This window comes from Myxine glutinosa, chromosome 11 (genome assembly GCF_964187855.1).
Source record: "Myxine glutinosa chromosome 11, kmMyxGlut1.1, whole genome shotgun sequence".
Classification (NCBI taxonomy): Eukaryota; Metazoa; Chordata; class Myxini; order Myxiniformes; family Myxinidae; genus Myxine; species Myxine glutinosa.
Window position 1 is genome coordinate 105,536,880 of NC_136271.1, and position 121,896 is coordinate 105,658,775.

A 121,896-nucleotide genomic window follows, 5' to 3' on the forward strand; every position below is an offset into this window, starting at 1 on the left:
ATTTAAACAGCAAGATAAGAGTGTTGTTAATGGCAGATAAGCATGACATTAGATCAGATGAGCATGATGTTAACAGCAGATAAGCATGACTTAAACAGCAAGATAAGAGTGATGTTAATGGCAGATAAGCATGACATTAGAGCAGATAAGCATGATGTTAACAGCAGATGAGCATGATTTAAACAGCAAGATAAGAGTGATGTTAATGGCAGATAAGCATGATGTTAACAGCAGATGAGCATGATTTAAACAGCAAGATAAGAGTGATGTTAATGGCAGATAAGCATGATGTTAACAGCAGATAAGCATGATTTAAACAGCAAGATAAGAGTGATGTTAATGGCAGATAAGCATGACATTAGAGCAGATAAGCATGATGTTAACAGCAGATGAGCATGATTTAAACAGCAAGATAAGAGTGATGTTAATGGCAGATAAGCATGATGTTAACAGCAGATGAGCATGATTTAAACAGCAAGATAAGAGTGTTGTTAATGGCAGATAGGCATGACATTAGATCAGATGAGCATGATGTTAACAGCAGATAAGCATGATTTAAACAGCAAGATAAGAGTGATGTTAATGGCAGATAAGCATGACATTAGAGCAGATAAGCATGATGTTAACAGCAGATGAGCATGATTTAAACAGCAAGATAAGAGTGATGTTTATGGCAGATAAGCATGACATTAGAGCAGATAAGCATGATGTTAACAGCAGATAAGCATGATGTTAACGGCAGATAAGAGTGATGTTAATGGCAGATAAGCATGAGATTAGAGCAGATAAGCATGATGTTAACAGCAGATAAGCATGATGTTAATGGCAGATAAGAGTGATGTTAATGGCAGATAAGCATGACATTGGAGCAGATAAGCATGATGTTAACAGCAGATAAGCATGATTTAAACAGCAAGATAAGAGTGATGTTAATGGCAGATAAGCATGACATTAGAGCAGATAAGCATGATGTTAACAGCAGATGAGCATGATTTAAACAGCAAGATAAGAGTGATGTTAATGGCAGATAAGCATGACATTAGAGCAGATAAGCATGATGTTAAGAGCAGATGAGCATGATTTAAACAGCAAGATAAGAGTGATGTTAATGGCAGATAAGCATGAGATTAGAGCAGATAAGCATGATGTTAACAGCAGATAAGCATGATGTTAATGGCAGATAAGAGTGATGTTAATGGCAGATAAGCATGACATTAGAGCAGATAAGCATGATGTTAACAGCAGATAAGCATGATGTTAACAGCAGATAAGCGTGATGTTAATGGCAGATAAGCATGATTTAAACAGCAAGATAAGAGTGATGTTAATGGCAGATAAGCATGATTTAAACAGCAAGATAAGAGTTATGTTAATGGCAGATAAGCATGACATTAGAGCAGATAAGCATGATGTTAACAGCAGATAAGCATGATGTTAACAGCAGATAAGCATGATGTTAACAGCAGATAAGCATGATTTAAACAGCAAGATAAGTGATGTTAATGGCAGATAAGCATGGCATTAGAGCAGATAAGCATGATGTTAACAGCAGATAAGCATGATGTTAACAGCAGATAAGCATGATGTTAACAGCAGATAAGCATGATGTTAACAGCAGATAAGCATGATGTTAACAGCAGATAAGCATGATTTAAACAGCAAGATAAGAGTTATGTTAATGGCAGATAAGCATGACATTAGAGCAGATAAGCATGATGTTAACAGCAGATAAGCATGATGTTAACAGCAGATAAGCATGATGTTAACAGCAGATAAGCATGATGTTAATGGCAGATAAGCATGATTTAAACAGCAGATAAGCATGATGTTAACAGCAGATAAGCATGATTTAAACAGCAAGATAAGAGTTATGTTAATGGCAGATAAGCATGGCATTAGAGCAGATAAGCATGATGTTAACAGCAGATAAGCATGATGTTAACAGCAGATAAGCATGATGCTAACAGCAGATAAGCATGATGTTAACAGCAGATAAGCATGATGTTAACAGCAGATAAGCATGATGTTAACAGCAGATAAGCATGATTTAAACAGCAAGATAAGAGTGATGTTAATGGCAGATAAGCATGATTTAAACAGCAAGATAAGAGTTATGTTAATGGCAGATAAGCATGACATTAGAGCAGATAAGCATGATGTTAACAGCAGATAAGCATGATGTTAACAGCAGATAAGCATGATGTTAACAGCAGATGAGCATGATTTAAACAGCAAGATAAGAGTTATGTTAATGGCAGATAAGCATGACATTAGAGCAGATAAGCATGATGTTAACAGCAGATAAGCATGATGTTAACAGCAGATAAGCATGATGTTAACAGCAGATAAGCATGATGTTAACAGCAGATAAGCATGATTTAAACAGCAAGATAAGAGTGATGTTAATGGCAGATAAGCATGACATTAGAGCAGATAAGCATGATGTTAACAGCAGATGAGCATGATTTAAACAGCAAGATAAGAGTGTTGTTAATGGCAGATAAGCATGACATTAGAGCAGATAAGCATGATGTTAACAGCAGATGAGCATGATTTAAACAGCAAGATAAGAGTGATGTTAATGGCAGATAAGCATGAGATTAGAGCAGATAAGCATGATGTTAACAGCAGATAAGCATGATGTTAATGGCAGATAAGAGTGATGTTAATGGCAGATAAGCATGACATTGGAGCAGATAAGCATGATGTTAACAGCAGATAAGCATGATTTAAACAGCAAGATAAGAGTGATGTTAATGGCAGATAAGCATGACATTAGAGCAGATAAGCATGATGTTAACAGCAGATGAGCATGATTTAAACAGCAAGATAAGAGTGATGTTAATGGCAGATAAGCATGACATTAGAGCAGATAAGCATGATGTTAACAGCAGATGAGCATGATTTAAACAGCAAGATAAGAGTGATGTTAATGGCAGATAAGCATGAGATTAGAGCAGATAAGCATGATGTTAACAGCAGATAAGCATGATGTTAATGGCAGATAAGAGTGATGTTAATGGCAGATAAGCATGATTTAAACAGCAAGATAAGAGTGATGTTTATGGCAGATAAGCATGACATTAGAGCAGATAAGCATGATGTTAACAACAGATAAGCATGATGTTAACAGCAGATAAGCATGATGTTAACGGCAGATAAGCATGATTTAAACAGGAGATAAGCATGATGTTAACAGCAGATAAGCATGATTTAAACAGCAAGATAAGAGTTATGTTAATGGCAGATAAGCATGACATTAGAGCAGATAAGCATGATGTTAACAGCAGATAAGCATGATGTTAACAGCAGATAAGCATGATGTTAACAGCAGATAAGCATGATTTAAACAGCAAGATAAGAGTTATGTTAATGGCAGATAAGCATGGCATTAGAGCAAATAAGCATGATGTTAACAGCAGATGAGCATGATTTAAACAGCAAGATAAGAGTGTTGTTAATGGCAGATAGGCATGACATTCGATCAGATGAGCATGATGTTAACAGCAGATAAGCATGATTTAAACAGCAAGATAAGAGTGATGTTAATGGCAGATAAGCATGACATTAGAGCAGATAAGCATGATGTTAACAGCAGATGAGCATGATTTAAACAGCAAGATAAGAGTGATGTTAATGGCAGATAAGCATGAGATTAGAGCAGATAAGCATGATGTTAACAGCAGATAAGCATGATGTTTATGGCAGATAAGAGTGATGTTAATGGCAGATAAGCATGACATTGGAGCAGATAAGCATGATGTTAACAGCAGATAAGCATGATTTAAACAGCAAGATAAGAGTGATGTTTATGGCAGATAAGCATGACATTAGAGCAGATCAGCATGATATTAACAGCAGATAAGCATGATGTTAACAGCAGATAAGCATGATGTTAACAGCAGATAAGCATGATTTAAACAGCAAGATAAGAGTGATGTTAATGGCAGATAAGCATGACATTAGAGCAGATAAGCATGATGTTAACAGCAGATGAGCATGATTTAAACAGCAAGATAAGAGTGATGTTAATGGCAGATAAGCATGAGATTAGAGCAGATAAGCATGATGTTAACAGCAGATAAGCATGATGTTTATGGCAGATAAGAGTGATGTTAATGGCAGATAAGCATGACATTGGAGCAGATAAGCATGATGTTAACAGCAGATAAGCATGATTTAAACAGCAAGATAAGAGTGATGTTTATGGCAGATAAGCATGACATTAGAGCAGATAAGCATGATATTAACAGCAGATGAGCATGATTTAAACAGCAAGATAAGAGTGATGTTTATGGCAGATAAACATGACATTAGAGCAGATAAGCATGATGTTAACAGCAGATGAGCATGATTTAAACAGCAAGATAAGAGTGATGTTAATGGCAGATAAGCATGACATGAGAGCAAATAAGCATGATATTAACAGCAGATAAGCATGATGTTAACAGCAGATAAGCATGATGTTAATGGCAGATAAGAGTGATGTTAATGGCAGATAAGCATGACATTGGAGCAGATAAGCATGATGTTAACAGCAGATGAGCATTATTTAAACAGCAAGATAAGAGTGATGTTTATGGCAGATAAGAGTGATGTTAATGGCAGATAAGCATGACATTGGAGCAGATAAGCATGATGTTAACAGCAGATAAGCATGATTTAAACAGCAAGATAAGAGTGATGTTTATGGCAGATAAGCATGACATTAGAGCAGATAAGCATGATGTTAACAGCAGATGAGCATGATTTAAACAGCAAGATAAGAGTGATGTTAATGGCAGATAAGCATGACATGAGAGCAAATAAGCATGATATTAACAGCAGATAAGCATGATGTTAACAGCAGATAAGCATGATGTTAATGGCAGATAAGAGTGATGTTAATGGCAGATAAGCATGACATTGGAGCAGATAAGCATGATGTTAACAGCAGATGAGCATTATTTAAACAGCAAGATAAGAGTGATGTTAATGGCAGATAAGCATGACATTGGAGCAGATAAGCATGATGTTAACAGCAGATAAGCATGATTTAAACAGCAAGATAAGAGTGATGTTAATGGCAGATAAGCATGACATTGGAGCAGATAAGCATGATGTTAACAGCAGATAAGCATGATTTAAACAGCAAGATAAGAGTGATGTTAATGGCAGATAAGCATGACATTAGAGCAGATAAGCATGATGTTAACAGCAGATAAGCATGATTTAAACAGCAAGATAAGAGTGATGTTAATGGCAGATAAGCATGGCATTAGAGCAAATAAGCATGATGTTAACAGCAGATGAGCATGATTTAAACAGCAAGATAAGAGTGTTGTTAATGGCAGATAGGCATGACATTAGATCAGATGAGCATGTTGTTAACAGCAGATAAGCATGATTTAAACAGCAAGATAAGAGTGATGTTAATGGCAGATAAGCATGACATTAGAGCAGATAAGCATGATGTTAACAGCAGATGAGCATGATTTAAACAGCAAGATAAGAGTGTTGTTAATGGCAGATAGGCATGACATTAGAGCAGATGAGCATGATGTTAACAGCAGATAAGCATGATTTAAACAGCAAGATAAGAGTGATGTTAATGGCAGATAAGCATGACATTAGAGCAGATAAGCATGATGTTAACAGCAGATGAGCATGATTTAAACAGCCAGCTAAGAGTGATGTTAATGGCAGAGAAGCATGAGATTAGAGCAGATAAGCATGATGTTAACAGCAGATAAGCATGATGTTAATGGCAGATAAGCATGACATTGGAGCAGATAAGCATGATGTTAACAGCAGATAAGCATGATGTTAATGGCAGATAAGAGTGATGTTAATGGCAGATAAGCATGACATTGGAGCAGATAAGCATGATGTTAACAGCAGATAAGCATGATTTAAACAGCAAGATAAGAGTGATGTTAATGGCAGATAAGCATGACATTAGAGCAGATAAGCATGATGTTAACAGCAGATGAGCATGATTTAAACAGCAAGATAAGAGTGATGTTAATGGCAGATAAGCATGACATTAGAGCAGATAAGCATGATGTTAACAGCAGATGAGCATGATTTAAACAGCAAGATAAGAGTGATAATGGCAGATAAGCATGAGATTAGAGCAGATAAGCATGATGTTAACAGCAGATAAGCATGATGTTAATGGCAGATAAGAGTGATGTTAATGGCAGATAAGCATGACATTGGAGCAGATAAGCATGATGTTAACAGCAGATAAGCATGATTTAAACAGCAAGATAAGAGTGATGTTTATGGCAGATAAGCATGACATTAGAGCAGATAAGCATGATGTTAACAGCAGATAAGCATGATGTTAATGGCAGATAAGCATGATTTAAACAGCAGATAAGCATGATGTTAACAGCAGATAAGCATGATTTAAACAGCAAGATAAGAGTTATGTTAATGGCAGATAAGCATGGCATTAGAGCAGATAAGCATGATGTTAACAGCAGATAAGCATGATGTTAACAGCAGATAAGCATGATGTTAACAGCAGATAAGCATGATGTTAACAGCAGATAAGCATGATTTAAACAGCAAGATAAGAGTTATGTTAATGGCAGATAAGCATGACATTAGAGCAGATAAGCATGATGTTAACAGCAGATAAGCATGATGTTAACAGCAGATAAGCATGATGTTAATGGCAGATAAGCATGATTTAAACAGCAGATAAGCATGATGTTAACAGCAGATAAGCATGATTTAAACAGCAAGATAAGAGTTATGTTAATGGCAGATAAGCATGACATTAGAGCAGATAAGCATGATATTAGATCAGATGAGCATGATATTAACAGCAGATAAGCATGACATTAGATCAGATGAGCATGATGTTAACAGCAGATAAGCATGATTTAAACAGCAAGATAAGAGTGATGTTAATGGCAGATAAGCATGACATTAGAGCAGATAAGCATGATGTTAACAGCAGATGAGCATGATTTAAACAGCAAGATAAGAGTGATGTTAATGGCAGATAAGCATGAGATTAGAGCAGATAAGCATGATGTTAACAGCAGATAAGCATGATGTTAATGGCAGATAAGAGTGATGTTAATGGCAGATAAGCATGACATTGGAGCAGATAAGCATGATGTTAACAGCAGATAAGCATGATTTAAACAGCAAGATAAGAGTGATGTTAATGGCAGATAAGCATGACATTAGAGCAGATAAGCATGATGTTAACAGCAGATGAGCATGATTTAAACAGCAAGATAAGAGTGATGTTAATGGCAGATAAGCATGAGATTAGAGCAGATAAGCATGATGTTAATGGCAGATAAGAGTGATGTTAATGGCAGATAAGCATGACATTAGAGCAGATAAGCATGATGTTAACAGCAGATGAGCATGATTTAAACAGCAAGATAAGAGTGATGTTAATGGCAGATAAGCATGAGATTAGAGCAGATAAGCATGATGTTAACAGCAGATAAGCATGATGTTAATGGCAGATAAGAGTGATGTTAATGGCAGATAAGCATGACATTGGAGCAGATAAGCATGATGTTAACAGCAAATAAGCATGATTTAAACAGCAAGATAAGAGTGATGTTTATGGCAGATAAGCATGACATTAGAGCAGATAAGCATGATGTTAACAGCAGATAAGCATGATGTTAATGGCAGATAAGCATGATTTAAACAGCAGATAAGCATGATGTTAACAGCAGATAAGCATGATTTAAACAGCAAGATAAGAGTTATGTTAATGGCAGATAAGCATGGCATTAGAGCAGATAAGCATGATGTTAACAGCAGATAAGCATGATGTTAACAGCAGATAAGCATGATGTTAACAGCAGATAAGCATGCTGTTAACAGCAGATAAGCATGATGTTAACAGCAGATAAGCATGATTTAAACAGCAAGATAAGAGTTATGTTAATGGCAGATAAGCATGACATTAGAGCAGATAAGCATGATGTTAACAGCAGATAAGCATGATGTTAACAGCAGATAAGCATGATGTTAACAGCAGATAAGCATGATGTTAATGGCAGATAAGCATGATTTAAACAGCAGATAAGCATGATGTTAACAGCAGATAAGCATGATTTAAACAGCAAGATAAGAGTTATGTTAATGGCAGATAAGCATGACATTAGAGCAGATAAGCATGATGTTAACAGCAGATAAGCATGATGTTAACAGCAGATAAGCATGATGTTAATGGCAGATAAGCATGATTTAAACAGCAAGATAAGAGTGATGTTAATGGCAGATAAGCATGATTTAAACAGCAAGATAAGAGTTATGTTAATGGCAGATAAGCATGACATTAGAGCAGATAAGCATGATGTTAACAGCAGATAAGCATGATGTTAACAGCAGATAAGCATGATGTTAACAGCAGATAAGCATGATTTAAACAGCAAGATAAGAGTGATGTTAATGGCAGATAAGCATGATTTAAACAGCAAGATAAGAGTTATGTTAATGGCAGATAAGCATGATGTTAACAGCAGATAAGCATGATTTAAACAGCAAGATAAGAGTTATGTTAATGGCAGATAAGCATGACATTAGAGCAGATAAGCATGATGTTAACAGCAGATAAGCATGATGTTAACAGCAGATAAGCATGATGTTAATGGCAGATAAGCATGATTTAAACAGCAAGATAAGAGTGATGTTAATGGCAGATAAGCATGATTTAAACAGCAAGATAAGAGTTATGTTAATGGCAGATAAGCATGACATTAGAGCAGATAAGCATGATGTTAACAGCAGATAAGCATGATGTTAACAGCAGATAGGCATGATGTTAACAGCAGATAAGCATGATTTAAACAGCAAGATAAGAGTGATGTTAATGGCAGATTGCATGGCATTAGAGCAAATAAGCATGATGTTAACAGCAGATGAGCATGATTTAAACAGCAAGATAAGAGTGTTGTTAATGGCAGATAGGCATGACATTAGATCAGGTGAGCATGATGTTAACAGCAGATAAGCATGATTTAAACAGCAAGATAAGAGTGATGTTAATGGCAGATAAGCATGACATTGGAGCAGATAAGCATGATGTTAACAGCAGATAAGCATGATTTAAACAGCAAGATAAGAGTGATGTTAATGGCAGATAAGCATGACATTAGAGCAGATAAGCATGATGTTAACAGCAGATGAGCATGATTTAAACAGCAAGATAAGAGTGATGTTAATGGCAGATAAGCATGACATTAGAGCAGATAAGCATGATGTTAACAGCAGATGAGCATGATTTAAACAGCAAGATAAGAGTGATGTTAATGGCAGATAAGCATGAGATTAGAGCAGATAAGCATGATGTTAACAGCAGATAAGCATGATGTTAATGGCAGATAAGAGTGATGTTAATGGCAGATAAGCATGATTTAAACAGCAAGATAAGAGTGATGTTTATGGCAGATAAGCATGACATTAGAGCAGATAAGCATGATGTTAACAGCAGATAAGCATGATGTTAACAGCAGATAAGCATGATGTTAACGGCAGATAAGCATGATTTAAACAGCAGATAAGCATGATGTTAACAGCAGATAAGCATGATTTAAACAGCAAGATAAGAGTTATGTTAATGGCAGATAAGCATGGCATTAGAGCAAATAAGCATGATGTTAACAGCAGATGAGCATGATTTAAACAGCAAGATAAGAGTGTTGTTAATGGCAGATAGGCATGACATTAGATCAGATGAGCATGATGTTAACAGCAGATAAGCATGATTTAAACAGCAAGATAAGAGTGATGTTAATGGCAGATAAGCATGACATTAGAGCAGATAAGCATGATGTTAACAGCAGATGAGCATGATTTAAACAGCAAGATAAGAGTGATGTTAATGGCAGATAAGCATGAGATTAGAGCAGATAAGCATGATGTTAACAGCAGATAAACATGATGTTTATGGCAGATAAGAGTGATGTTAATGGCAGATAAGCATGACATTGGAGCAGATAAGCATGATGTTAACAGCAGGTAAGCATGATTTAAACAGCAAGATAAGAGTGATGTTTATGGCAGATAAGCATGACATTAGAGCAGATAAGCATGATATTAACAGCAGATAAGCATGTTTTAAACAGCAAGATAAGAGTGATGTTTATGGCAGATAAGCATGACATTAGAGCAGATAAGCATGATATTAACAGCAGATAAGCATGATGTTAACAGCAGATAAGCATGATGTTAATGGCAGATAAGCATTATTTAAACAGCAGATAAGCATGATGTTAACAGCAGATAAGCATGATTTAAACAGCAAGATAAGAGTGATGTTAATGGCAGATAAGCATGACATTAGAGCAAATAAGCATGATATTAACAGCAGATAAGCATGATGTTAACAGCAGATAAGCATGATGTTAATGGCAGATAAGAGTGATGTTAATGGCAGATAAGCATGACATTGGAGCAGATAAGCATGATGTTAACAGCAGATAAGCATGATGTTAATGGCAGATAAGAGTGATGTTAATGGCAGATAAGCATGACATTGGAGCAGATAAGCATGATGTTAACAGCAGATAAGCATGATTTAAAAGCAAGATAAGAGTGATGTTTATGGCAGATAAGCATGACATTAGAGCAGATAAGCATGATGTTAACAGCAGATAAGCATGATGTTAACAGCAGATAAGCATGATGTTAATGGCAGATAAGCATGATTTAAACAGCAGATAAGCATAATGTTAACAGCAGATAAGCATGATTTAAACAGCAAGATAAGAGTTATTTTAATGGCAGAAAAGCATGGCATTAGAGCAGATAAGCATGATGTTAACAGCAGATAAGCATGATGTTAACAGCAGATAAGCATAATGTTAACAGCAGATAAGCATGATGTTAACAGCAGATAAGCATGATGTTAACAGCAGATAAGCATGATTTAAACAGCAAGATAAGAGTTATGTTAATGGCAGATAAGCATGATGTTAACAGCAGATAAGCATGATTTAAACAGCAAGATAAGAGTTATGTTAATGGCAGATAAGCATGGCATTAGAGCAAATAAGCATGATGTTAACATCAGATGAGCATGATTTAAACAGCAAGATAAGAGTGTTGTTAATGGCAGATAAGCATGGCATTAGAGCAAATAAGCATGATGTTAACATCAGATGAGCATGATTTAAACAGCAAGATAAGAGTTATGTTAATGGCAGATAAGCATGGCATTAGAGCAAATAAGCATGATGTTAACATCAGATGAGCATGATTTAAACAGCAAGATAAGAGTGTTGTTAATGGCAGATAGGCATGACATTAGATCAGATGAGCATGATCTTAACAGCAGATAAGCATGATTTAAACAGCAAGATAAGAGTGATGTTAATGGCAGATAAGCATGACATTAGAGCAGATAAGCATGATGTTAACAGCAGATGAGCATGATTTAAACAGCAAGATAAGAGTGATGTTAATGGCAGATAAGCATGAGATTAGAGCAGATAAGCATGATGTTAACAGCAGATAAGCATGATGTTAATGGCAGATAAGAGTGATGTTAATGGCAGATAAGCATGACATTGGAGCAGATAAGCATGATGTTAACAGCAGTCATTCGACTTCCGGGTTCGGTTGCGAGAGGACGCTGGCGTTGCATATTCGCCGCTTCTCCGACTGGATGGATGTACAGGGTCTGCTTCTACTTTTCTGACCTGACATCTCACACCTGTCCTGCCTTTTCACACCCGCACGTGCCGCGTGTTCTCCGGCTGGATAACGGAATCTGCTTTTGATGGTACGGAATACGGAATCGAAAGGCCCGCTCCCGTTGTTTGTGGCCGTGGCCTTGTTTGCCGGTGGCCTTGTGGTCTTGGTGGCCTTGTGGCCTTGTTTGCCGCTGTGGTCTTGATTAGCGGCTGCAGTCGTTTGCCGCTGCGTTTGCCGCTGCGTTTGCCGCTGCGTTTGCCGCTTTGCCTCCTCGACCTTGGCCTCGTACTCGTCCCTTCGCTCCTGCCTGGCATGGCTCTGAAGTACTCCGCCGCAAGGCTTCTTCTGCTCAATACCCGCTCCACCCCATCATGCATCTCTGCCATCAAATCAAATGGACTCCTCCGACGACCCAGGTACATTCACCGTGGCTCCGGTCGCAAGTTTGTTTATTTGCAATCAGGTCACTCCATCCCCGTCCTCTGGTCGGCTCAGCGCACTCTCACTCTTCGTCCCAGCGCACCTGGTCACAGCAACCCACACGATCGCACCTCTTGCCTACGAACCCTGGCTAAATCACCTGAATTCATCCCTGCTGTTCAAAACAACATCAAGCTCACCCTGTTCAACACCCGGTCCCTCAACAATAAATGCCTCATCCTGAACGAATACATCCTGGATAACAAACTGGACTTTCTCTGTCTCACCGAAACCTGGCAACAACCTCTGGACTACTACACACTCAACCTCACCACACCCAATGGATATTCCTACGTCAATAAACCACGCTCGGAGGGCCGAGGTGGTGGAATTGCCGTTATCCACCGTCAAGACATCAAGACCAACCTCATCTCCATCTCATCTGCTCCATCATTTGAACACCTGGCTTTAAAACTCTCTGGTCACACGCAGTCAGTCATGGCTGTCGTCTACCGCCCTCCCAAACCACACCCATCATTCCTGTCTGACTTCTCCTACTTTCTGACCCAGCTATGTTCCCTCTCCCCCTCAATCCTCCTCCTTGGTGATTTCAATATCCACATGGACTCCACTGACTCCACAATAACCACTGACTTCACTGATTTACTCACCTGCTTTAACCTCACTCAACATGTCGACTTTCCTACCCATATCCGTGGTCACATTTTGGACCTTGTCTGCTCCACTGGATTAAATTTGCACCATCTCTATGGCTCCGACCTCACCCTCTCTGACCACTTAGCCATCACTCTGACCATCAACATCCCCGCCCCAACACCAAGGCATTATCGCACAATCAACTTCCGTAAGCTAAACGCTCTTTCACCTACCTCATTCTCATCCACCCTCTCTGAAAAAATGTCCACTTCTCCCTTCATTGACCTCCACACCCCTTCCGACCTCACTGACTACTACAACCACACTCTCTCCTCCTGCCTTGACCAGCTTGCGCCTGTAAAAACCAAAACAGTTTCTTTCACCCATTCTGCTCCCTGGTTTACCCCTGAACTCCACCTGATGAAAACTCGTGCTCGCCAACTTGAAAGACTCCGCAATAAAACGGGTCTCACAGTTCACTCCCAAGCCTACAAGGACCACATACAACACTACAAAGATGCCCTCTCCCGCGCCCGCTCTGCCTACTACTCTCAAATTATCCACTCTGGCTCCGGAAACCCAAAAGCACTCTTCTCGACAATAAACAAACTCCTCCGCCCCCTGAACACCACCACCCAGTCATTCACAGTAGACAACTGCATCTCCTTCCTCTCTTTCTTCCAACGCAAAATTGACAACATCTACAACAGCTTGACCACCGCCGCACCCGCTCCCCCTCCAACCACCTGCCCCCCCTTGTCCTGCCATCCCCTGTCTCGGTTCTCCCCAATCTCTCCTACTGACCTCTCTGAACTCCTCATAGGAATGAAAACTGCCACCTGCACTCTTGACCCCATCCCCTCCAGCTTTGTCAAAGCCTCCCTCCCTGCTCTCTCTCCACTTATCATTGCAACAATAAACTCCTCCCTGTCTACAGGCATCGTCCCACCTTCCCTCAAAATTGCTGCTGTTACCCCCATTCTAAAAAAACCTGGTCTAAACCCTGACACCCTAAACAACTTCAGACCCATCTCCAACCTACCCTTTCTGTCAAAAGTTTTGGAACGCGCTGTAGCCACTCAACTCAAACATCATCTCTCTGCCAATAACTTGTATGAAACATTCCAATCCGGATTCCGCTCCAACCACAGTACTGAAACTGCTCTCCTCAAAATCACCAACGACCTTCTCCTCTCCTCTGACGCTGGCAACCTCAACATTCTCGTCCTCCTCGACCTCAGCGCTGCCTTTGACACCATCGATCACACTATCCTCCTCACCCGACTTGAATCCACCTTTAACGTCACCGGCACTGCCCTCTCTTGGATTAAATCATACCTCTCTGACAGATGCCAGTTCATCTCCATCAATAACTGCAAATCCCCCACTGCTCCCCTCCCCCAAGGTGTCCCCCAAGGTTCAGTTCTTGGCCCCCTCCTCTTCATCCTTTACCTGTCCCCGCTCGGTCACTTAATCCGCCGTCATGGTCTCCAATTCCACTGCTTCGCCGATGACATCCAGCTTTTCATCTCCACCAAGTCCGTCTCCACCGACACCCACTCTATCCTGACAAACTGCATCACTGAAATAAAATCCTGGCTTCAAATCAACTTCCTCAAGCTTAACTGTGATAAATCTGAAATAATCATCATTGGCCCAAAAACGCTCACAAAATCCACCCATAACTTTGCCCTCAACATCGACGGTATCCCAGTATCCACCTCCCCTCACATCCGGAATCTTGGCGTCATCTTTGACCAAACCCTTTCCTTCGACAAATACACTAAACAGATCACAAAGTCAGCCTTCTTTCACCTGAAAAACATTGCCCGTCTCCGCTCATCCCTCTCCTCCACGGCTGCAGAAACCCTCATCCACGCCTTCATCACCTCCCGTCTGGACTACTGCAATAGCCTCCTCTATGGTTCACCCTCAAAAATCACCAATAAACTCCAATACATTCAGAACTCCGCTGCCCGTCTACTCACTCATTCCCGGACCCGTGACCACATCACCCCCGTCCTTTACAAGCTTCACTGGCTCCCCATCCCCCAGAGAATCCAGTACAAAATCCTCCTCTTGACATACAAAGCCCTCCATAACCTGGCCCCATCCTACCTGGCTGACCTCCTCTCCAGACACACTCCCACCCGCAACCTCCGCTCTGCTGGTACCAACCTCCTGACCCCCTCCATCCGGACCAAATTCAGATCCTGGGGGGACAGGGCCTTCTCCATCGCTGCTCCCACCCTCTGGAACTCACTACCTCACACCATCAGAGACTCCTCCTCACTCACCACATTCAAAACATCACTAAAGACCCACCTGTTCAACGCTGCATTCAACATTCAACCCACAGCATTTAACCCCTGACTATCTCTTCTCCTTCTCCCTCCTTTTGCTTTAAATATTTCCCTATTGATTCTTGTCTTGTCTTTTTGATTCTTGTCTTATATATATGCCGTATATCGCTGCTGTTTGTTTTCTTGATTCTTGTCTTTTTGCAATTGTTGTTTTCATGTATTGTTATGCATTATGTTTTCCACTCTGTCAAAGCGCCTTTGGGCTTCTGGAAAAGCGCTATACAAAATAAATGAATTATTATTATTATAGATAAGCATGATTTAAACAGCAAGATAAGAGTTATGTTAATGGCAGATAAGCATGACATTCGAGCAGATAAGCATGATATTAACAGCAGATACGCATGATGTTAACAGCAGATAAGCATGATGTTAATGGCAGGTAAGCATGATTTAAACAGCAAGATAAGAGTTATGTTAATGGCAGATAAGCATGACATTAGAGCAGATAAGCATGATATTAACAGCAGATACGCATGATGTTAACAGCAGATAAGCATGATGTTAATGGCAGATAAGCATTATTTAAACAGCAGATAAGCATGATGTTAACAGCAGATAAGCATGATTTAAACAGCAAGATAAGAGTTATGTTAATGGCAGATAAGCATGACAGAGCAAATAAGCATGATGTTAACAGCAGATGAGCATGATTTAAACAGCAAGATAAGAGTGTTGTTAATGGCAGATAGGCATGACATTAGATCAGATGAGCATGATGTTAACAGCAGATAAGCATGATGTTAATGGCAGATAAGCATGACGTTAGAGCAGATAAGCAAGATTTAAACAGCAAGATAAGCATGATGCTAACAGCAGATAAGCATGATGTTAACAGCAGATAAGCATGATGTTAACAGCAGATAAGCATGATGCTAACAGCAAGATAAGCATGATGTTAACAGCAGATAAGCATGACATTAGAGCAGCTGAGAATAATGGCAGATAAGCTTGATTTAAACAGCAAGATAAGCATGATGTTAACAGCAGATAAGCATGATTTAAACTGCAAGATAAGAGTGATGTTAATGGCAGATAAGCATGACATTAGAGCAGATAAGCATGATGTTAACAGCAGATAAGCATGATTTAAACAGCAAGATAAGAGTGATGTTAATGGCAGATAAGCATGACATTAGAGCAGATAAGCATGATGTTAACAGCAGATCAGCATGATTTAAACAGCAAGATAAGAGTGATGTTAATGGCAGACAGGCATGACATTAGATCAGATGAGCATGATGTTAACAGCAGATAAGCATGATTTAAACAGCAAGATAAGAGTGATGTTAATGGCAGATAAGCATGACATTAGAGCAGATAAGCATGATGTTAACAGCAGATGAGCATGATTTAAACAGCAAGATAAGAGTGTTGTTAATGGCAGATAGGCATGACATTAGATCAGATGAGCATGATGTTAACAGCAGATAAGCATGATTTAAACAGCAAGATAAGAGTGATGTTAATGGCAGATAAGCATGACATTAGAGCAGATAAGCATGATGTTAACAGCAGATGAGCATGATTTAAACAGCAAGATAAGAGTGATGTTAATGGCAGATAAGCATGAGATTAGAGCAGATAAGCATGATGTTAACAGCAGATAAGCATGATGTTAATGGCAGATAAGTGATGTTAATGGCAGATAAGCATGACATTGGAGCAGATAAGCATGATGTTAACAGCAGATAAGCATGATTTAAACAGCAAGATAAGAGTGATGTTAATGGCAGATAAGCATGACATTAGAGCAGATAAGCATGATGTTAACAGCAGATGAGCATGATTTAAACAGCAAGATAAGAGTGATGTTAATGGAAGATAAGCATGACATTAGAGCAGATAAGCATGATGTTAAGAGCAGATGAGCATGATTTAAACAGCAAGATAAGAGTGATGTTAATGGCAGATAAGCATGAGATTAGAGCAGATAAGCATGATGTTAACAGCAGATAAGCATGATGTTAATGGCAGATAAGAGTGATGTTAATGGCAGATAAGCATGACATTGGAGCAGATAAGCATGATGTTAACAGCAGATAAGCATGATTTAAACAGCAAGATAAGAGTGATGTTTATGGCAGATAAGCATGACATTAGAGCAGATAAGCATGATGTTAACAGCAGATAAGCATGATGTTAATGGCAGATAAGCATGATTTAAACAGCAGATAAGCATGATGTTAACAGCAGATAAGCATGATTTAAACAGCAAGATAAGAGTTATGTTAATGGCAGATAAGCATGGCATTAGAGCAGATAAGCATGATGTTAACAGCAGATAAGCATGATGTTAACAGCAGATAAGCATGATGTTAACAGCAGATAAGCATGATGTTAACAGCAGATAAGCATGATGTTAACAGCAGATAAGCATGATGTTAACAGCAGATAAGCATGATTTAAACAGCAAGATAAGAGTTATGTTAATGGCAGATAAGCATGACATTAGAGCAGATAAGCATGATGTTAACAGCAGATAAGCATGACATTAGAGCAGATAAGCATGATGTTAACAACAGATAAGCATGATGTTAACAGCAGATAAGCGTGATGTTAATGGCAGATAAGCATGATTTAAACAGCAAGATAAGAGTGATTTAAACAGCAAGATAAGAGTTATGTTAATGGCAGATAAGCATGACATTAGAGCAGATAAGCATGATGTTAACAGCAGATAAGCATGATGTTAACAGCAGATAAGCATGATGTTAACAGCAGATAAGCATGATTTAAACAGCAAGATAAGTGATGTTAATGGCAGATAAGCATGGCATTAGAGCAGATAAGCATGATGTTAACAGCAGATAAGCATGATGTTAACAGCAGATAAGCATGATGTTAACAGCAGATAAGCATGATGTTAACAGCAGATAAGCATGATGTTAACAGCAGATAAGCATGATGTTAACAGCAGATAAGCATGATTTAAACAGCAAGATAAGAGTTATGTTAATGGCAGATAAGCATGACATTAGAGCAGATAAGCATGATGTTAACAGCAGATAAGCATGATGTTAACAGCAGATAAGCATGATGTTAACAGCAGATAAGCATGATGTTAACAGCATATAAGCATGATGTTAACAGCAGATAAGCATGATGTTAACAGCAGATAAGCATGATTTAAACAGCAAGATAAGAGTGATGTTAATGGCAGATAAGCATGATTTAAACAGCAAGATAAGAGTTATGTTAATGGCAGATAAGCATGACATTAGAGCAGATAAGCATGATGTTAACAGCAGATAAGCATGATGTTAACAGCAGATAAGCATGATGTTAACAGCAGATGAGCATGATTTAAACAGCAAGATAAGAGTTATGTTAATGGCAGATAAGCATGACATTAGAGCAGATAAGCATGATGTTAACAGCAGATAAGCATGATGTTAACAGCAGATAAGCATGATGTTAACAGCAGATGAGCATGATTTAAACAGCAAGATAATAGTGATGTTAATGGCAGATAAGCATGACATTAGAGCAGATAAGCATGATGTTAACAGCAGATGAGCATGATTTAAACAGCAAGATAAGAGTGATGTTAATGGCAGATAAGCATGGCATTAGAGCAAATAAGCATGATGTTAACAGCAGATGAGCATGATTTAAACAGCAAGATAAGAGTGTTGTTAATGGCAGATAGGCATGACATTAGATCAGATGAGCATGATGTTAACAGCAGATGAGCATGATTTAAACAGCAAGATAAGAGTGATGTTAATGGCAGATAAGCATGAGATTAGAGCAGATAAGCATGATGTTAACAGCAGATAAGCATGATGTTAATGGCAGATAAGAGTGATGTTAATGGCAGATAAGCATGACATTGGAGCAGATAAGCATGATGTTAACAGCAGATAAGCATGATTTAAACAGCAAGATAAGAGTGATGTTAATGGCAGATAAGCATGACATTAGAGCAGATAAGCATGATGTTAACAGCAGATGAGCATGATTTAAACAGCAAGATAAGAGTGATGTTAATGGCAGATAAGCATGACATTAGAGCAGATAAGCATGATGTTAACAGCAGATGAGCATGATTTAAACAGCAAGATAAGAGTGATGTTAATGGCAGATAAGCATGAGATTAGAGCAGATAAGCATGATGTTAACAGCAGATAAGCATGATGTTAATGGCAGATAAGAGTGATGTTAATGGCAGATCAGCATGATTTAAACAGCAAGATAAGAGTGATGTTTATGGCAGATAAGCATGACATTAGAGCAGATAAGCATGATGTTAACAGCAGATAAGCATGATGTTAACAGCAGATAAGCATGATGTTAACGGCAGATAAGCATGATTTAAACAGGAGATAAGCATGATGTTAACAGCAGATAAGCATGATTTAAACAGCAAGATAAGAGTTATGTTAATGGCAGATAAGCATGACATTCGAGCAGATAAGCATGATGTTAACAGCAGATAAGCATGATGTTAACAGCAGATAAGCATGATGTTAACAGCAGATAAGCATGATTTAAACAGCAAGATAAGAGTTATGTTAATGGCAGATAAGCATGGCATTAGAGCAAATAAGCATGATGTTAACAGCAGATGAGCATGATTTAAACAGCAAGATAAGAGTGTTGTTAATGGCAGATAGGCATGACATTAGATCAGATGAGCATGATGTTAACAGCAGATAAGCATGATTTAAACAGCAAGATAAGAGTGATGTTAATGCCAGATAAGCATGACATTAGAGCAGATAAGCATGATGTTAACAGCAGATGAGCATGATTTAAGCAGCAAGATAAGAGTGATGTTAATGGCAGATAAGCATGAGATTAGAGCAGATAAGCATGATGTTAACAGCAGATAAGCATGATGTTTATGGCAGATAAGAGTGATGTTAATGGCAGATAAGCATGACATTGGAGCAGATAAGCATGATGTTAACAGCAGATAAGCATGATTTAAACAGCAAGATAAGAGTGATGTTTATGGCAGATAAGCATGACATTAGAGCAGATAAGCATGATATTAACAGCAGATAAGCATGATGTTAACAGCAGATAAGCATGATGTTAACAGCAGATAAGCATGATTTAAACAGCAAGATAAGAGTGATGTTAATGGCAGATAAGCATGACATTAGAGCAGATAAGCATGATGTTAACAGCAGATGAGCATGATTTAAACAGCAAGATAAGAGTGATGTTAATGGCAGATAAGCATGAGATTAGAGCAGATAAGCATGATGTTAACAGCAGATAAGCATGATGTTTATGGCAGATAAGAGTGATGTTAATAGAAGATAAGCATGACATTGGAGCAGATAAGCATGATGTTAACAGCATATAAGCATGATTTAAACAGCAAGATAAGAGTGATGTTTATGGCAGATAAGCATGACATTAGAGCAGATAAGCATGATGTTAACAGCAGATAAGCATGATTTAAACAGCAAGATAAGAGTGATGTTTATGGCAGATAAGCATGACATTAGAGCAGATAAGCATGATGTTAACAGCAGATAAGCATGATTTAAACAGCAAGATAAGAGTGATGTTAATGGCAGATAAGCATGACATTAGAGCAGATAAGCATGATATTAACAGCAGATGAGCATGATTTAAACAGCAAGATAAGAGTGATGTTTATGGCAGATAAGCATGACATTAGAGCAGATAAGCATGATATTAACAGCAGATAAGCGTGATGTTAACAGCAGATAAGCATGATGTTAATGGCAGATAAGCATTATTTAAACAGCAGATAAGCATGATGTTAACAGCAGATAAGCATGATTTAAACAGCAAGATAAGAGTGATGTTTATGGCAGATAAGCATGACATTAGAGCAGATAAGCATGATGTTAACAGCAGATGAGCATGATTTAAACAGCAAGATAAGAGTGATGTTAATGGCAGATAAGCATGACATTAGAGCAAATAAGCATGATATTAACAGCAGATAAGCATGATGTTAACAGCAGATAAGCATGATGTTAATGGCAGATAAGAGTGATGTTAATGGCAGATAAGCATGACATTGGAGCAGATAAGCATGATGTTAACAGCAGATAAGCATGATTTAAACAGCAAGATAAGAGTGATGTTTATGGCAGATAAGCATGACATTAGAGCAGAAAAGCATGATATTAACAGCAGATAAGCATGATGTTAACAGCAGATAAGCATGATGTTAATGGCAGATAAGCATTATTTAAACAGCAGATAAGCATGATGTTAACAGCAGATAAGCATGATTTAAACAGCAAGATAAGAGTGATGTTAATGGCAGATAAGCATGACATTGGAGCAAATAAGCATGATATTAACAGCAGATAAGCATGATGTTAATGGCAGATAAGCATTATTTAAACAGCAGATAAGCATGATGTTAACAGCAGATAAGCATGATTTAAACAGCAAGATAAGAGTGATGTTAATGGCAGATAAGCATGACATTGGAGCAAATAAGCATGATATTAACAGCAGATAAGCATGATGTTAACAGCAGATAAGCATGATGTTAATGGCAGATAAGAGTGATGTTAATGGCAGATAAGCATGACATTGGAGCAGATAAGCATGATGTTAACAGCAGATAAGCATGATTTAAACAGCAAGATAAGAGTGATGTTTATGGCAGATAAGCCTGACATTAGAGCAGATAAGCATGATGTTAACAGCAGATAAGCATGATGTTAACAGCAGATAAGCATGATGTTAATGGCAGATAATCATGATTTAAACAGCAGATAAGCATGATGTTAACAGCAGATAAGCATGATTTAAACAGCAAGATAAGAGTTATGTTAATGGCAGATAAGCATGACATTAGAGCAGATAAGCATGATGTTAACAGCAGATAAGCATGATGTTAACAGCAGATAAGCATAATGTTAACAGCAGATAAGCATGATGTTAACAGCAGATAAGCATGATGTTAACAGCAGATAAGCATGATTTAAACAGCAAGATAAGAGTTATGTTAATGGCAGATAAGCATGACATTAGAGCAGATAAGCATGATGTTAACAGCAGATAAGCATGATGTTAACAGCAGATAAGCATGATGTTAACAGCAGATAAGCATGATTTAAACAGCAAGATAAGAGTTATGTTAATGGCAGATAAGCATGGCATTAGAGCAAATAAGCATGATGTTAACATCAGATGAGCATGATTTAAACAGCAAGATAAGAGTGTTGTTAATGGCAGATAGGCATGACATTAGATCAGATGAGCATGATGTTAACAGCAGATAAGCATGATTTAAACAGCAAGATAAGAGTGATGTTAATGGCAGATAAGCATGACATTAGAGCAGATAAGCATGATGTTAACAGCAGATGAGCATGATTTAAACAGCAAGATAAGAGTGATGTTAATGGCAGATAAGCATGAGATTAGAGCAGATAAGCATGATGTTAACAGCAGATAAGCATGATGTTAATGGCAGATAAGAGTGATGTTAATGGCAGATAAGCATGACATTGGAGCAGATAAGCATGATGTTAACAGCAGATAAGCATGATTTAAACAGCAAGATAAGAGTTATGTTAATGGCAGATAAGCATGACATTAGAGCAGATAAGCATGATATTAACAGCAGATACGCATGATGTTAACAGCAGATAAGCATGATTTAAACAGCAAGATAAGAGTTATGTTAATGGCAGATAAGCATGACATTAGAGCAAATAAGCATGATGTTAACAGCAGATAAGCATGATGTTAATGGCAGATAAGCATGACGTTAGAGCAGATAAGCAAGATTTAAACAGCAAGATAAGCATGATGCTAACAGCAGATAAGCATGATGTTAACAGCAGATAAGCATGATGTTAACAGCAGATAAGCATGATGCTAACAGTAAGATAAGCATGATGCTAACAGCAGATAAGCATGATGTTAACAGCAGATAAGCATGACATTAGAGCAGATGAGAATAATGGCAGATAAGCTTGATTTAAACAGAAAGATAAGCATGATGTTAACAGCAGATAAGCATGATTTAAACAGCAAGATAAGCATGATGTTAACAGCAGATAAGCATGACATTAGAGCAGATGAGAATTGGGCAACCACCAATAACAAATTCTAGTTTCATGTCTAGAGGTAATCTTACTATAATTCACCAAATGTCCATCTGTCTGTCCGTTTGAAGGTACCACAAAAACGGCTCAACCAATCGCAACGATATTTTGGGTGGGTATTCCTGGGACCCCTGGGAGTAAAATAGGCTATATGCTTTTCCAAGTTTTCCAAGTTTTCCAATTTTTCCAAACACGGTGGAATAATATTTACCGATATGAACAGTGATGTGGCTTTTGTTGAAATTCTACAAATACTGTTTATTCTACGTACCAGGAGAGAGTAGATCGACTCCTGACGAACTCTTCCTATATAAACGTGTGGCTGCGAAGTAACACGGCAGCGTGTGCAAAGCGACTGAGAAACAGGTGTAGCGGCCGCTTCCGTTTTACAGATTCGGCACGCACTCTTCTTCACACATAAACGTGCGACTGAGAAAGACGTGTAGCGGCCGCTTCCGTTTTGCAAAATTCAATCTTTTTTCAAAATGGGCGCCATGTACTGTTTAGATTTTGATGATTTGCGTGTGATATGATTCAACGGATGTTTATATGAATCGTTTAAAATAAAAAAAACCCTTCAATTTCTGATATTTTTCCTTTTCATTTGGGCTTCCCAATTGAAGCCCCGCCCATAGAACAGGTACCGTTGCTAGTAAGCCCAAATGTAATATTTGGAAATGAAGGAAGTTGAGTGCATTGGACATTTAGTTGTAGTTCTTGTGCCCAAACCTCTTCTACTTGTCTCGTCTCAAACACCCCTGTTTGTCTGTCTGTCTGTGAGCAGGATATCTAAAAAAGTTGTGGACGTCTTGTGACAAAACAAGATGACAAGAACAAGGTAGGTGACAAGGGTGACAAGAACAAGCCGATTCGATTTTGGTTCAGATGCAGGTCTGGCCTATCAAAAAACCACCTTTAGAGGCCATTTTTCCCCGCAGAGCAGGGGTTGGCCTTTTTCGGGCACCGTGGTCCCCTTTTTGAAGCAATGTTTTATGGCCGGATGCCCTTCCTTGCCACCAACCCTGTTAGTTACCTCTTGCAACACACAAGGAATTACCAGTGAGCTGGTACTCAATTTGCCGAACTCGGAAGGATGACAGGCTGAGTCAACCCCCCTGGTGTTGATTCAGCGATCGACTGGGATTCGAACCCAGGATACTAGGATCCCAAGCCGGCACCCTAACTGCTAAACAAACACCAGGCTTTATCAGTGGGATAAAAAACGTATACTGTTCGGCCTGGCGGAAGTATGCGCTCCACCGAGTGCCGTTCTAGTTTTTCATGTTGCCTTTATTATTTGAGTTCAAGCGTAACAGATGGTTGACATTGAACGTGTTTGAAGGCATATCCATAAACACATTTGCATCAAATTCTACTTTCTAGTTATTGGTGCTTTCAATTCAAGATATAATGCCAATCTGAAAACAATAATTTGATGCCATAATAATTTATAGAGAGAGGTTTGCTGAACGTAGTTTTCTGTTTCGCTAATAATAAAACAACAGAGCCAAATGGCATTCTTGGCTGCTTGTGAAATAAAGGGCTTCAGTGAATTGAAAATCAAAATATAATGCTGCATTTGTTGATCTGTCACGCATTCCATGAGCTTGCAGGATAGGGATAGCCGGAAGGTGTACACACTTGCTTCTGAGCTATCTACCTGGAATTGAATCTCGACTCAGCTATAAACTGTCCTGGTGTTTCGCAAGCAGGACGAGGGAGGTATCGGTGTGTTCCGTCCCTCAAATGGATGCTAAACTGGGTGTCCCATTTGCCAGTACTGTATTCGTTTGTGGAAATGAAGAATCCCACAGAGTCTTTCCTGAAGAGTATGCGAATTATCGTCAGCACCCAAAACAAATTACAAATTCCTTCCATAATATGTAACCCATAATATGTACTCCATCCTATAGTTGTACCACGAGGCTCAACGTTTCGGAGGGCAACACCGGGTCAACTGTGCCTCCAATATTATTTGTCAAGAACGAATTTCCTGTTAACCTCCTCACAGATATAACACGGGTGGAGGGGTCGGCCAAATTAGTCGACCAATCACAGAGTTGTTGTTTTTTGCCAGACCTCATGACATAACGCCAATTCTACCATCAGCCAATGGCAAGCTTGTGTTGCAAAATTGTCCGCCCCTTGCATGCGTGTTTTGCGTACTGTCTTTGTCTGTTACGTCCTGATCTGTTCAGTGTACTAGCTCTTCCACGAGCCTCGAGGTACACAAAAAATCTATATAATGTTTTTTTGTTTTTTTTCAAATTCTTGTATTTTTCCCCCCCATCAAGGCCACTCTGACCAATCTTCGTGTATTAAGCATGAGGTACATTTCACTGGGATCTTGACCCGATGAAAGGAAGAAACACAGGGCAGGTTATCAGACTTCTATTGTTCTTAAATCCTATTAAAACGGATGGCCGTGACCTAATAAAAGCCACGGATGTCATATATGACACCTTTTGCGTCATATTAAGCTGAAGCTGTAGGTTATCTTGCCAAGAGGCCTGCTTGCTTTCCTGCAAGATCCAAGCACGATATAGTTCTCCAGAATCGAAAAGGAAGGAAGGCTGGGCTGGAATATTAAAGGAACCGAGAGGTCATGCCCACAAAAGCATTGTGGCTGAAAAGGTGGAACAAAACTACCAACTACAGCTTGATGTTCCCACATGGCCCAGCGGTTAGAAGCAGAATACAGGATGCCAAGGAGCCATGGATCTGTATGGAATTCTCATTCAATGAACAGCTTGTTAAGAGGGTGGAAAAGGAATGGGAAGGAATGCGTTTGTGATACGAGTGAGGTACCCGTGCTACGCATAGTTGGGAGGCCAGAAGCAAACAGACAATGCAGAAATGGCGAAGGCTAAAGCATGAAACCAATAAATTCCACATTCCTGCAGCACCTTCAGTCGCACGTCAGACATGGACAGCAAGTTCGTGAAGGACCTCCATGAAAAACGTACCCGTTGGCAAACAAACGGGTACGTTTGTTCCATACCCAGTCAATGGCGAATCTGCATATGGCGTGTTGTGAAAATCAACCAAATCCACAACTCGTCCCATAGATAGGTTTAATTTCAATTCGATCGTAACATCATCCTGTAAAATACACCATGCAACATATATGTCAGGATCAAGGCATCATATGAGAAAGATTGGATATATCAGTCAATGCCAGCAAGCCTAGAATATAAGTGGGTACGTACCATTCAATTCTACATGTCATTGTATAAAGTCGCAGGAGTGGCCTCGAGTCGCGGACGTCCCGAGGTCTTATAGACACCGCCCAGTGGTTTAAGTGAGCGTCACACCTGGGTTCAACTTAAATTTTCACCACATGGCGATCCACGAATTCACGTTTAGAAAGTAGAAACCATCACGGCATTCCGTCATTCACTTGAACTCGATATCTCTTTTTTCATTCCAAACAGCATAACTCCAATCACAAATTAAATAGCATTAATATAAAAAATAAACTTTTAACAACATTCGTGACATAAACAAATATTTAAATCCTGATGTGAAGTTACGTGTGGTTGGGTGAATACAATTACGAATTCAAAATCGTAATTGTATTCACTCAATTCCAATCATCAATTGATACTTTAACAAAACGATTAACACGATTAACGTTTAACAGTTTGACATTACGATTGAATGACGGTTGTATTTGGATATTATCAAACCCGCGCATTGCCATCATCTGTCCACTTCCGCATTCACGGCAGGTTCATAATTGTCATCAAAATCTAAACAGTTTTTGTAGAATTTCAATAAAAGCCACATCACTGTTCACATCGGTAAATATTATTCCATCGTATTTGGAAAAATAGGAAAAATAATATAGCCTATTTTACTCCCAGGGGTCCCAGGAATACCCACCCAAAATATTGTTGCGATCGGTTGAGCCATTTTTGCAGTACCTTCGAACGGACAGACGGACATTTGGTGAATTACAGGAAGATGAGATTCTAAGGCAAAGGCCAAATTGAGACGTGGCACCACTTTTATTTGAACTTTGCCTCTCAGGATGGCAGGATGATTCAGTGCACTCACCTTGAATTCTATAGTATGGGTTCGATTCTCAACCCGGCTATAAACGGACTTCTTGGCATTTCACGGGTATGGCGTTACACTGTAAAAAGTATGCCTCCCCTCACATGGCAGTTAAGCCAGTTATCCTGTATTTTTAGCATGATATGGTGGATGTAAAATATAATATGGTGTTTGTCGACGAAGAGTAGTTCAGTCGTCATCACCACCAGCAATTACATGAAGTTATACAGATTCTTGCCCTGACTACGCCAACTGTTGATCTGTGCAGTGCGGCAGACCTGGTACGTGAATTTTGGTACAAAAGGTTGCTGTACCACTCTGAGCTAGATAATCGAGTGTCAACTCGAGGTGCGCATTGTGGTGGAGAGGAGAGAGAGGTGGAAGGGAGAAGAGGGAGTGGAGAAAGACTTGCTCCGATGAGGGGTTAATGCCAAAAACGTCAGTGTCTCCTTGATTCTCAGGGCGGTTAGCATACCTCATTCAACGTTCTCTTGATTTCATCCATTGGTCTACCTGTCTGCCAAATCAAATCACCACGAGTGTTCACCAGCAAGACAATTTCTTCATTCTTGGCAAATAGTTATTTTGCTTCATATTTACAAAATAACATTCAGGGGAATTACCAATAGCCCCCAGGGGGAAATGAAATGAATTACATTCAGGGGCCTAGCCCCCCCAGCCGTGTCTGTGCTGTCCCCCAAATATTCCTACAGGTCGCAGAAGATCTGCCAGTAACCCTCTTCTGGTGAAACTGCGAAAATCAAGACTCTCTGTTCACCTTCACTCTTTCATTTCTCTTTAATCCCGCCTCTGGAGCATGATATTAGAGCAGATGAGCATGATATTAGAGCAGATGAGCATGATATTAGAGCAGATGAGCATGATATTAGAGCAGATGAGCATGATATTAGAGCAGATGAGCATGATATTAGAGCAGATGAGCATGATATTAGAGCAGATGAGCATGATATTAGAGCAGATGAGCAAGATATTAGAGCAGATAAGCATGATATTAGAGCAGATGAGCATGATATTAGAGCAGATGAGCATGATATTAGAGCAGATGAGCATGATATTAGAGCAGATGAGCAAGATATTAGAGCAGATAAGCATGATATTAGAGCAGATAAGCATGATATTAGAGCAGATGAGCATGATATTAGAGCAGATAAGCATGATATTAGAGCAGATGAGCATGATATTAAAGCAGATGAGCATGATACTAGAGCAGATAAGCATATTAGACCAGATAAGCATGATATTAGAGCAGATAAGCATGATATTAGAGCAGATAAGCATGATATTAGAGCAGATGAGCATGATATTAGAGAAGATGAGCATGATATTAAAGCAGATAAGCATGATATTAGAGCAGATGAGCATGATATTAGAGCAGATGAGCAAGATATTAGAGCAGATAAGCATGATATTAGAGCAGATAAGCATGATATTAGAGCAGATGAGCATGATATTAGAGCAGATGAGCATGATATTAGAGCAGATGAGCATGATATTAGAGCAGATAAGCATGATATTAGAGCAGATAAGCATGATATTAGAGCAGATGAGCATGATATTAGAGCAGATGAGCAAGATATTAGAGCAGATAAGCATGATATTAGAGCAGATAAGCATGATATTAGAGCAGATGAGCATGATATTAGAGCAGATGAGCATGATATTAGAGCAGATAAGCATGATATTAGAGCAGATGAGCATGATATTAGAGCAGATGAGCATGATATTAGAGCAGATGAGCATGATATTAGAGCAGATGAGCAAGATATTAGAGCAGATAAGCATGATATTAGAGCAGATGAGCATGATATTAGAGCAGATGAGCATGATATTAGAGCAGATGAGCATGATATTAGAGCAGATGAGCATGATATTAGAGCAGATAAGCATGATATTAAAGCAGATAAGCATGATATTAGAGCAGATAAGCATGATATTAGAGCAGATGAGCATGATATTAGAGCAGATGAGCATGATATTATAGCAGATAAGCATGTTATTGGAGCAGATAAGCATGATATTAGAGCAGATGAGCATGATATTAGAGCAGATGAGCATGATATTAGAGCAGATAAGCATGATATTAGAGCAGATAAGCATGATATTAGAGCAGATGAGCATGATATTATAGCAGATAAGCATGTTATTGGAGCAGATGAGCATGATATTAGAGCAGATAAGCATGATATTGTTGCGGATATGGGATTTGCATCCATCCATATCCGCTTGTAAATATTCCCCTATTTCCTCAATACTTCCCAACTCTCCCCAATCCCCCATTCCCTAGTCCCTTTTTCTGTAAACAACACTCTGTAGACCCGACCTCCCCCTATTTCCCCCATTAAATGTCGCATCCAGGTCCACCGCATCTCATGTAGACAACTATAGGACATCTTGCTAGTTATTCTTAGTCTATGTCAGTTAAGGATTCGTTTCCATTAATTCTGACCCTTCGTTGCACCAGAATGTGATTGTATGGCACCGTTAGGAAGTTTAGGACCTCCCAATACCTCCCCGCAGCTCTTCCTCACAGTTCTCTTCAGCAGCAACAACAACAACAACAACAACGAGCGCAGGGAGTGTGCGTCCTCACTCCGGCTTGGTTGGTAGGAGTGGTGGGAGGGCACCAGGCCTTCCCAACGAGCCGCCATCGGACATGTGCTCGACGGGGTTACCCAACAGGGGCAGAACATGGCTCCCTGTCGGTTCCTCGTCAAGGGCGGAGCCCGGTAACCCCCGCACCCAATGGAAGCGGCGGACCGGCCCCAGTTGGGGCGGAACCAACCAGCCGAGGGCGTGTCACTCCCCGTTGAGCATGCGCAGTGAGAGAGAGGTGACGTCAGATGCGCGCTGAGCTTGGAGCAAGCAAGACGTACCCTCCGAGCGCTGTGAGACCTCCCTGCATCTTTGGACCGTGCTTTATCCTGTCCCCGAGCCAAGGTGCACCTTGTGCCATCGACCTACCTGTCCATTCCTGCCATCAACCCCTGTGTGAGTCTACCTTGTCCGTTTGTCCGTGGTCTGTCTGGGCATAAATAAGCCTGTATTTAAGTGCCCATCTCTTCTGTGTCTTTACCTCACTCTGCCTTGTAATCTACCCCTTTTCTCCACCACTGTAATTACACCCTCCTCCGGAGGTCTTGAGAACTGTACCCCCTTGCGTCGTTTCATCTTTCCCAGTCGTCGTGTCCTTTCTATCATTGATTTAGCATAGCGCGATTTGGCCAACATTATAATCGGGTGTAGTTTGTTAATGGTTCGAACTACGGGTTACTAAACCCGCTCGGTAACCTAAAACCGTAGCTCGAACGGCCGTCTCTTCCCTGTCTCACGACCGAGCATTGCACTCAGGTCCCGGGAAGGCCATTCCGACTTTCTGGCCCGAATACCCTGGCGGCGCTGCGGGCGGGAGGGAGCGTTGGGACGACCAGGAACGGAGAGTGGTTAGTAGAAGGAACGGCGGGTTAATCTCCGCAGGGCAATGAGGGAAGCCCTCTCCGGTTCCGTAACAATTGGTGTCTGGGAGTGGAATTTCGAGTCCCGCACTAAAAATTTTGTGCTTTTTGTGGAAAATTTGGTCAAAATTGGAGCACCCGATATTTAGTTGAAAAAAAAAAATAATAATAATAAAATTTGAAAGTCGCGCTATGGGAGATCAAGACGGCTGGGTTCCGGTAGAGGAGAGTGAGGCAGGGTCGATCCAGGACCAAATTGAGGGACATGAGGAGAGCGAAGCAGTGAGGGCGGCAGGTTCGCAAAATGGCGGCGCTAGGCATGGGGAAGAGGAGCGCGAACAACAGGTTGGCGCCGCGCAGGGGATTGCGGTAGCTGTACCCGTGCCGCCGATGGACATGCAAGTCCTCATGGCGCAAATAGGGGCCCTGTTGGCCCAGAATAGCGAACAATTGGAACAAAGAATGGGCAAGCAATTAAGGGATGACATGGGGTCCAATAGCGAGAAATTGAGGGAGGACATGGGGGCCCAGATCGGAGGGTTAGGGAGTAGAATAGAGGGATTAGGAAACAAATTTGAGGGGTTAGACAATAGATTAGGGGAAATACAGGAGGGGTTAACGGGGGTAGAAAACAGAATGGCCGCTCAAGAGAATCAGATGGAAGGGATGAAAGAGGGGTTAGAGGGGTTAGAAAACAGTATGGAAGGCAAATTGAGGGACATGAGGGACCAAGCGGAAAGGGAAGTTAAACAAATGGGGCAGCAGATAGAGGGGGTCAGAATGGGGGTAGAAACTAAATTGGATGCTCACAGGGAGGAAATGGAGCAGATGAGGGTGGCGTCTGGGCAGGAGATGCAAGTGATGGGAGGGGAGATCAGAAGAGGTGTGAGTGAGGAGGTCGGAGGAGTGCGCGAGGAGGTGAGGCACTGTGAGGAGCGCATGGAGAAGGAGGTGAGAAAGGGGACTGTAAAATTGCAAGGTGGTATAGAGGAGTTGACGCTGGGAGTAGAACAGCTGACAGTGGGACAAAAGGAGTTGAGGGACCAGGTAAAGAAGAACAAAGCGGTAATAGGGGGTTTAAAATCAACACAGAAGGAGATGAAAAAGGACGTAGGGGTAATTAAAAAAGAGTGTCAGACGTTACATGAGGACCTGACGAGGAAAATGAACGAGGTGGTAGAGGTGATGGAGGTTAAAGAGCGGGAGGTGCGGGAGCACATAGAAAAAAATAAGGTGGAGTTAGAGGAAGAACTTAAGGGGGCGCACGAGGAGATGAAGGAGGTGAAGCAGAAATTAGAAGAAGTGGAAGAAGGGGTGAGCGAAATTAAGAAGCGACGGAGAGGGGATAAGAAAGAGATAAAAGAGGAAGTAAAAGAATTGGTCCAAAGTCTGTGTTCGGATCGTGATGATGTGCTCATTAACCGGATGAGGGATTCGCAGGTGATGGAGGAGAAGCGAAGAGAAAGAGGACCCGGTGTAAGTGGTGACCAATATGGTCGTGCGTATGATGCGCCAGGTGATTTAATAAGCTTGGGGGTCGAGATGGACCCGGATGTTCGTGAGAGGCCAAGAGTGAGGTGTATGGCTGGTCCGGAGTGTATGGAACGAGGGTGCGAGCGAGAGGGTCCGGTGATGGGAGAGGTGCGAGGTGTGAGTGAGCAAGGTTGTGGTGGTATGGAATGGGTAGCGGGTTGCGGAAGCGTGACCCATGCATCGACACTAACAGGGGTAGTTTTTAGAGGGACAGGGGAGGCACGGGAGCCCCTTGGGGGTAATGTACTGTGGGGGCCCGGCAGGTTCGGCCCCGCGCTGACCCCGCATGGGGCGATGCACGGGGTCCGGCAGGCGGGCAACGACTCACATACAAGGTGGTCCCACAAGGTCCCACTCGCGCCGTATGATGGCAAGAGTGATCTACGAGCGTACCTGGGTGGGTAAGGGTGGCATCCCTGCCACCCTTCCCATGATGGGGGCAAATGCGCTATAGTTTATGGGGTGGCTATGACAACCGAGCCAGGGAGGGCTTGGTTATATTGATAGGGACTAGAGGTGACAAGAGGTGACAAGATTTAAGTAGGAGACTTGGTACCTGTAGTGGGGACGTAGTAGCTCAGTGGATAATAATGACGAGGGAGCGCAATAGTTTAAAGGGGCGACTGGGAAGCGCAAGTTCCAGAGGGGAGTAGTTAGATCAAATGATGCCGTGTGAGTGTTGGAGGTGTATTCAGAAGCATATTGTGAGAAGTGTGAGATGAGTGACATTGTGTTGAGTGAATGAGCTTGCATGGGGTGCAAGTGACGAACAGGTGTGTGGAACACTTGGTGGGTACGTCCGAGGGGCAGCCGGGGGGTGTGTCCATGGTGCAGCTGTTGGGTATGTCCGTGGTGCAGCCGGTGGGTGTGTCCGTGGTGCCGCCGGTGCGTGTGTCCGTGGTGCAGCCCGTGGGTGCGTCCGTGGTGCAGCCGATGGGTGCGTCCGTGGTGCAGCCGATGGGTGCCTCTCGGGCTTGGTGTAATGAGGAATTGCTAGGCAATGCTTGAGAAGGTGATTGTGAATGGTTTTTAGCGTGGAAGTGTATGGAGCAATGCATGAGGAACGATTGTGGTTGTACATTGTATTGAATGATTGAAGGAGCTTTGGGGGAGAGAAGGGTGCAGGCGGCACCAAGTATGAGAGCACAGGTGTGCAAGTACAGGTGTGTGGAATATATGGAGCAGAGAATGAGTGGTGTGGAGAGAGTTGGAGTAAGTGGTACGGAGTGGTGTGCATGGTGCGAAGGTGTGGATGGGGGAAGAGTGGACCCCTTTCACGAGTACCCGGGGAGGGTAGTTTAAAGAGTAGTTAGAAGGTATAGGTAAATTGTGGTTGGATATTGGCATTTGTGGTGCGGTTGCAGAATGGTATTGTGGATGGGTGCATTGGTGTGGTGAAATTGGCTGGTCGTGTGGCCTGTTAGTATGAGTGTGAATGGTTGGGCACTCCGCCACTGTTAGATGTTGGCCAGGTGAGGCCGCAGGTGGGCTCTGGGAGCCGTTAGTGTCAGTGGGTGCCTGAGGATCCCGGGTGTGGATCGGGCAGCCCGTGCCAGAGAGGGCACCGAGGGGGTGAGAGTGCGAGAGGGCCTTCCCCAGTTAGTTAGGTTAGGGTGAGGAGCAGGTGAGCTCGGTAGGCAACAACAGTGGTGGAGGTGTGCAGGTGGGCGGACCTGCTGGGAGCGTCACACGACCCAGCCACCGAAATTGTGCGAGAGCACCGAGTGTTGAATCGGGGAGTGAGACCCAAATTGATGGTGTGCACCACAGATGGTCAATGGGATTTTGGTTCTTCGAACCACATAGAGTAATGAGGGCCAATGGTTTTGCAGGAGAAAGACCCCGGGTAATGTAAAGTTGTTAAAGTCATTTAGGAAATAGTTAGGATTGATGAACCTGTCGCACCATACGCAGCCATTTACCTGAGGTGATGATGATGACTCCACACCTGTGTTTTCTTTGTTTTGTGTTGCAGGAAATGAGAATTGCTGTTTGGATTTGTGAGACGCATCACGACGTGGATGAGACATTGGGGTGATTCCATCTCTCCCTCCTTAGGAGGGACTGATGATGAATTGGTGATGGCAAATTTTGATGTTGAGTTGGAGATGGCAAATTTTGATGAGAGTTGGAAATGGCAAATTTGATTGGTTAGGAGGGAGAGAAGACGAATTTGGTTTATGGCAGGAACGGGGAAGACAGTAGGGACGTTTGTTGATGTGTAAAGTAGAAGTTTATGGGTAGTGTTGTGTTTTGTGGATACAGTAAGGGGTAAGGGAGGGGCAATGTAGGTTACCTGGTGGGGGGGGGGGGGGGCATACGGTAGGAACGTACCTGTCTCACCTGGTTCCCATGTGCCCCCAGTGTGCATTACCTTATATTGCGTGCACTTCTGCGCCCTTACCACCTTACTCACCTGTCTTCTTTTGTCTCCCACCTCCGAGGATCTGGCTTTGGGGCAGAGAGAGAGGAGAGAGAGGTGCTGGCTCCGCAGTTGTGGGCCTGTACTTCCGCTGCTTGCTGCCTGGATCGATACACCATATGGACCGGCAATTTTTGTGGCCGCCCACAATGGACCGCAGTTCTTTTGCGGTCAAGCACCACCCGTTGATGGACCTCTGGGTCAACGTGGCACCTATGCCATACAGGTGAACCACTTTTAGTTGGCCCCCCTGACGGCCACAATTAAGAAATGGACGCGGTTGGCGCCTTTCTTTATTTCTAAATAGGCCAGAAGCCAGAAGGCCAAGTGCACTCCATGAAGACAAGACCAGCGGCAGAACATCGGCCGGCTGCGACACCACCGGTGACCATGGACACTTGATTGTGCATTTTTTATTGAACACTTTATTGGTGCACCGGATGGTGCTGACTGTGCATAATGGGGTGGTGCTTTTGGTGCTTGGAAGGGGTGCTCTGCACATTATTAAAGGCCGTAGGGCCACAGGGCACTCGTGGGTTGGTGTATCGATGCTGGCATGCGTGCTCTCCCTATACATAACATCTGCATGTGTTCCTCAAAGAACAGGTCCTGGATCGTAGTGTAAATATCAGTGTAGTCTTGTATAAATGATGCTCCCTACCGGCTGTATGTTTAGCTTGAGGATGCTTTCCGCGATTCGGTTATCCTGTGGGTGTGTTTCTGTTAGGAGAAGGGTGCAACGTCGCAGGGGGACATATTTACTCATTTGTGAACATCTGTAAAACTGTCGCACTCAGGGTTGAGTTAATAGTAGAGGGAACTACATCTGAGTGCCACACTAAAGTAGGTAAAAATTTATCGGGTCGGGAGGCCCCGAGGTCGAGAAGGGTGCAGTGTTGCGGATATGGGATTTGCATCCATCCATATCCGCTTGTAAATATTCCCCTATTTCCTCAATACTTCCCAACTCTCCCCAATCCCCCATTCTCTAGTCCCATTTTCTGTAAACAACACTCTGTAGACCCGACCTCCCCCTATTTCCCCCATTAAATGTCGCATCCAGGTCTACCGCATCTCATGTAGACAACTATAGGACATCTTGCTAGTTATTTTTAGTCTATGTCAGTTAAGGATTCGTTTCCATTAATTCTGATCCTTCGTTGCACCAGAATGTGATTGTATGGCACCGTTAGGAAGTTTAGGACCTCCCAATACCTCCCCACAGCTCTTCCTCACAGTTCTCTTCAGCAGCAACAACAACAACAACAACAACAAGCGCAGGGAGTGCGCGTCCTCACTCCGGCTTGGTTGGTAGGAGTGGTGGGAGGGCACCAGGCCTTCCCAACGAGCCGCCATCGGACATGTGCTCGACGGGATTACCCAACAGGGGCAGAACATGGCTACCTGTCGGTTCCTTGTCAAGGGCGGAGCCCGGTAACCCCCGCACCCAATGGAAGCGGCGGACCGGCCCCAGTTGGGGCGGAACCAACCAGCCGAGGGCATGTCACTCCCCGTTGAGCATGCGCAGTGAGAGAGAGGTGACGTCAGATGCGCGCTGAGCTTGGAGCAAGCAAGACGTACCCTCCGAGCGCTGTGAGACCTCCTTGCATCTTTGGACCGTGCTTTATCCTGTGCCCGAGCCAAGGTGCACCTTTTGCCATCGACCTACCTGTCCATTCCTGCCATCAACCCCTGTGTGAGTCTACCTTGTCCGTTTGTCCGTGGTCTGTCTGGGCATAAATAAGCCTGTATTTAAGTGCCCATCTCTTCTGTGTCTTTACCTCACTCTGCCTTGTAATCTACCCCTTTTCTCCACCACTGTAATTACACCCTCCTCCGGAGGTCTTGAGAACTGTACCCCCTTGCGTCGTTTCATCTTTCCCAGTCGTCGTGTCCTTTCTATCATTGATTTAGCATAGCGCGATTTGGCCAACGTTATAATCGGGTGTAGTTTGTTAATGGTTCGAACTACGGGTTACTAAACCCGCTCGGTAACCTAAAACCGTAGCTCGAACGGCCGTCTCTTCATTGTTACGGAACTGGAGAGGGCTTCCCTCGTTGCCCTGCGGAGATCAACCCGCCGTTCCTTCTACTAACCACTCTCCGTTCCTGGTCGTCCCAACACTCCCTCCCGCCCACAGCGCCGCCAGGGTATTTGGGCCAGAAAGTCGGAATGGCCTTCCCGGGACCTGAGTGCAACGCTCGGTCGTGAGACAGGGAAGAGACGGCCGTTTGAGCTACGGTTTTAGGTTACCGAACGGGTTTAGTAACCCGTAGTTCGAACCATTAACAAACTACACCCGATTCTAACGTTGGCCAAATCGCGCTATGCTAAATCAATGATGGAAAGGACACGACGACTGGGAAAGATGAAACGACGCAAGGGGGTACAGTTCTCAAGACCTCCGGAGGACCGTGTAATTACAGTGGTGGAGAAAAGGGGTAGATTACAAGGCAGAGTGAGGTAAAGACACAGAAGAGATGGGCACTTAAATACAGGCTTATTTATGCCCAGACAGACCATGGACAAACGGACAAGGTAGACTCACACAGGGGTTGATGGCAGGAGTGGACAGGTAGGTCGATGGCACAAGGTGCACCTTGGCTCGGGGACAGGATAAAGCATGGTCCAAAGATGCAGGGAGGTCTCACAGCGCTCGGAGGGTACGTCTTGCTTGCTCCAAGCTCAGCGCGCATCTGACGTCACCTCTCTCTCACTGCGCATGCTCAACGGGGAGTGACACGCCCTCGGCTGGTTGGTTCCGCCCCAACTGGGGCCGGTCCGCCGCTTCCATTGGGTGCGGGGGTTACCGGGCTCCGCCCTTGACGAGGAGCCGACAGGGAGCCATGTTCTGCCCCTGTTGGGTAACCCCGTCGAGCACATGTCCGATGGCGGCTCGTTGGGAAGGCCTGGTGCCCTCCCACCACTCCTACCAACCAAGCCGGAGTGAGGACGCGCACTCCCTGCGCTCGTTGTTGTTGTTGTTGTTGTTGTTGCTGCTGAAGAGAACTGTGAGGAAGAGCTGCGGGGAGGTATTGGGAGGTCCTAAACTTCCTAACGGTGCCATACAATCACATTCTGGTGCAACGAAGGGTCAGAATTAATGGAAACGAATCCTTAACTGACATAGACTAAGAATAACTAGCAAGATGTCCTATAGTTGTCTACATGAGACGCGGTGGACCTGGATGCGACATTTAATTGGGGAAATAGGGGGAGGTCGGGTCTACAGAGTGTTGTTTACAGAAAATGGGACAAGGGAATGGGGGATTGGGGAGAGTTGGGAAGTATTGAGGAAATAGGGGAATATTTACAAGCGGATATGGATGGATGCAAATCCCATATCCGCAACAATATTAGAGCAGATGAGCATGATATTAGAGCAGATGAGCATGATATTAGAGCAGATGAGCATGATATTAAAGCAGATAAGCATGATATTAGAGCAGATGAGCATGATATTAGAGCAGATAAGCATGATATTAGAGCAGATGAGCATGATATTAGAGCAGATAAGCATGATATTAGAGCAGATAAGCATGATATTAGAGCAGATGAGCATGATATTAGAGCAGATAAGCATGATATTAGAGCAGATGAGCATGATATTAGAGCAGATGAGCATGATATTAGAGCAGATGAGCATGATATTAAAGCAGATAAGCATGATATTAGAGCAGATGAGCATGATATTAGAGGAGATAAGTATGATATTAGAGCAGATGAGCATGATATTAGAGCAGATGAGCATGATATTAAAGCAGATAAGCATGATATTAGAGCAGATGAGCATGATATCAGAGCAGATGAGCATGATATTAGAGGAGATAAGCATGATATTAGAGCAGATGAGCATGATATTAGAGCAGATGAGCATGATATTAGAGCAGATAAGCATGATATTAGAGCAGATGAGCATGATATCAGAGCAGATAAACATGATATTAGAGCAGATAAGCATGATATTAGAGCAGATGAGCATGATATCAGAGCAGATAAACATGATATTAGAGCAGATAAGCATGATCTTAGAGCAGATGAGCATGATATTAGAGCAGATGAGCATGATATTAGAGCAGATGAGCATGATATTAGAGCAGATGAGCATGATATTAGAGCAGATGAGCATGATATTAGAGCAGATGAGCATGATATTAGAGCACATAAGCATGATATTAGAGCAGATGAGCATGATATTAGAGCAGATAAGCATGATATTAGAGCAGATGAGCATGATATTAGAGCAGATGGGCATGATATTAAAGCAGATAAGCATGATATTAGAGCAGATGAGCATGATATTAGAGCAGATAAGCATGATATTAGAGCAGATGAGCATGATATCAGAGCAGATGAGCATGATATTAGAGGAGATAAGCATGATATTAGAGCAGATGAGCATGATATTAGAGCAGATGAGCATGATATTAGAGCAGATAAGCATGATATTAGAGCAGATGAGCATGATATCAGAGCAGATAAACATGATATTAGAGCAGATAAGCATGATATTAGAGCAGATGAGCATGATATCAGAGCAGATAAACATGATATTAGAGCAGATAAGCATGATCTTAGAGCAGATGAGCATGATATTAGAGCAGATGAGCATGATATTAGAGCAGATGAGCATGATATTAGAGCAGATGAGCATGATATTAGAGCAGATGAGCATGATATTAGAGCAGATGAGCATGATATTAGAGCACATAAGCATGATATTAGAGCAGATGAGCATGATATTAGAGCAGATAAGCATGATATTAGAGCAGATAAGCATGATATTAGAGCAGATGAGCATGATATTAGAGCAGATGAGCATGATACTAGAGCAGATAAGCATAATATTAGAGCAGATAAGCATGATATTAGAGCAGATAAGCATGATATTAGGGCACATGAGCATGCTATTGGAGTGTCCGCCATCTAGCTTCAGTGTTGCCCAGGTAAAAAAGAAAATTGTCATACCCTCTAACTTCAGTGTTACCCAGGTAAAAAAGAAAATTGTAATACCCTCTAACTTCAGTGTTGCCCATTGTTACGGATTCGTCACTTCCGTTGTTGTGGTTTTCATCCACTGTGAACATTTTTGATTCCATGTACTATTATTGTTGTCGTTTAAGGGAAATAGATATCACTATTTTCAAAAGGTAAAAACGTTAATGTTTTAAATGAAACCGGACGACGACGAAGAGGAAGAGGAGGGAGAGAAGGCGGAGCGAGTGAGTCGGAGAAGAAGCCTAGCTGCTTCTAGGTCTGGAGCGAACGTTGGCGACCGAGAGTCACGAGTGAAGTTTGGGTTTCCCAGGAAAGGGATTCCTGCGACAGTTATTATCGCTGTGACAGATCAACCTGCATGTCAGGTTTTGCGGTTGATTCCGAGGAGAATCATCGTAGTGCCGTTACGCCTCGAGAATGGGCCGTCGGCCATTTTGACTCGCGCGCTTTGCGCTTCACTCAAGGTTTTTCACCGCTTCAACCATTTTCACCGCATTCAGACGTTAATCTGGTGTGTGTGTGTGTGTGTGTGTGCGTGTGTGTGTGTGTGTGTAACGTGGCTTTTGGAGTGGGAAATCTGCGGTTCACCAATTGAGAGCCATCAAAAATGCACCAATTGAGAGCTCTCATCAAATTGAGAGCCATTTGCTTCTGATATGAAATCTTTCCTCTTCTCCAATGGCTTGATCTCTGATCATCAATTTGGTTTCAGACCAGGTCACTCTACTCTGGACATGCTGCTTCTGCTGTCTCAACAATGGATGGAGGTCCTCAATGCCAAACAGGAAATTAGAGCTGTCTCCCTCGACATATCACGTGCCTTCGACACGGTCTGGCACCCCGCTCTGCTCACCAAACTCTCCTCCTTTGGTATCCATGGAAATCTCCACGCATGGCTGGCGGACTTCCTCTCTAGTCGTCGTCAACGTGTGGCCCTGAATGGGTTTCTCTCATCTCCTCTTCCTGTTCAGGCTGGAGTTCCCCAAGGCAGTGTTCTGGGCCCCGTGCTTTTTCTGGTCTTCATCAATGATCTCTCTGACTCTCTCGAAAATCCTCTCTATCTCTTTGCTGATGACTCCACTCTCTGCCGCTCCATTCCTCTTCCCTCAGATCGGCAGTCTGCTGCCTCCTCACTCTCTGAAGACCTGGACAAAATCACAGACTGGTCAAACAAGTGGAACATGTCTTTCAATCCTGACAAATCTCACACTCTTACTATGTCTCTCCGAAAAGATCGACTGGACAACCCTCCCATCTACTTTCTCAACAATCCTCTCCAAGAAGTTCTGTCGCTCAAGATTTTGGGTCTCACTATCTGCCATGATCTTTCTTGGGAAAACCACATTTCCAAGCTGGCCTCCAAAGCCAGTCGCCGACTGGGCATCCTCCGTCGTGCGAAGTCCTTCCTCGGCACACCTGAGCTCCTCACCACATACAAGGCTTTCATCCGCAGCTCAATGGAATACTGTTCTCCCCTATGGGCCGGTGCTCCTGCCTCACACCTAGCTCGGCTTCACGCTGTTGAAACCAAAGCTTTCAGAATTATTGGAATCTCCCGCGATGAAGCTATCTCTGAGGGCCTTTCACTCACTCACCGCAGGCAGGTAGGTGGTCTTTCTGTCTTCTACCGACTCCTCTCCGGCCTTGCACCCCCAGCTCTCTCTGTGCTCTGTCCCCCAAATATTCCTACAGGTCGCACAAGATCTGCCAGCAACCCTCTGATGGTTAAACTGCCGAAATCTCGGCTCTCCGCTCACCTTCACTCTTTCATTCCTCTTTTCTCCCGCCTCTGGAACAAACTCCCTCACTCCCTTCAATCCCACTCCTCCCTCCAGGTCTTTAAAACAGCTGTTCACCACCATCTCTTATCTTCCCCCATCCAAAACCTTGATCTTTTCTACCCCTGCTAATTCACCCCAGATCCACCTTGTTTGAAATTCCAACTTCTTTCCTGGAAGTCCTGGCAGTGTCCATATGTTTTATACCTCTCCCACTGCCCCCTTCCCACGCCCCCCCCCCCCCCAAAGCCCTCGCCCTCTCTCAGATCTCTCGATGTCTCCATGTCTCTCGGTCCCTGCTCTCAAATGTTGTGTTTGTGTCCTTCCCCCTCTCTCCCCATCTTGTCTACCGCTCCCTATGTTATATGTTTTATGTGTCGGTTTGTCTTTCTGTGTGATTAATGTTCGCTCTTTCACGAGCCTCGATATTGTATACAAAAAAAAAAAAAAAAAAAAAAAACGTCCATACCTAAAGGTGTGATTTCCCCATCGCTTCTCGAGGACACCTTCGCCCATCTTTGGCAGTGTAACTGTCAACCCAACGGGATTCTGGTCTCGATACGACATCGTACAGACGATCACTGGAGTGGATCGACTTTGGATTGATGCCGGAATACGACTTTGGCTTCATGCCGGAATACGACTTTGGCTTGATGCGGGAATAGAGACATTGGGAATGTTCTTCTTTTCACTCACTTGGAGCACAGTGAGTTATATTGTACGAACCTGATGGTACCATCATAGGAAATATATATTGGTTGTATAATTGATTACTATTGTTTTTGTGTTGTTATTCTTATGTGACCTTAATACAATATTTGTTTGTTGGTAACAATTGGTGTGGTTTCACCATTGATCTTTGACACAGAATAACACATCTTTCTGCCGTGACTCCTCCCGGGGCTCGGAGGTACACCATGACCGGGATTTGGGGAGGAGCATGTAACACCCAGGTAAAAAAGAAAATTGTAATACACTCTGACTTCAGTGTTGCTCAGGTAAAAAAAGAAAATTGTAATACCCTCTGCCACCAACACCAGGCATGACATTAGAGTGTTAGAAAGATCCTAAAACCTCATGCATCCTAAAGAATCTCCTCATACACTGCACGGTACACATTTAGATAGAGAATTGACGCCCCTCTCCCGGACCCCCCCCCCCCCACCCCCCGCCCCCATAAGGCCGCGGCCATAGCCTATGTTACACCCCATACAAAGTTGTATTTGTGTCTGTACCCCTAGTAAAGTATATAAGTGTTTATAGCTGCAGTACCCAGCATTGCTCAAGCAAAAAATAAACATTAACATTTTTGAAATTAGGGCAAATATAATGGAAAAGCAATTACATCCAAATCAGAATCCATGACAAATGGCAAATCATCATTTTACCTTTTCGTTGAATATATGCTGATGAATGTGCCGTTCATCACGTTTCTGAGTTAAGTATGTTGACATTCAGGAAGAAGAAGACGCCTTACAACCAACTTCGTACATTTCCGGAATTGTTTGATTTATTTGCGTTCAAATGTTTGGGAATTGTTCTGTATTTATTTTTGTGATTATGTACTTGTATATAATTATAACTGTCATTAATCAAAAAGGCTTGGGCACTATCGAGCGATTTGTAAAAAATCCCCCCCCAAAAAACTTTTTTCTTCTAAATTTTATTGATTTTTTTTTTGCCTAAAACACCCCCAGGCACTCACTGATGAACCTCTGAACGTTTGATGAAGATATGTACACATCTCAGAGAAAAATGGCGACACACACACACAGACAGACAGACAGACAGACAGACCAACGGCTCTCTTATATAGTAGAAAAAGATAGACCCCTATGGATCCTGTGCACCCTTTTGACTCCTTTACCTCTTAGTCCTTTAAGACCTTACACTTACACCCTTGAAATCCCATTAACAACACACCACACAAACATCAAAATAGTTTTCTTGCAATATACAGATTGTACTTTTTTCAGCAAGTAATCTGCGCAAACTCTACTCACCCAGAGGATGGGTACTGTGCTAATGTTGTTAAAACGTGCATTTCATTCTTTGTCATCCTAATTCTTCAAGATCTACAAACATGCAAAACTCCTCCCCAAAAGGCACAATGGTAGGGTGCATAGATAAGCTAGGCAGGGGCCTCCACCTTCTGACTCCCCAATTATTTATCTTTATTTTCCTCTTCTTCATACTCTGCAGTCGTTGATAAAACAATTAATCAAGAGGATCGAGTAAAACTAAAAACGACAGCCCTGGCGTGAAGGTTTTTCCCCAAACGATATTTGAATTGAGTGGCTCTCATTGGTTGAAACTCGCACATTACGTCACACGTCATTACGGCCCGATTCCCCACATTGACATCAATGGAGGATACGATGTCGTACGATGCGATCATGGATACGGTGGATATCATACATGATATCATGGATACGATGCCCGATTTTGACTTATTTAACGTACAATTAACGTATTTTGACAGCTAACCCTAACCCGGTTATTACCATATAAACTGTACAAAACGGCTATCAGTATTACTATTACTACTATTAACGTTCATCATGCATGCCATGCGTCCATATACTGATGTAGCGCAAACAACTCCATCTTGTTATGCATAAATTATTGTAAGGGGATTACAATAAGAATAACTAAACTTACCGAAATTTCGTGGTAGCGTCCTTACAATTACGAGTCCACGACAAAATCGCGAAGATGCAATAGGAGGGAATCGGGACGGGACGTGGGATTTTATGAATGAAGATGGATCGTCACAGTGGAACAGAATTATGCGGTGTATAGCAGTGCTGCTGTTCGATCGTAATGTTTTACCTCAAATATTTGTAGCTAGTAAAACGAGATTTAAAACGTATGATATATGTCACTTTGATCATTATGTTAAGGTTAATAACCTCTAATGAAAATCTCCTCATTCGTTCAGATCGGAATGAATTTCCGTTTCCGAACGAGTTCAGATAGGTATGTGAGGCGAGTTTCGTGAGTGGAATCACGGTGCGGTCCTCATTGATTTGTCAAATGTTCGTACCATCGTTTCCGTTTGAGAATTCTGACGTTTGATTTGATGTTCGTGCACGTTTTCACGATTTGCTTTGTCCTAACGTTTGTTTTTTGCACCGCGGGGCCTTCAGTTCTTGGCGCCAAATCGGTCTACGAATTGTGTGGCCTCGCCAAGGGTCAGTTGATAGTCGTGAGGTTAAATCTCACGAGGATTACTGCCCTGGAGTCGTGCCGACGGGTGTTGGTGCATCGTGAGCGCGCTTGCACGTTAAGCCGGCTGTCCCATTTCGTAGCATTTGCGTGTGGACGTTGCAGATCCCTTGGCGGCTTTCTCGAGGATTGGTCAAGGTCTTTGGGCCAAATCAAATTGCTTAGACGTAGCAAAATGTGTGTTTTATAGTAATAGTATTAGTATTACTGTATATGTACAATAGATGAATGGAGTGGCTCTCATTGGTTGAAACTCACACATTACGTCACACGTCATCACGTACTCGTCTCGTACTGTGGTGTCATCTTGTGATGTTATTATCTTGCCAAAACGAAGTTTTTGCAAGATGTATCAGTCAGCTTGTATGTTTGTTTGTTTGTTTGTTTGTTTTTTTGTTTGTGGTTAATCATTTTTTTTTCACGTTTAGATCACTCTGTAGACCACAGTTATTATTGGAAACTCCTGTAACTTCGCATATCAGAGTCCTATAGAGATACCCTTCAGCACACAAAATTTTGAAGGTCAAGGTCAAAGGTCAAGGTCACTTTGCGGTCAATCATGGAGGTCAACAAAACCCTTATTTTTTGAGTAACTTTGATCGGATCGTCTCCAAACTTCATGGGAATCTAGTATATGGTCCGGCGCTCAGCTGATTAGTTTTTGGTGGCGATCGGCCTTGACCTTCATGGTTAGCGCTGGAGGTCGAAAATTATTGACCCCAAGGTCAAATTACGAAACCCTTATTTTTTGAGTAACTTTGATCTTATGATCTCCAAACTTGGTGGGTATATAGGGTGTGGTATGGCGCTCAGTTGATTAGTTTTTGGTGTCGATCGGCCTTGACCTTCAAGGTCATTTTGAAGGTCATTCAATTTTGACCAAAAGGTAAAATTTTCAAGTTTCAGTTACCATATCGAGTAGTACCTCAAATTGAAGCCCTTGTTGAGTGCTTTCCAAACATATAACTAGTTTGACAATGTGACGTCATTTGACGGCGTTATGACGAAAAAACTGCACTTTTCATGTATATTGTATTGCTTTAGTTCGCATTGTTTAGGTCACTCTGTAGAGCACAGTTCCCTTTGGAAACTCTTGTAAGTTCGCATATCAGAGTCTTTTAGAGATACCCTTTAGCACACAAAATTATGAAGGTCAAGGTCAAAGGTCAAGGTCACTTGGCAAGATACGGTTCACCCTGTGGGTGACATATGTTTATTATTAGTTTTCAACCTACAGAGACAAAGCAATATTCATTTATTTTGGTTGTTTTGAGTAGTTGTGGCTCATTAATATGTAACGCACCTCTTGAAGAAAGATGTAGAGTGTAGTCTTTCATTAAAAATGGTTTTCTCATTTTTAACCTGCCATTTGCTTTTGAGTGGTCTTCATTCTACTTTGAGATGTATGTCAAATTCGACTTCTTCTTTTTTCACCAAGTCGAGGCTCATGGAAGAGCCAGTCGCCGGAAGACAAAAAGGCAACAGCAACAATGGGGGCGGCGTGTCAACGAGCAGTGGAACAAACAAAGAGGAATAGAGGAGGGGAGGAAGTGCAAGATCGAAGCATCACGAGGCTTGCAGCACACCGCAGACCAAGGACACACTGAACTAACCAAATACATGCAATGGAACTCCTCAAAATGCACAAATACATCAATCAACAAAAGGATCATTAAAACCATTGTAGAACAGGCCACCTCGGCTCTAGAAGATGGCCTCTCGGACTCGGAGCGGAGAAGATGGCGTCTGGTCGCGAAAGAGCTCGGAGCCCAAGCAAACCTCCATTTTCCAACCTCCTTTACTTCAGCATAAAACTTTGTGAGACGTCTATTACTAAAAGGAGAATCCTCCATGCGTGTCTCAGTCACGTTTTAATCCAACGGGTTTCTGTTGTAGAATAGCAAGAAATTGTACTGTTGGAAAACTGAACACTGGACAAAAATAATAATAAACTCTCTGTCTGCTACTGAGGTAAATGCAGGTGACCTTTATTAATTCCTTCCAAAAATCTGAAGTCAGAATTTGCCTCAGCAGCCTCAGGATTTAAGCATTGGTGGAAGCTCTCACCATGCTCATTGCTCACAGCACCAAGACTGGGTGGGAAGAGGTCCAAGTGTGAATAAAGGAAATGCAACTTCAGCACCATATGCCGAACCATTTACTCGAAGGCCTTTTATCATATCTTGAACCAACTCGGCAAAATAGGCTGCTCCGTGCTTCCCCAGGAAATTGTGGATGACCAGTTTGAAAGCTTCCGATGCAGCCAGCTCCAGTGGGTTCAGCTTTGACCGCAAGACTCGATCAGACAATAAATCCCGAATTTGTGGTCCAATAAATATTCCAGCCTTCAATTTGGCATCAGTTAAAATCGCTCCATATTTTTCTTTCAGGGTGGCACATAAGAGGTGTATACTTCCCACATACAACAGCAGGAACCCCTTTATATTAGAATAAATAGTTACGGACATGTAAGGTTATATATAATATACATGTAAGGACATGTAAGGCACACAAGATTATATATAGTAATACTTCTTCAAAGCATTATAAAACAAGAAAGAGCAATCAGAGATTGCAGACCCTCACCAGGATGTATTTTCAGTGTTCTTTAAGGCTTTTGTGTTAAAACAAATATGGCGGCCGAACAACGTGACTGATGACGTCATCATTATTATTTTTTTCTCCGCTAATTTATTCCTAGATTATGCTCAAGAAATTTCATTTTGATCAGATGAAGTTTTGTACTTGTCAAAATATGATGTCATAATAGAGGCACCTATGACATCATCATTAACAGATTTTATTCCCCATGGAGAGCTCTTTAAGGTGGGTTTTCACGGGACACGCCAACGGTTCGCGAAGGATGCGAATGTTGAAAAAATGGCAAAGTCCAACATTCGTATTTTAGGCTCCAAAAGTTCGCCAAACATGCGCGGGGGTTCGGAAACATCGTCAATTGTTCGCAGGAGTCGTTTTTTGTTCGGCGGGAATTTCAAAAAAGTTTGAAATTCCCGGCGAACAATTGACGACGCTTCCGAACCCCCGCGCATGTTTGGCGAACTTTTGGAGCCTAAAATACGAATGTTGGACTTTGCCATTTTTTCGACATTCGCATCCTTCGCGAACCGTTCGCGTGTCCCGTGAAAACCCACCTTTACAATGAGCCATGTCTCAATTTTTCTATGCAGTGCTTTCAGAGATGTAGAGGTGCAATTTTTTTTGGTTTTTCCAAGATGGCGACCGAACCACGTGACATATGGCGTCATAATTATTAAAAAATTATACAGGTGGAGGTGCACCTATGGTGAAAATTTCCTGTTAATCGGATGAACGGTTGCAGAGAAAATCATATTTATTCTGTGCAGACAGACAGACAAACAGACAGACAAACCAACCAACATACTTACCGGAATCTTTTCCGGCAAGTAACAAACGGACTCAAATGCAATACCCTCTCCTCAGGCGAGGGTATAAAATATCTAAAGGTACACGGAAGGAGCACACAATCAACAACCACAGCCATGATGACAATCACGTGTTGACAAGGTTAAAGCGTCTTTGGGCTTCCTGAAAAGCGCTATATAAAATAAATGCATTATTATTATTATTATTATAAAAGATCAATTTTTCACGTTTATTACTTCATTTCACATCCTCATTGATACAGATCGTGAGATAGACGTGCAATATGTTGTTTTTATTAACCTCATTCAGGCCGAGGGGATGGGCAGGGGTAAAAGTGACCCCCTGTAGAAATTTCGAGATGTCTCCATAACCCCTGCAAATTACCAAATACTGTTTCTGACTTTTTTATTTTGAATATTGTGCAAAATTTGCGTGCTTGTTTAATTAATAATTAGATAATTCAAACAACTGCACATTTTATTACTAATTCTAACTAACTAATATTACTAATTTAATACAGATACAGGATCATTCTTAAGAGGGTTTTCTATCTACACACCAAATTTTGTGTCAATCAGATGTTCCATGTCTAAGGGGGAGCAAATGCCCCCCCCCCCCCCATCCTAAACATACTTCAAAAAAGTCCAGCCTGAATGGGGTTAAACCCATCAGCGAAGCGATGGGTCAGCACTGCTCGTGTTTCCAAATCTAAACAAGGTGAACTAGCCTGGTTTCATTCAAGGTCCATTTGGCAATTACAATTTACCTTAATTTAATAATAATATACTTCATACTCTAAGATATAACCATAAAATGGCCTCTAAAGGTGGTTATTATACTCTAAGATAGCATCGATTTTCCAAAGAATGCCAATGGTCATAGTTTAGTGAATATTTATCCACCGAGTGTACAGTATTCAGGTTATTTTGTGGTATTGTTTGTACTAATTAACCTTACACAGTTTAAATGGACCGTTACCCCATGACAGTTCTCTGAATATCTGTTTGGTTGCTTTTTGGTGTTTTATTGGAGATTTTGGGTATAATGAGTGGGTAAATCTTTGCTGTAAAGCTCATGCAGGATCTTAGGTATAGTTCATGAATTTTATTGGAATTAAAATGAGATTAGGAAGCCATGGGCCAACAGGCCATGTCAACCTGATTATGTATTTGAGCCTGTGATACCAGCATCATGATTTAAGTTTTCAGGTGGGAATATCAGGTTAAGACAATACGAGCTATGATAACAATGGTTTGCAGATAACTGTGACCTTTATGTGCGTTACACCTTCATTAATTTTTCACTTCGTTAAAAGAAGGTCGATCGTGGTGGGGAGATTGGGGGGGAGGGGGGAGTGCTTCATCTCCTCTTTGTCTATCCAAGTTGCTGACCCAATCCAAACTGATATTTCATTCACTGAAACCAAGGCATTTGGAACATGTACATGTGATTGGTGGTGGGAGCGGGGGTTAAGGGGGTGCCGCTGATACAATGCTTCTCTTTTATCAGTCAGCTGGTGCTTATTTTACCAAAATCGGAAGGATGGTGGGTTGAGTCGACCCGCTTGGTGTTAATTCAACGTCACGACAGGGGCTCAAACCCAAGACCCCAAGATCTCAAGCCAGCCACCTTAATCGTTAAACCAACACCAGGCTACGTAGAGGTGGGAGGACTAAAATATTTCTCGTCTTGTGACCGCATGGTTATTATAGCATTCACACAAAGCTGTAATCGGATGATTCAGAAAGGATTTTGTTTTAAATTATTTTACATGTGTGTAAAAACATTTTTTGGGTGAGGATGCAGATTTTACTGTTTTCTTCGGTGTTTATGAGCGGACATTACCCTGATATCTGAGATGAATGTAAATAATCGTTTTCTTCCACTTAGTTTGTCGTTTTTCTGCCTCATACAGATTATGGAAGGGGACCGAGACCTCACCGTCTCGCCGGACTTTTCGACCTGGCTGCAGGCCCAGGGTCTGAGTTCACAAACTGCTTGGGCCGTAGTGAATGAGTTGAGTATCAAGAGCCAACAGGCGCTCCTTGACTGCACAGAGCCCACTACAGTAAGAGCCGAGCTCTACTCGATTGCCAGAGAAAAGCTGCCCTTTGTCTTGTATGCCGAGTTGCGCCGCTTTGTAGAGTCACGTTACCAGCAACTCGGTTTGGATCCTTCTCCTGCCACACCAGTTGGATTACCTACTTTGATTTCAGTGCTTGGATCTTTGTTGGAGAGCTTGAGTTTGGAATATTCCCACTATGCCCACAAGCTCAGATCTTTGGGTGCTGAGCAGAGCCATAATCAAGCTGCTGTAACGGGGACTGAAGAGACCGTTTCGTCAATGGGCGTAAAAATTGTGAATGTTTGCACCTGGAATCCTGAATTGGGGATGACGACGGAGACTGGTGAGTTATCTTAAAATATTTACAATGATGAAGCATGCAACACATGAAATGCTATTTCGAAAATAAATAAATATTGCAACTGGTTTAGCAAGAAAAAAGGCCAAATGGATGCAAAGCAGATCTTGCTGTTTGTTTATTTGTTTGTATTCATAATTATACTAGCTTGGTGTTGGCTTGATGGTTAAGGTGGCTGGCTTAAGATCCTAGGGTCTCGAGTTCAAGCCCCTGTTGTGCCATTGAAGTAATACCAGGCAGGTGGACTCAACCCATCATCCTTCTGAGGTCGACAAAATGGGTACCAGATAGATATTGATATTGTCGTGTGATTACCCTGTAGTGAACACCGCAGGGCGACACAGATGACCAAATGAGCTTTACTCCAAGGCGTTCAATCCAAGAATATGACGGTATTCTTTACACGCGAGGGAAAGGAGGATGACGAACTTACCTGGATGGCTTCCACCCGACTTCTTCGCACCTGGATAAATTAATTCCAAGCCGGCACAGGGTTAAAATGTACATTACGGCTTTATTAAAGAAAATGCCTGTAACAAAGAATGCATGATAAGACTAAATTCCTAATTGGAGGGCTCCCACATAGACCCGAATACAGACAAAGGGAAATATAACTGTGAAAATAAATGTTTTTGTGTGGCACTTGACTCTAATCGGCTGTTGAACCTCGTCAGGAATCGTCCCGGTTCCCACGTCTTTGCGCGTGAAAATGCGCTCGTTGGCGCGAAGTCTGTTTGCGGGAACGACTTTGGCACGCAGCTCGCTCTTCCAGCCGCCGAGCCCAAAGCGAGCACGCCGCGCTCGTCCACTTGCCATCTATCTGTTCCACACCAGCACCCATGTCTCCCAGCGCAAGCAAGAGCGCTATGAACTCCGACAACTCGCCATGAACTCCCGAAGCAGAGTGAGATATCAAATCGTGACTGTTAACCGTCAAAGCCAGAAGATCGGAGCCAGCCACGAGAAGACGAAGAAGAGCGATGTCGGGATACGATCGTTCGTCGTCAAAGCCAGGACTCGAGAAACAAAGAATAAGCACGGAAATCGAGTGCGAGGAAAAGCTAAGAGGGAAGTGAGAAAATGTTGGGCAGAGCGTTGTTTTATACTCGGGGCTCTGACGTCATCCGTGCCTGCTCCACCAATCCCATAGTCCCATCTTAGCAGTCTTTGCGCCAATCGATCCCGGAGCAATCACTGCCCTTCGGGGCATGGCGGCCATGCCTGTGCCTGTGTGCTCACCAAGTCGGTGTTATCAGCGGTAGTGCTCAATGTCCTGCTTCCGGTTGGTTGTTTATTTAGTGTGGTGAATGCACGATTTCCTGGCTAGGTGTGTGTGCTGCATGTGCCATAAGGAACATAGGAAAAATAATGGAGGCCATTACATACAGGGGATTTACCATTAATCCCTAACTAATTAACAGAACCCCACCCCTCATGATGGGAATGAAGATACGCGCTTACACGACATACGGTCTACCGGATCCCTACTTATGATGCATGAGGGTTTCTTCTTCTTTATGCCAGTCGGAGCATACTACCTATGCAATTCTACCTGGACTAAGGTATTGCCTACCCCCCCACAAACGTAACAACATGAAATCCTCATTCGGAAAGAAAGAAACTGCAGATGAAAATGGTACTTAACATAATGGAATATGGCCTATCCTTTACATATATCGTAGCGTTTGGTGTCGGAATGCCATCCACAGTACCACTTGTGCTGTGCATTGTTGGCATGCTCAGCGGGAAGCTACTCGTATTGTGTTCTCCCGAAGCCAAGCATTGTCCCGTCCAATCGGATTCCTGCAGATGCTCTCGCTTAGTTTCTGTTCTTGTGAAGCTTTCCACTTTTATTCATTTTTATGCCTCCGGCGACTTCGTCTTTGTTATGTTTTCAGGTTGTCCGTCTGTCCGTCCGTGATAGGTTTTTGTTACCGTGATAACTTAAGAACGGCTGAAGGGATCTTAGTCAAACCTGGTGCATGTGTGTATAATGAGGTAAAGATGAACTGATTAGATTTTGGGGTCACGAGGTCAAAGGTCAGAAGTCATGTTAGGTAAAAATCCTGTTACCTTGTGAACTAGTGATGGGATTCTGACAAAAATTTGGTACACTTATGTAGGACTAGCTGAATGCAGCCGGCGTTGCCCGGGTTCTTTTTGAATGAATTTAGTCTGACGCGAGCCCAGTATCGGTTAGTGGTCAACGATTCCTTGTTATTTCTTCTGTCGGGCCCCGCGAGAGAGAATTTTGAAAGCATGTGTTGCAATCAGTCAGATATTCCTATTAAGTGCATAAGTTGTACTTCAAGAGAATTTTGAAAGAAGAAGAAACTTTATTGCGAAATGGGCCCAGCCCGGCCGAGGCGGCCTCGACCGGCCTCGCCACCTATCCTATAACCTTCCCGGGGCCCGTCCCGGCATTTTTTTTCCAGAGGTTTCCTCCTATCTTTCACCGTTCAGGAGATTAGCGCGTGCAGACAAACAAACAAACAAACAAACAAATATATATATATATATATAATTGTATATAGATTTTCACATTGTTGTTCTGAAGCTATTCCAGTGTTGCTTTGGTTGTATGTTTGGGGTCATACCTTGCGTTTTATACCGATCCTGCCTCCCCCCAGCCCCTCTCCCTCCCACACATCTCCCTCCCACACATCTCCCGATGTCCCTGCTCTCAAATGTTGTGTTTGTGTGCTTCTCCCCTTCTCTCCCCATCTTGTCGACCGCTCCCCTTTTTATATACTTTGTTTGCTTGTTTGTTTGATTTGTTTGTTTGATAAATGTTAGCTCTTTCACAAGCCTTGACTCTGTATACAAAAAAAAATAAAAAAAATTCTCCTGTTGGAACATAAATCTTTGCCACAGTTCAAGGTCTTTTGCACTCTGACGCAGGTTCTCCTCAAGGATTTGCTTGTATCTGGCTCCATTCATTGTTCCCTCTGTACTATCTTTCGAAGTCTCCCAGCCCCTGCTGCTGAAAAGCATCCCCATAGCATGATTCTGTACCACCATGCTTCATAGTAGGGATGGTGTTAGATGCGTGATGAGCTGTGCTCGGTTTCCGCCAGATGTAACGCTTTGCATTTAGGCCAAAGAGTTAAATTTTCGTCTCGTCAGACCAAATAATCTTTTTTGCCTCATGCTCTCAATCTTTCAGGTACCTTTTTGCAAACACCAGGCATCATTTGCCTTTTCTCAGGAGTGGCTTTCATTTGGCCACTCTCCCATAAAGCCTATATTTGTGAACTGTTGCAGAGACTGCTGTCCTTCCAGCAGGTTCTCCCATCTCAGCCACGGAATTCTGTAGTTCTGTCAGAGTCGCCATTGGGTTCTAGGTCACCTCCCTGACCAAGGTCCTTCTTGCATGGTTGCTCAGTTCGGTTGGACGGCCAGCTCTAGGGGATGATCTGGGTAATTCCATATTTTTTGCATTTTCTAATGATGGAGCTCACTTTTTTTCTAATGATGGATGCTCTTGTGAACTTTCAAGGCCCGAGAAATTATTTTATGCCCTTCCCCAGATCAATGCCTCCTTACAATTGTATCTCGATAGTTCTACAGACAGTTATTTGGACTTCATGGGAGAGTTTTTGCTCTGACATGCACTGTCAACTGTGGGACCTTGTATACAAAGGCGTGTTTCTTTCTAAATTATGTCCATTCAATTGAATTGGCCACAGGTGGACTCCAATCAAGTTGTAAAGACATCTCAAGGATGATCAAAGGAAAATTGATGCACCTGAGCTCAATTTGGAGTGTCATTGCAAAGGGGTTGAATACATATTGACTCAAGATATTTCTGCTTTTCATTTTTAAATGATTTGTAAAAATTTCTAAAAAAGAATTTCCACTTTGACATTATCTGATATTATGTGTAGATCAGTGACAAAAAAAAAATCTCAATTTAATCCATTTTATATTCAGGCTGTAACACAACAAAATGTGAAAATAGTTAAGGGATGTGAATACTTTCTGAACTTAGTGTACAGTACACAAGGAGATTCCATTCTGTAACACCTGATTATGTTGCATTGCAAGAGCGCAACAACCACGCATCACTTAACAATGCAAGTGTTATAATTTGTATGCATTGCCATAAAATGTGAAGCCGATCAATTTTGCTTTACATTTGTGAAATGATCTGTGACGCATTGGTCTACTTTTTTTTTTAATGCATCTGACAATGAAGTCTGTGGAAGCATACGTTTTTGGGTTGTCCGTCCGTCTGTGATAGTTTTTCATTACCGCGATAACTTAAGAATGGCTGAAGAAGTCTATGTCAAACTTTGTACAAGTATGCATAATGATGCAGTGATGAACCGATTCGATTATGGGGTCAAGAGGTCCTTTTAGGTAGAAATTCTGATGCCACACTAATTTGTGAACCAGTGATGGGATTTTGACCAAACTTGGTACAAGTATATACACCTCGACTCTGCTATTCACGGGGGATACGTTTCTGCAAAGTGCCGGAAATTACGAAACCACGAATGGCGGGGCATTGTTTCAATGGAAAAAGGGGGAATTGGTTACCAAATCACAAAAATCTGCAAATGCCGTGCTCTTCTTTATCACCTTAAAGTTGTGCTTATTCAGTTTACAACAAGTGAATGCTTTTCACAAGAAAAAAAACAAAAATCAAACCATGGTGATTTTGTCTAACATGTTATCTTTCCAGAAAACGAGAAAGTTGAACTTGAACGGAGTTACGTTCCATCACCAGTCTCTGTGCAGGAGGCATCAAACAATGTCATTGATGAGAACTACCAAAGTGAAGGCTGGTTTCCTGACTCAAATCAACTCGAACCTGGTAAGCATCACAAACCAACATAACATAAATCTCTATACTTTGAGTTGCAAATCGATCTGTAACTCAGTAGCAAAAAGTCACTTGTGTTAATTTGGTCAAAAAAATTGTCAGGTCCTAGATCAGCTCGGAATGTGAATAAGATAGCATTGCTTCAAGCGTATGCAAATCAATTGCTGTGGGGACACGCAACCTTGATGTAGATGCGTTGACAGGTATAACTGGCCACAGCACTGCTCGCATTACAATACAACAATGTCCTAAGCAGAAAATGATAGTGATTAATTAGTTACTTCAAGCCCTGTTGGGGTCCCGAGGTCAAAGGTCAAAATTAGTGCAAAGTTTATATCCATTTCTTTCATCCGATAAAGTGTTATAAATCACCCATACAATGCATATTTCCATAAAGAAGGTTGCTGGACTTGCTGATTTGCACTACGCTAGTCCGATAAGTGTTCTACTGCTCTTTAGCGCGTCACATGGCTGATCTACTCTGCAAACACTGCCTACGCTTAGTACGCATGGTCTGCATGTATCTGACACACTGAGCCGAGTTGAGATTCAATGTCGATAGCTGAAAGGTAAATAGGCTCGGCATGGCGCTTGCCTTGCCCGTACAGCCCAGTGCATCAGACAATGCCATTTCCAAGACATGCAAGCGATGCAGTGCTAATTGGTTTGAGGCAGATATACAGTCGTGGCCAAAAGTATTGGCACCCTTGCACTTTTTTAAAAGAATACACCATTTCTTCCAGAAAATTGTTGAAATTAAAAAATATTTTGGTATCCACATATGTATTTCTTTGGTTTGCAGTGGAACAAAACAAAAAAAGCTGAAAAGATTACTAAATCTTAGCTTATTCTACACAGCAATCCTAAAATGGCCTGGACAATATTATTGGCACCTTTTATAATTTGTTAGAAATAATTACATTTCAAGCAGGTGATTCTCCTTTACTTTGGAATTGAACTCACCTGTGGTGAGTTGCAGTTGCCTGCAATATAAAAATCACTCGTTCAACCAGTTTGAATATAGAAAAGGAGTCATTCTGATGTTTTGTGTCACTGTGTGTACCGCAATGAGCATGGAGAAAATAAAGAAAACCTGAGAATTGCCTGAGGAGGTTAGACACAAGATTGTAGCCAAGCATGGACAATCTCAAGGCTACAAGTACATCTCCAGAGACCTTGATTTTCCTATGTACACCGTACGCAATGTTATCAGGAAATTTAAGGCCCATGGTACTGTAGCCAACCTTCCTGGACGTGGCCGCAATAAAAAACTTGATCAAAGATTGCAGTGAAGAATTGTTCGAATGGTAAAGAAAGCACCTCGATCAACTGCCAAACAGATTCAAGATGACCTTCAGACACAAGATACGACAGTTTCAACTCGCATCATCCGTCGCCACCGCAATGAAAGGCGGTTTTATGGTAGGAGATCCTGGAGGACCCCATTGCTGAGAAAGCCCGACTGAAATTTGCCAAAACACACCTGAACAAGCTAAAATCCTTCTGGGAGAATGTCCTGTGGACAGATGAGACCAAATTAGAGCTTTTTGGTAAAGCAAATCATCTCTATGTTTACAGAAAACAAAATGAAGCCTTCAAAGAAAAGAAAACCTTCCCTACAGTCAAACATGGAGGAGGTTCAGTGATGTTTTGGGGTTGCTGTGCTGCCTCTGGCACTGGGTGCCTTGAATGTTTAAGTTGCCCAACAATTGTCCACGATGCTTCCCCTCATAGCTGTACTTACCGAGATGAACGGACTCGCTTGGCCTTGCTTTGGCTGTGCTAGTATTTGATTGAACAGGGTTCTTGTGATCAAGGTGCCGCATTCCCTTGGGAACCTGTCGTTAAAAGGGACCCCAAATGCAATTTAATTTCTTTCAGAAAACTATTCAAAATCATTAATCACGGTATAATTTGAAGGGTATTTATTTATTTTGCCAATCATAAAGTGTCAAAAATGCCCTTGAGTGTCGATTTTCGATTTTGCCAGTAACGTCACGTAATCTCACCTTCGTCCAAATGGCTTATTGCAAAGAGAAACAATGTATTCTGAGCTCGGATTCCGATAATGATTCCTCTGTCATTACTCATTAGCAACTGATGGTTCTCAGAATATTGAAACATATCAGTGGGATTTTTCAGAAACTATTGGAGACAGCTCTCTTCTTTTCTCTGATTTGTACAGAAATGTTGGAGAACATTAAAGTGGAGCCTGGAATGGCATTGGACATTCAAGGTAAGGAAACTTTGTTTGATATTGTTGATGTGTTTTGGAGGAGTAAATGAGTTCACTGCATTTCCATAGCAGATAAACCTGAGATCTTCAGTAATGGGGATGACCTGGGACGGTCCTGTTCATGTTAACTAGTGGCCGATGCTTGTGTTTACGGCTGTGATCAATGAAAGCTGTTTTGGGTAATTTGACCTCTTGTACCAAGATTGTTGTAGGAATTATTGTTTTGCTAGATATATGCTATGCCTGTTTTATTCAGTCACTCAGCTTTTGTAGAGCTTTGCACCCTTGTGAATATTCCATCGATGATGTTGCACACCCATTTGGCTGTCATGGGATGTAGATCCGGAACTTGCTTCTGCTTTTGGAGAGGCCTTGGGTGGCCTAACCAATGAACTAACCCAGCGTGCTATCCTCGGGTTTGGAAGTTCTGTGCACCAAGTGTCAAGTAAGGCTAGTTAAGTTATCTTCATGCAGATGATGAACTTGGGAAAAAATTTGTACCGATAGACGGGGGCGTTTGTATCAGGCAGTGTTAAAATCCTGTATTGCTATCCCTGCAATATCTACAGTGCATTCAGAAAGTATTCAGACCCCTTCACTTTTTTCACATTTTGTTATGTTGCAGCCTTACTGAAATCGTTTAAATTCATTTTTTCCCTCATCAATCTACACTCAATACCCCATAATGACAAAGAGAAAACAGGATTTTAGAAAGTTTTGCAAATTTATTAAAAAGAAAAAACTGAAATATCACATTGACATAAGTATTCAGACCCTTTGCTATGAGACTTGAGGGAAAAAATGAATTTAAACGATTTCAGCATAAGGCTGCAACGTAACAAAATGTGAAAAAAGTGAAGGGGTCTGAATACTTTCTGAATACAACAACAACAGGCATTTAAAAAGGCCATTTTCCCTGCAAGAGCGGGGGTTAGCCTTGTGGTCCCCATGACAATGTTCTCCATTTTGCCCTATTTTCTGCATCTCCCCTTGTTAACCCCCTGGCCCGCATTTCTTCTTTGACCATCTTTAGCCAAGTCTTTCTCGGTCTTCCCAGTCCTCTACTTCCTTCCACATTCATTTTCATCACTCTTCTCAACCAGTCACTTTCATCCTTCCTCAACACATGACCAAACCATCTCAAACTGTTTCTCTTCACAGCATCCATCACATGCTCCATTCCCATCATCTTTCGCAATTCATCATTTGGCTTCCTCTCTCTCAACAATACTCCACACATCCACCGAACCATTCACATTTCCACCCTTTCCACCCTTTCCAGCCTTCGTTGCTGCTCTACGTTCATTACCCATGTCTCGCTCCCATAAATCATAACACTTCTCACACATGCAGCATACACCTTTCCCTTCAGCTTCAACGACACTCCCCTCCTCGTCAGCACGCCACTCAGTTCCCGAAACTTCTTCCATGCACATCTCACTCCAGCAACCGTTGCCGAGTCTGATCCACCTTCTCCATTCAGCATGTCTCCTAGGTAACAAAATGTTTTCACACCTTCCAGCTTCATGCCGTCTCCAAGATCCAACTCAACATTTCCTCCATCTGCAGCTCCCTCTGTGCACACCTTACACTTGAATGTAGCTGCCACACTGGTTAATGACCCTCTCAAACCACTACATTGTTGATGAACCCACTCAGCGCACATTGTACAATGAATTGAGTTCACTCCGACACCCTTCCTGCACATAGCACATGGCCACTTCCCAGTTCTTTCCACCTCACCACATGCTTTACCACTTGCCATCACCTTTGTTTTTCCGATATTCACCTTCAGACCTTTCGTCTCCATACATTCCTTCCACTTGTTCATCTTCTCCTTCAGTCCATCCATACTTTCTGCAATCAACACCAGATCATCTGCATACAACAACTCCCACGGTAAACCCTCCTTTACGTTCCGAGCCAGCACCTCCATCACAGCTACAAATAGTAGTGGACTTAGTACCGACCCCTGATGCACTCCCACCTTCACCTCAAATTCACCACTGTTCCCATCCTTCGTCCTTACAGCTGTGCACGCTCTTTTGTACATTGCCATCACTACTCTGATCAACCATTCCTCCACTCCTAACTTCCTCAATGCCCATGTCACTACTTCACGTGGAACCCTATCGAATGCTTTCTCCAGATCAACAAACCCAAGAAACAACTTCTTCCTCTTCTCCATGTACTTCTCCTGCAACTGCCTCACAATAAAAAGCGCGTCTGTCGTTCCTCTTCCTGGCATAAATCCAAACTGCATTTCGTCAATCTTCACTTTCTTCCTTATCCTCCTCTCCAACACCCTTTCCAATACCTTCATTCCATGCTCCAATAACTTTATCGCTCGATACGAGCCACAGTCCAGAGGGTCACCTTTCCCCTTGTATAGCGGGAGGAGGGTACTCAGTTCCCAAGCCACTGGAACGCGGCCTTCTTTCACCACCAGATTGTAGATTTCTGTCATTCTCTTCACACCCCCAATTTCCCGCTGCCTTCAACATATCTCCCACAACTCCCGTCGGCCCTCCCGCTTTTCTACTCTTCATTGCTTTAATCGCTTCCTCAACTTCCTTCTCGGTTATCTTCTCTGCCTATCCTAAAACTGGGTTACTCTCTATGTTGCCATCCCATTCATTCTCTGCATTCAACAGTATTTCCATATATCTCTTCCATCTTCCTTTAATTCCATCTGGGTCCAAAAAGGTTTGTCCCACTTCATCCTTCAAGCAACTCACCCCATCACATCACACCTCTCTTTCGCTATCTGCTTTGCCATCCTGAATACCGCTCTCTGACCCTCTTCCAAATCCAAGCGTTCTCCGAACATTTTCCGACATGCCTCCTGCGCCGTTGCTACCTCTTTCTTTGCAGCCTTCTTGGCTACCTTATAACTTTCATGCTCTTCCTTTTCTGCCCCCGTACCCTTTGCCTTCTGCCACTCCTTGAACTTCTTCCTCTTCTCGTCAATCTTCTTTCCAACTTCATCATCCCACCACCATGTTTCCGAGTGCCTCGGTGGTCCTTTTCTCCATCCACATACCTCACCAACGGCTCCCAACAGACTATCTTTCATTGACATCCAACCACTTTCAAGCTCAACCACATCATCCTCTACCATACTCAGCCTCTCTTTTAATGCCCCCCTCACTGTCACCTCTTTCAACCTCCACACCTTCATTCTCGGTTGGTACTTCACCCGCCGAGCTCTCCTCGCACCTTTCAACCTTATGTCGCAGACAACCAAGTGGTGCTGTGAAACATCCTCCCCCGGGATCACCTTTGTGTCCCGGAGGTGCCCCCTATCTCGCCTACGCACCATCAGGTAGTCAACGGTTGTCGTCGACCCACCTGACGTGTATGTAACAAGCTTATTATCCTCTTTCTGGAACTGAGTATGACAAATCAACAAATCAGCTCCATCAGCAAACTCCAAAATCCTTTCACCTTCTCCATTTCTCACACCATATCCGTAACCCCCATGAACTCCCTCAAAACCGTCCATACTACTTCCCACATGTCCATTTAGGTCTCCTCCTACCACAACAACTTCCTTATCTTTCACGTTTTCCATCAGCTTCTCTATTGCACACCAGAACCTGTCCTTCTCTTCATCGCTCCGACCAACCTGCGGAGCATATCCCGAGATGACGTTCACCAAGAGCTTTCCAATCATCATTTTCACCATCATCAACCTTTCACTCACTCTCATCACGCTCACCACACTGTCTACAAACTCCTCAGAAAACAGGACACCAACACCATTCATGCCTTCTGGGCACCCTTGCCACACAAACTTGTATTTCTGTCCCTGCCTACCCTTCACCATTCTCACATGTCACACCACTTCCCTTCCATCTCGTCTCCTGCACACAACATATGTCCACTCTTCTTCTGACCAATACTTCCACCACTTCTCCTGATCTCCCTGTCATTGTCCCTACATTCCACGTCCCAAACCTCAGAAACCGATCTCCACGTCGGGCATCAGACTTTTCGTCGTCATAAATGGAGTGATTTCCACCCTTGCTTCGATCGGGTTCCCCACCTTGAGTTTTGACGAGAGGGAGTGAGGTCCCCCACGGGGTACTTCGGGCTGTACCCTGCCCATATCTCGTTGTAATTGTCATGGTTCTCTTTTTGAGGCAATGTTTTTATGGCCGGATGCCCTTCCTGACGCCAACCCTTTTAGTCGCCTCTTACGACACGCAGGGATACGGTGTACCTATTCTAAACCGGGGTACACACCGGGGTACTGAATGCACTGTACTAACGAGTTGGAGCACTAACGAGGCATGGCAGGGTTCGCCCCCAATGTATTGAGCTTTGAAGCCGGCATCCCTGAAGTTTAGGGATCCACCATGTATGCTCGTTGCGATCAACCGTGCATTTCTCTTTCAATTTTTTTCCCCCGATATAATTTTTGCCAGAAGAATCTAATGCAAATTATATTTTGCCCCTGTGGGTAAATTGAACTGACACTGGTTATTTCCTTTGTCGCCATGTAGGTGATGTGTTTTCTGGACAAGGAAATGGCCAGCAGGCTGTTTGTCATTTGGATGTGGAGGCCTCAAGTTTGACGGCGATGGCCAGGATGGGCAACGAGCTTGAGCCTCAACTTGGTAACGGTTTTGGGGAACTTCCCCTGGTTCCCTCTGAATCCTCCCCCATGGAGCATGGGTGTTTAAGACAACAAGGCAAGCGACCCATAGGAAGGCCCAGAAAAGATGAACAGTTTGTCTTTCAAGATACACGTAACTGGCCTTTATTATGCACGGTGTGCGGCAAGGGATTTGGATGTCGCTCTTCTTTGATAGTACACATGAGGAGTCATACAGGAGAGAAGCCTTACCCTTGTAAATACTGCGGAAGAGCCTTCACTAGTTCTTCGAACCTTGCGGCACATGAGAGGCGCCACGTGAGCGGAAAGATGTTCATTTGCAGGGATTGCGGGAAAAGCTTTCGTACAAAATCTCAGTTGGCCGTGCACTGCAAGTGCCATTTTGGCGAAAAACATTTTCACGTGAAGCAGCGCAGCAGGGGGTTCCCAACAAAGTCTACTATGGCCGAGCATAAGATGCACGCTCCAAAAACCCTCAATATGTGTTTCATTTGTGGGAAACGTGTGCGCTGCCCATCAGCACTTTCTGTTCACATGCGCTGTCACACAGGGGAAAGGCCTTATCAGTGTAAGCTCTGTGGAAGGTCTTTCACCTTGAAGTCAAATCTCAAACGGCATCACGACCTTCATTGCAAGCCAAAGTAAGGATTACGAATCGGAGCGAATGAATCTGTTATGGAGTGTGTATGTGAGAATGAATCATGGCAAACGGTTAGCTTTCATCTGTTTCAAATCTTAGATGGAAGATTTTGAGTAAGGGGTATGTATGCAAGCATCGGGTGGGGTGTAAGCTAGGGTGCATCAAACGCCCTTAGGTTCTTGGATTTTAATGTCTATTCTCTCAAATGTTACACTTGTTGGTAGAAGTATGTATGCAAAAAATAAATGAAATCAGAGGTGGTCCTGGGTGGCCACCGGCCACTTTTATATATTTAGGGCCATTTTCGGGGCCGCACTATGTAAAAATGTTTGATTTTGTTATTTTACACCCAAACCTAGTCATGTTTGGTATCAAATTGAAGGTCTTGATGAGAGGAATACAAATATAACAATTTTATGCAAAAAACGATGGTTTGATAATTAGTTTGTATTTTTACATGAATGAAATCGGAGGTCTAATCGTGGGTCCCATACTAGTAGTCTAATAATATCCTTTATTTTCTTTCAGATGGCAGATAAGAAGACCAGATTAGCAAGTGCCATTTTTGGTCTTGGCAATGCTTTTACAGAAGCAGATGGTACATTGACAGGAGTCCGCCTCCCAACTTGCCGGCAGGTTCTTCGATGCGTGATGTGGTACATCCAGAAAGAAATATGTGAAGGCAAACAAACTCAGCCACTGAAATGGAAATCTGCCAGCATCGTCCTTATCCAGCTGAAAAAATTCTACACTAAAGCAAATATTCCTATGCTTTCAGACCATCAATGCTGCAAACTAATACTTGACCTTCTTAATGACAATAACAAATTGCGTCAAATACCTGTTTCTCGCCGAGAATCTCCAAGCACTTTGGCTAAGTTGCAAACCATGAATGAACGTCTTGATAAGACCTTTGGTGTATGGACAAAAGATGCAATGACAAACATTAAGAATGAGGAAGATAGAGTATTTTTAGAGTCAATGAAATCTGACAGAGTAGCCTCATTTGGTGGTGTTGACAAGAAGAAAGTTGATAAAGATCATAGAAAAGAAAAACGCCTCTTAGCGGAAGCTTCAAGACGAGAACGTCATGAATCATCCAGTGTACAAGAGATGACAATTAGTTCTGTATGCTCTGATGATAGTGACTCTGCAGATAGCTTGGAAGAAACTGAAGAAGAGGCGATTCCAGAGTTTCAAAGGAAGCGTAGTCACCACAGATCAACATATGCAGGTACATCTGCCTTTATTCCTCATGATATTCTGAAAAGACATTCAGTTGTGTCTGTTGCTACTCGACTAAACATAACTCCTGTTCAACAGGTTGCGCTCACCAAAGCTGTAATTCAAGAGGCAGGAGGTGATCCACGTCGTGTGGCCAAGTCGTACTCAACTGCTGATAAGGCTCGACGATCAATAACAAGTGCTATCGCCAAAGATATTCAAGAAAATTGGATCGCCCCAACAGCTGCAACACTTCACTGGGATGGCAAGCAGATACCAACGCTCACAAACAAGAATGTCAAGGAAGAAAGATTGCCAGTGTTGGTTGGGAATGCCACTGATGTAAAGCTACTGGGGGTGGCTAGATATCCTCCTGGAAGTGATAGGTCATCAGGTGACATCATTGCCGAGCACACTTACACGTATCTACATTCATGGAAGTGCAAACAATCAGTTGTCAACTTATGTTTTGACACAACAGCATCAAACACTGGACACGTTACAGCTGCCTGTGTTACCATTCAATCAAAACTGGACCGTGCTCTTCTGTGGTGTGCATGTCGCCATCATGTTGGAGAGGTAATCCTGGATCATGTGTTTGACGTTCTCAAAATTGAGGCATCAAAGTCTCCAGAAGTATCTTTGTTCCAAAAATTCCAGAAGAATTGGGAACGCATATCGCATGCAAAGAATGAAAGTTTAACCAAAATTGACATTTCCATGTACAATGACTATGCACAACAGCTGCTTTTATCCTGCAAAAACAAGGTTTTAAGCACAATCCGCACAAGCGCTTCATACTGTAGGGAAGACTACAAGGAAATGGCACAACTCTGCCAGGTAGTCCTCGATGATGATGTCACAAAACAAGGAACACTCCACAGACCAGGGGCCATGCATAAAGCAAGGTGGATGTCAAAGATTCTTTATTCCATCAAAATATGCCTACTTGAAGAGCAAATTTCTCTACTACCTCGAGGAACTGTAACAACACAACATCAACAGAAAAAACTGAAGGAGTTTGTTGTTTTTGTTGTTTATATTTATTGTGATTGGTGGCTCATATGTCAGTCTGCTTCAAATGCCCCATGGTTTGATTTGTGCTTTTACAAGACTCTGCTCAACTATAAAGCTGTCAACTCAACCATTTCAGTCAGCGCTGTGAAAGCCTTTGATAGACATTTGTGGTATTTAACCCCAGAACTGGTTGTTTTGGCACTGTTCAGCAATGCAATTCCTCAAAAGGATCGTCGTGCCCTTGCAGATGTGTTACTGGCCATACAACCAGATGAAATGCCAAGCACTCCAAAACACCGCTACGGTTCTGGATATGGCAAACCGTCATTTCCAAAAATTACAGAAGCGACAACCCTGGCTGATCTTGTGAACGAGGACTCGTGGTTTACAGTAAACCTTCTTCACCTAGATATGACCTTCCTAACAGAGGATGTTGACACTTGGCAGAACAATGAGCACTTCAAGGCAGCCAAGTCCATTGTGGATGGGCTTAATGTTGTGAATGACCCTGCGGAGAGAGCAGTAAAGCTCGCAACTGATTTTGTCTCAACTGCAAGAAGAGAAGACCACTTCCAAAATCTTCTTCAAGTGGTTGAATGTGACCGCAAAGCGAGGCCAAATTTGCGGAAACGAGCAAAGTTGGAGTAGTGACATTGGCGTTGTGCTTAATACATTTTCAAACTTTTAATCAATGAAAGTACAATACTACAACACTGTACTACAACTTTGTAATATGAAGAACGATTTTGGTTAATTTTACATTGACATGTAAGGTTGTTTTAACTGTTTGATATTAGGCATTTAGTAAAAGTAGGACTTTACTTTTGTATATAGGTATAATGGTTAATTTTACATTATCTTGTAGTTAATTTTACATTATCTTGTAAAGTAGTTTAGCTGTGGCCCTAAATGGCCCTAAATATATAAAAGTGGCCGGTGGCCACCCAGGACCACCTCTGATTTCATCTATTTTTTGCATACATACTTCTACCAACAAGTGTAACATTTGAGGGAATAGACATTAAAATACAACAACTTTTTGAAAATCATGGGGCGTTTGATGCACCCTAGTGTAAGCGAGTCAAAAAGATAAGTGAGGATATAGGGAATTGGTGAATGAATGAATGAATGATCGTTTTTAAGGCCATTTTCCCCACTAGAGCGGAGGTTAGCCTTGCAGGCCCCATGACAATCATGGTTCCCTGTTTGAGGCAATGTTTTTATGGCCGGATACCCTTCCTAACGCCAACCCTTAGTCGCCTCTTACGATGCGCAGGGATACGGTGTACCTATTCTAAACCGGGGTACACACCGGGAAATATAGGAAATATAGGGAATTGGTGAAGAGAAGAAAAACAGAAATGGAGATCGAGATATGCCAGAACTACACGAATCATTGCATTTCCACTCGTGTTTATGTTTTGTATCCCACTGATAGGCCGGATCTGGATTCGGACCTGAACCAAAAGCTAATCGGCTTGTTCTTGTCACCTAACCAACTCTTCCACCAAGTTTAGTCATAACTCGTCCATAACGTTTGTTAATATCATGTTATATTTCGCTTTTCGCCCGATCTCTCAATGGTGAAGAATCGCTTGATAAATTAAATAATTCTCATATCCGAATCCATATTCAGATCTTCACTAAAATCTAATTGATTAGTCCTTGTCACACACACACAACCTCTCCACCTCGTCCAAATCTGTCCATAACTTTTTGAGATATCGTGCTATGTATCGGTTTTAGCCTTATCTCCCAATGGTGAAGAATCACTTTTTAAATTCTCGAATCCAGATATTCACTAAAATCTAATCGATTCATCCTTGTCACACACCCAACCTGTCCACCAGATTTCGTCCAAATCCGTCTGCAACTTATTGAGATATCCTGCTCACAGACAGACAGACAAACAAACAGGAGTGAACACATAACCTCTGTCTGCTTTCGGCAGTGTAGTGGAGGTAATTAATCGATCCTTACCCCCTCATTACCAATGCCCTCTCCTGGTAGGTTGACAATGCCGTTTTGTTCATATATTGTAGAGCTCCATTCACGGCTGTGAAACGTTTTAATTAAAAAAATGCAGGTAAATATTGTGACAGTTACCTTACCAATACAATCTCCTGTGATAAAACTTCATTCAGTACTGATAACAGAGCAATTCTTTATCAAAACACTTGTTTATTTATCTTGGTTTTTTGGTGGGGGGTGGGGGGGGTTTCCATGGTGGCCATTGTGGAGCTTCGTAGGGCATGTCATGAAATTCCCAATGTCGGTTCTACGATGAAGAGGTACGATGTGCCGGAGAGCTTGCTCTTGTTAAGGGGAGTAGACTTTTGGACAAATTCTTCATCAAATCCAGGCAAAAAATAATTTCTTTGAAATTATAAAAACTTGATTTGAAGGACTTTGTTTGAGTGTGTGCGCACGTGCGTGTATAGTTTTTCGCATAATTGACCAGCTTTTGCAATTAAATTAGGCGCAGACTTAAAGTAAGGTGCCGTCTTGTAAGCATGCAAAGTTTCACATAAATATCTGCATTAGATATTGTTGCCTGTATGGGAGGCACATCCAACCATGTACACACAGGGCGTTCCTAGGATAACTGAATCGTAATCGAGCAAATTCATCCGCTAGCATGAAGTTCTGTGTGACACAACTACACCGATCACACTTGAACCAACAGTTGCTGCTACCCGATGCTTCGCGTTTGCAGAACATGACGACATCTTCACGCCAATATTCGCAATTTTCAGGAAAAAAACGCTATTAAGTTGCTAATGGGGCACAAGGCACAAATATTGATGGAAAACGACAGAGAACACACCACTGATCAGTTGTATATAAATACCTGCTCCACTGCGGCTATAGACATGTATGAACAAGGAAACTGCTGGGAATGGTGGAAGAATAAACAAAATAAAGAAAGATACTTTCCAGCAAAGAGGAAATAACTGGGGATATATGGCAAGATTTTGAGTTGAGTTGTTTTGCGCAGGTCATGGTGGGGTTGTCGTGGTTGTCGTGTAAACAGATGCACCGCTCCTCTCGTGCCACCACCGATTGCTCAGGTTCCATTCTCTCTCCAGCTGTTCAGGCTGGGCACTCCTGTGGCAATCTCACTCCGAACTGTGCTCCATAGAACTCTACTGCCACTATGTAGAAACCTCTCTCTCTCCCTCAGGGGCACATGCAGATTGTGTCTATTCTATCCCAGCCACCACTCACCATCCACACCCTTTTGCACCTATCATGTGGTTCAACTTGCATCTTCAGTCCATGCTTCTCAAATGCCTTCTTCACTCTGCCAGTACTTCCTGCATCTCCTGCCTGCTCTATGCCACAACAGCCAGATCATCCGCATACAACATCATCCCCAGAATATCTTTCATATTTACCCTCCTGCTTACCAGCTCCATCACCATGATGAACATTAGTGGGCCGAGAGAGATTGCTTTCCTCAACGTGATGTTCACACTGAACTCCGACATCCCAGGACCAACCAAAACTCTTCCCTTCGTTCCTTGGACATCCCTTCCACCAACCTCACTTTTGCTTCTGGCACTCCCATCCATCTCAGTGTCACCATCACCATCTCTCTCATGACAGCATCCTAGGTCTTCTCCAGGTCCACAAATCCCAATGCCATTTCACTTTGCAACTTCAACCTCTTCTCCACCAACTCTTTCAGTATGAACATCCCATCCGTCATCCCCCTACCCTTCCTAAACCCCTGTTGCTCTTGCCCGATCTCCATCTCCACACTGTTCCTTATCCTCCCATCCAGAATCCTCACCAGTATCTTTATGACATGACTTAGTAGTATAATGCCTCTGTACTTCACTCGATATCGAGTATTGCCCTTCATTTTCCATATCGGCACAATTAGCAACAACAACAACATGCATTTTAAGGCCATTTTCCCTGCTCGAGCGGGGGTTAGCCTTACGGTCCCCATGACAATCTTCTCCATCTTGTCCTATTTTCTGCATCTCTCCTTGTTAACCCCCTTGCCCGCATTTCTTCTTCCACAATCTTTGGCCAAGTCTTTCTCGGTCTTCCCCGTCCTCTACTTCCTTCTACATTCATTTCCATCACTCTTCTCAACCATCTCAACCATCCATCCATCGGCACAATTAGCCCTGTCCTCTAATCTCTTTCAGAATCCAACCCTCTCACATACATGCATTCAACCTGCCTCTTCATCCAACTGACTCCAACTTCTCCCACAGCAATGAGCATCTCTATACACACCTCATCAATGCCTAACGCTCACCCTCTTTAATGCGGCCCGTACCTCTTCCTCTGTGATCTCCACTTTCCCCTCTACATAACACGGAAGCACCAGCTCGCTGTTGCTTCCTCCCCCGGCTCAACTGCTCCTTGAAATGTCCTTCCCCTGCCTTCAATACTGCCCCGCTCTCTGTCAATAGTCCCCCACCAATATCTTTAATCACTACTCCCCTCCCCCCACCCCTTCATGTCCTTACTATCCTCATCCCTGTCATGAGACAATAAATGGATCATCTTCCCACCATCCTCTTCCAACTTGTACACTTCCTTGCCTTATCTCCTTGCTGCTTATTTATTTTGCCCATATGTCTCTTCCTCACACAAGCCAGGTCTCTCCCGATCCCCTACACCTGGGCAGAGTCACCTGCTCTGGCTGTCACGCCCATTGGGCCGTCGCCTATAAAGATAAATGTCGATGGCACATTATGCCACCATGGCTGACACACACTGGCCATACAGATGTGAGAAGCTCTCATGAGAAGGTCTCACCTACTAGCCCCACCTACTACATGAGGTGTTCACGCCCACATTTTACGAGGTCTACCCTATCTATAAATTCTCTGGAAAAAACTCTGAAAAAGTTGAAAAGCTTGGTCCATGAACCGTGATCCCTTACGGAAGAGGAGGTGGATACTTTGGGTCCTGGGAGGTCTCCGTTACACCTCCTGAAACCCGCAAAAATACACACACGTGTACACACACACACACACACACACATATATATATATATATATATATATATATATATATACACACACACACATATACACACACACACACACATGTGTCATCCATCCGATTAATATTAGATATTCATGGTACTTATCCCATCGAATCTGTGTACAACAACAACAACAGGCATTTTAAGGCCATTTTCCCTGCAAGAGCGGGGGTTAGCCTTGCGGTCCCCAAGACAATCTTCTCCATTTTGCCCTATTTTCTGCATCTCCCCTTGTTAACCCACTTGCCCGCATTTCTTCTTCGACCATCTTTAGCCAAGTCTTTCTTGGTCTACCCCGTCCTCTACTTCCTTCTACATTCTACATCTACTTCCATCGAATCTGTGTGAAGGTACGAATATCTTGTTTCATAACAGATTATATGTGTATGACACACAGTTGGTGCAATTTTTGATGCCTTTTCTACAGACATCGTCGCAATTCACCCTTTCCATGGAGGACGCCATTGATGGATAAATATAGTGCTTGTTGTGAGAATACTGGCTGATGATTGGCTGGGTGTCAATACTACTACGCCGTGCGACAAACTCACTGCCCCGCAAGCGGATACGGTATAAGAAAATAGTGCTAATTATTAACGGCAAATACTTGGTGTTGGAGGACAAAATTCATGATGCAAACTTTTTATATTGATGAGAAAATATGTTTCTGAAATGTATTCAAGCGAAGATAAGTTGCATCCTTTTGATGGAATGAAACTGAACGAAAGCTCAGACCTGCTCATGGCCTATAAGGCCAACCCATTCCTTGCCACCAGCTCTCGGCCTTCTCCTTTCCTTGTGCCCCAGTCAAATTTACCAACACATTCCTCTAGTTCTGCTGCACTCACATGCGTGTTGACGTCCGCTACAATGCACATCATCACCTCCAGCTCAAACATTCCATTATTTTCAAAGAAATGTAGATATCCCCAAACTGATTTGGTTTTTGTTACTTCGGCTCATTCCGCTGTGGCAGGTCACACTTGTGGTGTCGATGAATGAAATGCTGTTCTGCAAACGGCGTGGGTAATTGGATGGTCACCGTCCTTGCGGTTTTGCCTCGTTAAGTTCAGTACTTGGAAGGATTTGTCTGTAGATCTGCAACAGCTAATGATACCTTGCTCCGTCCACCATCAATAAGGTAGCAGGTAACCAAGCTGACATTGGTTAAAAATTCCTCAACAAAGTGGTTGTGATAAGGTAATATAATTATGTAAATGATTTATTTTTCTGTTTTCTTATTTGCGCACAAGTAGATTTATTTCATTTTCTGCCCCTTTTCACTCTAGTCTCCACTGGTATGTCTGGTAATTGAAAAAGGAACGAGGGTGAGGAATGTGTGGATGTAATGGTAGTAAGGTTGTGGTGAATAGGGTTCACGTCGTCACATGGTGCCGTTTTTTATATAAATACAAAGATAGCCTCTTAGATTGCTGGACAGCTATAACCCAAATCCTTTCTAGATGACTGTCCATTGTACTGCGGTAAACATGGTGTCACACATACAGAGCAGGGTTTTAATGATTGTAACTCTTTTGGGGAAGCCATGAACCTCATCGAAATTAGATTTGGTCGAGTCTGGATCATTGTGATGCGCTCGATCTACTTGTGTTCAGGTATAACACTGGGATCGTATAAAAGGCTCGTGGAAGTTCATATATTGGGTCTTTCATTATCATTGTGAGTTATCCACAAACTACCTGTTGCTGGAACTTGTGGCATCCGCATGGATGATGCGTTCGACTTCACTTCCAACCTGTTGCAGCGTGACAGACGGGACAAAATACAGTACTCTGACATTAGACATTAGAAATCTGACATTAGACATGACACTGACAGAATCTGACATTAGACAGGACACTGACAGAATCTGACATTAGACAGGACACTGACAGAATCTGACATTAGACAGGACACTGACAGAATCTGACATTAGACATTAGAAATCTGACATTTGACAGGACACTGACAGAATCTGACATTAGAAATCTGACATTAGACAGGACACTGACAGAATCTGACATTAGACAGGACACTGACAGAATCTGACATTAGACAGGACACTGACAGAATCCGACATTAGACAGGACACTGACAGAATCTGACATTAGACAGGACACTGACAGAATCTGACATTAGACAGGACACTGACAGAATCTGACATTAGACAGGACACTGACAGAATCTGACATTAGACAGGACACTGACAGAATCTGACATTAGACAGGACACTGACAGAATCTGACATTAGACAGGACACTGACAGAATCTGACATTAGACATTAGAAATCTGACATTTGACAGGACACTGACAGAATCTGACATTAGACATTAGAAATCTGACATTAGACAGGACACTGACAGAATCTGACATTAGTCATTAGAAATCTGACATTAGACAGGACACTGACAGAATCTGACATTAGACAGGACACTGACAGAATCTGACATTAGACAGGACACTGACAGAATCTGACATTAGACAGGACACTGACAGAATCTGACATTAGACAGGACACTGACAGAATCTGACATTAGACAGGACACTGACAGAATCTGACATTAGACAGGACACTGACAGAATCTGACATTAGACAGGACACTGACAGAATCTGACATTAGACATTAGAAATCTGACATTAGACAGGACACTGACAGAATCTGACATTAGTCATTAGAAATCTGACATTAGACAGGACACTGACAGAATCTGACATTAGTCATTAGAAATCTGACATTAGACAGGACACTGACAGAATCTGACATTAGTCATTAGAAATCTGACATTGGACAGCACAAAGCTGCGTGGGATTAACCTGAAACCATTGTTTGAGGCTAATAGTTGTACTTTCATTTCCTCATCATCGTCTTGACAAATCCCTTTTTGTTTTTTCATTTTATTGAACCAGCCTGTGGTGGGTTTTTTTCCTGACGAATAAACAAAGATACAGTTTTTGGAATACAAATCTGTTACACGTCTTATGATCTAATTATCAGTTGCAAGGCCTGACCTTCTCTCGGCTTGGAATGTTGCAGTTTCATGCGAGTATTTTCTTGTTCGTACCAGGGTGGATTTCCTTTTGCGTGGGCTCACATGGGGAGACTGTTATGGATTTTGCATTCTGATCGATGTAGTGAAGACTGAGGCAGAACAGGTGTACAAATTATTTTGGAACAATCACTTCAGCTTTCTTCTTGGCCCTGGCGTTTCAAAATATTATCATGTACCATGCTCTGTAATGGTGTTGGAGCTGCCGCAGAAGCTTCTTAGCAAGGTTTACACTCTGAGACGGGTCACCACTCCGACACAGGATACCCGACCAAGTGTGCTGGAACTTGGCCATGGTGCGTACTCTCCATGAAGGACACCGTTGTATTGTCAACTTCAAGACGGGACGCTCAGTTTAACATCCACTTGAGGAACTTTGCGCACACATAGATACCCAAATCAGATGGGAGGGAGTGTGGGTACCTCTCGGCTATCCTCACAGTACCTATAAAAATCCATGTTTTTAATATTCATTCTCTGTGCTTTTTGATGAAAGTCATTAGTTTCATCACAACCAAAGATGGTGAATGGATCAGTTTCTAGACTTACCTGAACTTTTTATTCCTGTCATGCCCGTGCACCAAAATCTTCTGGAATCCTCGTGCTTCGCTCTATTTTCCTTTACCGTGGCTTTCTTTTGTACTCACCATATTGTCCCTATTCTGTTCATCACATTCTGCTGTCATGCTACCTAACAACACAAGTTTTAGCCATTTATTGATGTCCCAGGGGGAAAAAAAATAGCAATTGCGTTGGAGCAAAAGTAAAAAACAATAAAGTGGTGAGCATGATATTTGTTGTCTTAAGTTTACGATCTGATAAATGCATCTAAAGTTTAAGAGGGAAGGCCTGAGTCAAAATCACCTCTTGCAACATGTACACAGGAAGTGATAATACAGGAAGTCTGCCACTGAACATGCGGAAGTCTCGTATAGCGAGAACAGCCTCGGATGATATGCTGTAACCATTCATAAATCGATCAGAAACAAGCGAGAGCAACAGTAAAAGTTTATAACTGAAAAAAGCTGGACTTACTAGTTGGTAAAACCGATGTTTCAGTATAGATCAGTAGAGATCTCGAAACAGATCACCGACACTCAGTGATGTCCCTTTGGTGGAGCATAAAAATCAAACATGGACTTCCTGGATTTCCAAACAAATTTAGTATTGAACACAGAACACATTTAGTATTGAACTGCTGGTGTAAAAATGTGTACTTGGAGGAGGAATGACAAAACTTTTTCCCAATGGTTGATTGTCATAGTTTTCAGGAAAAAACGAGTTTGTGTGTGTTGAATGAACTTGAAAATTGAAACCTTGTGGAACCTTAATGGAATTGATCTTTATAGGTTTCTGTGCTGTTTTAATGATTGTAGTTAACACGTAGAAATATAGTCGTTAGCAAACGGCATTTTTATGCTTTCTTACTCTTCTTACTTTTAGTTTTCTGCTTGTAAGTTGTCAATAGAGAAAAGGCACCAAAAATGAATTATTGTTCAGGCTTAACTTCTGGCCTCGTGTCAGGATGTGTTTGGCTTTTTCATTCTGATTTGTCTTCATTGTTGTTTTGCCCTTTTGTGTTGGACAAAAAATAACATCGATTTGAGATTGCGTTGGCTCTTTTGTTGTTGTTGTTTGTTTCTATTTTTCCTTGTTTTAAAAGTTGCATCTATGCCTTTATTTAGCTGGAAATCTTTTTAATAGGGAAAGGGTCTTATTCTCCTGGGCTCGGTTGCTGGAAGTTATCCAGTGGATAAATTTCATTCGCCGGATATTTAATTTATCCATAGGCTAGGCTTATCTGGGCTTCTAGTAATCAGGCCCGGGCTCCCCCAAATTTTCCCTTTCCCCTATTGTCCATCTTCTGGCTTCCACTTCACTCTCACTCTTGCCCCCACGTTGTCTCCCTTCCAACCCCCTTTGCTCTTTTCACTTTTTTGTCTACATGGTCAAGGCTTGTGGAAAAGCACCAGGGCATCACAGACACCTGTAACAGAATGGAAGGGAACACAAGGAAAAGGGTGAAACACCAACTGCAGAGCAGTAGTGAGATTGAGATCAAGAGGAGGGAGAGGACACAACACATGGGGGTGAACAAGCTGCACACTGCTGAATGAGACACAGCAAAAAGAGGAAGGGGGAGGTGGGGATTAAAAAAAAAAAAAGGAACAAACCAACTGGCCGATACCTAACAAACGAAAAGAGGTGGGGGAAATCACGATAACCTGGAAAAATGGAGTGCCTGGGAATGGGGTCATTTTGGGTAGAAGAGATCAGGAGTATGCATAGGGAATGGTGAGGTAGTGGTGAAGAGCTGTCTTGAAGCCCTGGAGGGACTGGGGAAGTTGGTTCTACAGGGAAGCGAAAAGAGGAACAAATGAGGAGAACAAATTTTGGGAGTGAAACAGGTTACATTTTGGGAGGTTACAGGCAGACCATGTGAGCCCTGCAGAAACTGGAGAGAGAGAGGGGGTAGAGGGTGCAAGATCAAAAAGAAGGCTCTAGATGTATTATAAATACAGAGAGTTGACCAACCTGTCTGCGATGTGAAAGCAACAGACCTCATCGCAGAAGATTCCAACAATCATGAAGACCGTTTTTAATAGCATCAAGCTGAGCAAGGTGTGAGGCAGGGGGCACCAGCCCAGAGGGGAGAGCAACAACCCATCAAGCTGTGGATGAAGGCCTTGTCGGTGGATAGGAGTACAGGTGTCTGTGATGCCCTGGTGGTCGTTCATGTGCAGTCTGTGGCTCCTTGCCTGCATCATTTTATGGGGGCATGGCTGTGCCCCTAATGCATTGCCCCCAATTACCAGTCAGCTTGTACTCATTTTGCTGACCATGGAAGGATGACAAGCTGAGTCAACCCAACTGGTCTTGATTCAACAACATGACAAGGGCTCAGTATCAGAACCCTAGAAGATCTCAAGCCAAACACCTTAACCACTAAGCCAACACCAGGCGTAGGGTGACACCATGATGCAGATATATGGCAAATGATTGTGTGTTGGGTGGAATAGCGAGGAAGGTTGAAGTGATCTTTTGAGAAGTGGTTTGGAAAACTGTGCTCTTGGTTATTTGCGTACATTGTGTTCACGAAAACGATGGAGTCTTCATCTGTTCTCTCCGATGTAGAGTTTGTTACATAGAGTGCAGCAGCAGCTGATACCGAATATAGCATTACAGGAAATGCAGACAGTGGTCTGTGACTTGAAGGGAGCTGTTCGATCCTGACAGGGAAGTGGTTTTGATGAAATCACAGGTGTTGCAGTTGCAGGGATTAAATTTACAGTAAAATAAGAGTTGCCCACAAAAAACGCTGCAGAGAAATCTTTGCCCAAAAAGGAAAAGCAGAAGCGTTTCTTTCTCATGGGACTCTTGATGAGGAAGTCAAACAGAAGAGAGATAAGCTTAAACAGTTACATGAGGAACAAAAAAAAAAATTTGAGGTTAACTCCTGAAAACAGTTAAACTTGAGGAGGCAAAGATTAAACTAAAACAGGCATACATTCGGGCTCAAGAAAAGTGTGCCGAGAAAAATTGTTCTTGTCGCCTAAGGGCCCCTTTACACAGGGCTGCGACCTTTGTGCCACCTTTGAACGACCAAAAAATGGCCAGGACGCTCAATGGTCGCTTAAACCCAGAAAATCCTGTTTCTATGTAACTGCTCCAGCGATCCTTGTGCCTCCCTTGAACCACCAAAAATGCAATTTTCATGGCGATCTACGAGCGACCTGTGCGTCCACTGCGCCACCTGCCTGCTTCCCCTGTGCAACCTACGGCAACCAATGCGATTAGAAGCTACATAGGCGACCCCCGAGCAATGTTTGTGCCTCCTCTGTGCCATCATCGGCGACCAACGGCAACTAACGGCGACCACTGGGCGACCATTCAGCCATGCTTCTGCCTCCTAGGCGACCCTTGATCATTGTTTGGGCAACCCCTGGCGACTGCTGGGCAACCTGGAGTGCCTGGGTATATATATGCCCTGATTCTGGCGCTTTTCCATCAGTTTCATCCTAGCTGCCAAAGTGAGAACATCTCCAGAAGATAAAGATTTTGGGATGAACAACCAACTCCTCTTGCATACTGCCATCTTACAAGGTCACCAAGCACTGCTGGTGAACCAGATGGCCATTGCTGTCCTTAGAAGAAGGATGAACAGGCACAGAAGAAGGAGACCACGAACCTGGTGGGTCCGCCCCTGGCTGACACAACAGAGAAGGTTACAATTCGGGGACTACAGCCAACTGATGCAAGAACTGCAGCTAGAAGATGAAGGGTCCTTCTACAATTACTTTCGAATGGAGCCAGCGATGTTCGATGAACTCCTCCAAAGGGTTGGCCCAAGAATGCTCTCTGAGCCATTCTACTATGGACTCCTCTTCTTCTATTGTGAGGTTTGGTGAAACCTTTTCCTTTCTTTTCCTCTTCTTACAGGAGGGTTGTAGGGCACTTGTGGCCTGTTGATCACCATCACCTTGGCCATCAACATGGGTATCTTCATCCCCTTCACCTTTGTCTTGAGGACCTTTATTCTCTTGACTTTTGGCAGCATGTGCTCCACCATCAGGTCCACCACCTTGGCCACCAGGGACTTCTTCTTGGCGATCACCATGGCCAGCAGGACCTTCTTCAGTAATCCTGGCACCTCTGCGGTTCTTTGCCCTTGGTCTTGTGCACTTCTTGGGAGGCATGATGTATTGTGCCTGTTGAGTCTGGAGACTTTCTTGAGTCGAGTTGTTCACCATTCACTGCAAACACAATGAACCACTGCAGGTACCAGCCCTCTATTTATAGGCAGGCTGAGGAGGCACTACAGGTGGCTCAAAGGAGGCAGAAGAGAGGCAAAAGCTTTGCCATGGTGGCTCAAGGGTTGCCGTGGTCGCCGAATGGAGGCACAGCGGTCGCCACAGTCATCGTTCAATGCACGCTATTGGTCGCCCAAAGGAGGCACAAGGGAGGCAGAAGCATCGCCCAGATCGACAGGAAAATTTGCAGCAGAACGCATCTATTACCTGGCGACCATTGGGCGACCACTGTGCCTCCATTCTGCAACCACGGCAATGCTTGTGCCTCCCTTCTGCCTCCTTTGAGCCACCTTTGAGCAATCAACCTCCTCGGCGATATTTGTGCGACTGTTTTGAACATGTTCAAAAATTTACGGCGACCATGGCGTCCATGGCGATGTCTGACCCTCCTGTGTACCACCTTTGAACGACCTAGGCAACCATTCTGCCTCCTTTGAGCCTCCAACGGCGACCTGGCAAATTTTATGGTCGCACAAGGGAGGCACAAAGGTCGCCATCCTGTGTAAAGGCCCCATAACCAACTCATTCAACACGTTTTGTCATAACTCGTCCACAACTTTTTGAAATATAATTTCAAGAATCACTTGGTGAATTAAATAATTCTCGTATCTGGATCCGTATTCAGTCTCCACCAAAATCGAATCAATTCTTCCTTGTCCCACACCCAACCTGTTCACCAAGTTTTGTTCGAATCCGTCCACAACTTTTTGAGATATGCTATATATCGTTTTTGGTCCCATCACTCATTGGTGAAAAATCACTTAGGGAATTAAATAATTCCCGTATCCAGATCTTCACCAAAATCGAATCAATTCTTCCTTGTCCCACACCCAACCTGTTCACCAAGTTTCCTCTGAACCTGTCTACAACTTTTTGAGATATCTTGGTCTGAGTCAAACAGAGTAATGAAAACATAACCATCGTTGGTAGCAGAGGTAATAACACCCGCTGCTGAGCAGCAAAAGAGCCGACTAGTATGGGCCCGCCCCAGTTCATGAAGTCACCGGTCGAAAACCTACTCACGGTGGACTACTCAAGGGTGAAAAGAATAAGCAACAAGAAAGAACAATCAGAGATTGCAAACCCTCACCAGGATGTATTTTCAGTGGTTTTTAAGGCTTTTGTGTTAAAACAAATAAGGCGGCCGAACCACGTGACCGATGACGTCATCATTATTATTTTTTCTAAACTAATTTATTCCTAGATTATGCTCAAGAAATTTCATTTTGATCGGATGAAGTTTTTAGTAGGGGAGCCAGAGAGCAGAAATGTGCTTAAAAAGGGTTGAGGTAGTCATGGAAGAACACACTTTTGTCTTTGGTGTTTTTTGGTAGAATGGGCCATGGTGCACCTGTCTAGGGTGGCCTGCTTGGGCAACTCTCTTGCGAAAGTGCCGATTAGCCTGAATTTATCATCTGTTGACATGGCAAATTTCAGCCCTAAAATTAGGGGTAGGGGGAATATAGATGGCTATTTCACCATGTTGCAATTGTTGTATTGTAACATTTTAGGTATCATCATAAAGGTATTAGGCTGGGCTACAAATTGGTATCAGGAAATTTTCATTGGGGTCACAGTACAGTTTTAGGGGTCAAAAGGTCACGCTCAGAAGGGTCAGGTGAAAATCTAGGGGTCGGGGGTATAAATGACCCCACTGTACCAAAACCAATAACAATAAATGAATGCCACTCGCACAAATTTAAGAGTACTATACAACCAGGTTTTTAATAATCAAGCGATGTGTGATGGGAATACAGGTTTTGAGAATTAACCCCTTAATGTCTTTGAGCAAAATCGAAAAATAGCGAAAATATAGGTTATTATAATGAAAGTGATGTTGCACTACTTGCATGATTAAAACATGAGTATATTATAAATTATATTGATAAAGTACATATCCTGACCATTTAAACCAATTTAACCCTTTGCTTGCCTATATTAACCCTTGTGTGTCTTTCACATTAACCCTTCGTATCGTTTTACCATTTTTCATCTGTTACAATTTTATTGAAAATTTACAGATGTTCAGTAACTATAGCTCTTTGATGTTAGTTGTTGATCCTACCTGTTCATTTTTATGTAAATAAACATCATTATCCTCAATTTGTATGATGGGAGTGGCAGCTAAATCAAGAGACAATAGGCTAAAGGTAAGTGTTTAAGCCCAATACGAACTCATTCAAAGGAGAGTCCCTAATGAGACACCATACCATAAAAACATAGAGCTCTTCAGTGTGTCATTAATTGGAGGTGCAATTGACCTCTCATTTGTCATGCTTGAAAGAGGCAGAAAATTTATCTGGAAATTAAAATTTAATCCATCACATCCTATAATCGTGAAATATGATAGACACCTCGTGTTACATAATCATAAAAGAAGTATTATGCCTCATTAACAGGTAATTAGTTTGCAGTGATTAGATTTTTTGGCTGTACTTTTGAGTACTTTAGGCTGGGCTTGTACATTATGTAACATGTGTACATTTTTATGGAATCTTCGGAAGCCCATAAGGACACGGTTATTCAGTTCCCCTTCTGAGAGAATGCAGGCTAATTCTACCGGCATGATCATTATCCCATTTCTCGGTGGTGTGTTGGGGCAGAGTAGAGGATGCTTCTGTTTGATTTCCGGCCCGACCCCATATACAATATGGCTGCCAGAGCCGCCATCTTGAATTTGGTTTCCGCCCACTAACTAAAGAATGCCTTGGCCGATTGATCCCATTTCTTACTGATGTGTTGGGGGTGGTACAGGTAGCTTCCTTTTCATTTCGGGCCAAATCCCATATCCAATATGGCTGCCAGAGCTGCCATCTTGAATTTGGTTTCCGCCCATTAACTTAAAAATGTCTGTCAGTTCATCCAATTTCCCTAGTTGTGTGTTGCGCATGGATAGAGGAAGCTTCCTTTTGATTTCCAGCACGGCTCTTCATCCAATATGGCCACACCACAGCTGCCATCTTGTTGCCATTTTCATTTTATGGCTGAGTAGTACAGCTCCCGATTTGCGGGGCTAGCGGCATTTTATTTTATTTCCATTGGCATGGTTGGATTTCACTGAAAATTTGACGCCTTGCACTTTGCCTTTCAGCTTCAAGTTACAACATCCAAAGTCTACCCATGGCAGAACTCACCGAGCTACAGTTTGGAAGGAAACGCAAGAGTCCGTCTCTTCTCAAAACTGACTTTACTTGCTGCATAATATGTCACAAAACCACCCATGATACCCTGCAGCAGGTGACTAACAACGGGTATGATACTCTCTTATACGCTGTGACACACCGCCATGATGACACTGCTAGGCGTCTCCAAGATGACATCATTTGCAGAGATGCATTTTTTGATAAACAACCAAAATATCACCGAAGATGTCGCAATATGTATACGAACAAGAAATCTGTTGATCAAAAGAAACGTTCCAAAACAACTGAGGATGATATTGTTGAGAAAACTTTGCCTCTTGTCACCAGATCTTCAACTTCAAAGGCAGAATTTACCATGGTATGTTTCATCTGTGGCAAGGAGAGGGATAAAAAGGGTCAGCATAAACTGACCCTTGTCGCAACGAAAGCTCGGGAGGACACTATATTGCAAAAAGCAAAAGAGTTGGATGACTTTGCAATGCTTCACATGATACAGGGACATGGTGACAGTTGTATGGACTTAATTGCCAATGACTTTCGCTATCATAAATCATGCTTGACTTCATATTTGCTTAGATGTAGGCCTAGTGGTAAGTGCACAAGATGTCAACTGATCCTGATAGTGTCGATGAGTGTAAATGTGCATTTGAAACAATCGTGTCGGAAGTTGAAAACAAATTGCTGAATGAGAATACTGTATACTTTGTGTCTCAGTTGCGTGACTTGGTAAGGCGAAGGTTGGCTGACAGAAAGGTGGAAAAAGCAATGCTGTACAGTTCAAACCAACTGGTAAGGCAAATGGAAAACTATTTTGGGGATAAAATTGTCATTGTTCCCCAGGTTGGTACATCAAGGTTGTTGTGTTCTTCTGATTTATCACTGGCAACTGTTTTGTCTGAGGTGAAACAACTTAAAGGCAAGCTTGAAGAATGGGAATATATTGATGATGAGGCTGATGAAAATGATGATGACCGAGGGAAGGATGTTAATGTTCAAATCCAGCGAGAATCCTTCCTCACAGCAAAGGCCATATGGGGACAGGTGAAGGAAACTCAAAGGAGGACTGCCACCCAGAATGATGTAGGAAACCCTGATCTGGATATATCGTACCAAGCAGCATCACAACTTGTCCCTACAGACTTATACAATCATTTGTCCTGGATGCTTCTTGATGTACCCTTTGATGTTGGACCTGATGGGCGTGTAGCACCGAATCCAAAACAACACAAACAGGTGTTGAACATTAGCCAGGATGTCATTGTGGCCATGTCTACTATCCCGACACCGAAACAAGTTGGCACTGCCCTGCACATCATCAAACAGACAAGGAGCAAAGACACTGTCACCCTACTAAATAGATTTGGAAACTGTATCAGTTACTACGATGCCCAGAGATACGTCTCAACCATGGCAAAGAAAGCAGAGGGACAGCTTCAGGAAAGAGGATACTTCATACCTGAAAACATCAGCCGAGGATTTTTCACTCACTTTGCAATAGACAACCTAGATTTCCATGAGAATACTATATATGGGAAGACCACACATGGAACCACACATATCATCTACCAATACCAGCCACCCTCTGATGACGATAGTCATGCAACCTCAATGACTGTACCCCTCAAGAAGTCTCGCAAGCCTAGTTTGAATGCCAATGAGCCTTTTCTAACCAAGCCTAGTATGCTTACATTGACTGACCGCCAGAAAAGCCGTTCATTAAGTGGAATAAAACTGGTCCCTGATACTCGATCAGATGAATGCAGTGCTGTAAGATTCAACTTCTTGTTCAATGTCTGCCATGCTGGATCTACAGATTTGTTGGATTTCCTGAACGAGCTAAAGCCAACAAGTTGGAGGCAATTTCACAAGGCCATAATAAAGGAGACAAAAGAATCCACTGTCATTGGCTATGGACCATTCTTCCCAGAGTCCCCAACAAACCACGATGTCGTTATGGAATCAGTTTTTTTTTTTTTTGTTGTTTTTTTTTTTTTTTTTGTATACAAGATCGAGGCTCGTGAAAGAGCGAAAATTAATCACACAGAAAGACAAACAGACACATAAAACAAATAACATCGGGAGCGGTAGACAAGATGGGGAGAGAGGGGGAAGGACACAAACACAACATTTGAGAGCAGGGACCGAGAGACATGGAGACATCGAGAGATCTGTGGGAGGGAGAGGGCTTTGGGGGGGAGGCATGTGAAGGGGGGAGGCATGTGAAGGGGGGGAGGCATGTGAAGGGGGGGGGGTGGGAGAGGTATAAACATATGGACACTGCCAGGATTTCCAGGAAATAAGTTGGAATTTCAAACAAGGTGGATCTGGGGTGAATTAGTGGGGGTAGAAAAGATCAAGGTTATGGATGGGGGAAGATAAGAGATGGTGGTGAACAGCTGTTTTAAAGACCTGGAGGGAGGAGAGGGATTGAAGGGAGTGTGGGAGTTTGTTCCACAGGCGGGAGAAAAGAGGAATGAAAGAGTGAAGGTGAGCAGAGAGCCGAGATTTCGGCAGTTTAACCATCAGAGGGTTGCTGGCAGATCTTGTGCGACCTGTAGGAATATTTGGGGGACAGAGCACGGAGAGAGCTGGGGGAGCAAGGCCGGAGAGGAGTCGGTAGAAGACAGAAAGACCACCTACCTGCCTGCGGTGAGTGAGTGAAAGGCCCTCAGAGATAGCTTCATCGCGGGAGATTCCAATGATTTTGAAAGCTTTGGATTCAACAGCGTGAAGCCGAGCCAGGTGTGAGGCAGGAGCACCAGCCCATAGGGGAGAACAGTATTCCATTGAGCTGCGGATGAAAGCCTTGTATGTGGTGAGGAGCTCAGGTGTGCCGAGGAAGGACTTCGCACGACGGAGGATGCCCAGTCGGCGACTGGCTTTGGAGGCCAGCTTGGAAATGTGGTTTTCCCAAGAAAGATCATGGCAGATAGTGAGACCCAAAAGCTTGAGTGACAGAACTTCTTGGAGAGGATTGTTGAGAAAGTAGATGGGAGGGTTGTCCAGTCGATCTTTTCGGAGAGACATAGTAAGAGAGTGAGATTTGGCAGGATTGAAAGACATGTTCCACTTGTTTGACCAGTCTGTGATTTTGTCCAGGTCTTCAGAGAGTGAGGAGGCTGCAGACTGCCTATCTGAGGGAAGAGGAATGGAGCGGCAGAGAGTGGAGTCATCAGCAAAGAGATAGAGAGGATTTTCCAGAGAGTCAGAGAGATCATTGATAAAGACCAGAAAAAGCACAGGGCCCAGCACACTTCCTTGGGGAACTCCAGCCTGAACAGGAAGGGGAGATGAGAGAAATCCATTCAGGGCCACACGTTGACTACGACCAGAGAGGAAGTCCGCAAGCCATGCATGGAGATTTCCATGGATACCATAGGAGGAGAGTTTGGTGAGCAGAGCTGGGTGCCAGACCGTATCAAAGGCCCTTGATATGTCAAGGGAGACAGCTCTGATTTCCTGTTTGGCATTCAGGACCTCCATCCATTGTTGAGACAGCAGAAGCAGCATGTCCAGAGTAGAGTGACCTGGTCTGAAACCAAATTGATGATCAGAGATCAAGCCATTGGAGAAGAGGAAAGATTTCATATCCGAAGCAATGATGGATTCCATGACTTTGCTGATAATTGGGAGCAGGCTGATTGGTCTGTAGTTGCAAGGATCTGTTTTTGCACCTTTTTTGTGTAAAGCGGTAATGTTAGCTGATTTCCAGGATGCTGGCAGATGACCTTGAGCAAAAGATAGGGTGAAAAGAAAGGAGAGAGGGTGAGATAGAGCGGCAGAGCAGGATTTTAGGACCCGTGGGCTGATGCCGTCTGGTCCAGTTGCAGAATCAGAGTCGAGGTTTGACAAAAACTCCTCCACCTTGTCAGGAGAGAAGGACACAGAGTCCAGGAGCATTTGGGTTCGACTGGGAAAGGTGGGAACAGAGAGAGATGGGTTTGGGACTAAGGATTTCGAGGCGAACACAGAGTTGAGGCATTCGGCTTTGTCACGTGCGATGTCAACTGTGTGGCCATTTGAGGTAAGGGAGGGGATGGAGGGGGAACAAACACCAGAAACGGATTTGACCAGACGCCACCAGGATTTGGAGGAAGGAGACAGGTTTGAGAGTTCATTCTTGAGTGAGGAGAGATAGTGCTTCCTGGCACTCCTGAGGGTAGACACACACTTGTTCCGAGCTTGGTGGAAGGAACTGAGATTTCCTTCAGTTGGATTAGCCTTCCAAGAGGCAAAGGCAAGTTGTTTCAGGGCAACTGCCTCACCACAAGATTCAGTGTACCATGGACGGGAGGAAGGGTAAGACAATTGAAGGCGAGATGGGATAAATCTGTGCATGAGAGAGATCAGTTTGCTTTGGAAGAATTCCCAGGAAGAATTGATGTCAGAGGCAGTGGAGATGGGAGACCAATCCAGACGATTGATGGCTGCTTGAAGACCGTCCCAGTCAGCCTGAGTGAAATGCCAGACTCGTCGACGCTGAGGAGGCTCTCTGAGAATGGCCAGAGAGATGTCCACTTTGACAAGCACATGAATACCAATACCAATACCAACGCAGTTGACTATTGTGTCACAGTTTCAAGTGAGTTGGGACAAGAATACAGCAATACTCCGTTTTACGCCATTTCGACGTACGTCAAATCCGACTTTACGCCACTCTTCTGGAGTAAATTTCAGTTCAGCGAACGTCATTATGTGTGACTTTACGTCACTCCTACATTATAATACCAACGCATACCAATACGAACGCATACTAACGAGCCAGCTGCTGATACAGGAGAAGGCGAAGTCTTTGTTCCAGGATCTTCTGAAGAAGTACCCGGAGGATAAGGACACAACCTTCATTGCAAGCTCTGGATGGTTTGCACGCTTTAAACGGCGCTTCAACTTGCACAACATCAAGATTCAGGGCGAAGCCGCAGCTGCCGACATCGTAGCCGCCGAGGAATTTCCTGCCACATTGAAGAAGATCATTGAGGACGAGGGATTCTTGCCCGAGCAGATCTTCAACGTCGACGAAACGGGCCTTTTTTTGGAAGAGGATGCCCGACAGATCCTTTATCTCGAAGGAGGAGAAGACCATGCCAGGCTACAAAGTCGCGAAGGAGTGGCTAACGCTAATGCTTGGGGGTAATTGCACCGGCGACTTCAAGCTGAAGCCGCTCATGGTGTATCATGCGGCGAACCCCCGGGCACTTAAGAACATCCCGAAGGCGTCTCTTCCTGTCATTTGGATGAATAATATGAAGACATGGGTAACCGTCATAATTTTTGAAGAATGGTTCATCAATCATTTCATCCCGGCTGTCAAGAGCTATTGTCGAGAGAAGAAAATTCAATTTAAATTGCTGCAGATTTTGGACAATGCATCTGGCCATCCCACTAACCTCGGTGATTTTGACCCCAATGCTAAGGTGGTGTACTTGCCACCCAACACCACATCGCTCATCCAGCCTATGGACCACTGGACCAGGGTGTGATAGTGCTTTTTAAGCGCTACTATCTCCGCCGCACTCTTCGTCAGGCTGTCGATGCAACGTCGGAGGAAGAAGGCATCAACATCGGGCAGTTTTGGAAAAACTATAACATCTACCAGGCAGTGCTTAACATCAATGCTGCATGGTTACGGTGTTTGTCTTCCTTTTAAGGCATTTTTAAGGCGTTACGCCCAGTTTACGTCAAAAACCGAGTTACGTCACGGCTTATGGAACCAATTAATGACGTAGGCCGGGGTATTGCTGTACTGTGTCCTCACGTGTGATCAAGCCATACATGAAATTGTGTTGGCACTTCAGAAGAAACACCCGCAAAAGTATGCCAATGTTATCCTACGAATGGGAGGTTTCTATATTGCGATGAACTTTCTTGGTGCAATCGGCCATTTGATGAAACACACAGGCATAGAGGACACGTTGGCTGCAGCAGATGTTTGCCTACCAGGAACTGCTAACAAACTCCTAGATGGGAAAGACTACTATGCCATGCTTCATGCCCATACCATTGTTGAGAGGGCGATGTTGTCTCCTTTTGGAAGATTTTGAAACGTGGATACTTGAACAGGGGCATAACACCGATGACTTTTCCACCCTATCTAAGCACATAGCTGACATCTGCAAGGGCATCAATGAGGACCGAGGTGAAGAGGCAAGGAGTGCTTTCGGACAAGCTGAATCAAACCTAGATGATGTGAGACAGAAGCTAGAGGAATTCAAGATGATCTTCACTTGTCCGACTGCCAAATTATGGTTAATGTACCTCGACATGATAGGGATCCTGAAGAAGTTTATGGCAGCTGAACGAGCAGGACTTTGGGATCTTCACCTACAAGCCACAGAAGAAATGCTTCCCTACATAGTCACAGCTGGTCACAATAAGTACACGGCATGCCTACCACACTATTTGTCGGCCATGAAAAACTTGCCATCAACAGTCAAAGAAGAGTCCGAAAAGGGGAACTTCACCATCCGTAAGCAGCCAGGAAAATTCAATGGAGTCTGGTCGGATATGGCGCTGGAGCAAACGTATAATAAAGACGCAAAGACAAAGCTACTACAGGGAATAACACAAAGACCAGAGACAATATCCAAATACCTGAAAGCATTGCCTGCCATGACCGCAGCCTCAGAGAAGACACTGTTGATGGCTCACATGAAGCATGACCCCCAAATAACAGGGGAAGCAAGCACTTCTGAGAGGGATTTACAGCAAGTGCAGAACATCAAGCGTGTTGTGACCGAAAAGATGATTAACCCCTTCTGCAGACAAATGATGAACTTGTCAACATATCCACAGGTCAAGTTGCACAGTCCATTGAGTTGATTGATGCAAAACAGAAAGGATTTGATGCACTCACCAAAGCGGAGAATGAGGCCTCTCTAAAAGTTGAACCAGTTAAACTGAAAACGTTTGTAGAAAAGGTGAAGAAGAAATCGAAACTACAGCAAACGAAAGAACTGTATGTGGAAGAGAGTTCTGTGGTCCGCAGCCTTTGCTTTGCCGAAAGCCTAAGCCATAAAGAGAAAGTGGATGCCTTCTCCCATGAGTGGGCAGAATACCCCAGTTCACTTTTTACTCCAGACAAGCTACATCCATCTGGCTTCTCCATGAGAAAGGGCAACAAATCTGATTATGCCATAATGCTTAAGGCTACGATGGGTCCCCAGTGGAAGGAAATAGAGGAACTGCCCATTATACATACTGAATCAAATACGGGATTTTTCATTGACCTCATGGCCTTTATTCAGCGCTATCAGGAACTTGGAAGCACTACATTTGAGGAGCTTTCTGCAAAATATCTTCAAAAGATCTTGCGCCTTAGACCAAAGGATTGCAACATTGTCCATGTGTTACGTGCTCCTCCCCAAACCCCCTGGTCACGGTGTACCTCCGAGCCCCGAGAGGAGTCACGGCAGAAAGATGTGTTATTCTGTGTCAAAGATCAATGGTGAAACCACACCAGTTGTTACCAACAACCAAGTATTGTATTAAGATCACACAAGAATAACAGTACAACAACAATAGTAATCAATTGTACAACCAATATATATTTCCTATGATGGTACCATCAGGTTCGTACAATATAACTCACTGTGCTCCAAGTGAGCGAAAAGAAGAACATTCCCCAATGTCTATTCCAGCATCAAGCCAAAGTCGATCCGCTCCAGCGACCGTCAGAACGATGTCTAATCGAGATCAGAATCCCGTTCGGGTGACAGTCACAGTCACGCGGCAAAGCTGCGCAAAGGTGCCCTCAAGGCGACTGGGAAATCACACCCTCGGGTATGGACGCTCCACGGCTCCCAACCGGCGAACCGCAGATTTCCACTCAAAAGCCACGTTACATACACACACCAGATTCACGTCTGAATGCGGTGACAATGGTTAAAGCGAAATCAAAAACCTTGAGCGAAGCGCAAAGCGCGCGAGTCAAAATGGCCGACGGCCCGTTCTCGAGGCGTAACGGCACTACGATGATTCTCCTCGGAATCAACCGCAAAACCTGACATGCAGGTTGATCTGTCACAGCGATAACAACTCTGTCGCAGGAATCCCTTTCCCGGGAAACCCAAAGTTCACACATGACCCGCGTTCGCCAGCGTTCGCTCCAGACCTCAAAGCAGCTCGGCTTTCTTGTCGAACTCACTCGCTCCACCTTCTTTTCCTCCTCTTCCTCTTCGTCGTCGTTCGGTTCCGGTTTCATTTAAAACATTGACTTTTTTACCTTTTGAAAATAGTAATATCTATTTCCCTTAAACGACAACAATAATAGTACATGGAATCGAAAATGTTTACAGTGGATGAAAACAACAACGGAAGTGACGAATCCCGAATCCGTAACACATGTTGTTGGCGATCGCTATGATGTCATCCCTCAGAGAAGCTTGAAGCTGGAAGAGAGAATGCGTAGGGAGAAAATGGTCCAGAAGACGAAAACTTTCATCCCTCATGACAAATTAGGGCTCCCACTATGGAAGGGTTTTGTCTCCCATCAAGAAAACGAGGAACATCTCCAAGCATATCTGTCCAAGACATGGCTAACAAATCACCAGAAAATACCAAATGGATGCACCTTAATACTGGGAGGCATGCCCCGTGGGCCTGCCTTGAAGTTGACCAAAAATGGTACATCAGAACTTGAAAGCTTGGCATGTGATGAACATGAGGAGGCTGATACGCGTATCTTTGCTCACATTGCATACTCGGCAAAGGAACAAGGGTGCAAGAGAGCAGTCATCCAAGCCACTGACACGGATGTCATTATGCCGGCTATCTACCACGTTTCAAGGGTCGATGGTTTAGACGAGCTCTGGATGCAAAAGGAGAACATCTTCATCCCATGTCATGTTATTTCCAAGGTTTTGGCAAGCCAATACACAGATATGACCAGCTCATCCTTACTGTCAGCATATGCTCTCACTGGCTGTGATACAGTCAGATACTTTTTCCATTGTGGAAAAAAACGTGCATTGAAAGTGGCATTGGATTGTGGAAAGCTCCTTGAGCCAGTTGCACAATATGGAATTCCTGAAGAGGATATTGAAATGTCAGAAGCCATTGCAGAGTGCGCGCATAAATATGTCTATGCACTGTATGGGAAAAAGGACTTCTCTGGTTCTATGGATGAACTACGGTGTCATCTTTTTCAAACAAAGAGATCTGACATCCAATCATTGCCTCCCACAAGCGATGCTTTTCAGCTTCACATCCTGAGGGCTCTGTACCAAATATTAATTTGGAAACGTGCTTCAATGGCAAGTCCAACGTTGCCCGATCACACCGACTTTGGCCGGAATACCAAGAGAGGATACCTGCTGGCTACTTTGATGACAAAACCGTCAAAACCAGGTTTGCTGAAAACTAAATGCAAATGTCGCAAAGATAAATGTGGGCCACATTGCCCTTGCAGAAAAGCCAAAGTTTCATGCACCATGGCTTGTAACTGTTGCGGGGATCCACTGATGTGCATACTAATGGAAGAAAAAAATGAAGATGTTCTATGAACATAAACGTCTCACTCATGATTCTTCATTCATAAATCAGTCTCATCATCCTAACTAAAATACTAACAGAAAGTTCACAAGCCTTGTATTGACACACCCTATTTTACTACATGTAGTAATTTATCAGAGGAATGATACTGTATGGATATGGTACATTTATCCCCACTTACCCTCATTAAATGTACATGAGAGATTCATTTTATCAAACCTTGTGAATATTTTAAGGCCTAATCTAACAAGAAAAGTGAATGCATACCCATGGTATGTTTGGTTTCGAGTTGAAAGTACCAGTTTGTAAACGAATGAACAGGGCTAACATGGTTTAACTGAAACACCCAGAAGGGGTTAATATAGGCAAGCAAATGGTTAAATTGGTTTAAATGGTCAGGTTATATGCCTTATCAATACAATTTATAATATATTACATTATACACATGAGTTGATCATGCAAGTAGCATGGAATCACTTCTATTTTTAAAAAATCTTATTTTTGCCATTTTTCGATTTTGCTCATAGACATTAAGGGGTTAATTCCCAAAACTTGTATTCCCATCAAACATGGCTTGATTATTAAAAACTTTATGTAGTACTCTTAAATTTATGTGAGTAGAATTTTTTTTTTTTTATTGGTTTGGGTACAATGGGGTCATTTATACCCCCGACCCCTAGATTTTCACCTGACCCTTCCGAGCGTGACTTTTGACCCCTAAAACTGTACTGTGACCCCAATGACAATTTTCTGATACCAATTTGTAGCCTAGCCTAATACCTTTATGATGATACCTAAAATGTTAGAATACAACAATTGCAACATGATGAAATAGCCATTTACATTTCCCCTACCCCTAATTTTAGGGCCGAAGTTTGCCATGTCAACAGATGATAAATTCAGCTGGATCAGCACTTTCGCAAGAGAGTTGCCCAAGCAGGCCACCCTCGACATGTGCACCATGGTCCATTCTACCAAAAAACACCAAAGACAAAAGTATGTTCTTCCATGACTACCCCACTTCTAGATTCAGGCCTTGGCTCCCCTACTATTTGTACTTGTCGAAATATGATGTCACAATGGACGCACCTATGACATCATCATTAACATATTTTATTCCCATGGAGAGTTCTTTACACAATGAGCCATGTCAATTTTTTCTATTCAGTGATTTCGGAGATGTAGAGGTGCAAAGTTTTTTGTTTTTTCCAAGATGGCTTCCGAACCACGTGACCGATGACGTCATCATTATTTTTTTATCTCCACCAGTTTATGCCAACATGGCGCTCAAGAAATTTGATCTTGATCGGATGAAGTTTTGTACTTGTCGAATTATGACGTCATAGTGGAGGCACCTATGACATCATCATTAACATATTTTATTCCCCATGGAGAGTTCTTTACAACTTCCAAGGTGGCGGCCGAACCACGTGACCTATAACGTCGTAATTAGCATAAAAAATTCTACAGGAGGAGGTGCACACATGGTGAAAATTTCCTGTCAATCGGACCAACGGTTGCAGAGAAAATCGCATTTATTCTGTGCGGACAAACAAACAAACAAACAGACAAACGGACTCAAATGCAATACCTCTGGTGAGGGTAATAAGCGATCTCTCTCCCTCAAGAGAGATTCGGATAGGGATAAGCAACAAATGCGAAAGTCGGAGGAACACTTCTGAAATTTACTTGGACAAAGACTTGTCATACATGATCACCAACAGGTACAAACAATAGTCGACAAAACCTTTCCAATCAAAACTGGTGATTTTACACTCGATGATCTGAGAAAAACTACAGAAACTTTACCAAATAGCAAAGCAAGTGGACTGCATAAGATACCCGCTGAAGATTGGAAACGTAGGGCTTTGAATAGTCAGCTACTTCAGTTCAGGTATGCAATAAGGTTTTAACAGGTGATAAACCACCGATATGGTCAAAAAGCACCATTATTTCAATTCTTAAAAAGGTGATCTGTCTACCTGAGAACTATCGAGGGATCAGCCTTACACAGTGGCTGCTAAAGATTATAACGGGATGATCTTGAATAGAATCAGGATACATGTGGACTCGATCTGGAGGAAAAAACAAAATGGTTTCCATCCAGAGAGATCAACAGTGTCCTACATTCTCTCATTGGGAAGGCTCGTAGAAGACATTACGATGAAAGTTTTATCAGCAGTGACGACTCTTGTGGATTTTAAGAAAGCATTCAATTCCATTAACAGGAAGATGTTCTTGATTTTTCAAGTGCATGGTGTGGTATACCAGATGACATCATAGTAAAGGCAGTGGAGATCATTTACAATGGCACTGATGGTGAGACAGAATTCTTCCATATTTTCAATGGAGTTCTCCATGGTGACACATTGGCACAATTTTTATTCGTCATAGTCCTCGACTATGTCATGATAACAGCAGGAAGTGAACATGAATATCTGCACTTCGTGCGGACAGAACGAAGAAGCAGATTTCCTTGGATGAACAAAAGATGGTGAAATTCTTCCATGCAGCAGGAGAGATTATGCTTCAACATGGTGACGATAGTTGGACACGAACATGGACACTTGAGAGGCGACTTGGTGGCTGCTCTACAAGGTTGATGAGGGCAGCACTGAATATAATCTGGAGAGAGCATCAAACAAATGAGGAGCTATATGGCAGACTGCCCTTGTATCTAGCAAAAAAACAACAACAACAACAACATGCATTTTAAGGCCATTTTCCCTGCTAGAGCGGGGGTTAGCCTTGCGGTCCCCATGACGATCTTCTCCATTTTGCCCTATTTTCTGCATCTCTCCTTGTTAACCCCCTTGCCCGCATTTCTTCTTCCACCATCTTTAGCCAAGTCTTTCTCGGTCTTCCCCGTCCTCTACTTCCTTCTACAATCTACATTCATTTCCATCACTCTTCTCAACCAGTCACTTTCATCCTTCCTCAACACATGACCAAACCATCTCAACCTGTTTCTCTTCACAGCATCAATCACAGGCAATATTCCCATCATCTTTCGCAATTCATCATTTGTCTTCCTCTCTCTCAACGATACTCCGCGCATCCGCCGAACCATTCGCATTTCCACCCTTTCCAGCCTTCGTTGCTGCTCTACGTCGATTACCCATGTCTCTCTCCCATAAATCATAACACTCTTGCTTGTATCTAGCACTTAAAATAAAAACGAAGACTAAACTTTGCCGGCAATTGTTGGAAAAGCAAGCAGTTAATTATATCGCAACTTCTGCTATTGGGAACCAGAGCAAGGCATGATGTCTCATGGCCACCCCATTCTCAACTACGTGGATCAGCTCGAGAGGGATACTAGTCTGACTAGGGGACCAACCAATTCTTATGGAAGATCATGAAAATTGGAAGAAACTAGTCATAAATATCTGAGTCCGCTCGAACAGAAGATGATTTAAAACAAGCGACAATTATTATCAGCTCTGGCTCAAAGCACATTACATTCTGTTGCGGTTCACTTCTCTCAATTTTGTTGCAGGTTGGGAGGCGAGACCCCACCAAACACTATCCCGGAGGGTTTGTTCCCCCCCCCCCCCCCCCCCCCCGCCGACAAGCCCAATCGACCCATTGCTGGATTTTTTTAAGCCAATAATCTATATATCCCATAGGATAACTTAACCTTTCTGCCATTCCTGGTCACAGTGGGTGCACTAGTTGCCTGAAACCAGACCCCACTGTCCGTCAGATTTGTAATTGATATTGAACCAAACCGTAAAGACCCTTGGAGATAATTATTGTATTATACCTTCAACAGCAAGGATGAGGGAGTTGAGTGGATAGAGGAGGCGAAAAAAATAAAATAAATATATATATATATATATATATTATATATACACATATATTTAAACCCCTCGTCCCAAGTATTATACGTAAATGGACCCATAAATGAAATGGTTTACATAAACAAAGACAACCTTTTGGAAAATAATTTTATTGCAAAATGTTTCATATAAATTGTGGGCTTTGTATTTACACTATTACAATTGCCACCAAGGTCCTACTTTAATGCCCACAATTGTTCCCACCATTGTTCCACGATGTCAATGCCTGACATCCAAAGAAGGTTGGGGCAGGAATTCATTCATGGTGCCGGCGACAGCTCGCCTACTCTTTGTGAAGGACACCATGGCGTGTTTAACGTCCACCAACTAATGCCAGCGGACGGGACTCCCATTTAACGTCCATCCGAGGGAGAGCACCTATTGATGAATTACCCTACCTGTGAAAAACAGGGTTGACAGTTTGTAGCTGGGTCGAGATTTAAACACTATAGGCGAGTACCAGTTTGAGTTATACCAGTTTGAGTACCAGTTTGAGTACCAGTTCACTGGTAATTCCCTGTTTGTCGTTAAAGGCGGCAAAAAGGGTTGGCGTCAGGAAGGGCATCCGGCCGTAAAACATTGCTTCAAAAAGGGGACCGAAAAACAACAACAACCACGGTTCCCGAAAAAGGCCAACCCCCGCTTTGCGGGGAAAAATGGCCTCTAAAGGTGGTTATTATATATATATTATAGGCGAGTGTGTGCATCTCTGCGCAATTGTCTGTAAAACTGTTTTTTTTATGGCCCAATATATTCTTTCACAAATCGGCTAGGCAGGCATGGCAGTTAAGTCAAGGTGGCAGGAATTTACAATTTGTTCAGGGTGTCGAAAATAAGTCGCCTACTCTTTATGGAAGACACTGTGGGATCTTGAACTACCACCAACAACCATTGCTGGCAGATGGATACTCTGGCTTAACATCCACCTTGTGGACGGCACACACCGATACCTCGCCGTACCTGTATCTGGGTCGACATTCAAACTGACATGAAGACAGCTCAACGATAGTACAATAGTACATACCTCAGCTATCTTCCCAGCATTTGATCATATATATATATATATACAGAACATCAATCGTGCATTAGTTGACAAAAGCAAATATTTCAACATTATTACTATAATCTTTCAAAATGTAATGCCCTCAACTTGAACAGTTCAACAGATTTCCATCACAACCAATGCAGTTGCTATACATCCTCTGGATTGTGCTGTCTCTCGTACGCCACTGCAAGAGATTTTGGGTTGGGGATAGAAATAGACAATGTTACCTTTCCATCCTACCTGCACTGCTGGCCAAGGTTCGAGGACATGTCTCTAACCTCAGTTTAAGAATCAAAAGCCAAGTACGACAGGACGGATAATTCGAGGTTATGGTACAGGTGATCTGGAACTTTCTGAAGTTCATCCATATTACAAAGTGCAAAATGTTTTCTGCATGAACTTTAAATGATATTCTCGATTTCTGCCTGAGATCGAAAATGAGAAACATTCCATTCAACTTGTGTACTCGTCAAGCATGACTAATGCAGAACTGCTTTACCGTTTTGCTGTCTCCGTTTTAGGAAGAATACATAGCACAGCACGCCGACACCAACGCACACCAGCAGCAGGGCTACAATCAGACCTGGGGAGAGTCGTTCAAATAATTCACTTAATAACACTCGGTATCAGCATGTCTAATTCCTGCTCAATATCCACAGTTCCATCAGCAAACAGCCTTGGCCTACAACTCGGTTTTTAATCTTCCAGTTCGATTACTTACTCATGATTCTAAAAGAAACACTTGATCATCAAAGGCAATTTCGATTACCAACAATACTCCATGAACCCTTTGTTACTTGCAAAATCGAAGATTTTTCATGTATGTTGGTCGGTTGCGTTTGTTATTCTGTCTGTTCGTTTGTCACTTGCCTACAGGTCACAATTCTAAACCGATCGTCACAAAATTTTAAGTTTTAGAGGTCGTCACAATTGAGAAACCTATTGATTTTGAGGTCAAAGGTCATCTGGAGGTCAAATTTCTAAAATAGCCAATTTTAATCCAATTGACTTGAAAATTGAACAGCATTTGCACATTGAGTCACTAAATTGGGAAACCAAATATTTTTGAGGTCAAAAGTCAACTCCAGGTCAATCTTTTAAAATCATAAATTTTCATCTGAATAATCGTTACTTTTCATCCTATTGACCCGAGCTTTGATCAAGATCGTCAATTTGGATGAAATGGACAATTTGCTGGATCAATTGCAATTGCCTTTTTTTCTAGAGGGGGAGGGGGTGGATTTTGCAAGTATCGTGCTCGGCATGATGTCTTCTTGTTTTACTTATTTTTGCATCCAGAACCTCCCAAAAGCCTGATTTCATCATCCATCCGAGAGATGGCACACTCGATCCATTGCCTGACCTGTCAAGCACCAACAGCATCATCGGGTCGAGGATCAAACTTTCACAGCTCAAAGCAGAGCGCAGCAACTCCATACCATCCTAATGTTTAAAATTATGAGGAAGTCTTTCTGTCTTCTACCGACTCCTCTCCGGCCTTGCTCCCCCAGCTCTCTCTGTGCTCTGTCCCCCCAATATTCCTTCAGGTCGCACAAGATCTGCCTGCAACCCTCTTATGGTTAAACTGCCAAAGTCTAGGCTCTCTGCTCACCTTCACTCTTTCATTCCCCTTTTCTCCCGCCTCTGGAACAAACTCCCCCACTCCCTTCAATCCCACTCCTCCCTCCAGGTCTTTAAAACAGCTGTTCACCACCATCTCTTATCGTCCCCCATCGAAAACCTTGATCTTTTCTACCCCCGGTAATTCACCCCAGAGTCCTTGCAGTGTTCATATGTTTTAATCCTCTCCCACCTCCCCCCAAGTCCTCCCGATGTCCCTGCTCTCAAATGTTGTGTTTGTGTCCTTCCTCCTCTTCCCCCTCTCTTTTGTGTCCTTCCCCCTCTCTCCCCATCTTGTCTGCCGCTCCCCTTGTTTTTTGTGTTTTGTGTGTCGGTTTGTCTTTTTGTGTGATTAATGTTAGCTCTTTCACGAGCCTCGATCTTGTATACAAAACAAAACAAAACAAAACAAACAAAAAAAAAAAAAAAAAAAGTCTAAGTAGATGTGAAGATTTTTTTTTTTATATACTTATGGCATGAAGACGTTGCTTAGCCAATGGGGCAAATGCAAGTGAAAACTAGAATGGCGTTCGGTAGCGGGCATACCTCCGCCACCCTGAACACTTTACGTTTTGTAACCCGCTGATCGGAATCCGAACTTCAACCAAAGTCGAATCGGCTTTTTCTCGTCCTGTCACCCACTCATCCCCCGAGTTTGGTCATAACTTTGAGATATCGTGCTCACAGTCAGATAGGGGTGAAAACATAACCTCTGTTGCGGTGGCGGAGGTAATGAAATGAACAGGTGAGGTTTCATCTACTTCATTTTTACACACTTTTATTTAACCTCATCTGAACTTTGTTTGTTTGTCCCGTTTGAAATCTTTGAGCCGTTCGTTTTCTTGGTTCCATCCGTCCTAGAGAGCTGAAATTTGGCCCATGGTCCTCTTTTCTGATACATTTTCATTTATCAATTTTTGTTTTTTTTTAACAATAAAAATAGGTTTAACACTTTTTTTTTAAATATAAAACTGTGAAGCCCCAAAACATGTTTTTTCGTTTACTTGTTCTAGGATGAATTTGATTTCCAGAAGAAAACGTACAGGTTACCTTTGTCAGCCCACAAGCCAGGTCGTAATCTGTCGTAATACACTTACCATACCTATCGGACAGACTGGTTCTCCATTAACATTTATAACGTGTCGCCTTTGAGGCCCAAGAAGCAACTAGTGGAATAGGCCAGCACACATAATGGTTGCAAATGGTCTACATTTGGCAAATTACACAATCAAACCATTTCCCTGAGCGCTCAACTGCTTATTGTCGATGCTTCTCTTTCCTTAGTCCGAATTGTCATCTGGCATGATTGCTGAGCATGTTAATACACGCAGATCGGATCCGTACCAGCATGATGCACTTGCTTCCGACAGTCTTCAAGTTCAGAAAAGCAGTGGGTATCGTGACACCCTGCAGACCCCACAAGTGCATTAGGCAGAATGAAGAAAGCATTCGAATATTGGGATAATGGTATGCAACATGTTCTGCAGTATTGATAAACATGGAAAATGAACAATGCATCACTTAAAACGTAGTAAGTAGTCAAGGGCCATGCCACTTACGAGATGTATCGTTTTGGACGTATGCGCAGAGATTGATGTCAAACCTCCGTGAAGCTGCAAAGGAGAAACACAAAACCTCGTCATGTTGAGGGCATGGTGACGCTGTGGCCACTTCTATACTCGTGTTGTGCGTTGTGGCCTTGAGTGGTATAGATCAGCTTCATATTTCTATGTCACTTCCTTGTGTGCGTTTGTGTTGGGCCTTTCCGTTTGTGTTGGCCTGTCGGTGTCCGCATCCGAATCCATGCCTCGTGATACAGAAAACTGGGATCAATATCCCTGTAATTCGTGTAAAGGTTCACCGATCACACCTAGCCCGTCTGCACGCTGTTGAAACCAAAGCTTTCAGAATCATTGGAATCTCCCGCGATGAAGCTAACTCCCGAGGGCCTTTCACTCACTCACCGCAGGCAGGTTGGTGGGCTTTCTGTCTTCTACCGATTCCTCTCCGGCCTTGCTCCCCCAGCTCTCTCTGGGCTCCGTCCCCCAAATATTCCTACAGGTCGCACAAGATCTGCCAGCAACCCTCTTATGGTTAAACTGCCAAAACCAAGACTGCTCACCTTCACTCTTTCATTCCTCTTTTCTCCCGCCTCTGGAACAAACTCCCCCACCCCCTTCAATCCCACTCCTCCCTCCAGGTCTTTAAAACAGCTGCTCACCACCATCTCTTATCTACCCTCATCCAAAACCTTGATCTTTTCTACCCCTGTTAATTCACCCCAGATCCACTTTTTTTGAAATACCAATTTATTTCCTTGAAGTCCGAGCAGTGTCCATGTGTTTTATACCTCTCCCACCCCCCTTCCCATGCCCCCTCGCACCCCCCTTGCCGTGCCCCCTCCCCCCAAGCCCTCTCCCTCCCACAGATCTCCCGATATCCCTGTTCTCTGCTGTTGTACTTGTGTGCTTCCCTCTCTCTCCCCATCCTGTCTCCCGCTCCCTTTATTATATGTTTTTTATGTGTCCGTTTGTTTTTTGTGTGTGTTTAATGTTAGCTCTTACACGAGCCTCGATCTTGTATACAAAAAAACCGATATGTACTCGTGTCGCCATCGTGTGTGGCCTATGTGTACAAGCTCCTCCCCGAGCCTTGGATCACTGTATTCAATAAAGACAGGTGCAGGCAATAACCAACCACCAACAGGAGATAACCGACACGTTTCACCAATGCTTGTCGTTCTGCATGTTTATGCTAATCTATCTATAATTCCAGTAATCTCTGTGTGTGTGTGTGTCTGTCTGTGTGTTTGTTTGTCTGTGACCGCTGTTTCTCGACACCCACGGGTCCGATATACTTGAAACTTGCCAGGTATATTGCTGGGGACCCGAGGATGTGCCTTTTCAAGGTTTCATATTAATCGGACAATTACTTACCGAGCGATGTCCAAAAAACGATTCAACCAATCAGAGAGCAGCGAACTAGCGCGTGTGCCGAACGTGGCGGACACACTCTGCCTCGGATGGCACATTTGAGAGCGTATTCATTTATTTCACGTTTGCAAACTATGTTGGCGCTATGTTGGCGTTAAACGATGTTTTAAAACTAATAAAAACGAATTTGCGATTCATTCGCTTTCCTGCGCGTTTGTGTACGCGATGGCGATTTCTTTACCAAACTCCGGAAGCCGTTCGCTTTGGACCGAACCATTTCATGTAAATAGAGGGGGGGGTTCTGTGGTCGTTGCGAATGGACCAAACCATTCATGTAAATAGAGGGGGGGGATTGTCACTGTACTCGCAAGCCGTTCGCCGTTCGCTATAGAGGGGGGGGATATAATTTTAGATAGATATATAGTACGGGCATATATATAGTACGGGCATGCCCTAGTTAAACCAAACCAGGCAGTGTTCATTTTATTTGCGGTACGTGATGCTCAGTCGGACAGGAATGTGCAGGAACATCGCACGAGAAGTTCCAGTCAAACCTGTCTTCCCAACCCGATTGAGCAAATTGTCGATTTTGGCGTTAGCTCTTCATTTGAGCAGGTAACACCCAAAAACCCGAGCAAGCCATTGTGAACCTCCCGTTAATAAAACCAACTGTTTGAATTGGCCACCGCTTGTTAAATCAGGTTTATAGCACCTTTTTGAAGTCAAACCTCTCCTGTAGGGTAAAGGATGTTTAGGGCAAACGTACCAGGGTGGTCCACTTGGGCGCGAAGAAAATTCCCGAAGCACTCCTTGTTGTTCTTGTAGCATTTCTGCACAGCACAGTCTGTAAAGGCCCGGGTTACACAATGGTCCTTTCATCATGTCAAACCGTGCATGTTTAAGGGGAAATTACGCGCACGATCGCTGTCATCCCAACACGAACAAGGATTATGTTGTTTCGCTACCAGGCGTCCAAGCATTTTATCATTGGCCGTAAAACAAATAACTTGGAAGTTCAACATCAGAAATATTGACGACAATCATCAAATATGAAGAAAAGATGTGTTCTTATGTTGAAATGTTGTACGGCTGTTAATAGAGTTAGTAAAATCTTACCGGCCTCTGCTTCTTGTGCATGTTGCTCTGGGAGTGGTTGGGGAACAAGGTGGGAAAGAAAAATCAAATTAATTAAACAACTTGATGAACCATCGTTAGAGGCCATTTTCCCCGCAGAGCAGGGATTGGCCTTTTCAGGCTTTTCGACCTTTTTGGCCCCCTTTTTGAAGCAATGTTTTACGGCCGGATGCTCTTCCTGCCGCCAACCCTGTTAGTCGCCTCTTGCGACACACAGGGAATTACCAGCAAGCTGGTACTCAATTTGCCGACCTCGGAAGGATGACAGGCTGAGTCAACCCCCCTGGCGTTAATTCAGCGATCGACCAGGATGCGAACCCAGGATTCTAGGATCCCAAGCCGGCACCCTAACCGCTAAGAACCCAGGATCCCAAGCCGGCACCCTAACCACTAAGAACCCAGGATCCTAGGATCCCAAGCCGGCACCCTAACCGCTAAGAACCCAGGATCCCAAGCCGGCACCCTAACCACTAAGAACCCAGGATCCTAGGATCCCAAGCCGGCACCCTAACCGCTAAGAACCCAGGATCCCAAGCCGGCACCCTAACCGCTAAGAACCCAGGATCCCAAGCCGGCACCCTAACCGTTAAGCCGGAACCCTAACCGTTAAGCCGGCACCCTAATCGCTAAGCCGGCACCCTAACCGCTAAGCTGGCACCCTAATCGCTAAGCCGGCACCCTAACCGCTAAGCCGGCACCCTAATCGCTAAGCCGGCACCCTAACCGCTACGCCGGCACCCTAATCGCTAAGCCGGCACCCTAACCGCTAAGCCGGCACCCTAATCGCTAAGCCGGCACCCTAATCGCTAAGCCGGCACCCTAACCGCTAAGCTGGCACCCTAACCGCTCAGCCGGCACCAGGCTTAATTAAACAACTTGATTACGCCAACAAAAAGCTATGCCAGGTAAAGGTTTGGCCAAAGAGCAAAAGTAAATCCAACCGCTTTGCTTTGCCTGTTTAGCTGGTTAACTCGAGCTCGAGAGGCCCGTTTGTTCCACAACACGCATGACCCGTCCCATGCGACGGTCTGCCCGAGGTCAGGTTTGTTGCTGCTGCTGAAGTCTCATGCCAAGGGTTACACTGGGTGGTTTGCCATTGCTGCAATTTGCGATTCGTTTAGGTTGCCAGGGATAACACCTAATCTCGGTGAAAGACGCCTTAGGATCAACGTCCAACGATCGCTAGGAGACGGGACACCCGGCTTAACGTCCAACTTTGGTGTAGAAATCTCATTTTCAAGAATTAGTTTCAAATGTGGAACGAACAGCTAAATGTAGAACGTTTTTTTTTTTTTTTAGTTGAAAAACGATCGTCTGCTGAGCTGGTGCCGATTAATCAAGAACATCCCCATCAAGGGGCCCAAGATTACGTGAAGCAAGATTACGGCGAAAGTGGAACAGCACATGAAAACATGTAAGGGGAAATGTACATGTAATTATATATCATGTCTGTAACGTGCACTCACTCGGACATCACAATGGCAACAACATTTTGACATTTGTTTTACCTTCCATCAGCCTTATCTTCCATGAATCCTTGAAGCACTTGGCCTCGACTCTGATGTAACCTTCGTATTTGCATTCTGCAAAATAATGTTGGAGGTGTCGATGGAAACGCTAATGTACCGTCAACGGACAAAGTACAAAGAAACTCGAGAGGGAAACGACGGCCATTATTATCTGTAAATTAAACAATGTACCTTGCAGAGGCCTTGACGAGATGTTCCACAGACAATTTGTGTCCACCGATATCATTTTGTCAGCCAAACACACTGTAAAACAAATATACAAAACCTTCATTTTATCATCAGGGTCTTAATATGCTATTTAATAAGGAAGTCATTTCAACGAGGCTTTAACTTTTTTTCTGGATTGGGGGGCAGACGTGCCCAGATTTTATGGGGGAGGAGGGTGTCTGAAAAGTGCTGATGGTGGCCCCATAACCTTTCAATGGTCGTTGGGGGCACCCTGTGGCATTTCTTTGAGCAAAGAGACACGGTGATACCCAACTCATCTTCGGCCCAGATTTCCTGAATATATATAAATACAACATGTATAAATATATAAGTATAATATAAATACAATATAAATATATCATATATAAATATACATACAAGTATATATAAATATAACATATAATAAAAGTATATATAGCTTTATAATATATATATGAATATGATATAAATATATAATATAGAAATATATGTATATATAAATGTGTATATATATATATATATATATATATATATATATATATATATATATATATATATATAATATCAATATACATACAGGTATATATAAATATAATATAAACATATAATAAAAGTATATATGTAGGTATATATCAATATAATATAAATATATAATACTAGCCGAAAGCACCCGGCGTTGCCCGGGTTCTTTTTGAATGAATTTACTACTATAACTCAGTTTTTACTCACGTCCGTAGAAGATTGAGTACTACAATTCAGCTCAGCTTTTAATTGTGAAATGGGCCCAGCCCCGCCGAAGCGGCCTCGACACCTAGCCAATAACCTTCCCCGGGCCTGTCCCGACATTTTTTGTATTGGAGGTTTCCTCCTATCTTTCACCATTCAGCAGATTAGCTTGCGCAGACAAACAAACAAACAAAAACTTTCTTTTATAATACAGAGAGAAGAGAGATAAAAATATATAAGATCAATATTATATATACATATACATATAAAATAGAAATATAATATATATATAAATAAATATATATAACATATAAATATATATACATATAAATATATATATACATATATATATATATATATATATATATATATATATATATATATATATATATATATATATATATATATATATATATATATATATATATATATATATATATATAATATAGATTTAATGTATAAATATATAATATCTAAACATATGTATAAACGAATATAAACAACGAGGGATCGTACCTAAAGGTCTCCTCATTAAAAAACGATCTTGCTTCGCAACGCAAACCAATGATGACGTCATCACTGCACGTTGGAATCTACTGCTATGGAACACTGCTCAACAACTACTGGAGATTGTAATAACACAAGTAAAAATAAAATTAATCAAATTGAATGAGAACATCAGCCAAAAGAAGGAGAAGATGTGGAAGAATGTGAATCCTGGACAATACCACCACATAATGTGCTCATTCAATGATAAGCTAATGGCTGCTAAACACGACATTGTTAAAGTTAAGGAAAGGAAACTTAAACGTGATGAAATGTTATGCAAGCATATAAAACCATCTCAAGAGAATACACCCATTGCAAACAATAACCAGGTAACTCCAACAACCACTCCCAACCACTTTTCTCCAACCACTTCTGACCAACCACTACAACCACTTCCAACCACTTCTCCACCAATTCAACCACTCCATCTTCAACCACCCCAACCACTTCCAACCACTTCTCAAACCACTTCTGACCAACTTAAGCATAAACACAAAAATCGACATTATCATTCAATATCTTTCTTGGGAAAACCACATTTCCAAGCTGGCCTCCAAAGCCAGTCGCCGACTGGGCATCCTCCGTCGTGCGAAGTCCTTCCTCGGCACACCTGAGCTCCTCACCACATACAAGGCTTTCATCCGCAGCTCTATGGAATACTGTTCTCCCCTATGGGCTGGTGCTCCTGCCTCACACCTGGCTCGGCTTCACGCTGTTGAATCCAAAGCTTTCAAAATCATTGGAATCTCCCGCGATGAAGCTATCTCTGAGGGCCTTTCACTCACTCACCGCAGGCAGGTAGGTGGTCTTTCTGTCTTCTACCGACTCCTCTCCGGCCTTGCTCCCCCAGCTCTCTCTGTGCTCTGTCCCCCAAATATTCCTACAGGTCGCACAAGATCTGCCAGCAACCCTCTGATGGTTAAACTGCCGAAATCTCGGCTCTCTGCTCACCTTCACTCTTTCATTCCTCTTTTCTCCCGCCTGTGGAACAAACTCCCACACTCCCTTCAATCCCTCTCCTCCCTCCAGGTCTTTAAAACAGCTGTTCACCACCATCTCTTATCTTCCCCCATCCATAACCTTGATCTTTTCTACCCCCACTAATTCACCCCAGATCCACCTTGTTTGAAATTCCAACTTATTTCCTGGAAATCCTGGCAGTGTCCATATGTTTATACCTCTCCCACCCCCCCCCCCCCCTTCACATGCCTCCCCCCCTTCACATGCCTCCCCCCCAAAGCCCTCTCCCTCCCACAGATCTCTCGATGTCTCCATGTCTCTCGGTCCCTGCTCTCAAATGTTGTGTTTGTGTCCTTCCCCCTCTCTCCCCATCTTGTCTACCGCTCCCGATGTTATTTGTTTTATGTGTCTGTTTGTCTTTCTGTGTGATTAATGTTCGCTCTTTCACGAGCCTCGATCTTGTATACAAAAAAAAAAAAAAAAAAAAATCGTAAAAAACAATACACAAACCGCAGACATCATTACATGCAGAACCGTTCCTCCATGGAAATGAACACAGCTGAGGTTGAAAATAGTCAAACCAACAACAATAGAACTTCTACTGCAACCAAACTTGTAGATCTACCTAAACTCGGGATCATCAATCTTTCCAATCATTCCCTCAGTGAGGAGGAAATAAACCTGCTCTCTAAGGGTTTAAAATTTTGCCCAATCGCTCCACAAATAGACCAATTACAATTGAAAGAAGATTTAAAAGATTTCTGTAGGTGAATGACATTAAAGGCACACTTTGCTAAAGTACACCCAGCACCGTCAACGCCACAACAAACAACACCAACAACCACGCATACAATCACATACACCGATACTAATACACCACAACTCACTTTACCTAAACCAAAAAGCACCTGGACACCACGTGTTGACAATCCATATCTACATGTCTATATGGAACAAGTGAGCAATGAAATTGAAAAGTCGACAATTAAAGATCGACGTCCTGAAGCTACGTCCGCGTCTTATTTAATCTAACGATTATTTATTCAATACAAATGAGACGCCCTGCTCGTACTTTGGAGTTTCTACTATTTCTTACAGTTATATATATATATATATATATATATATATATATATATATATATATATATATATTCATATATATATATATATATATATATATATATATATATATATATATATATATATACTTATTTATTTATATATTATATATTTATATATTAAATATATATTATATTTATATATATATACTTATTTATTTATATATTATATATTTATATATTAAATATATATTATATTTATATATATATATATATATATATATATATATATATATATATATATATATATAATATAATATATATATTATATATATTTTATGGATATATATTTGGATTTATGCCAGGAAGAGGAACGACAGACGCGCTCTTTATTGTGAGGCAGTTGCAGGAGAAGTACATGGAGAAGAGGAAGAAGTTGTTTCTTGGGTTTGTTGATCTGGAGAAAGCATTTGATAGGGTTCCACGTGAAGTATTGACATGGGCATTGAGGAAGTTAGGAGTGGAGGAATTGTTGATCAGAGTAGTGATGACAATGTACAAAAGAGCGCGTACAGCTGTAAGGACGAAGGACGGGAACAGTGGTGAGTTTGAGGTGAAGGTGGGAATGCATCAGGGGTCGGTACTAAGTCCACTACTATTTGTAGCTGTGATGGAGGTGCTGGCTCAGAACGTAAAGGAGGGTTTGCCGTGGGAGTTGTTGTATGCAGATGATCTGGTGTTGATTGCGGAGTGTATGGATGGACTGAAGGAAAAGATGAACAAGTGGAAGGAATGTATGGAGACAAAAGGTCTGAAGGTGAATATCGGAAAGACGAAGGTGATGGCAAGTGGTAAAGCATGTGGTGAGGTGGAAAGAACTGGGAAGTGGCCATGTGCTGTGTGCAGGAAGGGTGTCGGAGTGAACTCCATTCAATGTACAATGTGCGCGGAGTGGGTTCATCAAAAATGTAGTGGTCTGAGAGGGTCATTAACCAGTGTGGCAGCTACATTCAAATGTAAGGTGTGCACAGAGGGAGCTGCAGATGGAGGAAATGTTGAGTTGGATCTTGGAGACGGCGTGAAGCTGGAAGGTGTGAAAACATTTTGCTACCTCGGAGACATGCTGAAGGGAGAAGGTGGATCAGACTCGGCAACGGTTGCCAGAGTGAGATGTGCATGGAAGAAGTTTCGGGAACTGAGTGGCGTGCTGAAGAGGAGGCGAGTGTCGTTGAAGCTGAAGGGAAAGGTGTATGATGCTGCATGTGTGAGAAGTGTTATGATTTATGGGAGCGAGATATGGGTACTGAACGTAGAGCAGCAACGAAGGCTGGAAAGGGTGGAAATGCGAATGGTTCGGTGGATGTGCGGAGTATCGTTGAGAGAGAGAGGAAGACAAATGATGAATTGCGAAAGATGATGGGAATCGAGCCTGTGGTTGATGCTGTGAAGAGGAACAGGTGGAGATGGTTTGGTCATGTGTTGAGGAAGGATGAAAGTGACTGGTTGAGAAGAGTGATGTAAATGAATGTGGAAGGAAGTAGAGGACGGGGAAGACCGAGAAAGACTTGGCTAAAGATGGTGGAAGAAGAAATGCGGGCAAGGGGGTTAACAAGGAGAGATGCAGAAAATAGGGCAAAATGGAGAAGATTGTCATGGGGACCACAAGGCTAATCCCCGCTCTAGCAGGGAAAATGGCCTTAAAATACATGTTGTTGTTGTTGTTGTATGTATATATATATATATAGTATATGTACTCGTTCGTATATATAATACATATATAATACATATATTAAATAGATATATAATACATATATATATATATATAATTGATTAGCATCGCCATGTGAATCCCTCGCTCTTCCGTGATTGTCTACGAATGACCTTATAATTTACGTAAATGAACACTGGTTTAGCCTAATGCCTTTGGGCTTAGATCACTGGAATAAAAAATAAATAAAAATGCAGGGATTGATGACTGGATGACGGATGTCGTATACTGTACAGCCATATTGAGGTTGAGTCCCCTAGCTAGGAGGATAATGCCCCCTATTGGCGAGTTCAGGAGAGACTCAGGTGGTTTATTTACCTGAGCAGGTGGTGGTTCGTATACAGCCTGTGGCTGCTGGTTTCATCATCTTCTGCGGGCGCCGCTGATGCAATTCCTCTCATTACCAGTAAGCTGGTACTCATTTTGACCATCTCGGAAGGAAAGCTGAGTCAACCCACCTGGTGTTAATTTAATGGCCTGGCAGGGACTCAAACTCAGGACCCTAAGATCTCTAGCCAGCCATCTTAACTGTTAAACCAACACCAGGCTTACCACAGGACGTGACCCAAACCCAATGTCGTTGCAAGGGAGAGTCAGAAAGTTTTCCCCTTTTAAAAAACTTCGTAAACAAGTAATATGACTGGAATGGTATGTAATATGACTTCGTAAACAAGTAATATGACTGGAATGGTATGTAATATGACTTCGTAAACAAGTAATATGACTGGAATGGTATGTAATATGACTTCGTAAACAAGTAATATGACTGGAATGGTATGTAATATGACTTCGTAAACAAGTAATATGACTTTTTTTAGGAAAGACCTGCGGGTGATGTGTGACAATGTCTATGCCAAGTTGCTGACAGACAAGTACGGTATTTGACAAAAAGCCAGTCGAAGACGACCATTAATGCTTTACACCAACCACAGTACCGCATCCATCTTCACTTTCGACCTTTTGCTCAGATTACCTTCAAATGTGGAGAGTTTCTCATTCAGAGGCTCCTCACATGTTCTCCTGGCTTTGGCACAAATCTCTGCTCGACATTCTGAATGGAAAATTATTATTTTAGAAGACATTTTGGACAGTGATACAGAACCTGGGATGTATACAAATGCAAAGGCAATGTCCTCCCAATTTATTGAGAGCTGTTAATAAATAATGTTCAGTAAATTCAAATGAAAATCAGAAAAAATATAATTCAGTAAAAATTGATTCATGAACGAATGAATAAACGGTAAATTTGTGAAAAAGCCCACAACTTACTGCTCCTGGTTTTTTCGGACTCTCCTGTGCAGTTCTCAGATGATTTGAGGCATTGCCGTCTCTTGCATTCTGGATTGGGGTTAAAGGTGAATCATTTCCACTCCGTTGCAAATTTAACCCTTAAAATAAGTCTTCATCAGTTCACATTCGTGACATTCTTGCACGATATTCTTCTCATTCTCATTCTGATGTACCAAAAGCTTGGGAAGGGTTATACTGGGTGGTTTGCCATTGCCTTCCCATCAGTAGTTCGGGCTGGAATTCAGAACTTGACCAGGGTGCCGGGGATAGCTCGCATACTCTTCATGAAGAACACCGTGGGATCTTTAACGTCCGCCATGGATACCGTCCGCTCTTCGAGAAGAACACGGTGCGATATTTAAAGTGCACTAACGAATGCTGGCAGACGAGACGCCCAGTTTAACGTCTATCCGATGAACGGAACACATTGATGCCTCCTCCTCCCTACCGGTGAAACACCGGGATGACAGTTTGTAGCTGGGTTGGGATTCAAACCAAGGATAGACGGCTCAGAGACGAACGTGCGCAGTTCTAGGCCATCCTATCAGCGTGCGCAGTTCTAGGCCATCCTATCAGCGTGCGCAGTTCTAGGCCATCCTATCAGCGTGCGCAGTTCTAGGCCATCCTATCAGCGTGCGCAGTTCTAGGCCATCCTATCAGCGTGCGCAGTTCTAGGCCATCCTGTCAGCGTGCGCAGTTCTAGGCCATCCTGTCAGCGTGCGCAGTTCTAGGCCATCCTGTCAGCGTGCGCAGTTCTAGGCCATCCTATCAGCATGCGCAGTTCTATGCCATCCTATCAGCGTGCGCAGTTCTAGGCCATCCTATCAGCGTGCGTAGTTCTACGCCATCCTATCAGCGTGCGCAGTTCTAGGCCATCCTATCAGCGTGCGTAGTTCTAGGCCATCCTATCAGCGTGCGCAGTTCTAGGCCATCCTATCAGCGTGCGCAGTTCTAGGCCATCCTATCAGCGTGCGCAGTTCTAGGCCATCCTATCAGCGTGCGCAGTTCTAGGCCATCCTATCAGCGTGCACAGTTCTAGGCCATCATATCAGCGTGCGCAGTTCTAGGCCATCCTGTCAGCGTGCGTAGTTCTAGGCCATCCTGTCAGCGTGCGTAGTTCTAGGCCTTCCTGTCAATGTGCGTAGTTCTAGGCCATCCTGTCAGCATGCGTAGTTCTAGGCCATCCTATCAGCGTGCGTAGTTCTACGCCATCCTATCAGCGTGCGTAGTTCTACGCCATCCTGTCAGCGTGCGTAGTTCTAGGCCATCCTATCAGCGTGCGTAGTTCTGCGCCATCCTATCAGCGTGCGTAGTTCTAGGCCATCCTATCAGCGTGCGTAGTTCTATGCCATCCTGTCAGCGTGCGTAGTTCTAGGCCATCCTGTCAGTGTGCGTAGTTCTACGCCATCCTGTCAGCGTGCGTAGTTCTACGCCATCCTGTCAGCGTGCGTAGTTCTACGCCATCCTGTCAGCGTGCGTAGTTCTACGCCATCCTATCAGCGTGCGTAGTTCTACGCCATCCTGTCAGCGTGCGTAGTTCTACGCCATCCTGTCAGCGTGCGTGCGTAGTTCTACGCCATCCTGTCAGCGTGCGTAGTTCTACGCCATCCTGTCAGCGTGCGTAGTTCTACGCCATCCTATCAGCGTGCGTAGTTCTACGCCATCCTGTCAGCGTGCGTAGTTCTACGCCATCCTGTCAGCGTGCGTAGTTCTACGCCATCCTGTCAGCGTGCGTAGTTCTAGGCCATCCTATCAGCATGCGTAGTTCTACGCCATCCTATCAGCGTGCGTAGTTCTAGGCTATCCTGTCAGCGTGCGTAGTTCTACGCCATCCTGTCAGCGTGCGTAGTTCTACGCCATCCTGTCAGCGTGCGTAGTTCTACGCCATCCTATCAGCGTGCGTAGTTCTATGCCATCCTGTCAGTGTGCGTAGTTCTAGGCCATCCTATCAGCGTGCGCAGTTCTAGGCCATCCTATCAGCGTGCGTAGTTCTAGGCTATCCTGTCAGCGTGTGTAGTTCTAGGCCATCCTATCAGTGTGCGCAGTTCTAGGCCTTCCTGTCAGTGTGCATAGTTCTACGCCATCCTGTCAGCGTGCGCAGTTTAGGCCTTCCTGTCCGTGTGCATAGTTCTAGGCTATCCTGTCAGTGTGCGTAGTTCTAGGCCTTCCTGTCCGTGTGCATAGTTCTAGGCCTTCCTGTCCGTGTGCATAGTTCTCGGCTATCCTGTCAGCGTGCGTAGTTCTAGGCCTTCCTGTCCGTGTGCATAGTTCTAGGCTATCCTGTCAGTGTGCGTAGTTCTGCGCCATCCTATCAGCGTGCGCAGTTCTAGGCCTTCCTGTCCGTGTGCATAGTTCTAGGCTATCCTGTCAGTGTGTGTAGTTCTACGCCATCCTGTCAGCGTGCGTAGTTCTAGGCCATCCTATCAGCGTGCGTAGTTCTAGGCCTTCCTGTCCGTGTGCATAGTTCTAGGCTATCCTGTCAGCTATCCTGTCAGTGTGCGTAGTTCTGCGCCATCCTATCAGCGTGCGCAGTTCTAGGCCTTCCTGTCCGTGTGCATAGTTCTAGGCTATCCTGTCAGTGTGCGTAGTTCTACGCCATCCTGTCAGTGTGCGCAGTTCTAGGCCATCCTGTCAGTGTGCGCAGTTCTAGGCTATCCTGTCAGTGTGCCTAGTTCTAGGCTATCCTGTCAGTGTGCGTAGTTCTAGGCCAGCCTGTCAGTGTGCGCAGTTCTAGGCCATCCTGTCAGTGTGCGCAGTTCTAGGCTATCCTGTCAGTGTGCGCAGTTCTAGGCCATCCTGTCAGTGTGCGCAGTTCTAGGCCATCCTGTCAGTGTGCGCAGTTCTAGGCTATCCTATCAGTGTGCGCAGTTCTAGGCTATCCTGTCAGTGTGCGCAGTTCTAGGCTATCCTGTCAGTGTGCGCAGTTCTAGGCCATCCTGTCAGTGTGCGCAGTTCTAGGCCATCCTGTCAGTGTGCGCAGTTCTAGGCCATCCTGTCAGTGTGCGCAGTTCTAGGCTATCCTGTCAGTGTGCGCAGTTCTAGGCTATCCTGTCAGCGTGCGTAGTTCTACGCCATCCTGTCAGTGTGCGTAGTTCTAGGCCATCCTGTCAGTGTGCGCAGTTCTAGGCCATCCTGTCAGTGTGCGCAGTACTAGGCCATCCTGTCAGTGTGCGCAGTTCTAGGCCATCCTGTCAGCGTGTGTAGTTAATTTGATCTGGTGTGTTCTTCTTGGGGCTGACTGGATGGCGTGGGGGTACGCACACTCACCTCTAATCTGTCTTACCTGGGTTCGATCCCAACCCAGCTATGGACTGTCAACCAGGTGTTTCTTCGCCCGGCTGATTCATCAATGTGTGTGCCGTCCCTTGGATGGACGTTAACAGGTGTCCCGTCTGCCGGAATTAGTTGCTGGATGTTAAAGATCCCATGGTATCTTTCCCAAAGAGTAGGCAAGCTCACATTGGGACCATGGCCAAATTCCTGCGCAAACTAGTCGAGCGTCAGGCCTGGCCGGCCGTGTAGTAAACACTCGAGCCAAGCTTCCCCCGGCGGAGCCCACAAAAAGGTGGGATAATAATAGTGGCCGTTAAAGAAGAAGAAAAACGAAGTGTTATTCACACCTTTGGGGTCCATCTTGGACATCTATTTATTACATACAAACTGGGAGGAGAGGAATTGGGCTGATACATTCCGAGTCGAGCAGCGGAAGGTGGGATGGGGGAGGGAGACAAGGACGATGGTGTGAGTGGGATAGGGGGGGGGGGAGATAGGGAAGGTGGGATGGAGTGGATATAGGGAAGGTGGGGGGAGGGGGAGATAGGGAAGGTAGCGGGAGGTGGATATAGGGAAGGTGGGGGGAGGGGGGATATCGGGAAGGTGGGGTGGGGTGGATATAGGGAAGATGGGGGGAGGGGGGATATCGGGAAGATGGGGGGAAGGGGGATATCGGGAAGGTGGGGTGGGGTGGATATAGGGAAGATGGGGGGAGGGGGGATATCGGGAAGGTGGGGTGGGGTGGATATAGGGAAGATGGGGGGAGGGGGGATATCGGGAAGGTGGGTGTGGATATAGGGAAGGTGGTGTGGGGTGTGATATAGGGATATGGGGGGAGGGGGCGATATCGGGAAGGTGGGGTGGATATCGGGAAGGTGGGGTGGGGGTGGATATCGGGAAGGTGGGGTGGGGGTGGATATAGGGAAGATGGGGGGAGGGGGGATATCGGGAAGGTGGGTGTGGATATAAGGAGGGTGGGGTGGGGTGGGGTGGATATCGGGAAGGTGGGGTGGATATAGGGAAGATGGGGGGAGGGGGGATATCGGAGAAGGTGGGTGTGGATATAAGGAGGGTGGGGTGGGGTGGATATCGGGAAGGTGGGGTGGATATAGGGAAGATGGGGGGAGGGGGGATATCGGGAAGGTGGGTGTGGATATAGGGAGGGTGGGGTGGGGTGGATATAGGGAGATGGGGGGTAGGTGGGGGATATCGGAAAGGTGGGGTGGATATAGGGAAGGTGGGGGTGGGGTGGGGTGGGGTGGGGTGGATATAGGGAAGGTTGGGGGGAGGTGGATATCGGGAAGGTGGGGTGGAAATAGGGAAGGTGGGGTGGGTGTGGGTGTGGATATAGGGAAGGTGGGGGGGAGGGGGATATCGGGAATGGTGGGGTGGATATAGGGAGGTGGGGTGGGGTGGGTGTGGTTATAGGGAGGGTGGGGTGGGGTGGATATAGGGAGTGGTGGGGGGAGGGGGATATCGGGAAGGTGGGGTGGGGTGGGGTGGATATAGGGAGGAGGGGTGGATATCGGGAAGGTGGGGTGGGAGTGGGTGAGGTATATGGGAGGGTGGGGTGGATATAGGAAGGTGGGGGGAGGAGGGGATATCGGGAGGTGGGGTGGATATAGGGAAGGTGGGGTGGGGTGGGGTGGATATGGGGAGGTGGGGGGAGGGGGGTTATCGGGAAGGTGGGGTGGATATCGGGAGGTGGGTGTGGATATAGGGAAGGTGGGGGTGGGGTGGGGTGGGGGTGGATATAGGGAAGGTGGGGTGAGGGGGGATATCGGGAAGTGTGGGGTGGGGTGGTGGGTGGGGTGGTATATAGGGATGGTGGGGTGAGGGGGGATATCGGGAGGTGGGGGTGGATATTGGGAAGGTGGGGTGGATATAGGGAAGGTGGGGTGGGGTGGATATAGGGAAGGTTGGGGGTGAGGGGGGATATCGGGAGGTGGGGTGGATATAGGGAAGATGGGGGGAGGGGGGATATCGGAAGGTGAGGTGGATTAAGGGAAGGTGGGGTGGGGTGGTTATAGGGGAAGGTGTGGGGGAGGGGGGATATCGGGAAGGTGGGGTGGATTTAGGGACGGTGGGGTGGGGTGGATATGGGAAGATGGGGGGAGGGGGATATCGGGAGGTGGGGTGGATAGAGGGAAGGTGGGGCGGGGTGGATATAGGGAGGTGGGTGTGTGGGTGGATATAGGGAAGGTTGGGGTGGATATCGGGAAGGTGGGGTGGATATCGGGAAGGTGGGGTGGATATAGGGAAGGTGGGGTGGGGTGGATATAGGGAAGGTGGGGTGGGGTGGATATAGGGAAGGTGGGGTGGGGTGGGGTGGATATAGGGAAGGTGGGGAGGAATATGGAAGAGAAAGGAGTGTAGAGAAAGACATGCATTTAGCAGGGGGTGTTGGGGGGAGAGGGGGTGTTGAGGAGTTGGGTGGGGGAGTAGGAGAAGGAGGGGTAAAGACAATTTCCATCACTTTGCAGATGTAGTAAATAGACAACATTATTGTCATCACCACGTTATGCCACATGACATTATTTGCAGTCGATTTCGCAGAACGATTTCGCAGAACGTGTGGAATTGGCAGGACTTTGGAAGTCGAGTTTAAAAACCTTGGTTGGGTCTGATATTCAAAGGAAACCCCCAGTACTGGCACAACCAAGGGGATGAACCCCAAACCAGTGGGACAACTCAACGAGGCTCTACCCACCCTAGCACATAACCGCTCTACATGGCCTCTCATGGCCTCTCAATACCAATCAAACCTGGAACACAACCATTCCCCAGCTTTTCCGAGGCATGTTCATCAGTTCCCAAAACATCAAGAGTTTATAAATCTCATTTACCGGAGATTTCTCTCGGTGAAAATCCGCAGCGTTTCTTGATGTTTTCTTCAGTTGGAGAATCTTCTGATGGGTCTGGGGATAAAAACGAGGTGACGACGCCATTAACAGTGCAGACACGAAGCAATTGAATACGCATTGACTGTTGAACTTGCACCACGTGGTTATCACCGCCAGTTGAACTTGCACCTCGTCTGCATCGCATTTGTAATGAAGGAGGTGAATGTGAAACAAATAATCTCAGGATTGATAAATATACCGGAACATAATTTGGAGACTTTCGGATTGGTCAGAAATGGCTTTGAGGGTCAAATGATGAAACACAAAGAACTGGTAATTGTCACAAAAAAGGAGTTAGTGGAGGTGTGTGCGGGGAGATCAAGGTGGTGTTTGCGGGGAGATCAAGGTGGAGGTGTGTACGGGGAGATCAAGGTGGAGGTGTTTGCGGGGAGATCAAGGTGGAGGTGTGTACGGGGAGATCAAGGTGGAGGTGTGCGGGGAGATCAAGGTGGAGGTGTGTGCGGGGAAATCAAGGTAAAGGTGTGTGCGGGGAGTTCACGGTGGAGGTGTGTGCGGGGAGATCAAGGTGGAGGTGTGTGCGGGGAAATCAAGGTAAAGGTGTGTGTGGGGAGATCAAGGTAAATGTGTGTGCGGGGAGTTCAAGGTAAAGGTGTGTGTGCGGAGTTCACGGTGGAGGTGTGTGCGGGGAGATCAAGGTGGTGTTTGCGGGGAGATCAAGGTGGAGGTGTGTACGGGGAGATCAAGGTGGAGGTGTGTGCGGGGAGATCAAGGTGGAGGTGTGTGCGGGGAAATCAAGGTAAAGGTGTGTGCGGGGAGTTCACGGTGGAGGTGTGTGCGGGGAGATCAAGGTGGAGGTGTGTGCGGGGAAATCAAGGTAAAGGTGTGTGTGGGGAGATCAAGGTAAAGGTGTGTGCGGGGAGTTCAAGGTAAAGGTGTGTGTGCGGAGTTCACGGTGGAGGTGTGTGCGGGGAGATCAAGGTGGAGGAGTGTGCGGGGAGATCAAGGTAAAGGTGTGTGTGGGGAGATCAAGGTAAAGGTGTGTGCGGGGAGTTCAAGGTAAAGGTGTGTGTGGGGAGTTCAGGGTGGAGGTGTGTGTGGGGGGTTGAGGGTGGAGGTGTGTGTGCGGGGAGATCAAGGTGGAGGTGTGTGCCCTTATTATCAGAATGCAGCGGCAAGTTCAGTTTAAACCTCAAAAGGTCCCGGTTCTAACGAACACCAGGAATGTTTCCGGAAAGAAAGAACCAAACGACACGAAACAAAACTTTACCCACTCTATTTCTAGGCCATCCTGTCTGACACATCTCCCAATCTCCATGTATTTGCCAGAACATCCAACAATAAATCAGTTATGACGTCATAATCTGCATTTACTGCCTCATTGATAAAATCCAGAACTCGCACTTCGTTACCAAAAACAATAACTCGTTTCATTGATACAAACAATAGACAAGAACGCACAGATTCTCGACATTCCCGCCAAATCGTTTCCTATTAATTAACGCACCTGCTGGGAGATGGACAAACACCGCGATGTTATTACCTGTTAATAAACACAATGTAATACCTGCCCGCCATGTTACCTTGATAGTTATGTACGTTCCGCACGAGCAAGTATTATCCATTTACTGTACAAACATTACATTTAAGGTATGTACAGTATATGTAACAAGCAGATCACGTGATATATATATATATATATATATATATATATATATATATATATATATATGTATATATATATATATATATATATATATATATATATATATATATATATATATATATATATATATATATGTATATATATATATATATATATATATATATATATATATATATATATATATATATATATATATATATATATATATATATATATATATATATATATATATGTATATATATATATATATATATGTATATATATATATATATAATATATATATATAATTATATATATATATATATATATAATTATATATATATATATATATATATATATATATATATATATATATATATATATATATACATATATATATATGTCGGTGCTTGTATATTTGTGTATCCTTACACACCTGCACCTGTAGACATCACGCATACCAGGTAGAGAAGCAAGCTGCTCACTCACCTGCAACAGAGTGCCTTGGGTAAAGGGTACTAGTTGCTATTAATATGGCGGCCCAAACGAAGACGTCGCACGAAACCATGATCATCCAGGTCGGTTCACTCGGACACTCTGCGAGCCGCTCTCTCTGCGCCGTTGGTTTTTGCCTTCATTTACAGTCAATCCGAAGCCACGCCCCCATGGAAAGCCCTCGCGCCCTGGGGATTCCAATTCACGTGCACCGACGTCATTCATTCTGCTCACAGTGACGTCACGCTCCCGAGATCGTGCCAAACGAAAGGTTATCGAAAGCAATTAGAGTTTGGAGTTTCGTGCCAATTCGCGCCGCAGCGAATCATATTCGGGTGATCTTTGTGAAAAAAGTTCGACTTTGGACGTTTGGACCGATATTTCAAAGTGCGACATATTAAGTCCTGAGGCTGGAGGCCCATATATGGGAATGAATGATATCACGGCATCTTCTTGTCCTCCACGACCGAAAACCACGATCTCTAAAGAAACATAATAATGCGCTGGAGTGTGATTTTTGTGACGTGTGGTACAAACGTGTGCCGGTCGTGCGACTCTGTCCTTACGATATGGCGCCTCGTCGTCGGGTCTACTCACACATAACGAGTCGACCACATTTCGAAGTACAGTATGCACATCACGATATACTTCAATAAACATAAAAACTTTTTAAAAACAAACTTTTTTTGAGTGCCATGTAATCATGTTGTAGTTTACATTTTATTTCCCGCGAAATTACTGGCGAGTGACGTCACTGCACAGTAAACGGCGCGTAATTTGTCGATGTATAAAGGTAATTTCCGAAGACAATTCTATATCTATGGGTGTCAAAGGCAAAAGCTTAATACCGCCCTGCTTTGTGACGGGCAGAACTTTGTACCACACGTCACAAAAGGGTAGCCTATACTCTATAGGTCGTTGTCGGGAAATAAGGGAATCCCCCACAAAGAAGGACAAGGTCTACAGCTCACACATCGGTGGTCTCTCACCTCGTCTCCTAGACTCGGTCTCTCCTCGTTCTCAGCCCTCCGATCCACCCAGAACGCACACCTGTGCTCCCATTGGCACACCTTTATAGCGTCCATCCAGTAGGACTCCCAAGATCCATTGACACTCTCTGCTCGACCATATACTCTTCACAGAGGGTGGGTGCAGCGAAGCAGCTTCCCGAGCAAGGGTTATACTACACTTGGTGGTTTGCCATTGCTTTTCCAGCAGGAGTTTGTAATTTGTTCAGGGTGATACCGAGGGGGTCGGGATTTGAACCCTGGTGAGACAGCTCGAGGCCATCCTGCCAGCCCCATTCAAAAACTTTCTCCGCAGGGATTACACAGACCGGATTGGTTTGTTTGTAACGTTTGTGAAGGGATTAGACTTTGGGTGGCTTTATGTTTTGTTTGGCGCGATTTCCATTAAAAAAAAAAAATTAAAAAACTTTGTGAGAACAAAAACAAAACAAAACATCCACTTCAATTGATATAGTGCAAGGTGATTCACACGTATGCATCACCTGAGCTCGTGAATCACGAACAACTTTCCAGAAATCCACCTAAACAACACGAACGCCTAAAGGTAACGATGATTAACCAGTAGTTACTAAAGATTATGTCTCTGTCTCTCTCTCTCTCTCTCTCTCTCTCTGTCTCTGTCTCTGTCTCTCTCTCTGTCTCTCTCTCTGTCTCTCTCTCTGTCTCTCTCTCTCTCTCTCTCTCTCTCTCTCGCTCTCTCTCTGTCTCTCTGTCTCTCTCTGTCTCTCTCGCTCGCTCTCGCTCTCTCTCTCGCTCTCTCTCTCTCTCGCTCTCTCCCTCTCTCCCTCTCCCTCTCTCTCTCCCTTTCTCCCTCTCTCTCCCTCTCTCAATGTTTCGCTTAATTTAATTAAACGCTTAATTTTGCTCTTGATGTGGTCATAGCTCTTGCATGAGCATTTCCTTTGAAATTGTTTGTGGTTTTGTTTGTGTCTTCACCTTTGGTTTGTAAAATTTTTATACTTGCTGGTTTCCTTTAAATATCATTTGCTCCTTTTGGTGAATTCATGATCCTTACGAAATGTTTCTTTAAACTGGTTGCTTTGCTTACAACCGCTTTGTGGAATTGCTTGTATTTTTATAATAAAAGGGCACAAAAGTCTCTCGCTCTCTCTTGCTCTCTCTCGCTCTCTCTCTCGCTCTCTCTCGCTCTCTCTCTCTCGCTCTCTCTCTCGCTCTCTTCGGAATCCTGGACCCATCTCCGATTGGGGTGAAATCTACAAATGAAGCATCATGACTATGACTATAGGTATAGGTGGAAGGCTATGACGATGAGCGACATTAATCCTGACAATCCATGAACAATCACTTCACCAAAACATGGAAAGGTCTTGTGGGATGAGTTTGAACAACACTTACTGGCTTTTTCTTTCTCTTTTTTTTTTTCAACAAACACAAAATCCCAAAGGACAAACATTCTGCAAGGATTGCTGCGAGACAATGAATGCCAACTCCGACCTATTCAAAACTGGTAGAACATTCTGCAAGCATTTCTGCAAACATTCTGAACATTCTGAACAACATTCTGAACATTCTGAACATTCAACATTCTGCAAACATTCAACATTCTGAACATGAATTCAACATTCAACATTCAACATTCTGAATTCAACATTCTGAACATTCAACATTCAACATTTCAACATTCAACAACATTCTGAACATTCAACATTCAACATTCTGAATTCAACATTCTGAATTCAACATTCAACATTGAATTCAACATTCTGAACATTCTGCAAACATTCTGCAAGGATTGCTGCGAGACAATGAATGCCAACTCCGACCTATTCAAAACTGGTAGAACATGAAATACATTCAGAAATGTGCAGGTACTGTACTGGGTAAATAAGGGTCCAGGTACTGGAATAATAAGGGTCCAGGTACTGGAATAATAAGGGTCCAGGTACTGGAATAATAAGGGTCCAGGTACTGAATTAATAAGGGTCCAGGCACAGGGTTAATAAGGGTCAAGGCACAGGGTTAATAAGGGTCAAGGCACAGGGTTAGTAATGGTCTAGGCACTATGTTAATAAGGGTCTCGGTACAGGGTTAGTAATGGTCTAGAGTCTAGACACTATGTTAATAAGGGTCTCGGTACAGGGTTAGTAATGGTCTCGACACTATGTTAATAAGGGTCTCGGCACAGGGTTAGTAATGGTCTCGACACTATGTTAATAAGGGTCTCGGCACTGTGTTAATAAGGGTCTAGGCACTATGTTAATAAGGGTCTAGGCAATGTGTTAATAAGGGTCTAGGCACTATGTTAATAAGGGTCTAGGCACTATGTTAATAAGGGTCTAGGCAATGTGTTAATAAGGGTCCAGGCACTATGTTAATAAGGGTCTAGGCACTGTGTTAATAAGGGTCTAGGCACGGGGTTAATAAGGGTCTAGGCACAGAGTTAGTAACGGTCTAGGCACTATGTTAATAAGGGTCTAGGCAATGTGTTAATAAGGGTCCAGGCACGGGGTTTATAACGGTCTAGGCACGGGGTTAATAAGGGTCTAGGCACAGAGTTAGTAACGGTCTAGGCACTATGTTAATAAGGGTCTAGGCACTATGTTAATAAGGGTCTAGGCACTATGTTAATAAGGGTCTAGGCAATGTGTTAATAAGGGTCCAGGCACTATGTTAATAAGGGTCTAGGCACTGTGTTAATAAGGGTCTAGGCACGGGGTTAATAAGGGTCTAGGCACAGAGTTAGTAACGGTCTAGGCACTATGTTAATAAGGGTCTAGGCAATGTGTTAATAAGGGTCTAGGCAATGTGTTAATAAGGGTCCAGGCACGGGGTTTATAACGGTCTAGGCACGGGGTTAATAAGGGTCTAGGCACAGAGTTAGTAACGGTCTAGGCACTATGTTAATAAGGGTCTAGGCAATGTGTTAATAAGGGCCTAGGCAATGTGTTAATAAGGGTCCAGGCACGGGGTTTATAACGGTCTATGCACGGGGTTAATAAGGGTCTAGGCACAGAGTTAGTAACGGTCTAGGCACTATGTTAATATGGGTGTCGGCATGGGGTTTATAAAGGTCTAGGCCCTCGTTAGTAATGGTCTCGGCACTGTGTTAATAAGGGTCTGGGCACTGATTCGAGCACACGGATTCCCATAAAAAATCCGACAGGTAAGACCTGTTCAGGAAGTTGTCATCAATATCACGTGACTGTCACATTATCCTTGGTCGGATAGTTTGTGCCACTTGGTCGTAGTGTTAGTTTCATGTTACACCACCCACCAGATCACACAATTGTGCACAAAGGTGTGTGCATACCTATGTATTGTTGACATGTTTTATGAAATGTTATAGACATGAGTTGGTTGCGGAGGAATTGACATTGGAAATCCCGGAAAGATACCGTGTCGTGTATTTTTAAACCTGTAGTACAGGTGACGAA

The 121,896-nt window shown here is 43.4% G+C and overlaps 3 protein-coding genes across 3 annotated transcripts; 2 read left to right on the forward strand and 1 right to left on the reverse strand.

The window, feature by feature from the left end:
• The first annotated feature begins 44,425 nt into the window (after positions 1-44,425).
• On the forward strand, positions 44,426-81,762 carry LOC137437039 (uncharacterized). The gene is made up of 8 exons (XM_078786979.1): positions 44,426-44,469; positions 49,574-49,727; positions 49,980-50,472; positions 55,175-55,306; positions 57,501-57,551; positions 57,892-57,996; positions 62,060-62,173; positions 81,019-81,762. The coding sequence occupies exons 3-8, from the start codon at positions 49,983-49,985 to the stop codon at positions 81,753-81,755; spliced, it is 1,629 nt and encodes a 542-aa protein (XP_078643105.1). The 5' UTR covers positions 44,426-44,469; positions 49,574-49,727; positions 49,980-49,982; the 3' UTR covers positions 81,756-81,762.
• On the forward strand, positions 63,339-66,089 carry LOC144894326 (uncharacterized). Its single transcript, XM_078786978.1, has 2 exons — positions 63,339-64,046; positions 64,136-66,089. Exons 1-2 carry the CDS (start codon positions 63,951-63,953, stop codon positions 65,699-65,701), a joined length of 1,662 nt encoding a protein of 553 aa, XP_078643104.1. The 5' UTR covers positions 63,339-63,950; the 3' UTR covers positions 65,702-66,089.
• Positions 81,763-94,492: 12,730 nt separating the features above from the next.
• On the reverse strand, positions 94,493-117,643 carry LOC137437040 (uncharacterized). Its single transcript, XM_068131359.2, has 12 exons — positions 117,468-117,643; positions 115,319-115,390; positions 109,179-109,247; positions 108,883-108,960; positions 102,834-102,905; positions 102,642-102,716; positions 101,116-101,142; positions 100,766-100,843; positions 98,626-98,679; positions 98,411-98,473; positions 95,946-96,029; positions 94,493-95,630 (listed from the first exon to the last, which is right to left on the reverse strand). Exons 1-12 carry the CDS (start codon positions 117,550-117,552, stop codon positions 95,593-95,595), a joined length of 795 nt encoding a protein of 264 aa, XP_067987460.2. The 5' UTR covers positions 117,553-117,643; the 3' UTR covers positions 94,493-95,592.
• Positions 117,644-121,896: the final 4,253 nt, after the last annotated feature.

What these genes read in the sequence shown, in the direction of transcription:
- LOC144894326 (XM_078786978.1), top strand. Translation starts at nt 63,951, where the DNA reads ATGATAGTGACTCTGCAGATAGCTTGGAAGAAACTGAAGAAGAGGCGA. An exon ending in CCACAGATCAACATATGCAG is followed by an intron (nt 64,047 to 64,135) that starts GTACATCTGCCT and finishes CCTGTTCAACAG; the next exon opens with GTTGCGCTCACCAAAGCTGT.
- LOC137437040 (XM_068131359.2), bottom strand. Translation starts at nt 117,552, where the DNA reads ATGATCATGGTTTCGTGCGACGTCTTCGTTTGGGCCGCCATATTAATA. An exon ending in CGTCCAAAACGATACATCTC is followed by an intron (nt 98,474 to 98,625) that starts GTAAGTGGCATG and finishes TGGGGTCTGCAG; the next exon opens with GGTGTCACGATACCCACTGC. An exon ending in AAAACGGAGACAGCAAAACG is followed by an intron (nt 95,631 to 95,945) that starts GTAAAGCAGTTC and finishes AATCTCTTGCAG; the next exon opens with TGGCGTACGAGAGACAGCAC.
- LOC137437039 (XM_078786979.1), top strand. Translation starts at nt 49,983, where the DNA reads ATGGAAGGGGACCGAGACCTCACCGTCTCGCCGGACTTTTCGACCTGG. An exon ending in GGGGATGACGACGGAGACTG is followed by an intron (nt 50,473 to 55,174) that starts GTGAGTTATCTT and finishes TTATCTTTCCAG; the next exon opens with AAAACGAGAAAGTTGAACTT. An exon ending in CTCAAATCAACTCGAACCTG is followed by an intron (nt 55,307 to 57,500) that starts GTAAGCATCACA and finishes TGATTTGTACAG; the next exon opens with AAATGTTGGAGAACATTAAA.